This window comes from Eleginops maclovinus, chromosome 8 (genome assembly GCF_036324505.1).
Source record: "Eleginops maclovinus isolate JMC-PN-2008 ecotype Puerto Natales chromosome 8, JC_Emac_rtc_rv5, whole genome shotgun sequence".
In the NCBI taxonomy this organism is placed as follows: Eukaryota; Metazoa; Chordata; class Actinopteri; order Perciformes; family Eleginopidae; genus Eleginops; species Eleginops maclovinus.
The window spans coordinates 2,948,074-3,070,268 of record NC_086356.1 but is presented as its reverse complement, the minus strand read 5'-3'; the positions used below and the strand labels follow the sequence as shown (position 1 = coordinate 3,070,268).

At 41.3% G+C, this 122,195-nt stretch overlaps 3 protein-coding genes and 1 long non-coding RNA gene across 5 annotated transcripts in view; all 4 read right to left on the bottom strand.

Moving 5' to 3' along the window:
• Nucleotides 1–15,683: 15,683 nt before the first annotated feature.
• Nucleotides 15,684–44,982, bottom strand: onecut2 (one cut homeobox 2). Its single transcript, XM_063889992.1, has 2 exons — nucleotides 43,594–44,982; nucleotides 15,684–15,973 (listed from the first exon to the last, which is right to left on the bottom strand). Exons 1-2 carry the CDS (start codon nucleotides 44,774–44,776, stop codon nucleotides 15,684–15,686), a joined length of 1,473 nt encoding a protein of 490 aa, XP_063746062.1. The 5' UTR covers nucleotides 44,777–44,982.
• Nucleotides 44,983–62,953: 17,971 nt separating this feature from the next.
• st8sia3 (ST8 alpha-N-acetyl-neuraminide alpha-2,8-sialyltransferase 3) lies at nucleotides 62,954–76,119 on the bottom strand. 2 transcript variants are annotated; one of them, XM_063890322.1, is made up of 5 exons: nucleotides 75,336–76,119; nucleotides 71,842–71,871; nucleotides 69,531–69,650; nucleotides 68,871–69,428; nucleotides 62,954–66,547 (listed from the first exon to the last, which is right to left on the bottom strand). In XM_063890322.1, exons 1-5 carry the CDS (start codon nucleotides 75,587–75,589, stop codon nucleotides 66,265–66,267), a joined length of 1,245 nt encoding a protein of 414 aa, XP_063746392.1. In that variant the 5' UTR covers nucleotides 75,590–76,119; the 3' UTR covers nucleotides 62,954–66,264. The 2 variants fall into 2 exon arrangements, with proteins under 2 accessions (XP_063746392.1, XP_063746393.1); XM_063890323.1 differs by lacking the exon at nucleotides 71,842–71,871.
• An 11,802-nt stretch (nucleotides 76,120–87,921) lies between these two features.
• Nucleotides 87,922–103,206, bottom strand: LOC134868175 (uncharacterized). The gene is made up of 4 exons (XR_010166253.1): nucleotides 103,056–103,206; nucleotides 91,270–91,313; nucleotides 88,073–88,127; nucleotides 87,922–88,001 (listed from the first exon to the last, which is right to left on the bottom strand). It is a non-coding gene; the product is annotated as an uncharacterized LOC134868175 (long non-coding RNA).
• Nucleotides 103,207–117,131: 13,925 nt separating this feature from the next.
• Nucleotides 117,132–122,195, bottom strand: part of LOC134868531 (WD repeat-containing protein 7) — a 72,043-nt gene continuing 66,979 nt past the window's right edge. The window contains 3 exon segments of the mRNA XM_063889736.1: nucleotides 117,132–120,447; nucleotides 120,449–120,496; nucleotides 120,498–120,542. Of these exon segments, the coding sequence (XP_063745806.1) occupies nucleotides 120,337–120,447; nucleotides 120,449–120,496; nucleotides 120,498–120,542 (204 nt within the window). The 3' untranslated portion in view covers nucleotides 117,132–120,336.

Below are 122,195 nucleotides of genomic sequence, written 5' to 3'. Positions count from 1 at the left end.
CTACCTTCCAAAGACTTATCGTCAGTTGAACCATCTCTGACTGAATGCAATCATTCCAAAACTCTGAAATTGGGACTGTATTTAACCTCCCATAAGCTGTTGCTGCATTTGTTTTGAATCGAGCAGTCAAAACACTTGGCAGGAAATTGGATTAGCCATTTCTCCAACTCTCCAAAGCCGGTCGAGAGAAGAGCAAAAAGATCTTTCAGTTGAGAAAACCCTTTAGCTGTTAGCTTAGCTTTTCCGCCACTAAGCTAACCTGTTAAAGGAGCCGCCATTGTTGCTTCAAAACCAACGTTCGCTAACACCTACAGTAAACCACGACTGTAGTTACCAGTAGCTTCTCAAAGGACACTAATTCGTCCCGTAAACTGTGGTTCGAACACTTACAGCCTGCCAGATGGATTTTTGTACGATCACTAATGCAAAATCAAAGCTACAGTGCACAGAAACAGCATCTGACACAACACAGAACCAAGCAGAGTGAGAATGACCTCTACTGTTTCCCTCCTTTCTCCTCGCCTTGCCCCTCTGGACCTCCTCATCCTCCCTCTTCACGTCCTCCTCATCTCTCCATTCTCACTTCTTCAATCCCTCTCGTTCTCTCCTTTCCGTCCAAATGGTACTCCTTTAATTTTGTTAGTTTGTTCTCTCTATCTGCTAGATGGTCAACTCAGTGGGGGAAGGGCAGAACGTAAGGTGTGTGTGTGTGTGTGTGTGTGTGTGTGCACGTGTGTGTGTGTGTGTGTGTTGTGGTGGTGGTGACTACAGGCTGCTAGTAATTGAAAAGCCGAGACGCCATCGCCTGCAACCCTCTGACCTCCTATTGAGAGAACAACCATTGATTTCTTCACAGAGAGAAAGAGAAAGGGAGAGAGAGGGAGGACTAATGTATACACTATTTTTGGGGGGAAAATGGGAGAACAGGGGGGAAGAAATATGGACGATAAGATGGCAGGGAAGAGAGAAGTGGACATAGATAAATAAAAACTAGGATGATGAACGAGAAGGAAAGGGGGAAGACAAATGAAGGACGAACAAAGAGAACGACTGAAAAATTGTTAGCCGTTAGCTCGAGCTCAACCGAAGCACAGCTGATCAAATCCCACGGGCTCTGAATGTGAAATAAAATTCAGGAGAGAAAGAAAAGGGCAAACTAGGTCACAAAAAAATAACAAGGGAAGGAGATGAAGAGGACAGACGGAGGGAGGAACCAGGAGGTTTGGTATTAAACCAGGGAAGATTTGGTTGATAGAAAGCGTGTGTAGAGCAAGAAAGCCAAATAAAAAATGGTCATCTCTATGTTGATGAAGTACTTCGATCATATGCGACTACTCCCATACACACAACACACATAATATATATATTAAGATGCACTACTGTACTACAAATATTCCCTGCATTTTAGTAATTTGGCCCCACAATATAAATAAACAATCGGAGTACTTCTTCCATCACTCGGCACAAGCCAGTATATCAGAAATAGAATTCGCCTTGATGCGCATTATTTCTATTAGTCTGCAGGTAAACACTCCATTGCTCAGATTATATAGAAGTCTATGAGACAATGACCCTACTTCTCACTGGATTTATCACCTCAGTAAACATTTTGCTTCTGAGTTCATGATCTAACTTGCTTGTTTCATGTCAATACAGCATGATGTCCATTTAGTAAATTATGGTCCCATTTAGAGTAAAAGGGATGATGGAGAGGGGGAGTTTGAGGGCGTGGCTACCTGGTGATTGACAATGGGCTACCACGGTAACCTTTTCCTATGGGTTAGCAATGTGTATCGCAGCCCCAACTCATGTTCCCGTTACTTTTTCTGCTGCTGCTTGCCTGTGCAGTGAGCTGGCCAGGATGTAGAACACAATTCTGTGGGTGTGTGTGTGTGTGTGTTCTTTGACTTGACTTTCAGCTATTTTTTAATACATTTTCACACACGATTACATTAATTTGCTTGTGATCTTCCTCAGTCAGTGAATATGCAAGCTTCGAGTACATTTTTAGAGCTCTTACCCTACTTATTTATCAATGTAATTGCCGTGGTGTGTTTGCATTCAGCAGATTATTGTCATACTTGTCAATTGTCAATTATGTATAATAACTCTTAGTTTAATTGGGTTTTACTTTCCTGCATTGCCAATTAACTGGTGCAAAACAAAGTAGTTGGTGTCCAGAACCATGCATCGTTCCTTAATGGGTGGTAGTGAGCAGAGCATCACATGCATTATTATCAAGGTTCAGTTAATGCATGGTTCTCTGTAGTGTTTGAGTTTGTGTGGAGTGCAAAAGATTCCAGGATATTGAATAAAAAGGCAAATGTAATACACAACAAAAACTCAGATACTGTCCAACACAGAACTATGCACAGACAGGACTCTGATCTGCTGGATTATCTTGATGGTTTGCCTGCAGAGTTGGTATGATATCCTCAAAGCAGTGAGAGAAACATATATTTGGGAACATGTTCCTCTGCAGGTCGTTCTCTCCCCGCAGAATTCCCTCATCATGAAGACCAGCATTTTACAAACATTTAAAGTGAGTCGTTCTTCGGATTTTCCCACCCTTTGTCCTCCTTATCAGGCATCTGACCCACAGGTAATAGAAAGACAATGTCACCAGATTAACAGCTTCAGAATGGACTGCTGTTTCCCTGGCAACGGGGAAGGGGGGGGGGGGGAGAAAGTGTAGCGGGAGGATGGGATGGAGTGATTAAAAGAGGAGAGGGGGGAGGTTAAAGGAGAGAGGTGGATTGATGAGAGGAGATGGATGCTGGGATGATTACACAAAGGGAACGAAGGGACAGGAGACACAGGAGGTGATGGAGTCATTAAAGACGGACAGAGCTAAATGGATGGATTGATGGACAGAAAAAGAGCGGGAAAATGTTGGATCAAATTGAACATCTCTAGGGAAGCTTGTACAAAATGAAGGAGAAGCAGAGAATTAACGAACACCTTTAAATGTTATTATTTTTTTACATTTGATAAGTTGCCATCGAAAAGGCAAACCGTCGGTGAGGGGCGGGGCCTAATTCAGGCACCCTGGATTGGACCACGACCATCCTTGAACTTGGCCTTAAATATGATGTAAAGTACACATATCTTGGCAAGACCAGGAGGCCAAAAACACAAAAAAAAGTCAGCATAGTTAAAACAACTTATGGTAAATGTCGGGTCGGAGACATGGTGAAGTTTGGTCGTTGGTTTCAAAGTTAAACGCCAACAGGGCAGCAAGTGCTGAAACCCATATACCACAGTTCAGTTATTGGCCCTACACGTCTAACTATGGCGCTCTGTGTTCCCCGCTGCCGTCAGTTCAGGATGAGCAGTAAAGTGACTGTAGTAGATATGATGGGTGAAGAACATTTCAGGTGCCATCGTGTAAAGAGTGACAAAGTCTGCAGGAAGGGGGCGGGGCTTGATGGATTGATGGACAGATTCAGGCCCGGGATACTGCAGTTTGTGTCCCATGGGAAACCAACATTTATTTTAAGTTAGGTTAACTTACATAACCCAAGTCACGTACACAGCATAGGCCTACTAGTCTTATATTCTGCAGGAATTGCCTCTCACCTGAATCACTCCCTCAGTAAATGTTATCACGGGTTCATGGTCTCAATTAGCAATCAAGTCCTCTTAAATACAGGTCCATTGTGGTCCGATTTAGCCTCGTGATTGACAGTTGTTATCACCTTGTTGCCATTTTGGTCACCCAAAAAAAATGGGCTGTACCAAACTACACCCTCTATCGTCACTTCTGGTTGCAGAATTTGGGGTGGACCAAAATGCCATAGGCTCAAAACCGTGATGAACAACCGATCGGGGAAAAGCCACTGTGGCTACGTCCACTTCTTATAGACAGTATATGATTTAGTCGTTTAATGCCTGACAAACATGTTGATTTGTATTGAATTAAAAAATGTCCAAATGATTTTAAGACCTGCTCTGCTAACATCAGGTCTTCTGTTCTTATTGGTGGAACGGCTTCTTTGAGAATGAGATAAAAACAATGACCTGCTCAGTACATTTTCTATGGCTGCTTAAACACCCTTGTAGACTCCAGAAGTACTTGTACAATATTCAAGATGTGGGTTGAGTGATCAGCAGAGGTAAATATCATGTAGACTTCAAAGCATCCTAACTCCTTAGCAGTTTGAGCTACAGACATGCTGGTTTTTTCCTCTTAAACTAAAGAAACAGCGCTAAACAACGATATCCAATTTGGTAAAACGGATCGGTAAAGTTTGAAAAGATGGGGATATGTCACCTTTACCCTGGTGCAATGCTTCTGTTTTATCACTGTACTTTCCTCCACCATCTTTGTTGTTGACGGGTAGGAGTGACGTTTCTGAATCAGACCCTGTGATTGGATGCCTTCACATCCAATCACAGTGTCTGATTCAGAGGGTTGGGTGTATCCACTACCAACAGCTCCACAGGGACGTTTGTTTTTTTATTTTATGGCCAAATATCCCCTGTTATAGTGAACAGAAGTCTTTAATGAGTGGCATATAGCGTTACCTGAGGTTGTGCTGATTTATGGGATGTGTACAACTTGATTCAACTGTAAAAAATGATCATTTACAAGGAAAACAACAAAAACGGAAACGTCCTATTGTGGGTCTCAGAGGGTTAAGCTATACTTAGTTTTCTGCTGGGTACTGCCAGTCAAAGCTAGATTATAGATCACCATTGGCTGTGTGTTCAACAATATATTTAATTAAGTACTGTACCACTACCTCTCATTTGAGACACACACCTTTCTGTTCAAATCCATAAAAATGAAGGTCAGTAAATGGATGTGATTGCGTTTACCATCAGGATTGAGTAAAAGAAAACCAGGAGGATCAGTTGTACATGGATCAGACCATTGTGATTTCTTTATTGATTTTTTTCCTTCTTTTATACATAGAGTGGAACAACATTAATTCTCCCAATATCTCCTTCATGTTTGATCATCTTTTTATTCCACACCACAAGTTTTCAGTCACCTTCTCTTTTTCTGTTCCAACCGAATGTGAAAAGCAAAACAAAAGCGTCGATCGTTTGATTACCGTATGACAACCATGGAAGAAGACGGTGAAAAGAAACAACAAAGAAAAGAGGAAAAGGATGAGTCTACAAAACATAATTGGATATTGTTGTTGGGGTTAGGCAAGGTTTTGGCGGGAAAGCGCGTGGTTGGATAATTCGGTGATGTTGATTTAGTTTGAAAGCTGGTCTCGTGGATCTGTCTCATGACCTTTGACACTTCAATGTTGGTGATGCTGATGTTGTACTCAAAACACGACTTTGTTTTTTCACAACTTTAGCTCGGTCCACATTAGAAGTGTAGTTAAATTAATCCAAATATGTAACTATTAAAGAACGGCGGGCTCCGGTTAAAGTCCTAATGGTTTCAGAAGCCACATTCAGTTCTCAAATCCACCTTGAAATGTTGCATCTAAACTTCATCATCTGAAAAAGAAAACTTACAAAAGGAAAAGAAAGCTATGCAATTTGGAAACCCAATTTCCCCTAAAATATTCTAATCAGAAGAAACGTGTTTTCTATTTTCCCAGTTCAGCTGTTGCTAAGCTGATCAGAAATGGAAGACAGGTAGAAGTTGAAGTGCTAAAAAATATCCTTTGGTTTTCCTTTAACTAACACTGCATGAACTTTAATACAACATTAAAACAATGACAGATTTTCTTTGGCCTTTCAAACTTTGAAACTCTATTGATCTTGACAAAAATGTGGAAAACCAGGAAAAGCTTTTGCTGTTTTCCGACTTTACTTTCACTTTGTTCGTCGGCCCATTTGTCCTTTCACAGTTGTTGTTCACAGATGCATTTTCTGACTGACTTTTTTCAGCTGTAATTGCAAGGCTTTATCTATGACTATACCAAGAGCTGAATTCATTTCAAATTTAAAGCTTAAATCTAATTGGACGGTGAGCCCATCTGTTCTCTCGATGATTGAGCTTGTTTCAGATTTTATTTTGGACTGTTGGTAAAACCCAAAGAGTTTAATTAATCTGTCAATTAAAGTTACAATCAACTTGGACGCTTAGGTAACCTCAATCCTTTTTACTTTCAGTTTGTTCGTTGGCTCATTTTCTCTAACTGTTGCAGATCAGAGATGATACAGCACCTTATATTTCTACTGTTTATGAGTAAGATTGTTAATATCTTTGCCAGGCGACTCGGAAAACATCAGATTATTAACATAAATAATAATAATAATAAAACCTGGAAGCTTTTTGTTGCTAATCCCGTGAACACTGTTTGTCGACAATGTTTTACTTCTTCAGCTTCTTCATTTAGTCAAAACCGTTTGTGTTGCTCAGCTTCAGACAGTATATATATATATACTGTCTGTAGCTCATGATGATTCTCAGTGTAGACGCTGAGACGCCCTACGAAACTGCTTCAAAATATGAACAATTTGGCGCGTTTATATCAGCAGGTCTTGGGTCACACTAATGGGAGATGCAACGCAAAGTTCTGTGTGTATAGCATTAAGTATCGGGGCCAAAATGAGAGGATGAAAACTAAATCAAGTTAATAATAAGTATCACAATGCATTACACGGCTAGCTAATCGTAAATATACTCATGCATTAAATCGGGGCTATAGCGCTGCGGTGTGGATAACTGTGATGCTAGCATTAGAACAGGAAAGGGGTTTAAAAGTAATGCAGAAAAATCAACTAAAATGTGGATTTGAAACAAAACCGATTGATCAGAGAAGCCGGAATTATTCTGGGCGTCATTTCAACAATGTTCCCAATCCCCAAACCGAGGGGACAATGACCCCTTCAAAAGAACCAGAGATAAGAAAAATGATTTAGTTCAAATCCCTCAGTCGTCGGCAAAATGGAACAGAAAGAAAACAGTAATACATCAACAGGAAAGAGAGCATAGAAGAAGACAAGCATTTTTCATTTTTGGTTTTAGCGCACCTTTTTAACTATTACAAAAAAAGCGTTTAAAAAAAAAAACTTCACAACTTAAAAATGTGTAAAGCTTTCCCCCCACAATTGTTTCGCTTCAGAGTCGCAGTTACCAAAATAAAAAGGAAGAAGAGCAAGTGAATAATTTATGACATACGCTATTATTATAACATCATCCTAACACTAGTGTCTATGAGGTATATCTGCAACAGTTTGGTAAAGAGAGCACGGTCTGCACACAACTCCCAAAGGTTGGTCTCCATTTGGTTTCATCATTTAAAGCTTTGCAACCATTTGTAGGAAGGAGGGGGGGGGGGGGGGGGTTTGAAAGGGAAGGAGCTGGGTTACCACTAAAGCTAGGTGGAAAGCATTTAGTTTTAATGCAAAAAAACACGCTTTTTGTTCGGTTAACAGAACAAGATTCATCACAAAATGACTTTCCTGTGATCTGCGGTAACCCAGCTCAGAGAAAGATGAAAAGAGAAGTGATGGGAGAAGACGGGAAGCCTTTGGTATTCACTCTGGGTGTGTTTGCGTTGATTGCAAAGTACCAGAGAGTGGAGAGGAATGCTGAGGTATTCATTTTTTCACAAGAAAGGAACAAGAGAGGTTTTGAATCGCTTTGGTTGAAGCAAGGCACTCATCCAAAATGATCTCATACTCTCAACAGGAGTCTAAATACTGGTTCCATCTCCTGACTCGAACCAGAACAAGTTACATCTGTTCCTCCTGGTTGATTTAGAGGGAAATGACTAAGCTGGATGTACAAGTATTGCTCGGTATGAGTTGATAGTGAGATGTCTTTCTAAAAGATCCAACTCTTGATCCTGATGAAAGCATCTTGTGTTTTGGTATCATCCTTTATCTTAGGGCTGTAACTTTTGGTCTTGTGGAGGAATTTGAGTGCCTAAAAAGAAGGATCCAGAAGCTTAACCAACAACTTTGTTGATTGCATTATCAATTATGTAGATGTTCTCCACCGAAATAACAGATTTTCGGGGTACTCATGTCCGTCTATGTTGTAATTTAGCCATCACACGGTCATTTGGGATTTTTAGCCATGCTCACCGATTGGTCTGTTGGTCCATATCTTTGGTCGGGACTGAAATAACCCAAAAAATGATCAAACTGATTGCCATAATTGGTTCAGATTTTCACAGGAAAAGCTTTCAAATGTTGGTGAACGTGTTATCTTAAATGTTACACCATTCTCCGGTCCCTTAGATTTGGTCAGAACCAAAGACCTGAAGGCTAATGACTTGACTTAGCGCTAATTAGCAAGTGTTAGCATGCTAAATAACGACGGGTGAAATGGTACCAATGGCCTCCTAAAGCTTTTTGTATTCTGGTTTTGTGAGCATGTTAGCATGTATTAGAATTAGGGTTAGAAACCTGACATAGATGGCCTTTAGATTTCGAGGTGTGGTTGTGTTAATCCTAGAGAGTTTTCGACTTTACAGACAACCATACCCCGTACCCTAACCCTAGTTGCTAAACTGAAAAGTTCAACCTTGAGCTCAAAGAGTCAGAGCGGTGGTTGCTAAGGCTGCTAACAATCTGCCATCCAATTACTGTTGGCGAGATACGGCAAAATAGAAAAAAGGGGAGGATGTTGTTGGCAGTAAAAATATCCCAGATGAAGAAAGAGGATGTGGGTGTCTGGAAGGGACACCAAGAGACTCCTCCTGCGCCTTCATCGTATCCTGAACCTTGTTTCTCGGTTTTCAGGGCCAGAGAACGTTTTGAATCCTTGTGGAAAAACAGCCTTGTTATTGTAGTTTTGTTTTTCTGCATATTGATGTCTCACTACATGGCTAACGACAGCACTTTTCACATTTAAGATTGGGGTTATTTTCTTCGTCTCCAGAAGCTTATTTTGTTCACACGATATCAAAACGGACTCTCCTCCAAGGCTCGTTACAGACAAATGTATAATTGAGTATTCCTGATAGCCAGCATCTAGCCAGACCCAGAGGTATACCTCTCCTTCCCCTTCACACCCACTCTATTTTTAGGAGAAGAGACAATCCAAGGACGAGAGAGGAGGAATGGAGGGAGAAAAGGAGAGTAGAAAAAGAGGGTAAAACGAGGCATCATTGTTAAAGGAGACGGAGAACCAAAGCGTGGAGCTGAGCGCAGACCGTACTGAAGAGGACAAAAAATCTTTGGTTTCTTTGGTTTCATCAACACGATTAAAAGGACAAATGGAAAATCAGTGAGGTAGCCTCTCTGGTTCTCACAATTCAAATAGAAAGTTACTTTTTTCTTTTTACACACACAAAGTCAGTTCTTGGAAGCAGCTAGCTTTAAGGGACTCCTCCGTTTTCCTTCCTAACGAGTGAAACAAGTCGGTGTGTTTGCATTCACGCAGACACACACACACACACACACACATACACCGATATCTGAGCAACTAATGGGAAACACAGCAGGTATTTGTTCCTGTAGAGGTGGTGTGTGTTCACATTCTGTATACATTAACCTGGATAAGCTCTTATACCGACACTGAATCATAGGAAAGGTTAAAAAAAAGCAGATTTTCTCACACCAAACGCTGTTCCTTTAAAGCTCAGTGTTTTCATGAGAGGACATTCTCACTATGACTATTGATTGGGTCTTGATTCTAAAATAATTTCAGCTAAATGTTTGGACAGATTGATGAGCTTTTACCCCAAGACCTGGAGCCAAAACGGAAGATTTTGTTCAATTGAAACCCAGAAAAGCAGTTTTTAACTTGATTACTTTCATAACTTCTTGCAATGGACACTATAAATTGGGACTAAGATCAATTGATAGTGATTGTGATAAAGTGACTTGTGGATGTAGTGGTAATTTACTCTTCAGTTTTTGGTATGTTTTAGCCTTCGATGGTATATCGTTTCAAATGTTTCGTATTGTTTTACTTAGTTATGGAGGTTTAGAGTTTGGTTCTAAAATGCAAAAAAATGATCTTGTCAAGGAGATTAATGGCAGGAAATGCCCTTTACAATCAGAGCTGAGTTTACCTGCAGTGTTATTAGTTTTTGGGGCATAAAATGGCTCTTTAAAACATCTGGATACTGTCAATGGTTTGATAAGAACTCATCCAGGTCAGGAGCTGCGTGGATGTAAACACACACGGTTGAGTGGCCTCTCAAGGATTCCAGTTATCTTTGGTGAATCAGTTTATGTCAGTGTTTGGCCGCTACGTCGTCTGATCAAGCGTCAGTAAAACATCAGTCTGAAATTCATTGCGTGGTAAAACAATGGTCAACCGGATGCAAAGAAATTAAAACAAAACACAACCAATAAATAAGCCATACGAACCCAAAAGAAGGACGGAAAAACAGATGCAGTGCTCATCATTCAGTAGGCTATTATTATTATTATTTGTCAGATTGTTTTCATTTTTGGAAAAGGAAAAATCAATACCAGGACAAAAAGAACTAGCTAAAAAGTGAGAGCAAGTGTTGACATTCAGAAGTACGCAAAGTCTACTCTGACATTCCTACATTGTTCTGTCTAAACATTCATGAAACGACATTTCATTTGCTTTTTAAAGTAAAGCTAACTAAGAATAAATTAACAGGCCTGGCATAAGCACTGCATCTTTGATGCAACTAACATTCTTAAATACTCATAAATATTCATCGAAAAAACAATTACATCTAATTAAATAACATTAAATTATTAAGTACAAAACTAGCGTGTTCTAAAACACCTCATAAATAAATACAGCATCGAACAGAAAGAAAAAGGAACAATGTAAACTTTGGCAAAGCTAAAGGGTAAAAGGGCTCAGAGGGAGATTTGGCAACAAAATTTGTTCGCTTAAATTAACTCGCAATTAAAAAACAACATAAATTACATTAAATAAAAACAGAATCACATATTGCAAAAACCTATGAAGAAGCATAGTAGTAATAGTAGACACACACGTATTGGCAAATACTTTTTAAGTACTTGAAAACAAACAAGCAATGAAAACTTCTTTGGACAGTTTTTTGGTTTCATACCCATTTTTGGTTTGGCAGGTTTAGCCTGTGTTACATCAGACAGAACTGCAAGTGGTAATGGTAAATGGCCTCCACCCCCCTGAGCCACAGCCACACCCCTCCATTGGGCGTGGTCGGTAGGATGGGAGGGTCAGGTGGGCGGAGGATTTCTTTGGACTAGAAGCTTTACATACAGAAAGAGAGAGAGAGAACTAAGGATAAAGCTATTTGACCGATATTTTAGCAGTTTCTCTCAGCGGGCGTCACGTTTTTGGTTTTGCTTTCTTTTTATTGTTGTTGTGTATATCGAGCAGCAGCATGGTTCCTCCCCCAGAAAGAACTTAAGCTAATGTGGGTTTGTTTTCTAAGGACAGTCATCACTTTCTCTGTGAGGCTCCTCCTCCAGCATGGCAGTGTGGGACAGGCTGTGGCGTAATGATGGATTGGATTAGAAAAAATGTGCACCCGGCCTTGGAAACAGTCCTCCCTAGCCAGCACGTTCTTTGGGCTAAAACTCTCATTTTTTTGAATTTTGGATTGTCCTCAGTCCATTATTTTTGGTCTACATGTTTGATTTTGAAGCCTTGTTTCATTAATAATATTATCATCGTATCTCAGGAAGCATCTTTCCTCTTTCTAATTGGATTTGTACATTGATTGGAATTGATCAACGGTCCATGTCCTCCAAACAACCTGAGTCTTCCCTGCCTCGGCTGGTTTCTTCTAGGTTTGGGTTGAAAATGTAAAGGTCGGAGGCAACACTGTGAGTGACTTAATGGAAGTGAATCTCGAGAAAAGATCCACTCTTTATGGAGAAAGAGAAAAGGTGTGAGTGTGCTACTGTTTGTACAGCAGAAAATCTTTGGTATGCACTGTACGTTTTACATAGCATTACATTGTCACTCTCTCCGCAGTAGGAAGCTGCCGGACAACAGCCAGCTCGACATGGAGAAGAGGCCTATTTAAATTCCCAGCCTGCGTAGAAGCAAAATGGAAGATGGAAGCATTTGAGCAACGAATAGTTGATGAGCCTCCCTGTGCTGTTGTCTGGCAGCTTTTTGTTTCTACTGCTGGAGATTGTTGGAGGTAGACTTTGTCCTGTGGAGCAGGTAATGACTTGTGTTTGGAAAAAAAAAGAACCATACAAAAACACACAAACAGCAACAGCACTTGTCTGAGAAACATTCAGACTTGTTTTGTCTTTTCGAGCATCAAAAGTTTGCCTAAGCGTGTGAAGGATTTATCCCTACGACGGCTACATGAGTGGACGCCATGCTGGAGGAATCACCGATCAAAATACCGGATGTATTCAATTGAGCTTGGTTCTAGCTATCCTGAAACTGTGATTGAGGTTATGAAAAAGGATGAAAGAAATGCCACTGGCTTAAGAGACACAGAATAAACAAGCTTGATTAGCCTACATGCTAACCCAGGAAGTGCAACTGATGTAGCATTGATTAGTGGATGAAACGTCCGGGGGTTCTTGTTCAGGGGGAGGAGGACTGCGACTGGGTTTTAACGGTGAATCTTTGGTTTGTTAGCTGATGAGGTTTCTGTTGTTCTTTTAACCATTTTTTTTAACTTTGAAAAACTGCATAGGCACACGTTAAAGACACTCTTCAACCGTGAGAGACACATTAATGTTCTGCCTTTTTTCGGGGGGTCGGAGGGAGGAAGTGGTCAACAGCATCATCCATTGGTTCCTTCCCTCCTACCCGTGTGGTTTTACCCTTTTTCAGTCCCCAACTTGCTTCCCCTTAAAAGATGGCCTGACGCGATCAGGCAGAACAAAGCTACTTCTCCGACACCGTGATGTCATCCTTTCTTCTTCTTCCTCCTCCTCCTCCTCTTCGTCGACATCATCGTCGCAACCACTCTTTTTTTTCTTTTTTTTTTTTCCTTTTTTTGGTAATAATTCTCTTCCATCTTCAGTAAGTGTTTTCCGTTTTGTTGGAACAGTTAGGTGCAGAAAAAAGGTTTTCTTTGGTTTCGATTCGTCAATAAATAGAAAAAGTCTCAAGTGTCCGTGTTCTTGTTTTTAAATCGCCTTTGGCTTGCCTCTAACCAGGCCGGGACAAGCCTGGGTTTTTTTTTTCTACGGGAGCAGGGGCTGCTGACTGACGCCTTTCCTTTGGTTTTGCTTCTATTTTTGGTTCGATAGCTTGAGTGAGAAATGATTGATGAGGTGACTGTGGATGGTAAAGGCTGTTAAAATGGAACAGCAGGTGGTGGCGTTTGAGGTTTCTTGGGTGTGTTAGTATTTACATCGTGTGTAAAGGCTGTACAATGACGGTATCAAAGTAACATCGATTTGGAGGCCGATGGTAGCTTGGTGACGTTTGTTTGGACGGACAGAGACAGACATAGAAAACGTGTCTCAATCCAACCGTCCAACCAAACATCTCTATTACGCTGCAAACAAATTCCATCTTGAGTTCAATCTCAAGCTTCTTTTAGCAAAGATAAGTCAAAAACAAAGTGGTACGTTTTACCACTCCCGATAAAAGAAACAAGTTCATTTACAAATGGAAAAAGCTCCATAATCTCATGTTGAATTTACAAAATTTGAAGTCTGAATATATGACTTTCTTAGTGTTTGCAGCGTACGCATCTGCCCTCCCGTGTGATCCAGCCCGCTGACCCTCTGGAAGAGACGGACCTGCCGGGCATCGTCTTTAGATTGTCCTCTTTAATTATTACAAAGGCCCTGATTCGCCCGGACAGTTCGTCCTCCGCGGGTTCAGACGGTTTACTGGTTATACTTAATGATTTGAAGAGTTAGTGGTTGGTTTCTTTGGTACATGTTATGGCAGCTAAAGGCTTCCAAAAAAGCATCTGGATTTACATCAAAGGGTCAATATTCTGGACACTGGAAGATCGTGTCACTCTTCACAGATGTTTTGAGTATTTTAGAGTAGACTGTACAGCCCTTTTCTAGAAAAGACGGCATGCTTCAAACAAATTGTCTTTCCTACGTTGGTTTGAGGTTGTGCTTCGTCCAACAATTTATACATTTTCCAAAAGAAAACAATCCAAATATCTCGGAGGGATCGAGGTGTGCAGGGTTGTGACTGTTTATACATTCTTCACATAACTACTTCCATCACGTTTTATGTGTAGTCCAACACCCTGAACGCCTTCCAGGATAGATTGTCGCCATTTGTGTGATTAACCGCCCTCTGTTTGACGGGGCAAATGTGGCCATGGGGAACAGGTATTAAGAGTTTAGGCTTTAAATGAAGTCGGACGACGTGGTTGAAGCATACCTCGGCCTTCAGTGTTTAGCTACCTCTTGTCTAGGCTGATTTATTGAAAGCATGGGAGATTAAAGGTGGATTAAGTTAGTTATTATGCAGAATCTAGCAGTTCTAATTGATGCTAAGATGCTAGGTGGAAGCCGCTGCCCTGATGGATGAGCTAGCATGGTATCATGAATGATGGGTTTGGTGAAGCCAGGGTAAACTTTGGTTAGCTTTGGTATAGCTGACTGATGTTTCGGTCAGGATGGGAATACTGGGCAACATTCAGGGGGAATGACTCTTTCAAAGTTGTGTGTCTACGTGTGTTTGTAACGTCGGATGCCAAGTGGATTTCAGCCACTGTTTAGAAAAAATGGTATCCTGAGTTTTTCTAAGACGTGAAGACCACTTGGCACAGAGCCCCGGTTCTATTGCAAAGAAAATGTGCTTCAAGATTGTGCTCACATACGTTGTATATATAGTACAGTAATACTCCACTGAACGCCAGGTATGGTAAAAGGGAAAGCTTGTAATTCTACATGTTTGTGTGTCTGTAGGTGTTTGTGCTTGCATATTAGCCATTTCTTAACTTTGAGAGTGCCCCCTTTAAAGAGTTAAATCATGCTCTTTTTTGGCAAAATGTAAGAGATTAGTCCAGAACAAGAGAGGAATCTTATCATTAAAAAAGGTTGGCCATGTTATTATGTCATAGAGATCAACTTATGGTACTTATTTCCTCTTCAAATTGATATAGAACACTTTTGGAAATTTGATTTTAGGGGGAGATCGTGAGCCTCAACTCAAGAGATTGCAACATCAATTAGCCTTTCCAGTGAGCTACAAACCGCACCGTCCAAGCCAGTGAGTTGTTCTAAAAGTTTCTGCCATCATAGTTTCCTTTACATCATTTAAAAAAACGCCTCGTTCATCTTTGGTTTGGTAAAAAAAAAAGAACTTTGCGATCTCTGACATTTGAATTTGAAAGTCCTCACCCTCAAAAGATGCAATTGTAGGACATTTCTAAGCTTTAAATCACCACAAAATTCTCCACAGAGTTTTTCATAAAGCTTTCATTGGTTTCTTGTTTGTTTGGTTTGTTCCTAGCTTATATATTGCATATTAGAAAACAAATATCGTCTTCTAGTCTTTGGTATTTGGGCTAGTGTGTCAGCTTTTCTTGAGACATCCGCAGTGAAGGTATATGATTTATGAGTCTTTCTTAACCCATTGAGGTTTCTATGTTTTTGTTTTTTAGAGGTGTGTTTACCCTTGAGCTTCTTTATGGATTCACGATGGATTTGCAAAAGGCGGTTAGGCTACAAACAATTCGTCGCAGTGAGCAGCCCCTCTCTCCGTGTGTCACCCTCGTCAGAAGTAAAACAGAAAAACAAACAAAAAAAAAATTGTAAAAAGTTTGGGTTTTTTTCGCCTCGTTTCGACCGGACGACCCCCCCCCCCCCGCCCCCCACCCTCCACCCCTCTCTCCCTGTCGCTTTGGTTTCCTCCCCTCCACCTTCTCGCCCATCTACTATCACGCTTTGGTACAAGTGCTGGACGCCGAAGATTGGCCTCCGGGGCTGACTCCATCATCTGTCCATTTGTCCAGGCTCCGGCGGCGGGCGTTCATGAAGAAGTTGCTGACGGTGGTGAGTTCGAGGCCCAGCTGCTGCGAGATGGTGAGCTGCATCTCCTTGGACGGTCGCTTGTTCTCCTTGAAGATGGCCAGCAGGGTGCGCCGCTGCAGGTCGGTGAAGACCAGCCGCGACTTCTTTGGCGTGTTGTTGCGGTCCTTGGCCGTGTCCTGCTCCTTCCGTTTGCACGCTGCGAGGGTCGGAGGGGAAAGGAGATAATGATGGAAGGAGTTGGAGGAAAGGAGGTGGGTTGATGGGGAGAAGAGACAGAAAACACAAAGGGTCAATGTTTGTTTTGTTATTCGAACAACAGTACATTTTGAAAGAGGATATTACCTATTTGAAACAGAAGTGAGAACACATGAGAAGCAATATGAAACGTTAAGAGGATCGCTTAACTATTCCGTTAAAAACCACTGCTTGTTTTTCCTGTTTGATTTGGAATATTTCAGCCGGTGAATTAAGCTGTCAATGGAAATGATGTGGATAGAAAAACAGACAGACAGACAGACAGACAGACAGACAGACAGACAGACAGACAGACAGACAGACAGACAGACAGACAGACAGACAGACAGACAGACAGACAGACAGACAGACAGACAGACAGACAGTTGTTCTGTATTTCTCTGAAAAAAGGAGACATCTCCCAACGCTATGATTTAAAGATATGATATAATTGCACATCTTATAACGTGTCAGCTGTTGTCTCTCAGTCAGTCACTTAGGAGGAGTAAGAGATTTGATTACCTCTCTGAATTAAGTATGCACGAGTCAGAACCACACACACACACACACACACACACACACACACACACACACACACCCCTTCCCCCAGTCTCCACTCACAGCGTTTAGAGACCTGACGACAGATGCAAATGAAAGATGGCAGCTTTTTGCTTCTCGGCTGCTCTCTGTCTGTGTCTCGTGATGAATGACTGGGCAGCTTTACAGCGTCCCTAATCAATACACATTTATGATGTTTACACTGAGTAAAACATCCGAACCACAGAGTCCTTGTGTTTACTGGCTGCACCGGTTCATCAAACGGCTATATTCTACATGTCTTGTGCATCATTTTAGACACACACTCTGCCTGTCATGTCTTGATTTTTTTTAGATCCAACTACATTTCATAGAACATGACTTCCACTCTGAGTACAGAGCAATGCACGTTCATGACCTGCTCTGATCGTCTTCTGAACACCATAGTTTGTGTGCAATTTAGCCTTGTAGTACGACTCCCTGCTGATCATATATAGAGGGTGATTCTTCTTCTGGGCTCGGGGTAAAAAGGTGAAATGTTGCACAGAGTTTATGTTTTTCCTCTTCCCTCTCAGGAAGTTGTAATTCAGTCCGTCACTGACAGGTGGTACTATTGATCTGTGGATATGAGACGCCACAAACACACTCAGTTCAAAACATATTTGTGTCTAGTGTGTGTGTGTGTGTGTGTGTGTGTGTGTGTGTGTGGGTGTGTAGACGTAAAAATGACCACAATTTGTTAATGAAAAATATGATCAAATGGAGATGGTGCTGTAATGTTAATAATGATAATAGTGAAAGCATGAGAATCTGTTTGGTTTTTCAAATGGAAGAAAGCCAGAGCACATGTTTTGGGTGTATTTTTAGAAACGTTGATCATGTATTTCTACCTTTGAATATTTTCGATTTGATCTCAGGTCGTCACAATTTATTATTATTAATATTATTATTAATTTAATTATTATTATTAATATTATTATTTATTTAATTATTATTTTTATTGTTAATATTATTGTTATTAATTTGTCTAATTATTTATTTAATTATTATTATTATTGTTATTGTTGTTATTGTTGTTATTAGCATTTGTTTAATTATTTATTTAATTGTTTGGTGTTTTTTTCTATTAAATATAATAATTATTGCTAGTATTATTATTAGTATTTTAATGCAGTAGATTTAGTAAACACAGTATTAGTTGTATTATTATTATTTATTTAAAATACCGTTCAACCTATTATTGATATTAATCAGCATGCTCATACGGAAGTAGAAATAAAGTATAGGAGAGATATATTTCAGTAACTAGATCAGATCTTTATGAGCCAAAAACTGTGTTAAACTTTAGTCATTTTTGCTCAACTACATTTGAAGACCTGACAATTAAAACATCTGATTGTGAAGTGAAGAAGTGTTGACCTCTTTTCCGCACAGAACAGGTCATATTTCCTCGGTTACCGGTGTTAAAAGCACCACTAAGCTCCTACACCTGCCATTTGATTTTAGGAATTAAGAAGCTGGCTGTTTATATCCTCTTTTCTAATATTACTGGCCTTAAACAGCTCTGTATGCAACTCACACTGTGTCCTGCTCAGTCGTCCAGGTGGTGCCAAAACAATCCATACATGAGGCTTTTATTGTGAAATTGAGTTATAAGGACAGCTATAAAATGCTCCGTATGATAAGGGTGTTACTGAAATAGAACTAGACTAAAAGGATGACAACAAAAAGAGGATTACATTTCGATGAAAGGGTGGACTGGAATGGTAAAAGATGAGACATTTTGAATATTTACAAAAAGTCAAGTTATAAAAACATTTAGGTTGTTTTTAAGTCAAAACCTGTCTATGCATCTGGGTTTAAAACATCTACACATGCTATATACATACAAAAACACATACAAGATATAGTTTCTAGTGTTGCACGTCTAAGGCTACAGGTATATGAGCATTTATGATTTTTTGGTGCACTTTGGTAGTGTTTGTTTTGCACCTGGCATTTCCTGACTGGCCTTGTGTTGATCATCATGAAGCTCTGGTAGCTGTGAGTAACTGGAGCTCATTCCACCTGACAGAAAAGAGTATACAAGTTTTTACTTTTCAATATTATTCCAATGCATATTTCATGCATGCATACTAAACACTGTAGTGACTGCAGGGGCCCTGTGGGGTTTTCACTTTCACATTTTGGACGATTAGGAACATTTCAAAACCGAAACTCTGAATTTATTTGATTCTGAAATCATCAATTCAGTGCTTTTAGTTTCCAATTTCCTTTTTATAAACATGTCATATTTAACTTTGCTGGCTTCATCTGTGTGTTCCCGTGATGTATATTGGTGTGACGGAAATGTTCAGTATGACTTTTGTTGCTTATTTATAATATCTGCCTAAAAACTTGAGTAAATATTTTGCACAAACTTTATTTAGAATGAGTTTTCCTGAATATTTCCAAATTTGCAATGTAGATATTTCAATCAGAATCATAACACTTTTTAATCAGGGGAAATTTAAATGGATAAGAAAATGATTACAACAATAAATAAATGAAATAGAATAAAGATATTTATACAAACACAGGAAGTTAAATGTCTCGTAGATCAAGTTAAAAACATTGATTACAAATATGTATAAGTGTATTAAGTAAATAGGTAAAATGTTGAAACGATCAAAGAAATTAATTGAATGAAATCTTTATATAAACGTAAAACAAATGAAAGTAAAAATATGCAATAAAAGCGTAAAACAGAATAAAAACAATGATATAAAATGTGAAAAATTGGAGTAAAAATGTGCAATAACAGATTAAATCAAATAGAATAGAAATATTTGTATTAACATAAGTTAAAGTAGAATTGTGCACATTGTACTGCTATATATAAAATAATGTATTACAAGATATAATGGAGTATAAGTATTAATATTACAATTATTCGTAGTGAAATTTAGGAAGGAAGTATTGGTCTAATTACTTTTGAAAAAGGTCAAGAAATATAGTATTGAATATGTCAAATGTACACCCTTCCCTCTCTCTGTCTCTACTTTCTGCTTACTGTAGCCCGATTAAAAGCCGCTGAGCAGCACTTCACCCCGACCAAAACCCAAAAAGTGCAGACACATTTCCAGGTAAAAAGGGAGCAATGAAAACGGCCCGCCCACACAAACACAGTGAATGGAGAGGATCACGCTCAAATGATTCAATCAGGCTCTCCCTCTGCTCCAGGTTACAGCGAGGGTCAAATTATATTATTCAAAAGGGCTTTACTGGTTTGAGGAGGGGAGGCGGGAGTGAGGAGGAAGAGAAGGGAGGGAGGGACGGCTGTTCTTTAAAGGTAAGGGCTGAATCAATGGGATCAATAAAGCAGGGTTTCTCTGTCTTTCATCAGCTCTCTGCTACACATCAGTGTGTTGCTAAATGCGTCTCTAACGGCACACACCATCAGCAGAAACAACATCTCGACCGCTGTGTCCATGAGTCAGCTGTCTGTTTACGATCACAACCATCGTTACAACATCATCTGTATAATGTTCATCCACTTTCTCAACATCAGCCTCTTCGGCACAATATTTGATCAGAATCAGAATACCTCTTAGTCCCAAAGAGAGGACATTTACATTTACCGTGATTATTACAAATTAGAGACTTCTCCACATGACTCTTGTTTTTAAATATACGTTTTTTACTTCTGTATTTGAAAGTAAGAAGAGGGTTTCTTTATAATAGATGCTATAGTTACATATATTAAAATACTGCATTTCTTTACACTCATTATTTCTTGTAGTTGTTTCATTTGCTCTTTTTACTGCACTGTGAGAGCACAGTTTTATTTTTATAATAGTTACTTTTACTTGTATTATTATGCCTATTTCCTTCAGGATAAATAAAGACCTATCTTATCTTAGTTATCCAGAAATGGTATTAGTTTAAAAACCCTCAATCTTTAAGTCTTCATTTTTTATGCTAAGCTAACGACGCCTCAACTCCAGCGTTAAACACAAACATGACTCTTCTAACGTTCAGAGCGCTACCAAATAAACTCAGTTCACAAATGATTCGACTATATCTTTAATATCTTCATCAGCAACATTTTATTCGTGCTCCTAATCCCAGTCCAATTTCAATAAAGAAGATGAAGAAGATGAAGAAGATTCAACTTTATTGTCATTGCACAGAGTACAAGTACTAGGACAGCGAAATGCGGTCTCTGCATTTGACCCATCCTAGTGTTAGGAGCAGTGGGCTGCCATTATGTACGGCGCCCGGGGAGCAGTGTAGGTAACCAGTGTCTTGCTCAGGGACACCACGGTGGCACTTGGTCTTTCGGGGACTTGAACTGGTGACCTTCCAGTTCCCAGGCCAACCCCCTATGGACTTCGCCACCACCGCCCTTAAAGAGTCAACTCCAATGGGATTATTCCTATTACAAAACTTTTGCCATCGCCGGCTAAGAAATGGTATCACCACCGTTATATCAATCTAGCCCGTTTATCACCGAGTCAAAGGATTAGGTTGACTTCTATCATATAACAAGAATAAATATCGTCACAATCATCATCTCATCGCCATCAAAACCAGTCTCGTATCATCTCATACTCTTTTATATCATTGTTACACCACCTGTGATCATCACTATCATCACTTTAATGATCGACCATGCATTCATCCATCCATTGCCTTCGTCAAATCCAGCGAAACCACTATAAAGAAAGTAATAGTAATCATGCAAAATGCTGCTGAAACAACGACACAGTATATTCTGTTCAATCAGGCATCGATATCTGGCGTTAAGGATTAATCCTGCACCGAGGATTTGAACGTCTGCCGCCGCATTTTATGACCACATGACCCTAAAAACCCCTTTTGTTATTGTGGTTATAAAAATATAATTTATAGTGCTATAACATTGCTGCTGGAGCTCCTCGTTAAGACAGGGCCTGCCTCCCTTTGTGTGCAGCAAGCAGGGGAGAAAACAGCTCCTTTCAGCAGAGGAAATGTTGTTTTTGAACGTCTTGCCCAAAACATGTGAGCTGAAGCAGAATGTTTCATTAGATAGAAATATGTTGGACATTTTTTATCAAACACTCCTAAGGAACGGGAAATATTTGCCTCACACAAGTCAGAAACCTTCATAGGTGGTGGTAGTACTCAGATATTATACCCTAACAATATATATATATTTAAACTCAAAAAGAAAAACAACTTGTCTTGCAGAGCGGCCCATTTCAGAAACAAATACATTAAATACTCTATTGTAATTATTGATGCATGAGTGTGTTCTTCACCTCAATGCTGCACTTGGTGTAAGGTGGCATTTATATGAATTACTGTATGGGCAGTATCACCTATAATAATAATACAGCATGCTTTTATGACTTTCCACCACTGGGAATAATATGATGAACTGGAATCTAACTGTACAACCAAACTCATAATATTAATCTTTATCTACAATTGGTTAGAAATTATATAGGTGACAAACTCAAATGTCAAAGTCATAAATTAGGCTTTGAAGCCGTATTAAAAAGACCTGTCTGTGCTCATAATCCTCATTGACCGTGACTTTTATACCCTTTTTCATATTTTCATTACACAGCAGCACAGAGGGACATTTCAGAGGACACCTCTACAGGTATCAGTTCAATATTTGGTGCTTTTGGAAAAATTAAACCAGCGACCCTCGTGCATTTTGATTTTGAAAAGGCTCAGAAAAACGGGAGAAGCAGGCGCCAGTTCGTCAGGGTTAAAACAGGCTTCATAAGCGGTGAAATTATCCTTATAGAGACACAGAAACAACCACATCTATTGGCATCTTTTCAGACTTACATTTCAAAAACACAATCAGCAGTAAGCACCTACTGCTGACCCAAAGGTCAGGTCTTCCAATATGGCAACCGAGCCAAGCCTTTTCTCTATTCACTTGAAATGGTTCGACTGAAGTGCTGAGCTTCAATAGCTGCAGCAAACACATCAGTGTATTATACAGCGGAGTCAAGGGCTGCTGAACGTTAATAGAAACATTGAGGTGGTGCTTTATTGAAGCAGCCATTTCAAGTGAATATGGAGAAGCAGAAAGGTGAGTGCAGAGAGGCCGGGGGAAGTACAAATGGAGAAAGGGAGAGGAAGAAGAGGGAAGACAGAAGATGGTTGAAGCGAAGGACAGAAGGAAGGGCAACAGAAAGAGAGTCTCCCTCCCACAGAACTCTTAAAGAAATAGCTCATCCTTTTGGGACGATTTGCATGGATATCACTGACGTATTTTAATCTGGGGTCGTCGTTGGGCTAGCTTAGCATAAAGCATTTTTCAACCTTGAAAAAACCTGGCTAGCCCTTTCCCCTTCTTCCTATATTTCTGCTAGGAGCTAAGCTAGGCTAACGACGTCCTGACTCTTGCTTAACACACAATCATGACAACGCCATCTTCTTCTCTTCTCACTTTCAGCAAGCTAGAAAATAAATGTAGTTTACAAAATGTTCAACCCAGCGTCAACCCTAAGCCTTTTAAGTCACTAAATCTCCAGCTAAGGGTCAAGACGTTATAGTGTTGACATGAAGACAGTGTTGGGTCTTTTCCTGTTGTTATCTCCTATGTGAGGCATCAGTAATGAGGTGACATATAGTGCAAAGGTGGCATAAATACAAACACAAACGGGGAATAATAGCATTTCTACCAGGACTTTTTACATAATTACACAAAAACGCTGCTACTCTTTTAATATATTGAGCAACAGAGGTGTCGTGCGCTAATGGGTTAGCTTACTGCTACATCAAACACTCCGACAAAACAGATGCTTTGCTAACATCTCCCGTGTGTGTGTTTGCCAACTTGTCTTGACAGCGGTTTGATTGTGTTTGAATCTGATGTGATTTCTTCTTAAAGCAGACGGGTTTTATTTTGAGAATCAGGAAAAAACATGTTTCTAAAAAATGCGTTTGTGTGCTAGGCTGTAGCTAAAGCTAAATTAAAGTAGATTTGTTGATAGCAACTCCTACATGGACTTCATCATTGTCCCATTCCCTGCGTCACATGATGAGTGGATACGTCATACTGCTCACTCATTCATTAGTTAAAATAGATTCCCACAGCTACTCTATGCAGACGATTCCCCGCTGTATATCTCTAACGTCTAAATGACTCCTATCGACAACTCGGAACTTCTTACAGCTAAAAATAAACAATGGAATAAAGACACGTATTAAATATTAAGCCACATACTTTTAACATTGATTTTTCCAAGTGTGTTTTAATTATTTAAATTAATCCTTTGATTGCAAATCCTTGTCATTAGCTCCGTCTAGATTGCTCATTAGATTTCTGTAATCATTCACTTTTATGTAGAGCGATTCGTGTTGCATTTAACTCACGTGTGTTAAGGAAATAAAGACAAGAAAATAAAGTATATTAAAACTTTAAAGAGAGGAAGTGAGTAAGGCGGCTAGCTTTGGTTTCATTTTACAGAGGGAGGGTGGGGGGCTCAGCAGCCATTAGAGACTGTTTTCATCCTCACCACAAAGATAGATCACAGCCTGGCAGCTTTACCATGATGGCCTCCGTCTCCCAGTGCATGTTTCCTTTTGCTGATGGACACTATTTCCCACATTGGAAATAGCAGAGCTCCTCCAAAAACATTGAATAAAGCTAGCTCTTGCTGACAATGAGTCTCCACAATCATCAAGAAGCAGGTGTAAGATTAGCTTGACAAATAAAGGGAGTAACATTATGGTCAGCTTGTATGAAACCAATCAAATCTACCAAACACTTCATCCCAAATACTCCCAAGAATGTGTGTCAATTAGTACCAATAATCACTGAAAGACACGACACACTTTATTCCAATTATAATATGAGAAGCCAGTTTCCCCTAGTCACTAAATCGACCCAATTGGACTCAAACCAATCATTGATCATTCAGTCCAAACAACTAAAATGCTAACAATGCTAACACACAGTGACCTGTCGTAAATAAATAAAATAGGCTAGGTGTTTCTCCCTCTCCAGGTGACATGATATTTAGCTGGTGCTGTTATCCAAAGTGACTCATTTCAATACCATGGACAAAGGAGCAATTTTGGGGATAGGTTTCTCGCCCCAAGATTCTTTGTCATGTTGTCGCTGACCCTCTGATTGCTGGACAAGTATCCACAAATGGTTTTAAAAGGAGCCTTATTATGCAAGTTTCTCTCCCACACAACACCTCCATTGAAGATAGTGACATCAATACGAGCTTCTATTGGCTAGCACTCCAACACATTCATAAGCTAAGGGGTGGGACATCTCTAAGGGGTTGACTAATCACAACAGAGCCGGCCAGCTAACCCATCAGAGCGAAACTGGGCTCTGGTTTCAGACAGAGGGTGAAAAGAGGCAGTATGAGAAAAATAAAGGGTTTTTTTAACATTAAAGCATGGAGACATGTCCCAGGAGAGACACAACATATAAATATCAACCTAAAAATGAGCATCACATGTCCCCTTTGATAAAACACCACACTTGGGACAGATCACTGGATGTAAATAGCTCATTATTACGCACTCCGAGCTAACAGGGAGGTTTTCCCCATTTAGCATTTTCATAGCCAGACAGTAGATGGACTAAATGGAGAGGTAGAGACGGAGAGAAACAAAAGAAACGAAGAGAAAGAGAGAGGGAGCAAAGAGATCAATAAAAAGCAGCTGAATATAAACCATAGCCGTCTGTCAGGACACACTCAGACAGACAGGCTTCGTTCGGGAAGGGAAAAAGATTGATAGCACAAAGGGCTCGCTCTGTCTCCGTGTCATGAAGCATTTTATTGCGCTCTTGCCTTTTCTCTTTTCTTTCATCACTATTTCCCTCCTCACTGTTCTTTAGTTCGTCCCTCCTCTTTCTCAATTTGTCCCTTTTCTGCAGGTCTTTGTGCTTATTGTCATCCATCTTTCTCGTTTCTCTTTCATCATCTCTCTTTTGTCCGCATGGTCTCTCTTTAACTCTCCTCTCTATTGTCTTCCTTCCTCAAACTCTTTCTTCTGCTGCTTCTCTTCAAACCCTTAGCATCTCCTTGCCTCTGTGTCTCCTTCCCCTCCTTCATCTTCCTGTCCCTCCTACCTTTTCTCCTTCTCTCTCTCTCTCTCTCTCTCTGTATATTTTTTTTATTGCACCATTACCACTTAAGCCTTGGTATCCATTACACAGAGGGCATATAAGTGCAGGGTAAGTAGTAAAGTCGCCCTTCCACATACACTTCGCCGCTCGTGGGTGGCGCCACATTTGGACGCTTTGACACGGCGCTGAGCGATGTTTTGATGGAATCGTTAATCAGCTGTGACATGGGTACAGTGTTAATGTGTGTGATGTCACTGCACCCCCCCCCCAAATAATCATGACTGTTAACTGTCATTTAATAAAGCCATGACTGCCTCAGGCTTTGAATGGTTAGTCCTTTTTACGATGATTTGGTCAAAGCATCTTCTCCGAATTTAATTTTGAAGAAATGAAAAACATACACCAAATATACTTCATTTATTTATGAAATCTGGTTGATTTGAGCCTCTAATTAAAAATGGTAAAAACCAAACGAGTTAAAAAAAATGTGAAAAGTTAAAACATTTTTTTATACATGTATTTATTTTCCTAAATATAAGTACAATATAATATTGTAATAACCAATGTATAGGATCATCAACCAACTTATGGTTAATCATTGGCAATATATAAGACATGTTTATCATTTGCACAGTTAATATGGTTTCAAACCAGTGAATTTTCACTAAATAGCATTAAAGTAATTCCTAAATATTGAATAAAAACATGCATTTAATCCAATTATTACGAGGATTAAATGCATGTAAGTCATTTTTTGTCACATGATTTAGTCCAAGCATTTTTCTCAGAACTAAATTTAAGAAAAAATTAAAAATATATAACAAACATACTTAATTTATTTATGTAATTTGGTTCATTTATAGCCATTAATTTAAAATGGTAAAAGCCAAATCAGTTAAAAAAAATTGTGGCAAGGCTTAATGTTTTTTTTAATAAGTATTTACTTATTTAAATATATTTACAATATAATATTGTATTAATCAACGTATCAACAAACGTATGGTTAATCACTGGAAAGACTTGCGATATATAAGATATGTTTATCATTTGCACAGTTAATATGGTTTCAAACCAGTGAAATTTCACTGAATAGCATTAAAATCATTCCTAAATATTAAATAAAAACATGCATTTAATCCAATGAATTACTTTAAGGAGTATTAAAGTCCTGAAAAATGAACATATGCGTTAGCTAATGGATGCTTAGGATTAGGATGATGAGGTTTTACTATGCTTTAAATGTCCTGTAAATGGGTACGTTCTTTAGGGTAAGACCGTAAGCATCTTTCTTCATGGGTCTACATTGGTTGGGTAACACAAGTCTCTTTGAAACTAATTTGTTTGTCAATATGATCCATTTTTAGCATGGTGTGTGTGCAGGAATATAAAGCCAGACTAAAAATGCCGACTAGTTAGACTTAATCTGGGTTCATACGGAGGGTGGAGATGGAGGACCACCAGAACACCAACAACGAACACAGTAATTCACCCTTAAGACGGCCATGTTCCATCAGAGGGAGTCCCTAATGTTGACTTCAACAAGGCATATTCTACTCCAATGGAGATCCTTATTCCATAGTACGACTACAATATCACTGTGAGAGAAAAAATGGTGATAGGCAATTTGACCATCTAATATTAGGTCTGAGAAAACACCTTCAGCCACATACCAACAGATAAACAAATTCCCACCAAGCAAGTGAAATCCGCCCCGACGTTCATTTTTGGTATCACGATATCTGGGTGGGAGCTAGTGTTAGCATTTAGCTATATGGGGCTTGTGAGCAACTCATAAGTCATCAAAACTGAGAGAAACGATGGGCCAGAACAGATGTAAAATAACAGCTTCCCCTCTAGAACTAGTAGGAGTATTGCAGTACATTACATTTGACCGACTCCGTGAGATGCTCAGGCTCAGCGTGGCGGGCAAACACACTTGATGCATCACATCTCAGCACTTAAACTCACACACACACACACACACACACACACACACACACAGATGTATACACAGACAGCACTGTAGCAATCAACCATCCACTATGAGCTTTTGTGTGAGTGTGTGTGTGTGTGTGTGTGTGTGTGTGTGTGTGTGTGTGTGTGTGTGTGTGTGTGTGGTTCTTAATGCACCACGATGATTTCCTCCATCCATGCTGACACGGTAAACGGAAACGGAATAACAGACTAAAGACAATCTCAGTGTCTCTGTTACACACACACACACACACACACACACACACACACACACACACACACACACACACACACACACACACACACACACACACACACACACACACACACACACACACACTATAACTGAGAGCATGGGTCAACCTGTGATGATATCCTCCAACTAAATGCTATGTTGATGGTTTATGGAGATTGAAATGTGTATTTGCACGAGAGACTCAGAGGTTTGGTTTGATCAGGTTTTACATTTTGATTCTTTTTTAAATGTTAGTTAAAGGTGCGATGTCTTTCCCCGAGAAATCCTCTAATAACCCAACTATTTGTTTAGCCTGTGCTCTGTTACAAGAAGTGGAATATTCCTGTTGCCTCAACTTCAAGATCTTCATAGTGGGTGTCAAGAAACAAATGGTTTGAATCCCTTTCTTTAGATTAGATGGTTTCTGTTTTCCATTGACATGAATACATGCTGCTCTACATCACATCTACAGACAAATGGATAGATCCACTTCTATGACTGATTATACCGAGGAGGAACAAAGGAGTGTGTAGCTTTGCTCCTTTATTGGGTGTGTGTGTGTGTGTGTGTGTGTGTGTGTGTGTGTGTGTGTGTGTGTGTGTGTGTGTGTGTGTGTGTGTGTGTGTGTGTGTGTGTGTGTGTGTGTGTGTGTGTGTGTGTGTGTGTGTGTGTGTGTGTGTGTGTGTGTGCAGAGAGATGGGTTATCAGTGTATAATCTGTATGTCCACACAGTGAGTCTGTGGTGACATCACCGGACAAAGGTCTCTCTGACCACACACACACACACACACACACACACACACACACACACACACACACACACACACACACACACACACACACACACACACACACACACACACACACACACACAGTAATGTATCTCCAGTTGTTTACCAGAAGAAACGGGCTGACCAATCACTGCTTCTGGTGACTCAGTGATGTCATTGAACTGATGAGGAAATGGCCTCAGAGGAGTTTGATGTCACCCCCCCCCCTCTCTCTCTCTCTGTCTGTCTTCTTCTTCTCTCCTTTTCCATTTGTTCCCCTCTGATTCTCTTTAATTATCAAGCTGCTTTTCAACGATTCATACGGTTGCTAGGCAGAAAGACACCAATTACAACAATGCGAATAAAATGGAAACGTGCTCTTGCTCTAATTTGAGTTGTTGATCAATGGCTTTTTGGAAAAGGTAAATGTAGCATCAGCTGGATTCTCAAGGCCCGTAAACACCGAGCTGACAATTGAGCGTGTGAGCCTCTGTCACCCTCATCTTTACTTTGTGTCTCGAAGTGTCTGCCGTGTTAAAATGAAATCGCTCTGATTGGCAATTAAGCTTTAGCGAATCATTGCAGAAATGGATGTGCAGAAAGAGAAACGCTTCAAGTCGAGGGAGCACACCTACATAACAACAGTCTGTACATCCGAAGTCTCTGGTGTTTCAGATTCCTCTGGTGTTTGACGAATACAGGCGACTGCTGCAGAACGTGTGTGCTAGTTGGCCAATGAGAGGCTGGTTGGTGGCCACTAGTTACTTGATGATCTGTTTGGTGTTGGGCCTCCAGTGTTTGTCTCAGATCCAACTGCTCTATTTTATTTCTACTCTGTAATTTCTTTCACTGTTTGTATTTGGAGTCACAAAAAGGGACAAGCTTCCCTGTTTTGGTTCAGTCTCGTTAGCATGTAGCAGCTAACTCCGGTAAACAATCTCTAAAGTCTACCGTTTACTAACTTCTACGTTTGCAATCGGGGGACAATCCCAGTTAGAGACTGGCTGGAAAACATACCAGAGCATTTCAAAGCTAAAGACATTTCCCTCAGGAGTTGGTGGAGACCAAAAGCAGAGCTAAAACAAAGTGAGTATTGGACCTACAGGTGGACACAAACACATGTTGCTCCATGTGTGCCATCATATCGAACTGTTTGCCAACGGGTTTAACTTTTAAAGTTATGATGTGTCCGTGTTGCTGCCCTTAAGCAAAAACATGATCAGTTATAGCAGGTTTGAATATGGAAAGTATACATAAAGCACAGTAGTCCTGTCATCATCGTCCCAAATAGAAACATACGTCAAATCCCAGACGGGAATATAATAATTCAAAAGTGTTCACGTAAAAAATACCAGTAGAATAAAGTCTGACGTCCGGAGCAAATGTTGCTGAGAGAAAGTTTCCAAACTTCTGGGAAAAACATTCACTAACCTTTAACCTGCGCAGTGTTGACAGTGAGGATAAGTCAGCTCTGTTTGGACATCAAACAAACACAAACACACACACCACACACACACACACACACACACACACACACACACACACACACACGGACTGACTGACTGACTAATGGGTGATGAGTTAACCGGCCTCTCAGTACCTTTCCTTATCAGTGAGGTTTTTTTGGCTGCCTGAAGCCTCGCAGAACACAGCTCCACCAGGACAAACACGGGCTGGAAGATAATATTCTCCCATCAATAGATAGTATTGTAATCGGTGATTGATCGAAGGAAGGTTTGGCAGCTTTAAACGGACACACTGGTGAAACCGCTCACCACTGTGTTTGTCTCTAAACGATCAGCTCAAGTGATACACATTGATCCGGTTTCCTGCTCCCAGAGATAAAAAAAGCTCAGAGATCAAAGATTCACAAGCGTGCCGTCTTACCCTTTGAGTCCGATTTTAGAGCTGCTATTTCTTCATTTAAATTCTTATATGCTCAGTATTTTCCTCCCACGTGTTTCGCTCTACGTGTCTCCATTAAAGGCTGCAATATCACAATTGGAGCCCATCCATCCAATATGAAGCGTAATCCAATAACAGACAGATTCAGCTAAATGAATCCAGTTACGCGGCACAATCAAATAGATTAGGATTCCCTTCAAACCCATCTGTCTGATACACATCATGCTGGCTGCTTTTAATGCTTTTACCACCAAATCTGCAGGAAGCGAGCACGAGGGGAAAATAGAAAACATTTCAACGTCCAAAAGAGCTTTGTTTACATGATCATGTTTTGGGTTTTGTTTTCACAAACAAAATTGAGTCTCGATTTAAGACAATTCCTATTAGAAATGGATTCTGGATTCTGGATTCAGGGCATGTGGTTGGTCGTTTTAGGCTTTACTCTAGCCCACAGTGCATTAATATAGGTGGAGTCTCAAATGATGGTATGAACTGCGTGTCACGTTATTTGATTGTTATCCTTGAAAAAGTTCTATTACATTTCTTTATTTTAAACACAAAACTATGGCATTTATTAAATACGCAAAAAAAACAAACATAAATGTCTTAAATATATCTTAGTTTTCAGAAAACAGGGACAAAAGTTCAGGGAAAAATAAAAATAATGTTCCTTTAATGAATTCATTCCTTTCTCAGAAACATGGCCCATTTCTAAAATAAATGAACACTGTATTACGTTTCATTTTTCAAGACATTTCACAATAATGGTTGACTCACACCTGACTCAGTGGGGAGGGATATCATCGGCATTATCTCTTGACAGCTCTTGGTAGATGTGTTGGTGTTGTAGATTTTGAATTGATTGGGAAAGTTAAAAGACCAAAATCTCTGCTCTGTCATTTCCCCCGACCAGTGTTGCAGCACTAATGACTTGAACTCGGACTTGGACTCGTGCATTCGGACTCGCGATGACTCGAAAGGACTCGACTTTGTCATTAAAACCCTGAGGTCGACGAACGCGCCGGCGTGTTTTCGCAACGTTTTCGATATGTTTCATTTAGGCCATAATACGGTGTAGAAATGCTGCCGGAATCGGTAGACTCTCTTCTTTCCGATGCATTCTCCCGCGAGATCCTACGTGATTCACAGCCGGAGCTAGGGGGCCAATAATAGACCTTGACGCATACATCTCTGTGAATGGTCTGTGTGTCAGCTCCCTCATTCGCCCTTTCAATGCATAGTTATGTTTTTTTTAAGTTTAACAACACAGGGTTTCCCACACATAGTCTTTACGTGGGAGGGCCGCCCAGGTATATTAATGGCCGCCCAGGTATATTAATGGCCGCCCAGGTATATTAATGGCCGCCCCGGTGTATTAATGGCCGCCCCGGTGTATTAATGGCCGCCCCGGTGTATTAATGGCCGCCCCGGTGTATTTCGCGTCCCATTTAGTCTTTTTTATTTAGCACGACGCTACCCGCGATCGATCAATCGCCCCCCCCCCCCCCCGGACTTGATCAATAGGGACCGATTTGGACTCGATTTGGACATTTTTTTAATGACTTGGACTTGACTCGGACTTGAACACTGGAGACTTGAACACTGGAGACTTGAACCTGGACTTGGACTCGAGGCATAGTGACTTGAATACAGCACTGCCTAGTACACATGCAGACTGCTACACACAACCCTAACCCTAACCCATCTCAACCAATTTCACAATACAACCCCAAAAATATTCAGATGTTATAGAAGAAATTGAGATTCAGCTAAATCATCCAAACCCTGGTTCTTACAGGTCAAACGATCGATTACTGTGTTGTTCCTTTGTCTTTAATATTGCACATCACAGTGTCCATTTCATTATTAGTATCATCATCCTGAGCCACTGAGCTTCGTCTTGTCTTCCTCTCTTGTATCATGTCAGCTCTCTCTCCCCCTCCCCCCCCACCCCCCTCCCCTCCTCTTCCAGGAACTAGTCTGGATCAGGTTCCTGCAGATCAATGGAGATCTGGGTCCGCACAGTTTACGTTATCACTGCCAGTATTAATGCTCTTTTAATCTGCTCGGGATTACAGCCATCGATCCACATAATCCATCCGGACGCACAGTGGAGCCCAAAACTGCTGTTTCACACTCACACACACCAAACACACACTCACACACACACACCCACACACATATTTGATAGAAACACACTGACTCCGAGACAGAGACACAGCGGAATAACAGAAAACAACAACAGGAACTAAAACAACAAGCAGAGTGAGCGTCCACTTCCTTGTTTGTGTTCTGTCTCAGGATCTGACCATCAGAGTATCGATCGCTGCAGATACACATCAGCACATTCACATGCAGAGAGCCGTTCAGTGAGGCAGCAGACACATCACACCAGGTACAGAGGGAAAGTTTTACCTGTGTGTTCGGTCTGCTTACAAAACAATATAATATATATTATAAAAGCACATTTTTAAATAATTTATTCATATTTAATTGCTTAGAATGTTGCCAGTTTTTCTTAACGATAAAAACAATTAAAAACGTAAATACAAAAAATAATAACAGATTTCATCTTGTAATAATTAAATATCATAATATTAATAATTATACAAAATAATAAAACAAATATATAATAATAATAATAATAATAAAACAAATATATACTAATAATAATAATAATAAAACAAATATATAATAATAATAATAATAATAATAATAATAATAATAATACAAATATATAATAATAATAATAATAATAATAAAACAAATATATAATAATAATAATAATAATAACAATAATAATAATAACAATAATAATAATACAAATATATAATAATAATAATAACAATAATAATAATACAAATATATTATAACAATAATAATAAAACAAATATATAATAATAATAATAATAATAACAATAATAATAATAATAATAATAATAATAATAATACATTATTTATATATATATAATATTTAACTATTATGTTTACATTTACTTGATTTAAATCTGATTTTAGATTAAATTAAATCTACATTTATTTATTGTTCTATTGTATTTTTTTATCGTATCTTTTCCTCTAATATTGTTCATGTTTTAAAATTGAGAAAATGCTATTTCAGAGTTTTTTCTAAAACTGCTAAAAGGGGCGCTGCTCTCTCTTCCTGTCGGGGTGCTCCCTCAAACCAAAATGCAGATTTTCCCCGCAGGATGTTAAAGGGAAACAATATTTCTGTTCCTCAACAAAGGTATAATGAGTCCAGAAATATGAAGATGGTGTCAAATGTCTGGTCAGACGGCAGAGTCCGCTTTGTTTTGAGATCCATCCCTCGTTGTTGTTTACGTATGCGGCCTGTATACAAGATCAGTGCCACAGTATTGCCTCATACTATATTTTCCAATTCATTTCAAATAGATGTGTTTTTATTTCCTTAAACTATCAACTATAATAACCATGATAGTCAAAATAATCACAACACTGAACTTTAAATGTATTTTTTGTTTGTTTGTTTGTTTGTAATCCTCACAGGTACAAACAGGATCTTGGTCGGACACAAGGTCAAACCAGAGCTTGTGTTTATTTCCCTCCTTTGGTTTTTTTTCTAACGCTGTTCGTCTTCCCCCATAAACCCTGCTGCTGCCTGACGGCTCCGTCCCGCCTGCCGTCGTCCATTACGCCTCCGGACAGAGTTATTTCAGCAGCACTGCGACACCAATACTAATGAACCCCAGGGAGAGATGGAGGGTGGAGGGGAGCAATGACAGAAAGAGTGCGAGAAAGAGAAGTCAAAAAGAAGAAGACACAACAACCAGAGCTAACTAACAAACAGCGACAGAGAGGAACTAATGGGATCAGGGAGTGACATTGGGTCGGCTCAGTCGTATAAACATCAATAAATTAATCCAACGTATTGTTTGACATTTTCATAATGACAAATGATCAGCCTGCTCCCTTCTCAACCAGATCCAGACTCCAGGTGCAGTGTGGGGCGGCTCTGACCTATATTGCCATGAGTCTCTAGTATTGATTGGACCTGAGACACAAGCACATATGTAGTGCATCTTCAGGACATGTTTCATTGTTCATAATAAGCCTCCTGACATGCATTATCATAAAATCAAGAGGGTCCTGAAACGACTGCAGCCTCCTACATGTGAAGTAAACACAACATGTACGAAAAATAGTGATGTTAAATGTCCAGCAGCGGCTCAGTCAGTAGGGGCTTGGACTGGGAATCGTAGGGTCGCCGGTTCAAGTCCCCAAACAGACTTGAAATATGGAAAGTGGACTGCTACTTGTAGAGGTCCCAGTTCACCTCCTAGGCCCTGCTGTGTTGCCCTTGAGCAAGGCACCAGGATCAAAATCAATCACCAGGATGCAGATATGATAGGATACTTTAAGGGACAGATTAAAGCATTGCATTTAGAAGGTAGCCATGTTAGCTTCTGGGTTAGCATCTCCTGTCAGTTAGTTTTTATACTAAAAAGACCCCACGATCAAAAAGTCCCGTGTTGAATTCTGCTAGAATGCATTCCCTTCCTAGAAATGAGGATTATTGACATGTTTTAGGAACAAATAGGATTTAAATCAGGCTTTGAATATGAAAGATACCTCAGCAAACCCCTCTTTATGAGGAAGCTCCTTTAAAGGAATTTAAAATGCAGTCATTTAAGCAAAAACTGCAGAAAAAAGAAATAGGTTCAATAATAAATATCAAGTTTGTTTCAACTACTCTCTAAGAAGATATGTAACTGGAGGATATTCTGCAGAAAAAGACTAAACTGACCAGTGCATGAACTCTTTTCCTGTAGTACATCGTCTTAAAGAAGGACTCCAGCCCCCCCGCTGCCTCCCACCTGCCCCTGAGTGTGCAGCTGATTGCGCCTCGATGAGCTCAGAGAGTCCAGGTGTCACGTTTGATTTGACCGATGTAATAAAGCGGGGCGACAGGACCATTTTCTCCCCTGAACCCGAGAGCCGCTCAGTTGGCCCCCGGCAACGCTTTTCTCCAGCACCGCCGGGCGCTATAATTGAGGTGGACAGACTTAACGAAAAATCACTACGCTATTCCACTGATTTTCTTTTTGGGAGCTACAGTGAAGGTTGCAGAGAGAGTCTGAACGCACCAGGCTGAGGTTTGAGAAAGAGCGTGGTGCTAGGCTGATGGATTTGATGCAGTCAGAGTATCTTAATGAATGACAGGGGAAAAACCTCAGGCCTTTGCATTCACAACTAGTATTCCTGTGTGGTCCCACTCCCAGGGCCTCAAACACTGACACTTGGGGACATTAGGCTTTCAATTCACTTCAATAGTAACCCATTTGTGTCATTTTTTAGAAGCTCAGAGCAACAGACGATTAGAAAGAACCACAAAGTCCATTTTTTCCGAGAGTTAGTAGTGGTGGATGAGTGTGAAACCCAAAAGGGGACTAGTGTTTGTCTGAGAATATTTTCACTCTCCATGGTAGGTTGCTCTACATCACAGAGACACATGATTGGTTGGTCCATAGAACTAACTCCGACCTTTTTTACCATGTTAGCCTGAACGCATTTCAGCAGAAACATGACTAGTTAGCATCCTAAGATCCGTAGATTGCATTTCCTTTGAGTGGTACAAAACCTGTACTGTAAAAAGCCAATCAAAGCCAGAAGATAAGCTTGCTAGCAGTGGTGCCAGCGCATGTTGTAGGTAGCATTAAATGCTACATGCTGCTGAGTGGGATCTGGTGTCTCGCTTTGCAGAAAAAGTACTTTTGATGAACAGCTTGATGAAGCAGGGAAAGACAGGGCTGGGTGATCTTTAGGTCATCTCAGAACTGTCTACATCCCATTTACACACCTTCCTGTAAGACAGAGAACTGATTAGAACGGCTGGAAATGTGTGTGTGTTCTACTAGTTATGTGACAATACTGTGTAACACACACTTCTTTTGGCTAGCGCTCCAACACATTGTACGTGACAGGCTAAGGGGCGGGACGTCTCTGAGAGTTTGACCAATCACAACAGAGCCGGCCAGCTAACCAGTTAGAGCAAACTGGGCTCTGGTTTCAGACAGAGGGTGAAAATAAAGAGCTTTTTGAACATTAAAGCATGGAGACATGTCACTCAATATGTCCTCTTCAATATGCAATTCCCCCCCCCCCCCCCCCCCCCGTCATCTATAAACAGACCCTGTCATGTCTCAGTTTCCAGCCTCCAAAACTGCTATCGACAGGCTGGGACAGAGATATCAGTGTCTGTCAGATCTTCTCACGCCAACACACAAACAAACATCAGAAGTCTCCCCTCAGCAGCCTCAAATCCATTATTACAGATCAATAGCAGCCTGTGAATATGCAGCAGGTCAGAGCGGAAACCCTGAAAACTGACACAAAATGTATTCCCACAGTCTGGAACTGGAGGGCCAAACACACACACACACACACCCACCCACCACACACACACACACACACACTACTGGCAATCTGTGTCATATAGCAGGATATGGCTCGTAAATAATGCACAAGTGTCTGCTCGCAGCAGGATGCGTAAAATGGAAAATATTTAGGTTCAGTCGTTCAGATTTTCAGCACAATTTCCCTCTAAGTGGACCCTTATCATTCTGCTCTGAATGACTTCATAGGAAGTCTGGTGATATTCTATATTTTTGCAAATGTCGACAAATATCATGAGTATTGGAGGTCAGAGCTTCATTTATTGTCCAAAAACTGATAAGAATATGACCCAAAAAGCCTTTCAGCGGCTAAAACTGCAATGTGTTGCTTTTTATTGATAGATTTCTAATTGAAATTGCAAAAAGGCAAAGAATAAGTGTTTTTAAATTACATTAGTGTTAGAAAAATACATTATACTGAATTAAAAATGTCAAATTTGTGATTATTTCTCCTATTTTTGGGGGTTTCTGACGACCCTGGCTCATATTTCTTTCTTCAAACTATTCCAACACTGATTTGAGCTTTGTTGTACTTTCATCCATAATGCACTTGGAGTCACAGGCATCATCCTCCAAGTAAAGAATGGACTCTCTCCCTCCCTCTTCTCTCTCCCTATCCTCCCTCCCTCCATTTTGCCTGGTTAACCCGGCTCGAGGTGAAGAAGAAGTGAAGTGAGCAGACCGAGGCGGGTCACGCAGAGATTCCCATCAATAATTCATCAGGCCGCTGCTGCCTTTGCTCTTGTGTTCAATTCCCCCGACGATCACATAATACCTCCCCCCAAAAGAGAGACAGAAACAGGTCCAAGGGAGGAGAGGGATGGCAGGACGAAGAGAAATATTCAAGATGAAGAAGCAGGAAAAGCTCCAGAGATATTTGAACTGAAAGATACGTTTCCTTCTGTAATACAACCAAAACAACTCTACATGAATCCCTCTGATTTAGGGTGGATTCTCATCTGCCTCGATACACAAGTGCTATCATGCCTTTTCCATTTAAGAAGAATTTCTAATGCTTTGTTTTGCAGGGAAATATGAATCAATTATTCATTTCTTATTGGAAACATAATTCCCCGGGGTTGTGTTCACTGACAGGTGTTATTTGGGATGTAGTCATTGGAAGTGTGTCTCTATTCTTTCTATTATTAATACCAAGAAACATCTTTCAAGGAAACTTCTTTGGAGAATGATGCAGAATTTACAAACAAAAGCATTACTTAAATCAATAATTGAATAACGGATTGTGTTTCTTAATGCCTGGACTTCCTTATACTGCTCCTCACAAAGAGAGCACATGCTTTTATCCTGAATTGCTCTTTTCTGATTTGATATGGTGGTCCAAAGCGTTACAAAACATGTCCACAAGGAGAAACCAGCTGCAGTTTCAGAACTGATGCAAATTAAAAAAGCAGAAATGTGCAAAAACACATGCCAACGGAGAAGCATCTTCGCTAAGTTGACAAAAAACATGTGCAGCGATGCATAAACAAGATGCTGCAGGACGCTCAACACACAACGGAAACCAGGGGACACTAAAAAGTGACGCACACAGCTGGGACCGGAGCGCTTGTGGAAGTTCGGTAATTATAAAGCTGCAAACCGGCTTATTTTAACATACCATGATTCCATGATTCCATGATTCCATGATTCCATGATTGCATGATTGCAGATAAACTGTAAGCTAACGGAGCTAACGTAGTCATTTCAAATATACTGACCAAACAATTGCAATTAAGAAACAGACAAACCCTGCAAACAGTGACAGAGGGCCAACTTTAAACCAAAACATATTTACACATTTAATCTGACGTAGAAAACTGAAAATAAACGAGAGAGTGTGTGAGGAAGGGGAGGGGAGCAGACCTTCAAATATGGAACCCATCTTCTCGTATAATAACAAACACTCTAAGAGGAAGATGCTGGATGATATAACAGTGAGAGAATATCCACAAATCATCCCGTCTCCCAGCTCTCTCAATCCCCCCATGCTGCTCCCCAACCTCCTCTCTGCTGGTCTCAGGGTCGGGGTGGGGGTGGATATTTGCTCCATCTATTGTCTGAGTGTTGCAGCTCTGACCTTTGACCTGTGCTCTATTGCTTGCTTGTAGTGTTGTTGATCTAAGCTTTGAGGCTCGCTGTGTTCATACAGTCATTTTAAAGTCACCGCGGGGAGAAGAGAGAGAGCGATGAGATGAGTCTGAGTCTAAAGGAGCGTCTTCACGCACACGTTAGCATGTGTTAGCACGCCAAAACCTAGAAGATATTGAACGTTTCTTTGTGCAACCACAGAAAGCCAATTACAGTTGCTTGGTCAAGCGTAAAGAAAGAAACGTATCTATGTTTCTGTTCCTTCCGTTCCTACAAATATCCTAAACACAGAGGCTGACTCAGATGTTGTTTTTTGTAAGCTAACAAACTAGCCATCAATCCGTTTGGCAGTCAGCTGGGTGTCCTGCAGGTAGTGCTTCCTGTCTTTTTGTTAAGCTAGGCTAAGCATGTTTTGTTCCTTTCTATGAGCTACAAGTTTATCCAACCGGGATCAAAACTCTGCCGCATAGAAATGCTGAATTGATCCAAAAATGTTCCAAAATCCAGAAGCTAATTGATGGCTAACGTTAAAAAATTGCAGGTAGGAAACCATGCTTTATTGCCTTTAATCGTGAGTCAAAACAAAACAGTGTTTCAATTAAACAATTACAAATTAAGTCCCTAACAGGCAGGACTTCTTACTGTAGATCTTTCTCAACTAAGTGTTATATTTGTTTTATATTATGTACTAAGTGTCTATAAAAAGAGACTAAAGGGCAGGTCTCTTGTGGATTTGCTGCTAACCTCTTCCAAATGTTATATGTCTTTAATAAAAAACATAGTAAAAAAAAGACAGAGTAAAGAGAAGCAGTTTAAGCTGGACTTCAGTGTGCAGACTAGTTTCCAAATATCGCTGTTGTTTATGCTAAGCTAGGCTAAACACAGAAAGCTTCTAGGTCTTTGTTAATTAAATGAAAGTGAAAAGGGGGTTTTGGTGTACTCCTTAATGCAAGAAATTAACACAATTAGTTGGTATGGGTAACCAAAACTCATGTTGTAATAAAGAATATATTAAATTACATTAGACTAGATATTTTACTGGTCCAGAATTTGGTAAAAAATATACAAAATAAAAATACATATCTCATTTTGTCGAGAATACAACATATACAAATGAATATAAAATATGAGTACTCAGTCACTATGATTTCAGATATGATTTGCACTTGTTGAAGCCTTTGAAAAAAGAGAAACAGTGTCATGCACACAGCAGCCAGCGAGAGCCTGCTCCATCAGACAGCAGCACGAGGCCGCTCGGTGTTATCTGCACGCTGACATTTCACAACACACCGTGTGATCCGAACGCTCCCCTGCTCTCCGTCTATCCACCGTCGCTCGTGTCCTTTTCTATTACCATATAATGGCGAATAGCAGCCCTGGATATCAAAGGAACCCCCCCCCCCTCCACCCCTCCACCCCTCCACCCCTAATGAAATCACAGTCACATCCTGCAGAGATAATCTCATGTGCACACGTTTAAAATATGAGTCTGCTCCGGAGCGAAACCACTGACAGAATGTGGGCTAATTAAATGCAAAATACCAATCAATGCTTTGGGAATCAGGTGTGTGGATCTCCCATTAATTGGATCAAATGAAAAGAAAGCATCACTGATTCGCAGTGATTATTCAAAGGCTGTTCGGCCACTTTTACACCACAAATAAAACCATTACAAACATCAGAATGCTTCACACATCAGGAGGGAATATAGGAGTCTGATGCAGAAATCACACCAGGAAGTGAACTTTAAAATACGATAACCTCTCCAGTAAACTCACCGTGAATACGCTGCAACCACTTTGTAAATAAAAGAATAAAACAGGTTTATAAAAAGTAATCGTGGAAATTTTGTAGGAATATTAAATTATATTTTTATATTTAAGAGAAAATGCAGTTTGTGTCTTTCAGTCTTTATATTCACTTTAGGAAATAAGGGAGTACAAATACAGAGTTCATCATTTCAAATATCCTTGCATCAAGAATTTAATTTAATACTTTTGGTACTCAATGCTAAGTGTAATACTGGCCTGAAATCTTTCCCATTTGCTGATATTTATTATAACATAAACCTTGTTTTTAATTCTCATCTCTGGTCTGTTTTTAGAGCAGATTATTATGGATTTTATATTTCCATTTGATTCATGTTAACATATTTCTTTGTTACATAAAGTGTGTTTTAGTCTAAAGATCGACCCTGAAGTAAACACTACATTTTCTATATTTACAGAAAATGAAAATCATGAAATTAGAAAACAGCTTCATGATAATGCTAATTAAACATATGATATAATTACAGATAATTGGGTTTAAGAAACACTTCTGTTTAGCTAAAAATGTATGGGAATCATTTCTTTTTCGATGACTTTATTTAAGTTTTCTTTTAAAGGTAGTATATTTATTCCAGCATTTCACAAAGCAATAATCAAATGTGAAACCTCTGAGATTTTAGTTTAGATATACTACATATATACATGTAATTTGTACATTATTCACCTTTGGTCTATAGCTATAATGTTAACTTTGATTTTGTACTTGTATCTTTAAAGCTCCAGACAAGTGTAGTCAAATAAGTGTATTTCAGAAACAAATACCCCCTTTAAATCTGAGTTTTGCATATTGAAACTCTTGTGAATACTACCCAATGCAGCGGTTAAATACTGGGGGTTTTCTGAGTGCATGAACCAGGAAAATGGAACAAAAACAATGAAACGGAAATCATTTTGCTGTCTGTAAAGTTGATGATACTTGAAAGTGTGCCAAGGCAGTGCTTCACTATCAGTTGCATTAGTTGCAGATCTTACTGTTGGATTTCTTTAACTGTATTATGTGTGTCTGTGACCCTGCCATCTAAAACTAAATACCGATTCAGAAGTTTAAAATAACATTTGTCTTTTCTCCATGTATAACTTCTCGATTCATTTAAGGGTTAATTGTTTAATTGGCGAACGAAAGGTTGATACTTGGACTTTTTTTTAACAGGAAACATCCACTCAGGTTCCAAAATATCTCAAACATACGGGTTAATCTGAACAGATTATTTACATGAAGTCAATGTCACACATTCTGTTGGATTTATAAACCTAGTATTTATTTTAAAGGTTTTTCTCAGGGTTTTTTTCAGCGCATTTACACATATAACCCTCCTGTTTGATTTTTAGTTGTGTGTTTGTCATTATTAAAAAGGTGAGACTAAATGCCTTTAATCTCATGTGTTTGTGTTTACCTGTAAAACATGAAATGAACACAGCAAAAACTAAAACATGTTTACTGACTTCATGGTTTTTATGGATTTTACACTAAAAAGGTAAATGCCAAATCTGCAGATATTTTTAACTTTAATATTTCGGTAAAAGAAACGTAATTTATATGTTAAATAAAACACTTAATTTATTATAATTATTACACATTGTTTAGCTTAAAACAAACCAAGAGCATTTAGTGTAAACTATATATTTTGGTTGTTCATTACAAAGCATTATATATAGAATACATCTACATTCAGTTTGAAATGCTTCCTTGAATACCTAATATATCTTAGGTTATTTTGCAAAAGTGAAATCCCAACATGCCATAGTTCCTCGTGATTTCTGGATTACATCATTTAAATTTACCATCAAACACACCTCTGTTAAATACATTTAATCTGATCTAATCTGACTATAAATTCACCACAGGTAGACGAACCCCTGCAGCAGCATTAACTGTTGCAATATTCCTGAACAACTCAATTTAATCCAGCCTCGTCCTGGCGCTTGTTGTGGCTCGGCCCCTGCTGCTGCTGCTGACCCTGCAGACAATAGAGGCTCGGTGTTGGGACAGAAAGCAGGTCCCTCACTAGAGGGGGCACCAGACCCACTGATGTACAAACCTTCAAAAGCCCCTCTCAGTCACACAAATCCTCCTGCCTGCCGTGTCTGCTTTATCAGACCTCTCCCTGCTAATGCTAGGAGAATAAAACAAGCCTTTAACAAGCTAATGAAAGGAGCAAGCAGCTGGATTATAGGACACACGTGACTCAAATAAAAGCCACTAAATATCACTCATAATAAACATTTCCCTGAGGTTTTTGTTAAGGTTGAATTATTTCCAAATTGTAAGCAGTATTTTTTAACACAAATATTACCTCTGCCTCCCCCTCCACTTTTGTTTTTGTTTATTAATGTGCTTTTTATTTGAAGCCTTATTTTGGGTACACTTTTAAAGGAAATGCAGTCAGCTTAATGTGCAGTGTTTTCCCTCCAACATGCAGGGCCAGGAGAAAAAATAAATCTGGGTTACTGCACATCGCAGAGACCGTTGGAGGGAAATCCCGTGACCTTGTCATTTCCTATCGATCCCTGTTTGTTATTGATCAATAATGGTAATCATAACACGAGTGATTCTAAATAAATTCCATTCATCTAAACGGGCGCACAGGGGGGGAAAGAGCCACGAGGAAACACCAAAACAAAGCCAGCAAAATATGAAATAATTTAGAAAGTGATTTTAGATTCCTCTTGTTGTCCGGACGCACAAAGCAAACCAACTCAGCAGCATGGCCCCAGTTTGTTGTCTTCTTACCTGCCAGTCTGAGCGCCGACATCCTCTGAAACTCGGGCTCCTGCAGCCACTTCCACATCCTCCGGAAGGTCTCCCGGCCTGACTTTAGTTTACTCCAGGGTTTGGGGTTCCTCAGGAGGTCCGATAGGGTCCCCTGGGAGCGGCACAGCACCCTCTGGGCGAAGATTGCCTGGGGGATGCTGTACCTTTTCAGCTCCGCGGTGATCCTCTGCGCCACCTCCTTGGTGTTGATTTCCTCCAGCTGCCCGGAGCTGTTCACCCCCTGCGCCCCAGAGGAGGAGGGAGGTCTTTCCCTGCTGGACACCAACAAGGGCCCGTGGGACGGAGACTGGAGGTGGGCGTGGGGGTGGTGGCCCGCCGAGGAGACGACCGGGTGCCCCGGGTGGTGCATCCCGTTTAGGTGCGGCATCATCCCGGCCGTCGGGCCGCCGAGGCCTCGGTGCTGGTGGGGGTCCCCTCTGAGCATGGAGGCGGTGTGGTGCGCCTCGAAGTTCAGCATCTTATCGTGGCCTCCGTGCGTCGTGGTGCCGTAGTTGTGAAGCCCCTGCTGGGTGTTGTGTATGGAGCCCAGGCCGTTACCCAGCACCGGGGAGAGGCTCTGACCCATCCCGGACATGTGGTCCTTGTGGTAGGGGCTGTACAGGTTGTTCATCCCCGGCAGCCCCCGTTCGTCCCGCATCAGGGTGAAGCTCCCGCTCACGTTCCCGGAGAGCCGCTGGTGGTGGTGATGGTGGTGATGATGGAACTTGTCGGACACGGTGGAGATGGGGGGCAGCGGCTGCAGCGGGGTTAAGGTGGTGTAGGTGCCGCTCATCCCCATCCCGCCAGAGGACGTGTCGCAGGGCACGCTCATGGCGTGGTGCAGCGGCAGCGACAGCTCCGGACGGTAGTCCCCGTTACCGTCCAGGATGCTCGCCATGCCGGACACCATGGCGGAGCGGGAGGCCAGGTCCTGGTGGATCCGCAGGGTGGCCGCCGCTGCTGCCGCCGCCCCGTGTCCCCCTGATGAGCGGCCGTGGTGCGGGCTGTGGCCGCTCATCAGATCCACATCAGAGACCACGGAGCTCACGGACACCCCGCCATGCAGGCTGCCGATGCCGTCCATCGACATGTCCGTGTTCATGGCATAAGCGTCTAGGTCCTTGGCCAGGCATCTATAGGCGTTAGTGTAGGCAGTCTTCATTCATCTGTCCTCTCAGTCCATCGGGTCGAGCGGAATTATGTCTCCTGCTTCTCCTCCTTTCTCTCGGTGCTTCTCCCCTGATGCTCCGGGATGGGTCAGTATTCCCCCTTTTCCTTCACTTCCTCGGTTGTGTCCCCGTCCTCCTAAGGCCTCTCCAGCTCGGTGTGTGTGTGTATTTTCCCCAATTGGTGAACATTTGTTTAAAAAAAAAAAATGTGTTTATCTCGATCGTACGGGCCTGTGCGGTGGTTCCCCCATATCCAGCCTCTCCTCCTCCTGCGTTACTCTGATGCTCAGACGGGAGCTGTCCACGGTCCCCTTGCACACCGCTCAACCCAACCTGCTGCGGGAGGGGGAGAGGGGAGGCGGGATCACATGGAGGGGCGTCACCAGCCTGACTGACAGATCAGCAGACCAATCATATGGACAGGGGAGCTTCTCTGGGAGGGATTGAGCAGCAAATCATTTTTGCATTTAAAGGATGCTCACAGCAGTATGGTAGAAGTACTCTGTTTCAGTTCTTAGTAGTAATACTACATTTAAAAACTACTTAAACACCTGCATTCAAAATCTTACTTAAGTAAAAGCATTCGTATGAAAATATACTTAAAATACCAAAAGTAAAAGTAGTCATTATTAGAATCGGAGGATGCATTTAACCCATCCTAGTGCTAGGGGCAGAGGGCAGCTATTGTGCAGAGCAGTGGGGAGGTGAACTGGGACCTCTTCAAATAGCAGTCCACTTTCCATACTTCATGTCTGTTCGGGGACTTGAACCGGCGACTCTACGATTCCCTGTCCAAGCCCCTACTGACTGAGCCACTGCTGGACCGGATGTATAGCAGCTCATTTCAGAATCCCATAAATGAATGGATTGTGATTATTGATGGATTAATGTGTTCATCACAGCTGGTAAATGTGGAGCTACTTTTAATTACTTTATAAATACTGCTGCTTGGACATCATAAGCTTATCTGCATGTATATTTTCTATTAGCTAATCTGAATCCATAATGCTGTCGTGTAAGTAGAACAAAATGTCTTTAAAAATATGTAGTAGTTAATAATCAGGTGAAGTAAAAGTACCTATTTTTCTGATATAGTATTAGAAATGCATCAGTGCTAACATCTTCAAATAGAAAAATAATTGACCATATATTGTGGACGTAAACTCTATCCAATGTAAAGTGTCCTTGCTTTGTTTGAACCTCGACTAGCAAAACGAAGGGATCCTGTTTAGTGTTCAATTGAGATTTATTCATTAGCTGTTCAGGAACGTCTGAATATATCACCAGATCAAGTTTTCCGAGTTGTTTCTTAAATTGAAACGAACAAAGTGCTCAGAGAAAGACGATTCTAACACCATGTCCACTGAGTCTGCTGAGGAAGAGCATGTAACAGAAAGCAGCTGAACGGTCATTAAATGCACCATGTGGTGAAGCGGTTTTATTCTCCATCCATCCATCTTCTCCCGCTTATCCGTCAGGGTCGCGGAGGTAACAGCTCCAGCAGAGAGCCCCAAACTTCTCTTTCCCTGGCCACATCAGCCAAGGATTCCAAGGCGCTCCCAGACCAGCGAAGAGATATAGTCCCTCCACCTGGTCCTCGGTCTACCCCTCGGTCTCTTCCCAGCTGGACGTGTCTGGAACACCTCCCTAGGGAGGCGCCCAGGGGGCATCCTCACTAGGTGCCCGAACCACCTCAACTGGCTCCTTTCAACGCGAAGGAGCAGCGGTTCTACTCCGAGTCCCTCCCGGATGACTGAACTTCTCACTTTATACCTAAGGGAGATGCCAGCCACCCTGCGGAGAAATCCCATTTCGGCCGCTTGTATCCGCCATCTCGTTTTTTCGGTCATGACCCATCCTTCATGAACATAGGTGAGGGTAGGAACGAAGATGGCCCGGTAGACAGAGAGCTTTGCCTTCTGGCTCAGCTCTCTTTTCGTCACAACGGTGCGGTAAAGAGACTGCAGTACCGCTCCCACTGCTCCGATTCTCCGGCCCATCTCACGCTCCATTGTTCCCTCACTCGAGAACAAGACCCCGAGGTACTCGAACTCCTTCACTTGGGGTAAGGCCTCATTCCCTACCTGGAGTGGACAGTCCATCGGATTTCCTGCTGAGAACCATGGCTTCAGATTTGGAGTAGCTGATCCTCATCCCCTGTTTTATACTGTCTCTTCAAAATCCTACACAGACATTTATGGTACTCACTCCAGCACTGAATGTCATGGTCAGGCTGAACGAGACGGCCTAATGTCCTGCCTACTTACGGGGAAGTTATTGAGAAATGAATTCAGCACCGTGTCTTTGTGGACAGTGGATGGTCTTGCATGTGTGTGCTTAATATTCTCCTTCGCTGTACCGGTTGTGGACAGGATTTAAAGTGAGAACTCTGGGTTTTTCCTCCGCTGCAGAGAAGACGTTTGCCCACAGGCGTCATTAAAATTTTATCTCATCTCAACTCTCGTGTCGTCACCTGCTGCCTCTGATTGTTCAGATAAAGGAAGGTGAGAGGGAACAACACACGAGGAAAGGAAAGGGGGACGTGACGGACGAAAGCACACACATCCCAGAATATTCACATGATTTTTAAGGTTTAACTTCCCCAAAAACCCAGTTGCAACACTTCACTGCACTATATGTATCCTGAGTATCTGATATTTCAGCAGCATATGAAGCTTAAAGAGTCCAAGTATAACACACCGTATGCGATATGATGGATAAAATGATGTAAGACGACATGACAACATCATTTATTTAAACCTACCACACTGCAGGAGTAAAAGTTATGATTTAAGTGATTTATTTATGGATGATTTCATGGGATTTCCTGCAGTATATGGAGTATGTATTGATAAGGAATTAAAGAGATATTGAATCAGAACTCGCCTTGTATTGTTCTATACATTGTGGAGGAGAATCATGAGCAAAGCGTTCACTCATCCATTTTATTTCCAAACCGTCATCTTACAAGCTAGTTGATCTTGAAACTAAAGGAAAAACCATTGACTTCCTAACTGAGACGGTGCCTACAACCTTACTGCTGCTATGATCATTTAGAGAGTAGATATTTGTGAGGGGTTTTACAATCATTAAAATATCTGTCTGAAATTTTGAGAACTCGTTTCAGTTTTTTAAAGCTTTGAAAGGGTTGTATATTACAATACAATATGTTAGGTAAAAATACAGATTACACGACAAACATGCAGTAAAAAGGCTGCAAAAAACACTCACAACTACAAAGCGGTGCCAAACAGATGCACTGATAAGTCCAAATGGTTATTAAAAAGGGCAAAACAACCAATAAGGAACAGAAATAAACAGTACATGGATGCAAGAGTCACCAAACCACTACAGTAAAACAACTGAGTACAAAACAAATACACAAACAGAGACACAAACAGAGACACAAACAGAGACACAAACAGAGACACAAACAGAGACACAAACAGAGACACAGAGACACAAACAGAGACACAAACAGAGACACAAACAGAGACACAAACAGAGACACAAACAGAGACACAGAGACACAAACAGAGACACAAACAGAGACACAAACAGAGACACAAACAGAGACACAAACAGAGACACAGAGACACAAACAGAGACACAAACAGAGACACAAACAGAGACACAAACAGAGACACAAACAGAGACACAAACAGACACACAAACAGAGACACAAACAGAGACACAAACAGAGACACACACAGAGACACACACAGAGACACAAACAGAGACACAAACAGAGACACAAACAGAGACACAAACAGAGACACAAACAGAGACACAAACAGAGACACAAACAGAGACACAGACAGAGACACAGAGACACAAACAGAGACACAAACAGAGACACAAACAGAGACACAAACAGAGACACAAACAGAGACACAAACAGAGACACAAACAGAGACACAGAGACACAAACAGAGACACAAACAGAGACACAAACAGAGACACAAACAGAGACACAGAGACACAAACAGAGACACAAACAGAGACACAAACAGAGACACAAACAGAGACACAGAGACACAAACAGAGACACAAACAGAGACACAAACAGAGACACAAACAGAGACACAAACAGAGACACAAACAGAGACACAAACAGAGACACAGAGACACAAACAGAGACACAAACAGAGACACAAACAGAGACACAGAGACACAAACAGAGACACAAACAGAGACACAAACAGAGACACAAACAGAGACACAAACAGAGACACTAACAGAGACACAAACAGAGACACAAACAGAGACACAAACAGAGACACAAACAGAGACACAAACAGAGACACAAACAGAGACACAAACATAGACACAAACAGAGACACAAACAGAGACACAAACAGAGCGTTAATGAGTGTAAAGTCTGAGCGTTTTATCCCCATTTAGGAGGATGTTGTGGGGCCTTTTGCATGCATGTGCCCATTGTGTTTTCACACGATTTAAAGCAAAGTGATGTGATGATATATGACGTGACGTGCTCTGCATGGACATTGAATGCAGCACGAACAGAGGAGCAGTAAAACAGTGAATGAGTTCAGTCAGGACAGATGTGTGCAGCCGTGCAGCTCAGAGTGCTGGGTGCAGACGGATGCAGTGTAAATGATGTGCTGGTCTGTGTGTGTGTGTGTGTGTGTGTGTGTGTGTGTGTGTGTGTGTGTGTGTGTGTGTGTGTGTGTGTGTGTGTGTGTGTGTGTGTGTGTGTGTGTGTGTGTGTGTGTGTGTGTGTGTGTGTGTGTGTGTTATCGACAGTCTCTGGGTGGAGTGATGAGCGTGGGAGCTGCATTGAAAGAGCATTATGGCCTGTAGCTGGTTCACTTTACAATTCATTACACTCCCAAGGACAAAGGACTGCTATATAACTCTGTCTGCCTCGCTCTCTCTCTCTCCCTCCCTCTGATCCATCATCATAACATAACAACAGTCGAGACAAAACCAGAAGAAAACACACAGACACTTATTTTTTATTAAACAAGGGATAAATAAACCTCCTTTTTCACGGTGAATGATGATAAAAGACAACTATGAGGGCACTCCGAGAGCACAGACCTGAGCCAAAGCCGTTTCTGTGAATGAGAAATGATCCGTGCGTCCATCCTGTCAAACGAATATGCTCTTAGGCTCTTCCTTGGTCCATGTTACACTTTTTTACCACGTTTCGGGATTATGTAGGTAGGTGTAGGTATGTATTTGTAAGCAGCTGTGACTGACACAGTATTGCTTTTATATTTTTATGGTTATTATATTTTATTTATTGACTTTTGTTCTTTTTTGTTAAGAAGGGTCTGGTAAAATAAGATGCTCTTCTCTCTGCTCCTTTCCACCATGTGCTATAAAATCTGTGTTAATTGCACAGGAGCTTTGTTTTAAAATAACTGAATAAACACCTAAATAAGAATGAACTAAAGATGATCAGGCCAGTCGTTTTTTGGCAATCCTGCTGACAGACAGAGTGGTGCAAAGCTAGCATCGCAAGGTGGTTCCTCGACAAAAAGCAATGATTTTTCTCCATTGGATTTCATTTTATTGCAGAAAATAAATCAAGAAATGAATATAATCTCAGCATATCAACACCACTTTACTTTTGAAATGCAATTTCCAGAAGTCAAATGCTAATGTAAGGCTATAAACACAACCACACCACCGCTAAGCTAAAGGTGGCTAACGTTCGGCTAGGTTTTTACTGATGTATTTCATGTCCTAGAACAACCTGTGAAAATCCCTTCAGCCCTTTGTGTTAACCACAGACCTTTATTTCAGACTTGTAATCACAAACACGAAAACCAAATAAACCATGAGTGGAAGTTAAATAAACGGTAAAGTGAATAATATTTTCTGGAGTTTAAAGGCTCATTTCTACACCACCACTACAAGGCTGAAACATGTGGGATTTGAGGCAGCAGTTCACCAAACAGATCTCAGGTCTGTTTCCCTCTGTTTCAGTAATCTGTGACTTACAACTGAATTTTCTGTCTCAATACTTTCAAGTTCCCAACATCACCAGATGCTTAAAGTCATTCGACTGTTCATAATATTTAAAATTACATTATTTAGTTGTGAAATTGGCCCGAAATTTCCCAATTACAACACAGTAATCCTTTATAGGAATTAATTTAATAATTGTTAGTAATTAAAACCCAAATAAATACTAATTTATGACCTATTTATTGCTGGGAACTCAACATATTGAATAGTAAGCGAGCCTGGGGCAAAATGTTACAGCTTCCATGGTCAGCTCACCTGCTGTGCACTTTGAGGTTATTCAATAGCACTTATTTAGAATGTCATTAATTGGATTTTAGCCAATAGGACGCTGCCTTAATCATCCCAAATTGTACAGTTCATTCAAGGACATTACTCTTCAATTCTGTGTTTCAAAATTCACTGAGCCCGAGTGATCGCAGGAAAGAAGGTGCCGGAGACGGTGAAGGGAGAGGTGGGGAGGAGGAGCAGGATGGCTACTTGGGCAGATGTTGCTTTGTTTAAAGACTGTTGTGTAATTAAGGACAGAAGAACAGAAGCCTGACCCATTTTCTCCTTTTGATCAGCTGTCAGAGAGACAAGGGGAGGAGTAGGGGGTGAGGGGGGTCTTGTGCTGTGGGACAACCTGTCCTGTCTGTCCGTTTCCTCTTAAAACTTTTAGCTGTTTGGCTGAAAGAAGCCCAAGCTGCTGCCACGTATGTTCCCCAGTACAGAAAGTGTGAGGTTATTACAGAAGCAAGGAAGAGGAAAGATGGACGACGAGGAAGTCAAATTCTCCACGATTTCAAAAGTTCTATAATCAGCATTATGATTATCTTATTAGTCCCACAGCGGGGGAATGTATGGTGTTACAGCACAAGCGGCATAGCAGGTAAAGAAATGCATGCAATAATAAAGATATCTTATTAAATATAGAGGGGAGAGGAGGGTAAGGGAGGAGAGGTAGAGGAGGTGAAAAAGGAAGAAGAAGAGGTAAAGAAAGGTAGAGGTGGTGGAGGAGACGAGGGGTGAAGCAAAGGAGGGGAAGCTTTAGGGGGCAGGTGGGGGGGGAAGCTGTAAAGGAGCAGCTGCAGGGGGAGGAAGAGGAGGCGGAGGAGGAAGTGATGGAGTCGGTAGTCAATATGGAGGTGTCAACAATACGCTGACATCACAGCCAGGCGGTGACGAAAGCCCGCCTTCCATTAAAAGTTTATCAAATGCAAGACGTCAAAAAAGCTGGACCATGTTTCTGTAAGGAAGCGTCTATTAAAGAGAGACCGTTACCATCCAACAACTACATCTCCCATGAGCCTTTGCCACAAGTGTGCCCAACACCTTCCCCCAATGTATGTTTGTAATAAAGTCATGAATTGTTTTTTATCTAAAAGGATAATGATTGGTTTTCTTATGGTCAACAAACCCAAAGAAAAGACCAAACCCAATCAGTGCGATGTTACAACCTGCTAAACCCGTGACATTTACATGGGTTTATGAACGGCCCCTCGATTCTATTGGCTCTAACGGTTACAAAGAGGTGTCAATCACCCAAATTGACCAATGGGTTCCAGAGATCCTGCGTGATGCATAGGTCTGACTGGACGCTGGCGCACCATTACGCTTTGTGGTGAAAAAGGTATAGAGGTCACGGTGAATTTCAGAAAAGGTCTAAAACAGTTGTGTTTGGATGGAACGAATACCTATAGTCAATGGAAATACAATTAGTTTTACGGTCTGGTACCTGAGAAAGGTGAAATGGCACTGATGGTAACCAAATGTACCCACAGGTGAGTCCGCCTGGACCTACCTGTGCTGAGACTCTCTGCAAAAGGTCAAGTTCCACTAAATTAGCATCTATCCTGACACAGGGCACTTATGATGTATTGTGGTTTGGATCCCTAAAGGTTCTGGGCTACTATCCCATCATTCAAGGGTGGTTTTCATTGCAAATAGTGTTGGTTTTTTTAATGTTCAATCTGAATTGACTTTGACTCTATCTGTATTGATCCTGACACTTCTACAGCCAACTCACCGGTGTATCGTTGCTTTGATAAAAAAAGATTATCATACAGCCCATTCAGTTGTGAAGATATACTCATTCATAGGCCTGGTTTTTAACAGGTAACTGAGCAATACTCCAATAAATACAACGTTTGTTTTCAGAATTATTATTACTTAGTTATTATTGAAGTTTAAACATGTTTAGACATTTGTCCAGATATATAGTGTAGTGTATTTATAATGATCTATTCTATAATGCACTTTACTGTATTGTAATGTAAACATGTTATCAATAAAGTTCGATTGATTTTCGATGAAGGGCAGCCTCAGTGGCTTTGGCTGAAAACGTGTCATACATTTATATTTGTTTGTAAAAGCTCAGCAGCTGCTCTCTAGTTTCATCTCAACCTCACTGCAGTAGGACGACAGGGCCTTTGATGGGACTATTTTCAGCAGCGGATTAATCCACATTTGGGGCTCTAGTGGTAACAGCAGCAGGACGGTGTGTGTGTGTGTGTGTGTGTGTGTGTGTGTGTGTGTGTGTGTGTGTGTGTGTGTGTGTGTGTGTGTGTGTGTGTGTGTGTGTGTGTGTGTGTGTGTGTGTGTGTGTGTGCATGCATGTGTGTGTGATTGAGTCTGAATAAACAACAGGGTGTGTTCATGATAAAAATAGAGCATGTCACGGTAGTGATGTGTTCAATAGTTCTGCACACCGATGGAGATCTGCAGCACAGAGGAAGAACACGTATCAGAACTTCATTGCTTCCAACACATATAAATGATAATACAGGACATGTTAAATGCACAAAATATAGTGTGTGACTTGTGTAACTGGAGCGTGATCTCTTCACCATGTGCATGCTGGGAAATATACAAATGTATTTATGCGGAGAGAAAGAACTGTCGAAAAACACTTCAATACCTACAGTCAGACATGCTTTAACGTAACAGCAGCACACTGTCTTTCCATCTGTGTGTGTGTGTGTGTGTGTGTGTGTGTGTGTGTGTGTGTGTGTGTGTGTGTGTGTGTGTGTGTGTGTGTGTGTGTGTGTGTGTGTGTGTGTGTGTGTGTGTGTGTGTGTGTGTGTGTGTGTGTGTCTACTGAGGTAATCATTAGCCTCTTATCTCTGTGTCGAGTCTCGTTGTTGTGTCAGACCCTGAACATGTTTTATTTGCGATTCTCAGGTTTTTATTTTCTGTATTTCTGAGGATTTTGTTTTTATTTAAGCTGCAGATACACAACAATCTGTATTTCAGTAAAGCAGGACAACTTATTATTTAATATGTATTTTTTACTGTTTCTAAAAATTGCAGTACAAAAGATTTTCAAATGTGTGAAAAATATAATTACATTCACATAAGTTTCAAAAATCAAATTTCAAAATAAGAGCGTATGAATAATTTGTAAACAGATATTAAAGTTGTTGTTTATAAAAAGTGAACTGTTGAAATGTTTAACTCGAATGATATAGTTATTGTAAATACATTTAGTTTCCCTTTGTTTCTGATGCCTTTTAGGGCTTAACGTCTAAACGGTACCACACACATCTCACATTCAACCGTACCCTAAGATCCCTTACAGTTAAAAATATAAGAAAGGAACAACTCTGAAATAAAGAGAACGTATGACGTGGGCGAGAGGCAGCTTCTGTTCCTCTCACCCACACTGAAAAACTCAAAGGTTGCCTTTAATTAAATATGTTATGTCAACAGATTTCACATTACTGCGTGAGGTTGATGGAAGAGATTCAACTCAAACACAAAATATTAGGATCAACTTTCAATGAACTTAATTCAGTTATTAGGATGAAATGTGTTGACAGGAAATACATTGAATTAAAGTCAAAGTTTGTTCCTATCTCTCTCTCCCCCCTCTCTCTTTCTCTCTCTCTCCCCTCTCTGTCATCTCAATTCAAATAGCTTTATTAGCATGACCGTAATGACATACAGTATTGCCAAAGCTCTGTTGCAACATCCATACACAAACACACATTTGAAACGAGCTGCTGTATTCATTCAACCTCAATGAAGCAAAAACAAGAAACACAAGGAAGAGGAAATAAATACATCTCCCTCTCTCTCTCTCTCTCTCGCTCTCCCTGTCTTGCCCTCTCTCTCCCTCTCTCCCCCTCTCTCCACCTCTCTCCCCCTCGGTCCCGGGCCATCTGCTGTGTTCGGAGTATTGATCTGCAGCTTTGTGCTGGAGACCACATGCTAATCTATAGCGTTAGTGACAAACCCTGCTCCGCTTTGCCTCGCATCTGTCCCACTGACTCTCCCTCTCTCCCTCTTTCTCCCCCCCCCCCCCCCCCCCCCCCCCCCCGGTCTCAATATAACCTGTGTCATCCTCCCTCTCTCTCTGTCTCTCTCTCTCTCTCCCTCTCTCTCTGTGTCTCTCTAAATGACCCAGCAGTTTTTGAGCGGGGGTCCATCTGTCCGGCTGTAAACCTCCTCCTCCTCCTCCTCCTCCTCCTCCTCCTCCTCCTCCTCCTGCAGGGGTTGGATGGTGAGCCTGCTCCCTGTGTTTTGGTGTTTCATGGCAGCCAAGATATAGCTGTTAAATAAAAATAAAGCACTGATGAGATGCAGAAATGGAGAGAATTCAGGAAGAGTTGTGTATGATTTTAGGCATGGCAAGTTTCAAAGTGCTTTACAACCATTAAGAGCATAAAAAATAAGGTGAAAATAAACATAAAACAAGCTAACATGGAATAACAGAGGAGGAAATACATGAGTAAAAGTTCAATTTAAAGCAGCGGGAAATAGAAAAGTCTTCAGCCTGGATCTAAAAATAGTAAGAAGCAGAAATAGAGAGAATTAAAGCCGTGTTTTGAACGATTATTGATATGCATGCAGATAATATACACAATTAAGGACATGTATTTAAATAAAGAGGAGAGAAACACATACAGATTATGGTAGAGTTCAATATTATAATAAAGGTAATATTTCAGGCTATGTGCAGACATCATAGAGATGCGTTTGTACTTTAGCGTAGATGAAGAACTTTCCTATGAGAGATATTTGACATGGATTTGTAAAGATGTTTTATACACACCATGTAAAATAGATATGTATACGTTTTAGCGCATGAAGAAATATTGTAGCTGCATGATGGGATGGACGAGGTTTTGTAGAACACAATTCAAATGGAAGAATAAAAGCATTGACCTGTTCAACACACACTGTAACATCATATGCTCTGCACTTCATTCCAGATAACACATGAGAGATTCACACAGATAAATGGATGGTCATTCAACACATTTCAACATGCACAAAGACAGAACAGTGCCGAGTGTTCGACACCATGGATGTTAAAAGGACAACCATTAGATGAATAAAGGAAATGCAGACACTGAATTAAAACATGAAACTGCTTTTCAATACAACTGAGATTTAAAGGATAATACACAGACATGTATCAAATATAAAGGAGCTGTTTATTTCAGATGCTTTTTTATTGTTTTATATTAATAGTTATAGGCTGATATTTAAATTAGATATAGGGATTTGATAAGTGGGGAAGATAAATACACACACAAATATTGAATTATTTATCCTATTTACAAATATATATAATAATAATAATAATAACAACAACAACAATAACAATAATATATAATAATAATAATATATATATAATAATAACACTAATAACTATAATAATAACAACAACAACAATAATAACAATAATAATAATATATAATAATAATAATAATAATAACAATAATAACAATAATAATCTATAATAATAATAACAACAATAATAATATATAATAATAATAACAACAATAATAATATATAATAATAATAACAACAATAATAATATATAATAATAATATATAATAATAATAATAATCATAATAATAATAACAATTATAATAATAATAACAATAATAACAATAATATATAACAATAATAATAATAATAATAACAATAATAACAATAATATATAATAATAATAATAATAACAATAATAATATATAATAACAATAATAATAATATATAATAATAATAATTTAAATTGTAAAATAACATCTTAGGTTGTAAATCATTTAAAGGGATTATTATATTTTTCTCACATCTGATTTCACATTTGTATAGCTTGATGAAGAGGTATTTACACACACACTCACTCACACACACACACACACACACACACACACACACACACACACACACACACACACACACACACACACACACACACACACACACACACACACACACACACACTGAAAAAAAAGTGAAACGTTGACTTGCAGGAAATCTATTCTGCTTGAAGTTAAATGGAAAGCAATAATGTGAAGTTTAAATACAAAATATCAGGTTCAACTAAACATTACTGCTTTCAACTCACTCATACAACTACGTGGAACCTATTGACATAATACACACACACACACACACACACACACACACACACACACACACACACACACACACACACACACACACACACACACACACACACACACACACACACACACACACACACACACACACACACACACACACACACACACACACAGCCTAATATTAATATAACTGCAGCATTTTACAGCCCATTCAAAGCCATTTATGCAGAAAGGAGAAAAGGCACACTTCTTTCTTCCTCCTCCTCCTCCTCCTCTTCCCCTCTGTCCCTCCTTTATCCTCCCCTCTCTTTCAGACTCCTCCGACCTGCTGCCTCTTTGTGTCGGTGTGTTGGCCGTGAAATCGGGTTCTAATGGGAACACAATGGCCGCGTGCGGACCGGAGCCGCTGTATTCTAATACTCTGCTCGGCTCTGAATCAACACTCATTTAACTGCCTTTCATCTGCAGCCTCTATCAATTCATATAAATCTGCAACCAATCACACATTTAAACCTCTGACGACTCCAGATCACACTCTTACATCTCCAACCGGAATACATCACGATGGGTTTTTACATCTGAGGAAGTTAGGCTTTTTAAAGGACTCATCATGACTCCATTTCAGCAAACAGGAGGAAAAGAGACAAATAGTTTCCAGGATTTTGTGTTCATGAAAATGCAATATATTAATTAAATTCAAGTTTAAGTTTTTCTAAAAGAGAGAAGGGAGGGAACACAACGATAAAACAGCTGCATTTTAACACTCACAAACAGAAGAAGAATCATGCAAAGCCACAGGAAGAACACAGCAGCATGACAATAATGAATCAAATCAGTTTACTCTTAATAACATCTACAGAAATTGTTATTTAATTATAAGCACATGATCTATAAAGTCAAGTCATTGTAGAATCATAAAAACAACAATTTCTACTTAAAAAATGCTGTTTTCCTAAAAATCATTTCAGGTACAAAGCGTAGGTGTGATGCATTATTTGACACATAGACTCTATGGATGTTCATTATTTGTATTTTCTTAACAGCTCTTCTCTCGTCACCATTTTTTAAAAATGTGATACAAAATATAATGCGTTGTGAATTTCAAAACTGGATTTACAATAATAAATATTATTATAAGGTATAAAACACACAGGAGCCTCAAAGAACAATGACTCATTTAAAATAACACCTTTAGTTTACTTACATTAAAAAAACCTTTCAAAAATATAATATAGGATATTTCTCATACCTCAGCTCATTAAACTCCCTCTACACACACACACACACACACACACACACACACACACACACACACACACACACACACACACACACACACACACACACACACACACACACACACACACACACACACACACACACACACACACACACAGGTTTTTATTTTAGCAAACATCAGAGGGAACATGGCCACAGGCAGCAGCTCATGCTAATTCAGATCAATATTAGAGATACGTTTCCTGTGTGTGTGTGTGTGTGTGTGTGTGTGTGTGTGTGTGTGTGTGTGTGTGTGTGTGTGTGTGTGTGTGTGTGTGTGTATGTGTGTGTGTATGTGTGTGTGTGTGTGTGTGTGTTTATGCAATTGGACTTATTGGACTGACTTGTTAAAGACTGAAGGGCTCAGCTGTTTCTCGGTGTTGAAACTGAAGTGTTTTTATTTATTTTCTTCTTTCATTCATTTTTTGTGTGATATAACCTATCTGACATACATCTCTGGATAATGTGTGTGTGTGTGTGTGTGTGTGTGTGTGTGTGTGTGTGTGTGTGTGTGTGTGTGTGTGTGTGTGTGTGTGTGTGTGTGTGTGTGTGTGAGTGTGTGTGTGTGTGTGTGTGTGTGTGTGTGTGTGTGTGTGTGTGTGTGTGTGTGTGTTGTGGTGTAAGGTATTAAATAAATGTAGTGGAGTAAAAGTACATGATTTACCTCTGAATTGTAGTGAAGTAGAAGCACTACAACATTTAAATACTCAAGTAAAGTACAAGTACTTTATGTCAGGTATAATCAGCAGAGCAGAGTATCGAGTCCCCTGTCCTTGTTGACAGTGATTCCAAAAAGCACAGTCATCACTTATTAACTAGAGGACCCTCCTCTTCCTCTTCCTCCTCTTCCTCCTGCATGCTTATTATTAATGCCCTGTGGCTTGTTGCTCTTTAATCATAACACTTGATGTATTGATTCCCTCCCTGCTGCCGACCATCAGCACGCCGGCTGCAGAACGAGGCCGCGGCTTTCTGAGTTTTCACACTTCTGATAAAAGAGGAGGAGAATGAGGAGGAGGAGGAGGAGGAGGAGGAGGAGGAGGAGGAGGAGGAGGAGAGAAGAGAAGAAGAAGAAGAAGAAGAGGAGGGGATGCATTCATATTTAATATCTGTACATGATTGAATCGGAGACAACAGCAGTTTAAGAGAGAGCTGCTCTATGTGCCGGAACACATTCACACAGTGAGCTCAAACATAGAGACGAACCACACTGGTGTTTTTCTAGAAGGTCAGATTTTCCGCCCATGATGAGGCGCTGTACGTGGTTTCTGCTTTTTGGGTTTAAACCCAATTACAAGGTTTTTAATTGAGGTAAATTAAGGTGCAATAAACACATTATTATTATTTTCTGCTTCATAACTGTGTTTTCCTGTCATCTGTTAAATTAAACACAATATATTTGAGGTAAATCTGACTTGAATTTCAAGAATTTAAGGAAAAATCTGCAAAATATTTCAATTTTAACATATTCAAAAAACAAATACTATATATAATTTAAATTTGGCCCTAGTCTGCTTCCATAGAATGAGATAGAACTACTTCTAAATCATTTATTCCTCCTGTGATTTTTTTACCTTGACCTTAAATTGAATTGATTTACTTACTTGAAGACCAAACACATATTAACACATAGAGGATCATTAAAAACTACAATACACACCCAACGTGAGTAAATATCACCTACAGATATTAGCATTAAACCCCCCATGACTTTGTTCCATGCAGTGTAGGAACGATAACAAATTGCTTCATTTAAATAAGAAATAATCCTAATCTTTGAGCCGCCCAAAGGCCTGTTTAAATCCAGCTGTTGACTCCTGCTGCGTCTCTTTGTCACCAGCTGCAGACGCAGAGCAGTTAAAGGGTCAGAGGTCAGAGGTCAGCCACCCCCGGCGCACGCCATCTGACCTCTCCTATTTACATACGCGCTGACCTACATACATGTGACCATTGTTCCCAAATCTGTTCCTAAAATTACCCCCGAGTTTTTCAAAATAAAAGCGTTTCTGTAATTTAACATATTAGCATTAGCATCTCTAATTAGCGTCTTATGAATAAAATACACACACACACACACACACACACACACACACACACACACACACACACACACACACACACACACACACACACACACACACACACACACAGTTATCAGTTTCAATTGAAAATGAAAGGTTTTACTTTCATTCATATGAAATTGTTGTGTCATTCTGTTGGTTTTCTAAATCATTTTCTTTGAACGATTCATATTTATCACATTTATTTCAAAAGTGTTTTTGCAATTAATGTGCTCATTTATTTTGTGGAGTAACTAGTCCTTCACTGCAGAGGTTCGTCATGATGACGGTGAGTTGTAGCGATGGCAAACATTTTCTGTGGTATTGATCGTTGATTAAAAATAAAAACCTTAAATTGCTGTTTTCTAAATTCCCTCTGACTAGTCCTATTTGAAGGACTCAAAACACCTTAACCTTCGACCTCTGACACACTCCCTAAAATCAAGGAGCACAGTATTGACCTGTAAGTGTGTGTTTGTGTGTGTGTGTGTGTGTGTGTGTGTGTGTGTGTGTGTGTGTTGTCATGTGTGTCTTGTTCTCTTTTATTTGCAAAGTTTAAGCTTTTGATCTGTGACACTGACGACATATTCTCAATATGAAATGGAAGATTAAAAAGTGAAGATTTTGAAGCAAGGACATTTTCTTTAGGGGAAATGTCGGGACCCTTTAGTGAAGTCAGGGTCTGCTGCTAAAATTAGGATATGTTAGTAAATTGAGGACATTTTAATGAAGTACGGATATTTAGATAAAATGAGGACACAAACACACAACACACACACAAACACACAACAGACAGATATAATTCACAACGCATTTGCAACATAAAGAGGGTCCTTTAATACCCATAAAATCAACAGTATAGATTAATTAATGCTTCTACTTGTCGAGCAATACAAATGATAGTTTTCTAGTTTTCATCTTAATTATATTTACTCTTTACTGCATGATTTGATTTTTCCAAGCTGTCTGTGGCTCTGTTGTTGCTGTGGCTAATGTACATTTCCTCTCTGTGGAACGAATACAGGTGTTCTGTTTCTGATAATAGAACAGAATAGACCAAGAAAGGAGATATGTGAAATAAACTAAGAGAGGGTGAGACTTGATATGAGACTTGAGATGAAACTAATAAAGTAGTTCAGATCTTTTGACAGAACCGAGACGTATTGAATGAATGGAATTAAGATTTGAAAGCTGTATCTGCCCCCTAAGAGAGGCTGTATTCTAGCATGACATTGACGGACAGAATTCCACATGCTGTTTCCAACGTGCTGTGGACATTGACCTGTCTCCCTCCCCCACAAAGGCTGAAGGTTGCAGAACGGGGTCCCAGCCTTATGCAATGTTAAATAAGCCCCGGTTACTGGTGATCACGTGACACTGGTACACACACCCACACACACACATTCATCTGTAGTTATTCCAATGCAGTAGTGGTCTACAGGAGGCTCTCAACTGGTTGCAAAAATAAGTCTGATTGTGCAGAAGATTATGAAAAATGTGCCGCCCTTCTTTCTTGATGTATGACCTTATAGTCAGCCTTAATTCCTCAGCAGCTCCACTCCTAAAAATGTGAAGGTTTGTTCAAGTTCTTACAGAGAAATGATCAGACGTCGACGGGGCTGAACGCGTACTGGCTTCAGGAAGAGAGGAGACGCTTGATTGCATAACGTTAATGTAGATCCTTCAGATCTTCCTCAATTATTGAAAGCGATTGGCGGAACATGCTGCATCTAGTTGGCCTTATCCCAGTTGTACCTAAGATCATTTCAATAAGGAGAGACTGGGTTTGATGCAACAATATATATGTTATTGCCAGAATCCACAGATGAATGTGACGGTGTTTGGCGATTAGACCCCGTTGTGCGGGAGTATCATTCGGGAGGGGAAAACCGAGCCGATACAACCCCACCCCCTGGGGTCTACACACTGGTGGTGGTGGAGGCATGAAGGGATTGATGGAGGTCAGTCTGAAGTGGTTTAGGCTTGACGTGAACCCTGGATTCGGAGGAACGGGAGGTGGAAGGGGGGAGGAGGGCTGCGTCGAGTCACCTGAAATGACAAACTCTTATTTGAAGAAATGATTTCGGACTATCTTTATTTAAAGGATCACTTTTTTCCTAAAAACTGCCTTTTTTTTCTTCTAAATTTCGACTTTTAAAAATGACCCACTATGACTCATTATTCTACCTTCATGTGTCCCTAATCATCTTCTTTCAAAACTTCACATCTTTTGTCTCCACATTTTTTTTCCTTTTGATTTTCTTTTCAAACTTCTGACTTTTTTTTCTAAATTTCGACTTTTAAAAATGTCCCAACTATTTCCTCACTATTCTAACTCCTTCTTCAAATATGTGAATGACAGGACATAAAGACGGTCTTCCTGATTGACCTCACTCTGAGCTTCGTTAAGACTTGTCTCCTGACAAACGTCGAACATCACAGCACAGGAGATACAGTCACAAACACGGGAAAGCAGTCCAATAAAAACAACACAGGATTCACTTTTCAAATCGATAACTTTAATTCACTTTAATGACTAAATGATTAAATAAATACAGAGTAGATATTTTCCTTCAAGTATTGGATGTTTAAAACATATTTGTTAATCTATAGCATACGTGGTTTTAATATGTGTTACCGTTCATACAGCGATCTCTACAGAAAGGTTGATATGAATGGAGCCAGCCTCATTGATATCGATCAAAACGCTCAAAATACAATCTGGAAAAATGTTACCTGATACCGACTGATGTTCTATATTACAAAAATAACAACAGAGGAGGGAAATAAAACTTACTGCCTTTAAACTGTGTAAAGTCAGAAAATAATTAGCAGTTTTACTAAATACTTTGCTTACCCTTCAAAGCCAACAATCCTTTATGTCAAAGTCCTGAAATATCACGTTCAAGTCATAGACGTCTCATTGCGGAATGAAACAGGAGACAACAAAGACAACAGACAGTGTGAAACGCAGCGGGAATGCCACACAAATATGTTGTTGCTGTTGTCTCATTGGAGTAAAACACACGGTAGATATGATATTCAGAAATCATCTGACGCTCTCAATAAAATAACTGCCCTGTCCATATGTCAATTCCTGATTACAATGAGTGGATATTATCAACAACCCCCCGTAAAAAACAACACGGCACCAAACATCACTGAGTATTTAACTCATTAACACACATGATGGATGTGAAGAACATTCAGACCCCAACCCTAACCCTTCAGGACCCAAGAAGGAAGAGAGACCCCAACCAAAAGAGCCAGAAAATAACGGATATATCAAAATGAATATGTCAAAACTGGACTCTGTGTGTGTTTCATTTTAGTTTTGCGTAATATCTAACTTGTCTCACGTTGTTCATGCTGAATATAAATAACCAAGCCTACAAAGTGAGGAAGAGGATGTTCTCTTGATTATATTTGTTGCTCAATCGGTTGCCTTAAACATCCAATTACTCACATTTCCTAAATAGATATGTGAAAGATGACCGCAGTGTGCTTCAGTATGGGCCAATCATCTTAGTCTCTACATCTCTTACTTGCGATTATCCCTAAGAATTATGTTAATCTAAAACAAACATCGCTAAGGCTTTTTTCAGGCCAATGTCAGGTTGCATTACAGGGAGTAGCTTTATTAAGGTAAAGGTCAGGAGGTCAGGGTGATGGATGGATCCATTGGTTGTAACCTTGCGCATGGAGGTCAATTCAGTTGGTTTGGCTGACAGCAAGGTTATGGAAAAACTACTGTCCCTATTGGGTTTAAAATTGGTGGTAAGCATTGGCCAAGGAAGAACCCACTTAATTTAGGGTTGACTGGAATAATGGGGTGCATACACAGCCTGGGCGAAGCTCTGCAATCTCCTGGTGCCATTTGTGTTCATCCTTACTAATGCCTCAACAGATAGATTTTAGGGTTTGGATCCACTGGTTTCTTTCCCAGTTACTGAATGGATTGCACCTCAGGTAAGTGTTAAAAGATAACTGTGTGTGATTGGCTCCTTCTAACCACGGTGGCAATTCATTACACTATGGAACAAAGAAGCCATCATACATCACCAATGATCTAAAACACGTTTAAAAAATTGGGGGGAAAACTAAGAAATGCCGACAATATGGAAGAAAGAAAAGGCGGCGTACAGAAAGTGAATCGTCCTGATAACTTGCATAGTACACAACCGGCTAGCATCTATACAAAGTAGGGTTGTCACTTTTCAACACAACCCAAAAAAGCCTACACAACATTGTAGAGCATCATCCGTGGAGCTGACCCTCTGATTGGTTACCACAGTAACACAGTAAACGCTGACATGTCTGGTGTTGAATCCAACATCCCTCTCTGTGCCTCTCATGGACACACAACCTCAGCTAAAGATACATGTTGTGCTATTTGATATTCTGGCCAAGCGTCAAAACTCAACCAGACAGTTGAATAGATCCTAAAACATTATTTTACTCTTGTGCAATATCAGAGACGAGGTTCTGCTGAAACGTCTCAGTTTTGATTGGCAGACGGACAACTTGCTGGTGAACTAATTGGAGCGTTTCGCAGCTAGAGAAAGGTTGGAGGAGACCAAAAACAGAGCTAAAAGAGGGGAGATTATTGGACGCAAACACAAATCATGATCATGTTGTGTCAGCTGGACTCTTTGAGGTGATCTGTAAATCATTTCAAGATGTTCTTACCCAGATATTTAGGGTACTGCAGCTTTAAGAATACTGAAATCTGTATAATCTGAATGACTATGCAAGAGCCTAATCTAGTTTGTAGGACTCAAAAGTTCCCAAAGACTGTTCCTGCAAGGTCTAAACGTTCGGGCATGTCGGGGGGAGTCATGTAACGAAAGTGTTGGGCAATTGGATGTAGTGGCGGCAATAGGCAGCTGTCGCACCTTATTTTGAGTGATTTGTGTCCCTTGGTCTGCCTCTCTAGAACAAGTGGTTTATTAATTAGACTAAATAGGCAAACAGAGCTTTTAGAGTGAAGCAAACTCGCAGCTGGCACCGGTCTCCCAACTGAAAATACTGGCGTTAATATATTGGCGATCGGCGGTCGTTGTTGGGCCGACGGTTGCTGGTTAGAATATGTTAATGTATCGCGAACCCTACCTCAGACTAAAAGCAGCGCTGCGTCGAAACAAAAGCAAGGGTCTGTTGCTTCAGGTACAAATGAATCAATACAAGAGGTCCAGTTTGAGTGACACAGCCTTTCAGGACCATATGAGAAAGGATTCTTCATCTCTGGAAAGTTCTCTCATTTTCTCCACGATTGAATTTACGAGCAATGCGGGATTTTTACGTGTCTGATTAGCTCTGCACAGTGTGTTGCTGCATGGCATTGCATGACTTCGCAGCTGATATTGAGCCATGTTCACCTTTTCTTCATGGCCCTCTGCTTCCGGACAAGGGTCTCAAGGATAAATCTGCCCTCTCTAACGAAGAGCTAATGTCTGTCTGCTGATAAGTTGTAAAAACACCGTAAAGCAATGTTCAGTTTTGATAGTCCAGTGCCTGGTTTCAAGTCCAGCTTACCCAAAATGTGCATTCCTCTACTGCTTTGCATTCTTGAGCAGAAGAAAAGAAAAGACGCATTGTTCCTTGAGCTGTTGCTGTTTTCCGTGAATGGTTTGTCTAACAGGGCTTCTGTTCAGGAGCCCATTGCACCAACTCAGCCTCAGAGCATCGATCTACATTTTGGCAAAGACCACGTGATCCCTTCCCTCGTCTGCCTCGTCGTTTGGACAGCTCTGGCCCGTGGAAGCGTCGGCGATTGAAGGAGCGCTGTACCTGCCGCAGCTGTAAGCCCTAAGCACAGTGGGAGAGGGAGAGCTTCAGCAGTCCGTCCATGTGCATCTTGTAGAGGAGTTTGAACTCGGCGGGAAGCTGATGGGACTCCTGCCACTTGGTGGTGAACTTGGTGCCCTTCCTGTCGTAGTAGTGGTACGGCAGCTCCTTTCCCGTGTTGGGGTCCCAGCCGAAGGGCCAGAAGCCGTACAGGTGGATCTGGTCGCACATGGAGGAGGCCAGCGTGTACATCAGAATGCCGGTGCTCAGGCGCTTCGGCGACAGCTGCTTGGTCTTCCAGTAACTGTTGAGTAAAAGTGAGGAGAACCATTTTTAATTGAACACAACCTTACAGAGAGCTGCAGTGATGCTGCGTTGTGGTAGCATCACAAGGGCTCTGCAAAAAATAAGCTTTGTTGCAAACACACGTTCATGAGAGTAAACAGCTTTTGTTCAGCAGGATAAGCTCCACTTATTTACACCACTCTGTAATTTATGAAGCATAAATGCAATTGACTTGGTCCAGAAGTCTTAAAGGACTAAGTCGTTGTTTTAGGACTCAATACTGCAAGTCACAAACGGTGAAACACATTTAATTCTGCTATTTTTATTAGCTTTTATATGCTGATTAAGCATTCAATAAATATGTGTTATCATATTCATACATATATATACAGCCCCGGGGAAAAAAGAGACCAGTCCAGATGTTTCTTAAACCTGTATCTCTACATGTGTGGCAGCCAGTCCGGTGTCTGTTGAATTCCAACACAGAGAAAAATTGTCAGTAGTTTAGAGAATACAATAAATAAAATCATTTAACTCAAAGACCAGTCTATAAATAATGAAACAAGAGAAACTGATAACGCTGAAGTGGTCTCTTCATTTTTTCCGCGGCTGTATATTATTTATTTAAGTGCAAGTCATAAAAAGAACTTCAGCTCTGCTGTTTGACTAGCTTTCATATGAATTATTTAGCATTAATTAAACGTGTTTTATCCTCTCAAGTAAGTAAAAAAATATATTTAAAGGCCTTTGTTATCTCAAATGAGGAGCAATGCACTACTTTATTTAATATATAGACATATAAACTCTTTACTATCTTATGTTAGCAGACTGATTGATTCAATTCTGCCTCTGTTTACATTTGATGTTAAAACTATCCATAGCAATTAAGTATAATATGTCGCCACTGAAGCAGAAAGCACTGTATTTCCACATTATCCTTATATTTAAGTAGTTATTTGGTTGTGTGAGATGTGGATGAAGCCACACACCTGAATAAACCAACAAAAACAGCTATTTATGTCCATTATTTCTGCCATTGCATTCACCAGAAATCCCACAATGAGATGTTACTGGCCTCAGATAAAGAAATAATCCGACCACTGCTGGTGCTTTCATCATAGGCAGTCCGTCTTTCCAGCGCCACAGAGGGGGAACTCTCCAAACCACCCTCTACAAAACCATCGGCAGGAGTCCTTGAGGTGCTGAAAGCCGCCTGAGCTGCTTAAACGTGGTAATTCTTCCCGAGCAGGTAGGTTTAATGGGATTGGTGAAGATTAGGCTACTGTACGAGCAGCCTGCAGTAAGCACCGGCCCTAAATCCCTCTATACACACACACACACACACACACACACACACACACACACACACACACACACACACACACACACACACACACACACACACACACACACACACACACACACACACACACACCTTTCACTAAATAGCGGTTTCTTTTATAAGCCGGCTTTGGAGCCTACAGTAAATCTCCGCTTTGACATATAGAGCGCAGCACAATGCAACCACACAAACTACTACAGGACAAACAACACGGAGATACACACGGGGACATTTTGAACACTGATGGACATAGAAACAAGGTAACAGGTATTGATGGAGAGGAAAACAGAACGTAACATGGCTGCTGTCATTTTTTAGGGAACCAGCACTAACCATCATCACCAACTGTAAAGACTAAGCTAAAAAAACTGGAAGGTAAAGCAGTCAGAATAAAGATAAGCTATCGACCTAGAGAAGGGGGAATGGTAATATATATCTTAGGCTAAATGTCCATTTGTAAGTCAGATCATACCATACAGCGTGACATGACAAATGACAAACAACAATGCTAGCTCTTAGCGGGGTAAGCTTAGACCCTGCATTTGTATCAGAGTATTTCGTAATTGTTTACCTTAATTGCAAACATGCAAGCAATTAAGTAGCCCCGTTAACACCTGATGGTCAATGCAAAGAAAGGCACTAAAGGCTTGTCTCGATGGGTAATATGTCCAGTGATATGCAAAGCTACAAAAGCAATGCGGCCGGCTACATCTTTATGTAGTTATGTCGTAAAACAGCACTTACACTTAAAACAGAAATCAGGCTACTGGCCAGAATATTGGAAACTAGGTGAAATGGTTGAGAAATAAAAACACAGGATTCTTTGGCGCTTCACCTGCTTCCATTTCATATTTGTCGCTTATAACGTTGACTTAGCATCGGTTGAAAAGTCTGCTAGCAGAGTGAGGATAACGAGAAGGGTTTGAATACAAAGACTCACTTTAAGATGACTCAGGTAAAAGGTGTTGTTGACATACTGCAGTGTGACTGTGTGTCTTACCTGTTGACATACTGCATGATGTTCCCGGGCCAGGCCAACTTGACCTTCAGCTGACCTCGATGTTCCACGAAGAAATCCACCAGCGTCCTCGTCACAGTGGCCGACGTGTGGAAGAAAAACGCCGGGATCCACAGGATGGCGTTGTCCAGCTTCTTCAGGCTCAGGAAGAAGTTGTTCCTGTCCTGCACGGTCAGCAAGTTGTTGTAGTATTTCTCCAGGATACTCGGGTTGAAGGTCGTCATGTTGGTCCGCCGCCCGACGTCCTTCTTGAACATCTCGGTGGGGGCGAAGTTGCAGCGGAACACAAAGTCAAACTTCTCGATCTGGGGGCCGCAGCGCGAGCCGGTGAGGATGCCGCTGTTGCCGACCACGGCGCAAACATTGTACTGCTTGTTGAGGATCGGCGAGACCTCGGGAAGGAGCGAGCGGAAGTTCTCCCCGATGGAAAAGACGTACTTGTGGCTGGAGTAGTCGTAGTGCATCAGTTGTCCAATTCGGACTGAGTCTTTGATCAATGAGAAGTTGTGGGGGATGTCGATGTACTGAGAGATGTCCCTTCTGTAAGACACAAAGGTCAGTGTTTGGTTTTCAGGTTCATGCATATTGTAAAGAGACTTGATGAGACATTTAAAACTGTTGGAGAAATTCAGAGTAACCTACTTCAGCTGCAGAAAAGCCGAGCTGTTGTAGGTCCATCTGGAGGAGTTTTGCAGGTCCTCGCTCAGTGCGTTGGTCAGAGGACTGAAAGCTGGATCCATATACTTCAATGCCAGCTGGGAGCTTAAAAGGAGAAGATGGAGGAGTTAGAAACAACGACTTTAACCCAGACTTCCTGTCGTGTTAAGATGAGGTCGGCTTCATCCACTTGCACTTAAGCTCTTTAAAAAACTAGGTAATGCAAAACATCCCCATTTACCTGCATTGCAAAGCATTAAATGGTCATATATCTGACAGGGCAAGGAATACAAGCAGTCAGGCTGTAAAAAAGGCAGCACCTTAGCCAGATTAATGAAACCACTTCAATTTGGAGGCAACGTTTTTGTGCATAAAATCTATCAATCTTTTCACTTCCCTTCTTAAATCTAGACACCAGCAATGACCCTTTTTAGTTTTCAAGTTAAAAAGAGTGTAAGAAAGTCATATTTTATTCCAATTCATCAAAGATAATTCTATTTGAATGCTTCTTTTGTTTGCAATAAGCAACACGAAACCCTAACATGATCATTTCCTTCTTGCACATCCATTTCAATTTGGTGCCGAAGTACCTATAAAATGTTAAGTGGGGTCACCTGACTGCTCAGTTTCTTGTCCTGTTGTAGAAATGATTAAAAAAATAAAGCTTCAGCTGGCCTCTGCAGAACATTTCATAGATATTTTGTCTTTTTCTCCGTCAGTTCCAAAGCGATAAGGCCTCGAGAAGAAGACAATTGTAATGCAAGTCTTTGAGCCATTCAGCAAAACATATAAGGACGTTTTCCTTAAGGAAACAAAGCGCAGAGGAGAATAGATTCAGACACTTGTATTTACCCTTTCAGCTCAGTGTAAACAAATACTTACATTCTCTATCCTCACCCTCATCTTGAATTAAATAAACCCAGTGCTCTCGGGAAATAGGCAATAAGGTTAAACTGCTGCAGAAATTCTGTCCATCTTAGCAAGGGAATTAATTTGTAGTTAATTTAACCAAATGTGGTTTTATGCAACTCCTTTCCTTTCAAGGTTTAAAAGCGACAACCACATCTGAATTGATGCTTTGTTTACCACATTTGAAGTCATTTAAACTCAAAGAGAAATCCAATAATGTCAACATGACGTCGACATACTTGATAAGATGAACACTTTTCTTGCAGTGCATGAAGCTCTACTCAATCCAAGGCTTATAAGGATTATATTGAAACCAAAACTTAACCAGAATATTCAGTAAGCGTTTCTAAATGTCTGATTTTCGCACGGAAACCTTGACATTTTGATTGGATTTGAGTTTTTCTTGTCTTCCGGTAAAATGACTTCCTCCCTAGGTCAGAAGTAATATTAGTTTCTTATAAATGCAACCCTCTCCGTCTTACTCAGAGTAAATAAGAAAATGGACCTCACTGTGCATCTGGTCAGAGAGAGGAAGGTCCAGGATATGTGTGGCGTAGCTGAGCACAACGAGTTAAAGCAGAGGAGAACTGATAGCCTAACTCTATCAAATGTTTCCATCCAGTGACACAAATGTCTGGTTTGTTTCTTCAGGACCACCAAAGACTAAACCAATGTTCTCTGGCCTTTGACTAATCATCAAAATGTCAAGGTTTCAGGTCCAGACCCGGCTATGGCAGACACAGGAGGTGAAGTTTGCATAAAGGTCAGTGGCATTTACTGCATAAGGACAGTTTGAGGTTTGACCACAACGGATTTTACCACAATCCATCAGTGTTAGCCAAACCTTAAAATGTATGAGTAAATGCTGTTCGACCGGGGTCTGATGGCGTCCATCAGACTTATTTTGTTGCTCTGCCGTCTTTGAAGCAAGTGAGGCTCAGCCAGAGAGTAGCAGCACTGATTAGAACAGTATATAGTAAAGATGAGCCAATAGCAGACAGGATATTTGGGAGCCTTTGAGGTACAATTTGGTTACTAACCCACACATATGCAGAGGAATTATCTTAGTAGAAGGACTAAAGCCATGATTACGTTATAGTTTAAGTTAAAAACTATGAAACTTCAAGTCGAAAGAGGTCATGTAATACTGGCTGAACTCCACTAAAAGAAACTAGCCTTCCAAATTCATGCTGTTTCAAATCCAATACGATCCAAAAGGCTCCAAAGGATAGATTAGAATAGATGGATGGAGAGATGGAGAGATGGAGAGATGGAGAGATAGATGGATAGATAGATAGAGATTGAAGCTCTGAGGGAAAATATAAGTATTAAGAAGTGAAAATGCATCCTTGTGTTTTGGAATTAAACGTCAGCACACTGTATTCACCTCAGGACAGGTTTACGAGGCGGCCTCTCGCTGCAGGAGGAATGTAAAACATCTTTATCATCACCAGTGACTTTAAAATGACATTTCATTGACAGAAGAAGACCTGGCATGCAGAGGTAAAGTGCATTTCAAATACTTACTCGGTATTATATTACAGTGAGGATAACACATGGCACTTTTTGCAACTGCAGAGGATAAACTATGTACAATTCCTTACTTTCTGTGAGTTACATTAAGCTATAACAACACTTACGTCTTATGGCAATAACCTGTCCATCATGGATCTTGAATGAAATGATTGCATGTGTGATCAGAGCCTAGTTACACATATGTAGAGTTGCACTTTGGGAGCTTAGGATGCTACGTAGAGAATAAAACAAGCCTTTATGTGCATGGAAGTCCAGGAGAAATGAGAGCCTGATGGTGGTGTTAGACGGGGGTCACCATGTTCACCTGTAATACTCTTTTTCATTGGCCAAGACCATGTGGACTCTCCATTGTGTGCAGCCTTCAAAACAGAAATGTCTGAATGTCCTGATCATAAACCCAAATTCTACCACAACATGGCAGGAAACTCACACAGATTTGTCCACTGGACTGTTTTCTCTTCAACATGCAGCCCACCTTCACACCTAACTCAATCTGAGCGCAACCTTGGCCCGTGGTGACGGCGAGCGAGGAGGAAAATGATTACAGGTGGAAGGAAAATGAATGCAGTCCTCGTGCTATAAATCAGATCCAAGGGCGGGCTGCTGGCCTGCAGAGCCTCATCAGAACGAGGCTGTTTAAGCATTGCCCTCTGGGCCTGACCGACATATCGGTCAACAAAGATTTACAGAGTGGTTTTCATGGAGCTGTGCTGCAGTGGCACTACTGAGATCTGTTAGAAATATCAGACATATTGGTGTCAACGGACTGGACTGGAATCTGATGCAGTATTAGATGCTGTAAACCCAGATACACACACTACACACACACTCATTGAGAATCTGACCATGGAGGTATTCAGACACACAGCCTCAACAACACACATGTTAGCTGAAGCCCTTAGCGGTTAGCTTAGCATCTTTCCTATTAGCTTTTGTTTTTATATATAGTTTCCATAAGGGGTTCCCTTCATCAGTCTTTCTGAAACACAACATGTTCCTGATGTATGTAGTTTATATTTTAAGATAAATGACAGACATAATGGGAAGTCCTTGCAAATGTTTCCGTGCAACCTGGTTTAACAAAATTAGCCAGCTGAAAAATGTGCTAACAGCATGTGTGTGTGTTTCAACCCATTTAGCCTTCAACCCATAGATGCTACAACATCTAGTTTCTAAATATAAATGAAGATCCATCACACATAATTGTGTATTCCTTAAATCGCTCTACAGCAAGATACTTAATAATGTGTATAAAATAATTGTAAACATGGCAGGAATTGGACTTAAAGAGAGACAGAAGAGCTGCGAGGAAACGAGCAGCCGATCTATTTCAGAGCTGTAGGATTAAGTGACAGATGCCCTGCTTTCCTTCAGGCTGATACACACTCACAGTGACTGAGAAACACACTGACATGTAGACCAGTTCATCAAGGCAGTGATCTCCTCATTAAAACAACAACAAGGAAGCAGTGTTATCCATCATTGACCTGAAAGACTGTGGCCTGCTTATTTATTCTGCACATTTAAAATAAAATGTAGGAATTATGCTTTTCCAGATGTTTGATGGAAGTGCTTTGCAGAGGCATCTACATTCAGTTAGCATGAGCTGCTTTGTCTTCAATTAAAAAGACAATTCATGCTGATTATTTGAGAATAAGGAGTTCAGAGCAGACTTTGACTCATTTGTTTGATTAAAAAATATATAAGATTGTCAAAAAACGTCACCTTTTATAAGGTTTTAGATAAAAACAACTTGGTTGCTCCGAACTCAAGCAGTTGCTCAATACTTTAGCCTACATGTTAGCATAGATGCTAGTAGTAGTAGCAGTGATATAAGAGGTAGTAGTAGTCACAATACCAATAGTTTTATTGTAGTAAAGGGATAAAAGAAGAACTGGAGAAGTTATAGTAGTAGTGGCAAAAACAGTACAGTAGAAGGAGTCGAAAGTAGTAAACAAATAGGAACAAACTAGTAGCAATGCTAGGAGTAGATTACCAAGATTAGCTAACCCTAACCCTTTTAAAAGTAGACCTACAGTCAAAGTAGTGGCAGCAGAAATAGCAAGAGAGGTTTTCCTACTTTTGTAACTTAGGTAATCGTAGTGAAAGGCAGTTTTTATGTCACATTTTTTAAGATCTAATGTCTTTGTGTGGAGCTGGAGCTGGAAGGCAATTAGCTTAGCTTAGCACAAACACTGGAAGCAGATGGAAACAGCTAGCCTGGTCTCTGTTCATATTTCAAACATAGGGCTGTAATGGCTTGTGAACAGAGGTCACGGTTAAGTGCAAGGAGCCTCACGCAGAATAAAGGACATGTAGATTCTTAGCACTCATGTGTACAAATGAAATGCTTGAGATGTTAAAAACCAAAAACAGCCTTGGGGTTTCCAGTCAGCTTCAAGATGAGGGCGGTGTGTGGGTTGCTCCAACATGATGACCGAGGGAAATACAGAACAGGAAGTTGGTGTGGTTATACGCAAGGTTTCAATGTAAGGTCGAAACCTTGAAACCTTGAAAGATGTTTTCATCATTCGATAGACTCATATTTTCTGTTTTAGGATTCTTTTAAGCAACATAAATTCAATGTTATTTCAAACTTTCTAAACGCTATAACCATGTCCTCTCCCACACCGTATCTCAGTTTAATGTTGAATCAAACTATTCTTAAAACATAAGCATTGGTCTTTACTGTCGTCATAGGTCTGTGCTTTTATGAATTAGACTTTTGTATCACTACAATGTTCCTTTATCGAATATCCGGGCCTAGCTGAGACCACAAACAACAGCCCCGGGTCATTATGTGAATGAGGGGGTCTATAAATGTTCGGCCCCTTGGTGTAAAAAAGATGGAAGTGAACATTTTGAAAGCAGTGTGATGTGAGAAAATAAAAACCTTTTGTCACAGTGATAAACCGAAACACACATACAGTCGACCTGCAGCATGAACACACCCACGGCCCAGTGTGTGGGCTGTCAGGCCTCACACAGCAGAGAGGCCTTCATCTGTGCCTCATCATCAACACCTCCATGAGCTACATAGGCTACATGTATCAGGGGGCGAAGTTATGCATTTTCCTGATTAGATTAATCCCCCCTGCGAGCACAAACTGAGAGATGAGGGTTCAGCTGGAAAACTGGAACAACAACCACATTATTAAAAGGATTCAAGGCAATAAACACTTGTCACATAAGAAGGTATCAACTGTAGGTCACAGTGAAATGCTGTTTCTACCCTGTCAGCATGCACCTGGAGTACCTAAATATATAATCCACCACTCAGCTGATCTGGTGCAACAGTCAGCACACTGCCTACGTCTACAGCAACACACCCAGGCCTGTACTCACCGAAACCCCGCGTGAAACATGGACATCCTGGGTCCTCCATTAGGTCCGTATCTGGGGGTGCTGAGCAGAAAGTCCTTCTTGATGGACACGTAGCTGATGAGCGACAGGATGAGCAGCGCCACGCTGAACATGACCAGCCCAAGCGCGCTGGCGATCCGCACCATCCTGCCTCTCTGCGGACAGCAGCCCCCCCGGACCAGAGGTTCAGTGACCGGCCAGGACAAGGAGACAGCGAACACCCAGGCGCACCGCATCAGCGGCAGAACGAGGGTGGAAACGCGAAGACGACGCGCGCTTCACATAGATTTCATAGTCCATGTGGGGAGGAGGAGTAGGAGGAGCGGAGGCGGCAGCGCGGCAGTGGCGACGCGTGAGCGGCGAACATGAACGCAGAAACGAACAAGGCCGGACAGACTGACAAGCATGAGAAAACCGCGGATCTATTCACGACTCCAGAGCCAATGTGGGAGTGGCGAAAAGCCGCGATTGTGCAGATTTCATACCCTAAATATGAGGCATGAAGGCTGCAACGCGTGTGCGGAAGAAACGACGCAGGAAGAGAAGAGAGTGTGTCGCATTGACAGTCCGTGCATCGCAGGAAGGAGAGCAGATGGGGGAGGAGGAGGATCTTGGAGGTTTTTCTGCAGGCATCCAGGCTCAGTTTACAGCCGGCATCGAAACCTCAAGGCGGTGAAACGCTGCAGTGAAACGTCCTGCAGGGAGAATGTGGTGCCACCGCCGGATGCTGCGTCGCTCTCTTCCTCTGCATCCTCTGCGATGCTCTCCCCCTCTCGCCGGTAGTCTGATTAATTAAACCGGAGTGTCGCTTTAAGGAGACGCAGGTCTGGTATCGCGGTAATCAGATGAGCAGCACCAGCAGCATCCGAGGTGGAGTCTTGATGGAGGCAGAGGGGGGGGGGGGGGGGGGGGGGATGTGGATGTGCATGTGGAAGTATGTTTACTGCTCACAGAGTAACCGGTGTGTATCCTATATCAACTGGGTATCAAATTAGAAGTCATTGAATTGTTTATTGTGTTTATGAACACCAGGGTTGTTCTTGGCAACACCTACCCGGTTAAGGTGAGGATATCCTGGGCTTAAGAACTTCACAAATCAGACACACACACACACACACACACACACACACACACACACACACACACACACACACACACACACACACACACACACACATTGAACTCAAGGCTTTGTAAAGGCTGTTGTCAACCAGACGTACAGATCATGGGCCTTAAGCCTCAAATCAAAAGTCGCTCTTGCTTCCACTCAAACACACTCACACAATCACACTCACACAATCACACACTCACACACACGAGAGGGGAGGGTGTGGAAATCCGAAAGGAAAAGGGTCAGTGTGGCACGTGTCAGTGAAACAGATAGACGACAGGTAAAATGAAACTGAAAGGAGACGAGGGGAGATCCAGGATGAAGATATCAGGCTCCGATAGATATTAGAGGCCATCGGGATTTCTTTTGTGATAGAGAGCAGCTGAATCTGTAATGACTCTTCATTCCTGTCACCAACATTTACCTCTGTCGACAGGATGTGGTGTGAACCAATAGACTCTGCAACTCTAGCATTCAATCCAGCGATGCACATCATTTCAGTGAGAGGGTTTCAGCTATCTACCTATTGTTCTTCTGCCTCAGTGACGATGAACAGCATTTCATTTCAACTTGAAGCATTGAGAATTGTATATTCTGAATAAATCTCAATAGTGTCCTTGTTATTTTGGATCAGACATGACTCCTGGTACACTAAGAGTGTGAACCAAGGCTGCATTACATTCATTTACAGTAATTGAGCCATTTCTACAAACTACCCGTCACTTCTCATCGCTTCACTTCATTTTCTTTATGCTTTTCCCTCATTTCTTTCACTGCATAATAATAATTGCAACACTGCATCACACTTGGACATTATACTTAACTGTATATCTGTTTTACTTTACTTCATTGCACTGTACATCTCTTTGCTGCACGTCCCTTTAGCACCACAGAATGTACTTTGAACTAAATGTACTAAAAATGTGGCCTTGAACTTTGAGTGAGGGACAGCGTGCTCTGAAAAACTGAAACATTGACTTTAATTAAATGTATTTTGTCGATAAATTCCACTTAATTGAATTAGGTTAGTTAAAGCAATACTATTAAGTTGAATTTCATAATTTCATATAACTTAATATTGTTGCTTTTAATGCAGCTAATACAATTATGTGTCATTTGTGGACAAATACATTACATTAGGAAGTGTCACTTCACAATGGACAAGTGTGTTTAGGCAAATGAGAATACTTTGTCAATGAACAGCTTTACCAATCTGAAATGTAAAAGCATGACAACATATAGCACCTGCTTAAAGGCGGTTTGCAGATAAGGCGTTCTATCAACCCGCCTTCATTAGCACTATTTCGCAAACCTCCACCAATTCCAAAGCATTAGATCAATGTGCCGACTGTGCAGGTTTCGTCTCTACAGTTGCACTGCATGAAAAGTGAACGGAGGTCTGGAAGCAGCTGCTGATTCAGAATAAGGGCACCTGTGAAGAGGACAGACTCAAAGTAGGGTGCACTGCAGCCCCAGTTACATAAGGATGAATCTTTTTTAAGCTCTGTTTCATCTGGAGATTCAGTTTGTCATCAATATTCATCTAACACCAGCTGACACTGTGCAGAACCAGCTGCAGGGGCATGTAGTAAAGCTGTAACACTCTGCCTCTGTGGGAGTTTTCTACTTGCTCCATTTTTCCATTTGTGTTCCTGTGTACACCTCTAGACACCAGACATGTACCTGCTCCCAGAATTTAGACTCAGAGATATCTCACATCCACACACTTCCTCTGAGGCAATTCTTCTTCCCAGCCAATCAGCTCCTTGCCTATTCCTCTGTTTAATCACCTCATTCTCCTCACCTGATTCAAGAAATCATGTCCTATGTCTAATCCTATCCACTGCGACACGTGAGCTATAGCGTACAGCAGATCTGCAATACTAACTACGACAAATCAAGCGATCACGTGTTAAATTAAACCCTAAAAAACGTACATTTTTAGTTAAGTCTGCAGTGAAAGTGACAGTTGGCCAACGTGCTCTGGTCCCAGCTGTGTGCATCACTTTTTACTGTCCCCCTTTTTTATTTGCAGCGTCTCTTTGATGCACTGCTTTTAGTAAACGCTGCGCAGGTTTCTTGGTGAAGATGTTTCTTCCTTTGCAGGTGTTTTGGCACATTTGTCTTTTTTGTTTGCAGCGTTTCTGGAGCGGCAGCGTGCTCTTCCTAATACACTGAAAAAAAGGGGAGTAAGATTGACTTAGAAAAATCGAGGTAACAATTTCCACACAGAAAAAACCCAAGCAAATTTAACAATGTATATTTCCAGTAGGATCTACTGACAGTTAAGAGGTGCATTTTACTTACTATTGCAGAGTAGATTTAACTGAGGTGATGCTTTGTGCTGTTGTAGCGCAATTGCACCTGTCAGCCACCTAGGAAGGGGGAACTGGATGAATTGCATATGTAGTATTTAAAGTAACACCTATCAGCTTCAACAGGTAAAAGTTGCTTAAAATAACCGTTAACAACAGGTAGGGCCGATCAACCTGTTGTAATCTAAGTAACTGCTGATAAAAACTTGTAATCCCCCTTAAATACATATTTGAGTCTAGACCAGGGGTGTCCAAACTACGGCCCGGGGGCCAAATGCAGCCCGCGGGCCCACCTCTAAATGGTCCTCAGCAAATGCTCAAAGTATAATGGAATATGTCCCACACCTGAAACTTGTGCTTTTCCTATATTGTACTTCTTAAATGTGTAAGAATAAGTAGTATTCATGTGTTCATAAGACCCATGTTTAAATAAATTCAGTCAATTCAGGTTGAAAACTGTCTCAAACAAACCCTAGTTGATAACAAGCTTGAAATAAACCCTTCATAGTTCTCCCTTACTGTAATCAATCTGAAGCTTCTGTTTTAAGGAATGAGCTGACATAAATAAATGAACTCCTATGGAGAGCTGAGAGCATGTTCAAGTATCAAGAACAACTGATCTACATTTGATCGATTTTGCTGACTTATAACTTGACTTATGAGGCCATAAACCTCGCCCCTGGTGAGGGGCCCGGACCTTCGTATGTTTGTCTTTATGCGGCCCTCAGGGAAAAAAGCATATTAACATTGTTGTCTTGGTTCTGCCATTATCATGTCCACATAAGAGTTCATGTCACGGTGATATCAGATGTAAACGGAGCCTGAGTCTTGTCCTAATATCATCAAGACTAAAAATGTTTGGCTTTGTCTGAAAAACCCACATGTAAACTTTGAGCGTGAGACGATGAAACGAGGAGGTTTCCTTTGTTCTGGCTGAGCCGCAGCAGTCCACTGAACACTTCAATAAAAGCAGAATGAGCTCATGAATCAGGCTGATCAGATTCTCATGTGAACTCCGTGATATGAAACCAATCAGAGGAGCTCACGTCTCATGAAAGACTCAATTAATAATCAATAGTCATTAGAGCCGAGGGGAGGGGGGGGGGGGGGAGCGATCAGAGGCTGCAGCTACAGAAGCGTGAAATTACTGCACTTTATGTACTGTACACACACACACACACACACACAAGCCCTCATAACAATATGTGGGTGAGCCACCCCAAATCGAAGCTGCCACGCCAAAAGTAAAAGGTAGAAATGTGTGTATTGTTCAATCCCCAACGTCGTTTTCATCTTTAACTTATTGAAGTTTAAAATTAATAATGCACTTAAGAGATGTAAACAAATAAATGAATGATTTAAATAAAAACAACATTTGCTGATTCTGTGTCTGTAGCTTTAAATGCTAATGAGCTGCTGCTGGCCACGCCCCCTCTGAGAAGTGATTGGTTTAAAGAAGCACAATGGTACAGTAAGAGGAGATTCAGGTGATCAGGTGGGCGGGGCTTACCTTGGTTGGTTATCGGGTAATGGTTGCACATCCCAGAGAAACATTGTGACATCACAAAGTGGCCAAAATCAGCTCATTTTCAGACAGGTTTTTATAGAGATGGATCGGGACAAAAAGAGAGGGGGTCTTTGTTCCTGAGACTCAGAGGGGACACATGTTTATGTATAAATGTCATGGAAAAGTAGATCTTTACTTATTATTTTAGGTCCTGTAGGAAATAACGGCTGACAAAGGTACATTTTCCCCACTGTAATAGTCGGCGTTAATCTGAGCAGTGCACACTTCATTTATCGTGTGTGGATGTCAGGTGAAGTGGAGTTCAGCAGGTAAAGAACAGACAGCGGCTGTAAATTAAACCCCTACTGAATGTTCAAGGTCACATTGTGAGGGATCCAGTTTCCACATTTCATAATTCATCATCCCAACCTCCAGATAGAGTGCATGCGCCACATTTTGCTCAGAAAATATGAAATGATGGTTTGTTAGAAAGATCGAGTGCCTTTCTTTGACTTGAAGTTCAGTACCTTGAGATACTGAAGCCTGCCGCTAGATTGGATTGGATTGTAGATAGGGAGGAAGATGAGCTGAAGTAAGGGACCGTCTTAAAATGAATTCAAATTACTGTGAAAGAATTAGGACATTTTTTAAAGGGAACCCAGAAGTATCTCCACCAAAGGCTTCAGACCTGTACCTTTACACTTTTTTACAAGCATATCAGAACAGACTGGGCTTAACCGCGACTTTGATCAGGCTTCCTGACTGCTGCATATTAAACCGCCTGATGTTGGACTTAAACATGCTATTGACACAGCGTCTGTCTCTCAGGCTCTGTCTCTCAGGCTCTGTCTCCCAGGCTCTGTCTCTCAGCCTGTGTCTCTCAGCCTCTGTCTCTCAGGCTCTGTCTCTCAGGCTCTGTCTCCCAGCCTCTGTCTCTCAGCATCTGTCTCTCAGGCTCTGTCTCCCAGGCTCTGTCTCTCAGCCTGTGTCTCTCAGCCTCTGTCTCTCAGCCTCTGTCTCTCAGCCTCTGTCTCTCAGGCTCTGTCTCTCAGGCTCTGCCTCCCAGGCTCTGTCTCTCAGCGTCTGTCTCTCAGGCTCTGTCTCTCAGCGTCTGCCTCCCAGGCTCTGTCTCTCAGCCTCTGTCTCTCAGCCTCTGTCTCCCAGGCTCCGTCTCCCAGGCTGTCTCTCAGCCTGTGTCTCTCAGCCTCTGTCTCTCAGCCTCTGTCTCTCAGCCTCTGTCTCTCAGCCTCTGTCTCTCAGGCTCTGCCTCCCAGGCTCTGTCTCTCAGCGTCTGTCTCTCAGGCTCTGTCTCTCAGGCTCTGTCTCTCAGGCTCTGTCTCTCAGCCTCTGTCTCTCAGGCTCTGTCTCCCAGGCTCTGTCTCCCAGGCTCTGTCTCTCAGCCTGTGTCTCTCAGCCTCTGTCTCTCAGCCTGTGTCTCTCAGCCTCTGTCTCTCAGCCTCTGTCTCTCAGCCTCTGTCTCTCTGTCTCTCAGCCTCTGTCTCTGTCTCTCAGCCTCTGTCTCTCAGCCTCTGTCTCTGTCTCTCAGCCTCTGTCTCTCAGCCTCTGTCTCTCAGCCTGTGTCTCTCAGCGTCTGTCTCCCAGGCTTTGTCTCTCAGGCTCTGTCTCCCAGGCTCTGTCTCTCAGCCTCTGTCTCTCAGCCTCTGTCTCTCAGCCTCTGTCTCTCAGGCTCTGTCTCCCAGCCTCTGTCTCTCAGCCTCTGTCTCTCAGCCTCTGTCTCTCAGCCTCTGTCTCTGTCTCTCAGCCTGTGTCTCTCAGCGTCTGTCTCTCAGCGTCTGTCTCCCAGGCTCTGTCTCTCAGCCTCTGTCTCCCAGGCTCTGTCCTGAGTCCGCTGTGTCTCTGGTTTGAGACCAGCAGCTCTATTTTTCCAGAGACTGAGAGGTACAGTTCTTTCTTTTACAGACGAGAGAAAAGATAAATGGGGGAATCATGTGAGAGGAGATGGCCTCTTTAAAAACACACACCTCCTCCCTCCCTTTACTCCTCCCACCATCACTCCATGCTTCCACTCCCTCCCTCCTAGACTTCCCACGTTTACTCTCTCTCTTTGCCACAAATCTTTCCCTCCCTTCTTCCCACCATCCCCGGCCTCTCTCTCCAACCCTCCCTCCTTTCCCCTTCTCCTCTCCTCAAATCATATCCCCTGTGTGGCCCCCCTATCGTCCATCTTTTTTCCCCTCTCTCCCCTTTCACAAATCCACAATACCTGGGCGATAGCGGAGGAGAGAGAGCAGCTGTTGCCAGGCAACCTTGCTGACCAACGATGTGTGGAGAAGCAAAGGGAGACGAGGAAGGAGGGTGGGGGAGGAGATGAAGGATAGGGAAGGAGGGTGGGAAAGGAGGGTAGGAGATGAGATGATGAGAGGGAAGAAGAGGAGGGAGTAAAAGGCAAGGGGGGGAGGAGGAAAATAGTGAGGAGGAAGGGGGGAGGATAAGGTGGTTGGTCACTGTTCACTGATTGCAGGAGTCGCTCCGGCCAATCAATTTCAGCAGGTGCGTGACCAGAGCTGTCCAACATCAATCACTCTCTCACACACACACTCACACACACACACACACACACACACACACACACACACACACACACGGGGGAAAACTCATTCATTACAGAGGAATTTGGGAAAATAACAAGGAGAGAAACAGAAATTGTGTGGGTGTAAGAGAGAGCAGGAGAACTCCGCAGAGGAGGAATTAACATGGAGTTTGGCCTCAGATCCATCAGTGTACTGCTGTCATCAAACAGAACAACACAAACAAATTCAGTGTACGTTTAATTCATCACGGTCATAATATTAATAGAACATGCATTGATAATCTGCAACAGTAATAGAGAGACAATCTGACATCTTCAGAAGAAGTAGCTGCAGTTCAGTAGGTCACTTTGAAGAGTACAGTTTAGACTCAGATTAAACTATTCATTTTCTTTTATAGCCAAATCTGAAATTCTGACTTTTTCGCAGATTTCTCCAAATTCAGAATTTTCTCCAAATAACAAATTCTGAATTTTCTCCAAATGTTTTGACCTTTTTTCAAAATTCTCACTTTTCTAAAAGAAATTCTAATTTCTAACTTTTTTCTCAAAATTCTAAACTTTTTCTCGAAATCTAAAATTCTTACTTTTTCCAAGAATCACTAAATTCTGAATTCCAATTAGTTTGACTTTTTTCCCAAAATTCCAACTGACTTCATTACTTTAGTTCATATTAGGGATTTTAGTTTATGGTTGGAAAACACGCATCCTCTCTTTTGCCATGTCTTTCAAAAAGGTATAAGTTGTTGCCGATTAGAATATAATTTAACAGACATTTCTTCTCAGACACGGCTGACAACCTACACATTGTAAAAGTCCCCATAAGATTTCTGGTTCAGTATTAAACATGTCATTCAGTAAATGAGCCTTCTGTGTCCTCTGAAGCCGATCCTGCCTGAGGGAGAGACTGTGGACCAATGGAATGGACCAATAAGAAACAGACATTAATCATCTTCAGAGGAAATGACCTGTAAAAATGACAATCAATATCTATCCAAATATTAGCTCACACACCCCACCAATCCTCCGACTCTCAGTCTGAACTGTTTAATTATTGACTGTAACTCAGCAGCACCTTTGAAGTGGATATGAGTCTGGATTTTACACAGCCTACCAAGTTTGACCCTTGATGTCCTGACTGTTTGCTGACTGGTTGTTGCTATCACGGTGTCTTTTAACAATGTCCAATGGTTGATGTATTCTGAGTGTTAGCTGTAGATATTCTAATACTCAGCTTTGTTCATCTAAATGTAAGTAATCACAAATGGTTAACCAATGGTGAATCATTTTATCATAGCCATCTCATTTTGCTTTTTGATAAGGTTAGCTTATTAGTTGGTTCCAATCGACCCATCTGCTTTGCTAACTATCAGAAGATCTTGATGAACTCCTATGACCAAACACCCAAAGCTTAGGCTAGCAAGCTAAACATGCATTTTAGTGCTAGCTAGTTTCAATAGCCTGTTAGCTAAGTCAAATGTGTTAAGTGATGGCGCGTCATGGCTAATTTAACAGGTTTTTTTAATTGCTATGGATCCAATGATCTGGGCTTTGGAGAGAACTGATTTTGGTCTAAAGTGTTTGCCTTTATACATGTGGTGTGTTCCAGCATTAAAGGTCCAGTTTGTAGAATTAGGTGTCCTTTATTGAGTTAGCAGATTGCAACTAACTCAATACACCTCCCTTTCTAAGCGTGGCAGAAAATCTACGGTGGCCTTGAGGTTCAGAAAAAGGGTCAAAATACCCTGCAGAGCCAGGGGGAAAAACAGATGTTTTATCCCCTGGATCTGCCTCTTAGTTTCAGGTGATTTATCCAAGACCCTACAGTGAACCACGGTAGTTGAAATAGTTCCTAGTGGCAAAACAGTGGTACTACAACTTCTATGTCTGATACGTGACATCATGAAAGTGTTAATCCTCCAGCAGATACAGAACAACGTTAACGTTAGGTGAAGTGTGTCTCACTTTTACTTTCCTTTAAGCCCCTTTTTCCTCCCATTTTCTCTCCTGTCTTCCATTTTTCCCCCTTTCCTTTTCTTTGCCTCACTATCACCTCCTCCTCCTCCTCCTCCTCCTCCTCTCCTCCTGAGATGTAGTAATATGTAGAGATGATGACCTATTGATTTCTGCTGGAGGGATGTTTGACAAGCAGCCGGCAGCTGGAACACATTCAGCTTGTAATCTCACTTGTTCAGTAATTAGCCGGTGACTTATTACTCTGAGTCTGTGACACTGCAGGGCTCCAGAAACTGACCGACGCTTTCCTGTCTTTGCATTTTATTTTTGGGATTATTTATTATATTTTAAAATTACTTTATTTTTAGCCTTTTCATGCAGTACACTTTCAGTCCAATATGGATCCGTTTTTGAGCATTCAATGCATCTTATCCATTTATCTTGGTAGTATCGTATACGGGAATATCTCAGAGGAGGAGACATAGGCTTTTCACCCTATAAATGATATAATTGTACAGTAAAATTGGTAATGCATGGTAGAATAGGAATACAAATGAACTCATAAATGCACCTGATTTAAAAGGTCATATTCATCAGATGTACCTTAACCTGCAACACGCTGGAAGCATTGTGAAATTATTCCCTTATCTTTCTTTAAGGGGCGATGAGTAAGCAAGTCTCATGCTTTGAGTCAGAATCTGATTATGTATTTGCAAGATTATGATCTTACAGTAGATATTAATCCAGGCATTTAACTGTAATCATAAATCCTATATTACATCATGTGTAAATGCTTTAATAGGTATTGAACTTGAGTATAAATTCAAACGTTGTTATGATGTGTTCAACTGTACAAATCATGCAGAAAATCTGGAATAAATACAGATGTTTTGCAGCAAATTAAATAGATATTAGACAGAGAAATATGAGCTGTTTAGCTTCCTAACAAAAGCTCAAAGTGGTTTATAATACATAATAAAACAGGCTGGAGCCTCGAGCACCTCTCAAATGTACAGGTATGTTAACCTACTCTTTGACAACCTACACTTACTTTAAAGTGTGATTCATTGCAAGGAAAATAGAGAAAACACACAAAGTTTAGGAGGAATCGTGGATTATTTGAGCCACAACAACCATGTAGAGAAATCTAATATTGTGAAAGCCTCAATGGTGACTTTAAGGGAAAGGTCAGGGGATAAATGCATAGGATACCTTATTTAATATTATGAAATATTAAGTCTGATTGCATCAAACTGAATCATTGGAGAGGTGTTAAATAAAGGCAAATCTGCATTAAATTGAAGACAGAAATATATATTTGTAAAGGTACAAAACACGACCTGCTTTATATGCAGGGGTCTTTCACCGTGATGGATTCAAATATAAATAAATTACGAGTCAAGAGGACAGTGGAGATTGTTCCGGGTTGATTTGATGGGATTTAAATAGTAAATATCTGATACAGACTAAGGGAAACACACACACACACACACACACACACACAACTCAAAAACCTGCTGTGTTTAAGAAGATAAAGTGTGTGTGTTTTCCTGAACAATCAGAGGTGATTGCTGAGGAGATACAATCACAGTGATCAGACGAAAGCACTCGACACTTAACCACTCGCACTGCAATAGCATCCTCTATGGCTCAGCTAACCAAATCACAAATCAGCTCTCACACCTCGACCCGCTGCAGAGACCGCATCACCCGGTCCTCCCGGTTAAATACAGGATTTACAAACTAATAATACTCTCCACCTTTCTCTCTTACACCTCCTGCCTCGCAAAATTAATATCCCCTACCTAAGATCCAGAGATACAGTACAAAAGACCATCAGGACTTAGCTTCAGACCTGGGGGGACAGGGCCTGCTGCAACCCCCCTTGGATGCCCTCCCTTATATACACCTGACAATATTGCAATTGCTTTTTTTATGCATGAATTATGGCTGCACGATATTAAAAAAAGACTGATATAGTTTCTGCAAAATGTATAAGAATTATTACAGCAATAATTACAGAAAGAACCAAAGTATATTTAGCATATCAAAGATAAATGCACCTGTGAGCATGACCCCCATCTGATGCCTTTCTTTATCCATTTTATTGCATCTTGTACGTGCATTTGACTTCACTTGTTTGCATGAAGAGTCTTAAAGCAATGCACATGTGAAATATTATTACACAGGCTATAGCTTAATAATAATAAACCTAAACTTGTGTTAGATGATATTCTCAAAAAGACTCAGGCTCCATTATATACTCTGCAGGGTCAGATTAAACCTGGAACACAATAGATTCAAATACCACATTTTCCTGGTGTTCGTTTCACTACAGTATGTATAGCTGATTTTGTGAATGCTTCACCTGGCTCAAGACTGAAGACATGTCACCAATACATTTCCCTTGCAAGTGATGTGTGTTTCTCAAGCCTTGTTCAGATAAAAAAGACATGGATAATATTACTGAAATTTGATCTGAACACAGTTGGAAGGCTAAGATGTGTTAATATATTGAACAGCAACACCGTGAACATAGAAAGAGTTATAGGATTGAGCGGACTGTTGCTTTGTCTGGCTTATTAAATCACACAGATGAGCTCACACACCACACAATAAGTACAAATACAAGGTGTACACAAGAATCAAATAATAACCAAACAACATGTCGTTCTAATTCTAAATGAAATATATTTAGTACAAGCACTGATTTTACCTGAAGTACTTTACTACTGTATGTAGTTACTTTGCATACACTTGTAAAAGCCCCCTGTTGGTGGGGTTGGGGGGCCCCACACACACACACACACACACACACACACACACACACACACACACACACACACACACACACACACACACACACACACACACACACACACACACACACACACACACACACACACACACACACACACACACACACACACACACACACACACACACACACACACACACACACCGTGTACATGTAGTAAGTGTGTGTGTGTGGTCTATCAAATGTAAATGGGTATTATCCGTATATGTGCAAATGTACATAAGGCTGTTGATGAAAAAAGTGTGTGTGTGTGTGTGTGTGTGTGTGTGTGTGTGTGTGTGTGTTCTCTAACTAAATGGACGGGACTAATCACCTCAGAGGGAGGAACCTCTTCCCCTTCCGCAGCCTCTTAACATTAACGGATATTAACGGCCCCCAACGCTCCTCTGTTTCCTACTGAGAAATGAAATACATCACTAATGGTTTATCACAAACATGGCTAATGCTTTACGCAGACCTCTTACCATTAATAAATGATGGCATGTAAAGGGGGGAGGCTGGTGTGAGAGCCGGCGGGGCCTAAAGGGGGAGACTTGGATCAGTTTCAGAAATTAAACAGAAAAAGGAGCGCTTGATTTGTCTCATTTTGTGGCAAGGAGGTGATTAATCTGTTTTCAGCGTGTTGATTTTTACAAATCTATGGGGAGCACATGTCATACTATTACTACCTCTGAATTAATTGGACAAGTGGGAAAAACCCCATGAGTTAAGAAATAATCCCTTTTAATTAGGGATTATTTCTGGTATTTTCACTAAATCAGACTTTAGAATTACTCATTAATATCTCACCTGATTGGCTCAAAGTTTATTGCTTTTGATTGCTTAAACTAGACGGGATTAACTAACACCAGTGTGATTTTACGTAGTTTATGACCATCCTGCTTAAAGTTACAGGGGGGGACCATAAAAACCTCACTTGGTAAACCTGGTGGTCCGGTGTAGACACTAAAGCAGATCCAGGGAACTAAAACTTAGATTCAGAATACATTATGTAGAATTAAGGTCAACATTGGAAGTTGTAAGTGCTTTAAAACACTCTAGCATTGTAGTCTGTGTCTAAAACTGTTCCATATTTAAGTTGTATGCCCTCAGAAATTCCTTCAATGGAATATAAAAATGAAATTAAATCAAAGTAACAATTTAGGGGCTTTTCCCGCCTAAAAGTCTGGGGGAAAAAACTCACATTTTTGTCACACTTTATACATTTGATTCCTTTGTGTTGATTTTACATTATAATTGCCATCGACTAAGACCTCTTCAATGCATACCTACTGTACATCCCTTCATCATTAGGGATGGGGAAATCAGCAACTGGTTCCTTTGACAACCCTTTCAAATCGTCCGATTACTTTGAATGGCTTAAATTTTGTCTTTCAACACGCAGTTGCACACGCACGATTACGTAGTGCTGGATGCTTTCCTGTTTAATTGTTGTAGGACCAGAGCCAGGGATAGTGAGGAGAAAGACAATTGGAAAGCATGGTAGTGATAAACCTATTAGGACACACCCTATTTATTCTAAACCAGTCCGTAAACCAACCGTCTTTGTCTAAAGCTTTGAGACCAAATGACAATTAAACCTCTTGTCTTCTAATCTTCCATTGTGCAACCACGGCTCACTCTGATATCTTACGATAGCTACAGAACTGTCTGTAAGTGGTTTGAAGATCCACTTTAATCAAAACTAACTTTAGTTATCTGCCACTTCTCTTCCTTAGTCCATGGGTCTGATGTTTGTTCCTGGCTCTGGTCCTGGGGAAGTCTCACACCTCTAAATTTGGTGCAAATCTAGCTGAATGTTAGGTGTGAAAGTGCCTTTAAGTGTCATTCGTCTCGACAGCATACACGCAGAGATTTCTTGCACCCTCAACGGATGAAAATTGTTCAATAGAGGCCTCAGCTTTTCTCTCCTTGTGAGCCCAGATTTCCAGCACACACATGCACACGTTTAACCCTCGTGCTCGGTCTCGTACATGCTCCCCGGTGTCCTCATTAACCCAACCTCCGGGGCCGCCATTCATCTCCCCGCTCCCGTCTCATTCCCCGTAATAACACCCTCGCCCCGTCGCCTCGTTTAACTTTTTCAATTAAAAGAGGAGGATCGCTCTATTAACCCCGCGCCTCCTGCTGCCATTTTTCCCGCCTAACGTTGTTTTGGAGAGGGCCGCGGGGACGGGCCGGGCAGCAGTATTTCACCCCCAAAACCGACGGGGTCTCTGCGCGGTGACAGCAAGTGCCAGGCGTGGAGCTGAGTTATGGAGCCTCGATGGAGAGGGCAACTCATAGGTTTGTGTGTCCGGCTGCTGATGTGTTAGGAGGTTCAACCTGTCTGCCTGACACTGTGTCCGCCTCTACCCGTCTGTCCTCTCTCCTTTATTTCCTCCATCTCTCTGTTTGAAACTGCTCTGGATCTGTGTTTCACTTCTTCTCTTTTTACCCTTTTCAACTCAAGGCAGTCCCAGGATCGGTTTCAGGGCACGATTGCTTTGGGTTCGAACAATTGGTTCAACTAGGGGACTGTTTCTCAACCTTTATTAAGTCATTTATTACATCAAAACAATCCTGCAGCACACCAACAACTTCAAAAAGGTTTACTAAATGACACATTTGAGCCTAATACAGCATATATATAATAAGTCTCTCAATTTGGATACGTGTTCATCTCCTAGCTTTCAGAGATGTCTCTTTTTTTCAGTCTGTTTACACAATTGTACAAAATAGTCCGTGTTCTTGTTTTGAAGTGACAGGTGTTTCTTGAGATGACGTTTAAGCGAGCTTGGGACAGAGGCACTGTTGGATTGTATTTGCAGCGACTAATTCATATTTTATTTGGACCAATTAAGAGAAATTGGACTATCTCACACGGCACACCCGCTGATCTCTCACTGCATGATGGTTGAGAACCACTGAACTAGGGTACCGACTCTTTGCCCAGCCGGCACCATGAGACAGGGCTCCATACGTCAGAGGATTGGGCAAAACATGGGGCAACATTAAACAGGCTAACATGTGACATATTATCTATAACTCACCATACTTACAGTAGAAGGACAACCTGCTCGCTGTCATTAGCAGTAGTGAACAACACTCTGATACCGCCTATCCGATGTAATCCATACACAAATTGTCAGGAGATAGATCGTAGTGGAAAATACTCCATATATCAATATGCCAGTAGATAGCGCTTATGCCACAATGATTTATAATGGGAAATCCATATGCCGTTCGTCTGCCCTGTTTTATAAAACGTGTGATAGGATTCCCTGATAGGAAAGTGGTCAAACTGGACTTTAGTCAAGGAAATGAGGTCTTGTTATCTAGTAAATCATGCATTAATCAGTACTTAAGGCCATATTACAAATAAAGAACCATTTAGAAAGGATGTCGTATCTTTGAAGCTATAAATCTTCTTCTTTATTATGTCTTTCTCTTATAGGTTTGTCCACCGTCCCTCTTTTAGTTTTCCCTTTTCATTACTGTCTTTACCCTTTCAAATATTCCCCCTCCTTGCCTGTCTGTCTCTCACCCTGTGAAGGATTGTGGGTCAGACCCGAACAGATACACCTCGATGAGCCGGCCTTTATTGAAAACGTCACCGCCACACGATTACCTTTCTGACGGATGACATCACTGTGACATCATCATCATCATGTGTTCCTACCCCTGTCTGATGCTGAAGGTCACCTTGCTGTAGACGGTCCATTTCTGCAGAAACACGGACAAAACCTCATTAATGGCATCACGTAGAGGTAGAATAATCACATATTCATTATTCCCGCCCTTTGGTTCAATGACACAGTGTCCCGTAGAAATGATCTTAGCTTAGCATAGCTAGCTTTAGAGGGAAAACACACATTTTGGATGGATTGGACTTTGTCAAGAGTAATGTAGCTGCTTAAAGGAATAGCCTAGTGTGTACTGAGACTGAGTCCAAGTGGTATAAAGTGTAGGTTTCGGTGTGTCCAATCATAAATGCTGCAGCTCTTCAAGACCAAAGTGAACCACTATGTGAAGACAAGGGGGCCCCGTCAGTCCAAATGACCACAGGATGCAGGAATGTTATTTACTTTTTGGTGCATAATTGTAATGTGTAACAGAATTTAACCGGGTCAAAACGAGGTAGGGGTAGGTTAAGGGACCTGCATGCATTTGTGGAAAACACAAAGACTCCAAATCCTCCGAGATGAACCTGATTTCAAGAGTACAAAAGGTAGAATATCTGAGCATTACAATTTGACGCAATGCATGCAACAGTATGAGATGACCGACGTCCTTTCGCTCTCAAACCCTTACTTGACGTTGAGTGTGTGGCGAGGGGCTCGTGAACTATTAGCAGGGTGGGGGGCCTCGGATCCCAGACACATTTGCGCAAAAGATGAGGCCCCCAGTGCAATATGAGTCCCTACGCACTGCACGTGTTCAGCGTTTAGGGAGGGACGGCCCTGATCCTCCACCAACGTTTATTTACTGGCTTCACCTGTAGAAAGAGACCTACGGAAATCATGCAGGTGGATGCTGACATTAAATAAGCTAATGTAGCATAATGATGCATATGTGTGTATTTTTCTGGCTACGGTCTGGTAATGCTACTTGTTTTTTTCAGTGAGTTGCAGGATCTTTCTCTAGAATCTTTGCTTCTGCTCTCTGGCTAAGACCATTGACCGTATTTTATTAAACCCATGAGAGGAACCAGCTTGTGAGTGATCAGGCACAGCTGCAGCAGAGAGGTCAGGTACAGCTGCAGCAGAGAGGACAGGTAGGCCTACAGCTGCAGCAGAGAGGACAGGTACAGCTGCAGCAGAGAGGTCAGGTACAGCTGCAGCAGAGAGGTCAGGTACAGCTGCAGCAGAGAGGACATGTACAGCTGAAGCAGATAGGACAGGCACAGCTGCAGCAGAGAGGTCAGGTACAGCTGCAGCTGAGAGGACAGGTACAGCTGCAGCTGAGAGGACAGGTACAGCTGCAGCAGAGGACAGTTACAGCTGCAGCAGAGAGGACAGGCACAATTGCAGCACAGAGGACAGGTACAGCCGCAGCAGAGAGGACAGATAGAGCTGCAGCAGAGAAGACAGATAGAGCTGCAGCAGAGAGGACAGGTACAGCCGCAGCTGAGAGGACAGGTAGAGCTGCAGCAGAGGACAGGTTCAGCTGCAGCAGAGAGGACAGGTACAGCTGCAGCAGAGAGGACAGGCACAATTGCAGCAGAGAGGACAGGTACAGCTGCAGCAGAGAGGACAGGTACAGCTGCAGCAGAGAGGACAGGTACAGCTGCAGCAGAGAGGACAGGTACAGCTGCAGAGAGGACAGGTACAGCTGCAGCAGAGAGGACAGGTATAACTGCAGAGAGGACAGGTACAGCTGCAGCAGAGAGGACAGGTATAGCTGCAGAGAGGACAGGTACAGCTGCAGCAGCGCTGTGTGAGCAGGAACAACAGAGCGTTAGCAGCTCTGTTTGAACAGCCGCAGAGTTTGGAGCTGATCTCTGGACTCACTGTTCAAACTGCAGGGTCACACAGACAACACTGTGTGTGCACGGACAAGTAAACAGTGTCTGTACCTCTAACCTACCTAAAATTACCACTGACACACACACACACACACACTTTGCCATGCAGCCCTGCAATTAGGCCTTGGATCCATAGTGGCTCTGACTGTATATAGCACAACATGTTGTCTATTGATTGGCCTGTGAGTAGAGAACAGACCAGAGGCCATGTTAAAGTGAGAGTGTGTGTGTGTGTGTGTGTGTGTGTGTGTGTGTGTGTGTGTGTGTGTGTGTGTGTGTGTGTGTGTGTGTGTGTGTGTGTGTGTGTGTGTGTGTGTGTGTGGGTGGGTGAGAGAGAGAGCTTTAGAGAAAGGGATGGAGGGGGGGCAATGAGACAAAGTAAAGCCAAAGAGTATTAGAGGGAGAGAGAGAGTGAAGTAGGACAGTGTGAGTCAGTGGGCTTCATGACGTATATCTTTTTCCTACTTCTGTTTGACCACACCACACCCTCGCTCCCTCCGCTGGATGTCCCATAATCAAAACGCTGGTACTGTCCAGAGTTATACCTAGCTTCCGATGCAAACCGAAAACACACCTGGTTCGCTTGTAGCTTGGCCGTAAAGTGACTTAAAGAGTTCATTTGAAAGTGAATAAATGGGAATGATTGTAAATAATGTAACATCTGAATTAATTCATTGTTTATTTTTGGGCTATTTACCACTGTCTTCTGTCCAGAGTGTACGGCTGTTTGAAGATGTGTGTGTGTGTGTGTGTGTGTGTGTGTGTGTGTGTGTGTGTGTGTGTGTGTGTGTGTGTGTGTGTGTGTGTGTGTGTGTGTGTGTGTGTGAACTGGCTAATTCCCTATCAGAGAGAGAGGGCATGGGAACTAGGCGATGGAATCACTGCAAATAGAGCACGAGGCTCGAGTTCACAACGGGAGAGGGAGGGCTACACACACACACAAGCACACACACACACACACACATTTGTAAATCCACCAATAAATATGATGTTAATTTATAAACCAACAAAACAACATTGATTGATCCAAAATCTGATACGCCTTCACTAGCCAATTTGAACAAACTGCTTATTGTCACATGTGTGAAAATACTGCTTTCTGATTGGCTGGGAATAGTTCTCTAGGAAACCTTGGTCATAAGGTCACTTGGGAATATACTAAAAGGCTCAAGCTTTAGACATGTTTGAAACAAGTGTGTTTAATTACCTTATCCAATATTTTCCAATCTCAGAACACCTCAGAGAATGTCGATACAGAGCAGAATTACACAGCGTGTGTTTTTCAGAGTTTGCCACACATCTGATTTTATTTGTGTGTGTTTTACAAGTCTAAAAGTGTGTTCTGACCGTGTGAAAGCAGGTACTAAGAAGGTGAAAATGGAGGCATGGATGGAGAGAAAAACAGAAAGCAAAACAGCTACAATAATAGCATCTTGTGTGTGTGTGTGTGTGTGTGTGTGTGTGTGTGTGTGTGTACAGATGGGCTGAAAACAACAATGGATCAATAGGTTTACTGTGGCCTCTAGCCAGCGGCTCTAACACTCTGCCTCTGTTTGTGTGAGCGTGTGTGTGTGTGTTTCTCTTTCCTTTGCTCTCATCAATACTTCCATTCGGTCAGCCCGAGGGCCCCGGGCCCCCCCACTGTGATCGCATTTATTTTTAGAGGGCCGACAGAGTTTCACTGCAGGGCAGATTGCTGCTCCATGTGTTGCAGTGCAGCACTGTGGCGTACAGTCCATGTACATCCCATGAGTTCACACTGCATCCGTCTCACAGAGCTGGAGTGACATAACTTTAATTCTCACCTGATGATCTGACTGACCGCCCCTTTCCTTTCACCTCATCACTAAGTCTGACATCACGGTCATGTTGGTAGTTTTCAATTTGAGGTGTTTCTTTGTCAAAAAGCAGCAGTGACATCATCATGTTCAGTCCACACGGAGTTATTAGGAACATGCAGCGTGACAGGTTGAGATGATTTAAGAGTTGTTTCTCTCATTTGACTTACAACACCCAGTGCAGGTGCATCAATGTTATTTAAACGTGTCACTATCGGGCCATTTACCCGTCTGCGTCGCACAGATGTATCAAGAAAGCTAGCCAATCATGTCGAATGCTTCCAGGAACCAAGCTCTGATCGTAGACGGCAGAGTTGTCTCCGTAATCTTGAGAGTAGACTCAGTTTAAAACCCAGAGAAGCAGCGCGAAACAAATAGTCGTAAATTCTAAAAGTCGAAATATGGAAGAAAAGCAGAAATTTGAAAAAAAAAGTCAGAGTTTTTAGGAAAAAGTGATAATTAAAAAAATATATATCGGACATTTTTTAAAGTCGACATTTAGAAAAAAATCCAGAAATTTGGGGAAAAAATCTCAGATCTTTTAGAAAAAAAGTGTTAATTTGGAATAAATAGTCAGGAATTCCAAAAAGTCGCTACGAGTTGTGCAACGTTACGTTAGAACAGCAACTTCGGTCAGTCAGCTCTTCGGACCAGCACCACAGTTTATTACAGGGTGTCTCCTCTCTGTTAATCACAGTCTCGTTATGCTGCAAATTAGTGTTAACAAGGGACTCTTTGGGCATCTCTATTGAGGGTAGTTTGTGAATTTAGCCCTAAAATCTGAATATAAAAAGAACAGACTATAACTGACTATCCACCAACCTCAACTCTGGAAGAAACCTGTGAGTTTAGAAGAGGATTTAAGTCAATCAAATAAAATAAATGCCATGTTAGCGCCTAGACCTCCTGGTGGGTTAGGGTTAGAGTTCCTGATATCATTTAGCTGATCTGTAATCTCACTCAAAGCACTGAAGATACACTGATGAACCTTCCTGTTTGGATGGAAAACAATCAATCCCTCTCTCTTTGACACTTCTACTCTCCCCTTAATTTACCACACACACACACACACACACACACACACACACATACACACACACACACACACACACACACACACACACACACACACACACACACACACACACACACACACACCCCCCAAGTGGCTCAGGATATTACCTATCAACTGGAGCTTGATTAATTAGTCCTTAATTGGTTGTCATGTCACTGACCAATCATGTGACAGCACCCCTGAGGGCCGGGTGAGACAGAGGACACCAGATAGAGAGAGAGAGAGAGAGAGAGAGAGAGAGAGCGAAAGAGAGAGAGAGGTGTGTGTGGGGGGAGTTAATAAGGGGTAAAAAGGTTCTTTAACACACAATACTTCACCACACACACTTATTACTGCAAAATTACATATTAGTGAATATTCATTTTCTTCTAAATTTGTTATTAATTATAGTATTAGGTTATAATGGTCTCGGTAGACTTAATTGCATGACCTTTTTTGCCTTTTTCCCAGGGAGAGAGACAATATAACTGCTTGGACAGATCAACACCGTGTAAATGGGTAATATGTTGATGTAACTCATGTCCAAAAAAGACGTTTTAACATCATTTAAGTGCCAAGTTTGGGCAAAGACCGAGGAGCCAGATTATTCCACTTCAGTCTGGTGTGTCTGTGGGCCTTAAAATATCTCTGTGTTCATAAAGGTCACATTCATAATATTGCCAAACATATATTGTATCTATACGGCCTTCAGGCTGCTAAAAGGACACAGCATAATGACATTATATAAAGTCAATTAGTCAGTTTATTCGTGCCACGTGAACACATAACTAAATAAATGAATATAAAATAAAATAATAAGCACACAATGTGAGATTTGGTGAGTCTGTCAATCAAAGGCTCAGACCCCAGATCAGTACATTTGAAGCTGTCATCTGATCACTCATTAAGCACATTTAATCCGAGTTTAACGATCTGATCCCACAAGACATCCCTCCACTGTTTGTGAAGCTCATATTAGCCACTACTTAAGCATAAAAAGCGGAGTATGTTTAGACAAATCAACGTGACCACTTTCTCCAATTGATGACCTCCTCATGCTCAGACTGTCAATCAATCTGAATCCATATCACCTCACAGACCATAAACTTTATGAACTAGAGGAACACATTAGGGGTGAGGGAGGACAGGTGAACCGTGAAGACCCTCGGTGGGACCCTCTGAGTTTGAGAGAATGATGATTTCTATGTTTTGTCTTTAATCAGAGTTGCTATGCCTGTAATGGAAGCGGCCCTGCAGGGAGACATAAAGTCTATTGAGCTGAATTGAATTGTTCTTCTTCTCTGCCATCTCTGGCTACCAGGCACAGACGGGCCGTTAATAAAAAGGCTATTTGTCAGACTGTCAGCGCTCGCTCCTCCAATCAATGAAGACTCACGTCTGGAAATACAACTCTAACCAGACACAAAACGGAGAGGACAACAAGAAGATGACAAGGAGACATAAAGGAGATAACAAGGAAACAACAGGGGACAACAAGGAGACAACACAGAGACAAAAAGGAGATGACAAGAAGACAACAAGGAGACAACACAGAGACAAAAAGGAGATGACAAGGAGACAACAAGGAGACAGCAAAGAAACAACAAGGAGATATAAAGGAGATAACAAGGAAACAACAGGGAGACAACAAGGAGATGACAAGGAGACATAAAGGAGATGACACAGCCTACATGAAGAAAACAAGCAGACAAAATGGAGACAACATAGAATCAACACAGAGACAACAAGGAGTCAACATGGAGACAACAAGTAGGAATGAAAGTAGGAGACAACATAAGAACAAGGTGACAACACAGAGACAACAAGAAGGAAACAAGGAAAAGGCCGCCTGAGGAAGACAACAAGAGATAGGACCACAGGAGGAGGCAACAACAAGGAGACAACATTGAAGTAGTTGCAGCAATATGAGGAAACCACACCAGAGACAGATCCTTAAAGTGCAGTTGGACACTCTGCAGGAAAGGGAGAACTCCGAAAGGCACAATAGGACCTCTTTAACTTAACTCAAGTCAACAGAAATTAGAAATCCTTTCACGTCAGAAAATATAATATTTGAAAACCATATTTTTATTAAAAAGGCGACAAAAATGTAAAACTGCTTTTGGTGACGTTCATTATTTTTCCTTTAGTTTTATTATTAATGACATTGATCATTTGACACATCAGAGCCTTTGAATTGAGGGATGGGCAGATGGATGGAGGGAGGGAGGGTGTGAAGAGAGGGGAGGAAGGGCACACAGAGAGAGAGAAATCCCAGGTAGACTTTCTCTCATAATTAATAAATGAAAGATGTTGTTAGTGCATCTGATCAATAGAGTTGTTAGGGAGAAGGAGCGATTGATCGGGCGACGGGATGGAGGGACGAGGGGGATCGGGGTGTGGGGTGAGGCGAAGGGGGAGTTGCGCTATTCGCTCTTGTGGCTGTTTCAAATTTTCACCCTCATTCAGAACAAAGGAGTCTCCTGAGCCTCATCAGCACTGATAGACACTTAGCACCATCCTGACCTTAATAGGAGGGAGGGAGCACGGGGGGAGTGGAGGGTGGGAGGAGGGAGGAAGAGAAAGGGAGGGAAAGACGCAAAAAGGGAGAATGGGAAGATGGAGATAGAAGAGGAAGAAAGCAAGGAAGATAAAAGAGGACAGAGGTGAGATGAGGAGGAGGGAGAGGAAGGGGAGAACAGGAAGATACATTGGGGGGGTTTAAGGAGTTAGGAAAGGAGAGGGAAGAGACGAGAGGAAAAGAAAGAAGTAGGAGATGAGACAGAAAGAAGAGGAGGGTTGAAAACAAAACAATGTGGGAGAAAGGAGATGAGTAAGATATGATGGAGAGGAATGGCAGAAAGAACATGATTCAGTAAAGGCAGGAAGGAAAGTTGGTGAAGGCAAAAGCAGGGAAGGAAAGAGGATACACATTGGGAGGAAGAGGATGGATTGTGCAAAAGATAAGAAGACGGAAAGATGTTGCTCTGTCTCTAACCCTCACTCAAAGTAACCTACATTTAAACACATGAGGGCGTGATGTTGAACCATAAACCTCAAAATTCCCACTATGACTTCATTGCAATAGACAGTTGTTTGGGTGCACATCTGAAACATGTGACTGGAAATACATTGCTTTCTGGCATTGTTGGTCAATCAATAAAACACATTGGACTCACACTGCCCAATATCACAAATTATACATTTGCCTTTTACAATCTGACATCACATCTCATCTCCAGCTTTCACTCTCCCACTTCCTATGAAACCCTCTGCTGTAAGACCGAGAGTCAGTTCCTCTGCAGTGGAAACACAAACCACTAAGCAGCCTGTTGCCCATCATTCTCTGTATACAAACACAAATCATCAATCAATAAATATTTCCAATATCAGATCATGTTTGACATTTCCTAAACATAATATCTTATCCATGTGCAAAAGAAAATCTGCACGATCAAGAGACCTCCCGCGATGCATCATGGGAAGAATTCATCAAAACTCTTCTTTCAACATGAATGAAAAACACGTCCCAGCTGCTTGTCACCCTGTTTCAGAAAGCCACTGCGGAGATATGTTAGAAACAGTAAATGTAGTGCTCAGCCAAGTACATTTTACGGAGTTAATCTGAAAAAATTTTGCCTAAAGGAAGCTATTAAGAGATGAATGTAAAAGGTCCAAGTGCAGAACCTTGCGGGACTCCGTAACTAACGTAACATGCATGGAGGATTCATTGTTAACCTGTACAAAAAAATACGATTTTAACCATGGTCATTTAAATCCCAATTTGTATTTCACGTCTACGTGATAGAACGTAATTATCACCTGGGATGAATGCAGCACTAAGAACAGGAGCAAGTACATGCAACTGTTGTGTTTTGAGCTTCCTGCAGCGTTATCTGTTGTCCCCCGTCAGCCACCGTACTTCATGAATGCAACAGAAACCGTTTGGAAAGTTAGAGCAATGTTTCATCCTGGTATCGGTTAAATTCAGGAGGCTCTAGGTGTGAACACGCCCTAAGTGTGTTGTGTTTGAACAGACTATAAGCTCCCTGTGTGGCTTTACACCTGGGACAGTACTTTACATGAATATCTGAAGTCATAAATGTGCAGCTTAAAAAAACAGTAGCTTTCTCATGAAGAGGGCCCTTGAGTCCTGACAGCTCATCAAAGGAGGGTCCAGTACCCAATCAGAGTTGCTTACTACTGGTTTAGCCCCTCCATGGCTCTGAGGTCCTAATGGCTCAAACATTCAAGATGGAACAAATTTTATCTTGCTAAACAAGATATTCTACTGACTTGAATGAGCTCTCACTTTACCGTGTGTGTGTGTGTGTGTGTGTGTGTGTGTGTGTGTGTGTGTGTGTGTGTGTGTGTGTGTGTGTGTGTGTGTGTGTGTGTGTGTGTGTGTGTGTGTGTGTGTGTGTGTGTGAGAGAGAGAGAGAGAGAGAGAGAGAGAAAGAGGGAAAGGAAGCCCGTAGTGTGGTTTTGTGTTTGTCCATTAACAGCTAATAGCAGCTCTGTTTCCCCATTATCACTAATGGATGGAACTCTCTGGACACACACGCACACACTCTGTCTGCCGGGACCATTACTTACTCTCATTCCCATGCTGTCAAAATTAGCCATGCAACATAAAAACTACAGATGTACACACACACACACACACACAGACACACACACACACACAACTCTCTAAGCGTCTCAGCGGACAGGAAGTGAGGGCGTTAGGGCAAACGAGGAAGTGTTTCCCGCCGGCAACCAAAGAGCTTCGTGTTGGTCCCGCTAGTCTCACTGCGCCTGTAAACTGTGTGTGAGGGTGTGTGTGTAATGTAATGATGAGATGCAGTCGGGGGAATCCAAAGTGCCTGTTGACTGTTTTAATTGTCTTATCACCTACCTTCCCTCCATCTGTCTCTTCTTTCCTTTCAGTGTCCCTCCGTCCTTCTCCCTTCCCACTCCCATGTTTCCTTTCTCAAACTCATCGTTCATCATCTCCTCCATCAATCCTTTCCTTCCTCATTGCTTTTCTTTCTCGGCGTCCTGTATCCTTACTCCAACACGCTTTTCTCACCTCTACACTTATTTAATTTCCTCCATTTCTTCTTCCTCCCATCCTCGTCTTCCCTAACCATCCCTATCCTTTCCTTCATCAGCTTCCAGGAGTCCAATTTCTGTCCACGTTGCATTACTTCCTCCTTACATCCTTTCTTTTCCTTAAAGGGGCTCTAGTATGACCTATATTATGTGCTGCAGCACCTCTTTTCACCCTCTGTCTCAAACCAGAGCCCAGTCTGCTCTGATTGGTTAGCTGGTCGGTGATTGGTCAAACGATTAGAGATGTCCCACCCCTTAACCTATCGGGATTTTAGCCTTTGCAGACCATTTACATGCACAAAACCTCACTACAGGAAAGGGAAAACACCAGAAAGCATAATAAGGCCTATTTTATATTTTGTCTCCCCCCTTCAACCCTATCCTTATTTCATTATTCAAGTCCTAGTTCACCATAATAAAGCAAAAGTGTCTATTGAATGTTGTCTAAAACAAAACAACATGTGGAAAACAGTGTAAGTAAATGGTGTTGTTGTGTGCTTTTTACTTTTTGTTATTGGAAACTAGTGCAGGTATTGCGTGGCTTCAAAAAGTATTTATAGAGATTGGGTTCACACACCCTGACACACAAATACACACACACACTTACACAGTTCCCAGTGTAGCCAGCAGGGCTGTGGCTCATTAATATTGCATTGATTGGACAGAGATGGGCAGTGGACTGAAAGAAGTGTGTGTGTGTGTGTGTGTGTGTGTGTGTGTGTGTGTGTGTGTGTGTGTGTGTGTGTGTGTGTGTGTGTGTGTGAGACTGATTATAGTTGTGCTTTAGTGTCCCTCTATATGCATGTGTTTATCTTCAGGATTATACATCTATTATTTCTTTGTGAGTGTGCATGTTGTAATGCTCATTTAGAGTGTGGGTTAAAGTGTGTGTGTGTGTGTGTGTGTGTGTGTGTGTGTGTGTGTGTTACCCCAAGCTAAAGGACAGGCCTAAGGCTAAAGCTCTGTCAGTGTCAAGGTCACACACAGACACAGACACAGACACACACACACAGACACACACACACACACACACACACACACACACACACACACACACACACACACACACACACACACTTTACTCTGTGTCATCCAGACTAGTGTCCTTTGAGACTGAAATAACTTGAGAATGATACTCTTTATTCTGTTTCCTCCCTCCTGGCTCTCCCTGCAGACTCATTAGTCAGATTTAACAAATATCTTCATCACTTGATTAATTATACGTTTACAAAAGATAAAACAGCTATTCAAGATATGTGAAAATGCAAACAAACCAACTTTACTGTGAAGGGGGAATTCAGAGAAGGACTTTTATTTTGAAATCCAGGCTCTAGTCTTTATCTGCTGGGCATCAACAGCAACTTCACATTGGTTTTACAACTGTTTAGCATGGATCCTAAACAATTCGAGTGTTATTGTTAGTTTTCTTGGATAAATGTGCAACACAACAGCTGAAGTGTAGACTGCTGTTGGATTGCAAGTACATATTAACGTAATTACAAAGAGGAAAGCAAAATACACAGCTAGCTACAAAGCTAATTAGCTGCTCAGCTTCAGTATGATATACCTGTAAATGTCACCTGGGACAATATGGAGACCTTTTACTTCCTTTAATTGACAGAAACCCACTACCAATACACAGTGGCGAGCCTGACTTTCATACCTAATCCCTCTGACCCCCTTTCCCTCGTGGAAAATAAATAAACATTAGCCATAAAATGCTAATCGAGCCTTGTCAATGCAACAGAGACAACACAACTTATATGAACACCTATCATGACAAGGCGCCAAGCAACAATGGACAGCTATCCTTGCATTTCGGAAAGACAACACAGGTAATTTTGTTAAAACCAGCACAGATAATTCACAATATATCAATTAATTTGGAGATACATTTACAGGCAGAATGAATTAAGTGGGCACGGCGGCCTACAGTGAAAATAACTTTGGCCTACCCTTTGTCGATCCTGTCATCCAGTTGTATCGGGTATAACAGCTGGTATTAAAAAGCTTCTCAAAACTCCTTGAAGGTACACAAATCCACGGGTTTCTTACATTTGTGAAACTTCAGAATTTGTATTTACCGCTATTCAAATGACAGCGTTGTTTTTGCCTCAAAAGTGGGCGGAGCCGTAAATTCGCCCGGAGGTGACGCAGGTGGACGTTAGCTCCGATGCTAACCTAATGCTAACTAGCTCCGATGCTAACCTGATGCTATGTAGCTCCTTTTCCCACTAGTTTGACAGCGGGCGGAACTTGTCATAAAGTCCCCGATAATAAAGCACACCCATTTAGAGAGAAGATATGATTGGTCAATTGTATTGTCATTTGCCATTAATAGAGCTCCTGCGGTCACGTGACTTTTGGTTGGGAGCCACCATTTTGGCAGTCAACATGACCACCGGTGCCAGTGTTTTCTTACCGAGCGAGTATACTTCTCATTTTAATTCAAGTGAAATTCGGCTTTATAGTACAAAATTAGAGAGATTAAATATAAGCGACCCATATAATTCACCCGGTGTGCTTTTCAAGAGCATAACCTCCTGCTCTGAAGACGATGTACCCGACTTGCGCTACGCAGACATCCACAGCTATCTTGTAAGCTTTCCATCAGTGTACTCAGGAGACTCCCTCAGAGCGTACAAAAGCTTGGAGGCTTACAAATGGTGTCAGTCCGGCTTCGTAAACAACATTCAACTGTGGAGTCTTACATCCAAAAACTTCGGCATCATCACTGCAAGGGTAAGTATTAAATTATTCCAGTTTGATAGGCAGTGTCACGTTAGCATTGTTTGTTTATTAGCTTGGCTAGCTAAAATCCGGACTCAACGGATTATCACTCTTTCTCCCTACAAAATAAGAAGGAATATTTCAACACGGGTTTGTTTACCACTAGCTTGCTACAAGCTAACTTGCTAACTGGCTAGGCTGCGCCAGAGCCACACTTGTTGAGTTAAAAAGGGACATCACAGTGTCCGTTAGCTATAATAACTGGGTGCTACTTCTTAAATTAAACTAATTAAATTTAATTAAACTGACCAGAAACTTTTTGTAGCATTGTACTGTATTCCTTCACCCACCTGATATGAAGTGATCACTGCATAAGCGAAAGCCAACGGCCGGGGGGTCCCATCTTTCAGTCTTTTTCTGAAGGCTCCTGGCTCTTTTAATCGCTCCAATCCACTTCTCCCTCCTCTCCGCGTCTTTAGGAATGCGATAATACGATACACCTTTCTTTTTCCCACGCCTATTTGTGCAACCTGGTGCACAGCAGTTATCCACCATCCTTGACAGTCTGCCAGTGCCTGTCAATTTACTGCCGCGATGACTGCCAAAATGGCTGCCCCTGTCGTATCTCGTCACGTGACCAGCATATATGACATCATCTGCAGGAGCTCTATAGCTGGGACCTCTTTGCATTTATATCTGGACCACCAATCCCCTCCTATCTTCCCAGTAACACCAGTGACGGCCAAAGGAGCTTCTTTCATTTAACCCTTCACACAACAGAAACTGAATAGGCAGATTCGAAGGATTTATTTCTTTGGAAATGTTATTTTAAATACAATTAAATCAAGTTAATTTGGTGAAACTAATGAAAAATATAACTCAAAAAATATATTTTTTAAATATATATTTTTTATGTTTTTAAATATCATTTTCCAGAATATCTTAGGCCCTGTGACAGCTCACCACTGCCAATACACTTAAAAAGCAAGTCTGCAATATTTTTGACAATTGAAAGAGACCACATTTCTGTTTATTCGGTTTATAAATAACCTTCTTGGAATTTGTACAGTCTAATTAAAATATTGCAAAAATAAAATAGTGCAAGAGCATAATGATGCAATAACAAAATGCCAGTTATTTAGATAAAGAATGGAATAAGTTAAAACACTTAATGAGATGCAGTATTCTGTCATATGGGTGGGTTATGGATGAATAGGTTGTATAGAAACAGCATCTTTGAGACCCCCATCACCCCCATGTTTGAGCTGCCATCCATGGAGGACCTCTTCCTCTCGTTGTCAAGAAATTATCTTGGGTTTTATTTATTCTTCTGAGGTTTACCTTGGTTTCAAACCAGTGAACGATAGATCTCATTACCTTAAACCTGATACTAGAGACTCTACTACTTTGACAACAACATAATTGGTGTTTATTCATTTATTCCTGCAGGTATAGAATCTCCATTGTCTTAAATATGAATAATAAATATTCTCTTTCCTTCTCTCCATTGTCCTCTCTCTCTGTCTGTCCCCGCAGTGATCACAGGCCTCTCTCTCGAGTGTCCAGCGTTCTGTCCAGGTTCTGAGCGTATCGATCCGTTCGCTCCAACCAATCTTATCCTTAACCAGTCGATGCTCCTGCCGGTCACATCCCGCTCACCGCCATGTCTCCTGCTCGCCTTCCGCCTGTAATTGACCTGAGGAATCTGGACCGGAGGAGATTTACAGCCGTCAGATGACAACCTTGCTTCTCCACGATGCGAGAGTATTTGTTATTTTTTCTATTGTATGTTCAAAGTTTTGTTGTTGTGTTGCTCGCTCTCACTTTGAGCTGAAATTACAGACGTGGTGCCATCACGGAATTGACATTTGCCATTTAGCCGATGGAACATAAATCTTTCTTTCCGGATTTCCAATTTCGGAGCCGTATTGTAAACCTGCTCCACGATGCTTCTCACCGAAAGAGCTTTTCTTTTTCACTTTGAATCAATCAGAAAGTGTCCGTGCCGAACAGGTTTAAAGGTGGAACACTCTTTCTAGGGTTAGGGTTAGGGTTAGTGGTTTACTTGTAATCCTTAAGATAATAATAAAAACAAATGTTTGCTGTGAAAGACATTGCCACATTCCAGGTAGAGGACGCTAAACGGTCAAAAGATTATTGTGTAACACTGTCACTCTCAACTATAGCCATCTTAGCTATATGGAAACTGTGCGTTCAGATGAAGGGGCGGTTTATCCAGTGAACTCAGCCTTATACAACAAAAAAGATGTCCGGTTGCCACTATACTGGGGATAACAAGAAGCCACCGATATTTTTTTAGGGTTAATTGAGCAGTCTGTAATAATTTGCTTCCGCTAAAGCTAACGGTGATAGCTAGCTGGCTCCCAGTGGCGGTCCTCATTAGCACAGTAGTCCCGTGTGATTAGAGACAACACATTGCACACGCTTTCAGAGTGTACGACATGGCAGTGTACTCAGAAAATGACCTGAATTGAGACAGCAATGGCTGAAAACATCATGGAAAGGACCCTACAAATAGTATAACGCTTCTCTTGAGTTGGCTTTTGTGTAGTATTTGTGTCATGGGTCTTTTTGCAGAAGGTTTCAGGAAGCACAGCAAAGTGGTTTCTAAATATTTGAATGATTTCCAAAATCTTAATGCAATGCAAGCTGCAGAACAACATTTGGGCCTTGTGTGAGACTAGGTCATTTTATTCTCCTTTAGGGTTGTTGCGCAATCCTATGAGCAAATTAAGGCAGCAGTTAAGTTTCCCTTTAAAAATACTTGGCAAACTAATTATTTAGCATTAACAGAACTTTGAGGAGACAGGGATTGACCCAGGATTCAAACTGACTTCAAACGAGACTGAGGAACTGGAGTTACGAGGTTTTCAATGCTCATTTATTTCCTCATGTATGGATCCCAGGCAGTCAGCTGTCAATCATCCGAGGTGTGATTAGGAGCAGCAGCTCCGACACACACACAGCGGATGCTACGCCACTAAACCAATTCATCTCCCATCAGCTGCTCATAAACAATCCATCAATATCCTCACTGACATCATCCGTGAGCAGGAGGAACTCACAACAAGTTCTCCATTGCTGGGGAGTTATTGACACACGTAGGAATCAAATATTTATCATGAAGCAGCTCTTGGTTTGGAGACGTGATCAATGGTTTTGCCCTCTGGTGTACAAATTACAGCGGTTAAAAGTGAATCAATTCTTGTTCAAGACATCAAACACAAGTCTGATTGATCTCATTCTGCAAATGAGCATAAGATGTACTTTATTGATCCCAAATTCGGAATCTTTAGTACAATTTTCAGGTATTTGTACTTTACTTGAGTATTTCCATTCTACTTTGTACTTTTACTCCACTACATGTATGTAATCCCTTTAGTTGCTGGGCAGATTAGGATGAATGATGGTAAATATAATCTCCCTTAAATCAGACTTTAGTTCACCTGCAGTAAATCCAGCAGCTACCCTGCAGTATACAAAGCCATTCAAACTAGCTGCACCTTTACCAGCTCTGAGAACACTTTAATGATCAATCATTATAAAACATATCAGAGATATTATTCTGAAATGGACCAATCAGACAATGACTACTTTTACTGTCGCTACTTTAAGTACATTTAGATGAGAGTACTTTCTACTTTCACTGGAGGAACATTTAGAATACTTTTACTGTGACAGAGTATTCCTACACTCTGGTACTTGTACTTTACTCAAGTACAAGATCTGAGTACTTCTACTTTACTCAAGTACAAGATCTGAGTACTTCTACTTTACTCAAGAACAAGACCTGAGTACTTCTACTTTACTAGTACAATATCTGAGTACTTCTATTTTTACTCAAGTACAAGATCTGAGTACTTCTACTTTACTCAAGAACAAGACCTGAGTACTTCTATTTTACTCAAGTACAAAATCTGAGTACTTCTACTTTACTCAAGTACAAAATCTGAGTACTTCTACTTTTACTCAAGAACAAGACCTGAGTACTTCTACTTTACTCAAGAACAAGATCTGAGTACTTCTACTTTACTCAAGAACAAGATCTGAGTACTTCTACTTTTACTCAAGTACAAGACCTGAGTACTTCTACTTTTACTCAAGAACAAGACCTGAGTACTTCTACTTTACTCAAGTACAAGATCTGAGTACTTCTACTTTTACTCAAGAACAAGATCTGAGTACTTCTACTTTTACTCAAGTACAAGACCTGAGTTCTTCTACTTTACTCAAGTACAAGATCTGAGTACTTCTACTTTACTCAAGAACAAGATCTGAGTACTTCTACTTTTACTCAAGTACAAGATCTGAGTACTTCTACTTTACTCAAGAACAATATGGAGTCATCAGAAGGCTACACTTTGGTAGCATTGCTAGCTTCTCTACTAGCACTGTGAAGTCAAAAGTGACACACGGTAACTGTCCTGGGTATTTCTCTCAGGCTCTCAAGAGAAAACGGGGGTAAACGCTGCCTTTTTACTCTTTCATAATTACTTAGTTTGGACAAAAAATGGTGGAAGACACAAACTGAAGACTTCTTCCACTGTGAGGGGCCTGCTATATTTTTAATTAAGGACCTATTAACAACATAAGAGGCACAAACTGCTCCATTAACAGTATGGTGAGCGTATAGATTGCAGGTTACATGATTAATAATGTAAATAAATGACAGCGCTAAAAATAAACCAGTTGGATGAGGAAAGCTGCTCCTAAATCTTACCCTATAATCAATCTATGATACAAATATTAAACCTGCAGAGGCATTCTAAAAGTCCGCTGCAGAGCTGAGCCGAATCACTTTCCTCTTAACTGACTGAAACCAAACCCCCCCCTCCCTCCTCTTCCTCACTTTCTTCCACAGCCGACTCTCATCTTGTCGGAGCTAAACACACATATTGTCCTGTTTTTGATCTCCTTTTCACTCGGCACTTAACATCGACTTTCCTTCGTATTGTCTTTAAACGCCGACACTGGAGTACTTTGTCCCACGTTTAAGTATGCGTGGATACTTTCTCAGGATTAAAGGGAGTTTAGCAGGTTGAAGGCTTTGAGGTTTGAATGTGCTGCGGCTGTCAGGAGGCTCAGAGCAAAGACACATGTGGATAAGTGGACTACTTAAAACTGTTTGTAGGGATAAAGATCTAAGATTTCATGTGGAATCTGAATTCAAATCACAGAATTGTCCGCCGAGTCGACTTAGATTAAAGGATAGCGGAGCTTTTAAAGTGCGTTTAATATAAAAGTTCACATTACTGCTTTAATCCGACTCTACAGCTTCTATTTTGTCAGACTTCTCCTCTAGGTTTCAGTTCCTTTGTATTAAAATAGCCATATAATAAAGACAAATCAGATCCAAACTCTAATAGTCCGGAGTTTTCCTAAAGAGAGGAGCAGTGATAACCTATTTTTGCAGGCTGACCTGTAAGTTACCTTTGCTACTGAAAAAGCTAATTGGATTTTTTCCATTGGATTTCAGAATTATGCCTTTTGTTCAGCAGGATATTCACACCACCTTTATGATATTTGAAGTATAAATGCATCACAAATGCAAGTAAAAAGCAAAGGGCTATAAACAAACAAGATCACGGTCAAATGGCTACGCTACACTACAGTGCCGCTTAGCTAAAGGCAGCTAATTTTAGCGCTACGTTTAGTAGCTTCATTAGTAGCAACCGCCTTTTTCCTGACACATAGAAGCTTCAGACAGTCCCAAAGCATGAACATCCCTTCCGCTTCTGTTAAGCACAGACCTTATTTCAGGAGACTAACACCAAATATACTGTATGTTTAAGACAGGTAAACAGGAAGTGGTAAGATGCTAACTGTGGTAAATAGTAGAGTAGAAGCTGTTGATGCTTATTTGTGGGAGCAGATCATACGGTTGGACACTAAATGCTGCCGGTGAGTCTTTGCTTTTTGGCTGTCAGGTTGAGTGATGACAAGCTCATTCATAAATAGTATAAGGGCAGGTATCCTCTGGTTGGTGCTGATGCTGGAGCATTTGAGAGAATGTAGGACAGATGGGTTGTTGCTAGGAGCTCCTCCTTCCCTTCCTCACACTCACAGATGATGTGCCGACATTGGGATGAGCAGAGCAGGGGTCAGAGGTCACATGTTAAAAATGGCCCTTTTCTTTCTCCCCTTAATACAGCAAAGCACCCAGGAAGAGAGCAAGGCTTAGGAGCAAATCTTTATATTTTCCAAAACGGTGGAAATACAACTTCTGTGGCACTCAAGGGGAAGCAGACATGAGTGAAAAATAGACAAGGGACAATTCTAGATAACTAAATACTAAATAAAAGCTACTTATTCAACAACTTTGGCACTAAAAATGCAATCAATATTAGCATTATTTCTGCTAAAACGACCTCTTCTACTGTCACTACTTTGCTAACGATGCATCTCTAAGCTGTTGATCAATCACAACAGAGCCGGCCAGCTAACCAATCAGAGCAGACTGGGCTCTGGTTTCAGAAAGAGGTGCTGCAGCACAGGCAGTATGAGAAGAATAAAGAGCTTTCTGAACATTAAAGCATGGAGACATGTCCCAGCAGCGATCCTCTTCAGCCCTCTGACTGTTATAGATGATCTTAATGTAGTATTTCTGTTTGTCTCTAATCCCCCCCCCCCTTCGTTTAATCACCAAACACACATCATATTATTCCATTCACAGAACCCCGCGTCTTAACCTCCGTTAGTAACCTTAAGCCGGCTCTAAGCTGCAGCTCGGCTCGGTGCTGAATTGATAATTGAAAAGTAAAGCGGCTGCGATTAATTTTTGACAGCGTTGCGGGGTTAAAAAAGATGGGGGCCCCCGGACTCCCGCGGTTGATGTGAGAAGCCCCGGTGAATCAAAGCTCCTGGCCGGGCTCTCGAAGGGGTTTCTATCCCTCCATCTGTACATCCTTCCATCCCTCGCTCGCTCGGCCGGTTTTTAATGCCTACCTGAGGGACCGAGGGGAGGGAAGCGAGGGGAAGCCGAGGTTCTCTGACTCCACGTCAATACTTTCTCTCTCCAGTTGAGCAGAATCACAGCCCCCCTGCTCTTAACTAATCGAAACCGAGCCCTCCTCCACCCTCCATCCTCCCTCTCTCTCTCCCTCCTCTCCCTTCCCCACTAACTTTAACAACAAACTCTCATCTTGTCGGAGCTAAACACACATAGTGTCCTGTTTTTGATCTCCTCTCCACTCGGCACTTAACATCGACTTTCCTTCCTATTGTCTTTAAGCGTCGACATCGGAGTACTTTGTCCCACGTTTAAGTATGCGCGGATACTTTCTGAGGATTAAAAGGAACTTAGAAGGTTCAAGGCTACGATGTCTTAACGTGCTGCTGCTGTCAGACTTTGACTTCACACAGTTTGTAGGGATGAGGAGCTGCAGGGAGAGAAGGTCTACCTTCAGCTGCTGCATTAACCAGGACAGCTAGGGCCGAGAGTACATCACAAAACTTTGACCAAGTTCTTGTAACCGTGACCAAGGGTGACAAGCGGCTCAGCGCTTTTATAGAGTGGCGCAGGGATGGCGTATTTCCGTAGGCCGACCCGGAAGTAAGCTGTGCATGGGTTCCCTCGTCAAAAAAACAGAGGATTTTGGAATATTGTAAAAAATAAGATCTGTGGAAAACGAATCTGTTTGATAAATGCACATTTCGTTCAGCCGGATAATCCCCACATGTCTACCCTACTTTAAGAATCTCCAGAAGCAGAATGCTAACGTTATGCTATAAACGAACTACAGACGAGTACAGCAGGGTCGCACGACTTCAACGTCACGCCAACTTAAGATCCTTTCAAAAATACAGATTCAAAATTGTATAAGTTGAAGCGTTTGTTTTAAGAGGTTGCAAGAGCGCCAGTAGCCTACTTGTCAAGCGGAACAAGGGCAAACTAACTAACAGGTGTGTTTAAGTGCTCGGCGTAAACGTGATCGTCTCTTAAATTTTGTTCCAGCTATTGTCAAAAATCCTGCGAAAATCCCACTGACTCTGAGACGAGGGAACCGGAAGGGTTCAAATGCTGACTCACTTCCGGGTTTTAGGACTCGTTCCTGCACCGCTCTATAACCTGTCCTCATTTGAACTTGGCTTTTATCCAATGGCAGCATAGAAGGCAAGAGAGGGGCATCACCATTGCCTGTGTCAGATGTCAATCAATCAATAATCAGCGTAGAAGAGTCAAGAGCTCGCCAACATGTCTCCTTCCTCGTTTCCTACGTCACATCTTTAAACGTTTAAGTGAAGTCCATTAAAATAAGTCAACATTGACTTTTTTGTTTGTTTGATACATCTACCCCAACCTCCTCAGCAAACAGACTAAGCTCTAGGTCTAAAACAAACTTCATCCGGGAGACAATCAGCTCCAAGGAAACATACTTCAACATAGTTCACTTGCATAACTTCAGGAAGCAATACGTTCAGTGTAATTGTGTAACTCTACACCTCTCCTCCACTCCCTTCACTGGCTGCCAGAAGACACTGGGATCTGGTCCATCCTGCATCCAAGACATGGTCCAACTAAAACTCCAGCACGTGCACTTCCGAGAGTCTACATATCGTCCGTCACAAACTGAAGACCCATCAGTTTCGCTGCTACCTTGGCGAATAATCAAAATCACTTACAATGATATTGCTTGTTTGAAGCAGACATGCCAGCACAGTTCTTGTTGTCTTTATGGTTTATTGCACTTATCGTATCGATGAAAGCGTCAGCTAAATGCAGTGTAATGTAAGGAAATTGCTGTTGCAGTGAGGAGTGTAGACACAGTTTTGCACAGATGTCTGTTTCAGTAGACCTTAAGAACGTTATTCACTTTAAATTGAAACGTAAGTGAAGCCAAAAAGAATCTGATCAAAAGCACGCATTGCAGTATCTAAGGTCTGTTTTCCTATCATTGCATGCTGGAAACTAAAAAACAACAAACACAACAACTAAAAGGTTAAAGTGGCATGAAGTCTATCAAAGTATGTGTGGAAGATCGATTCAAACAGACTATTCTCATCATAGTTTTGCAAAAATATGTCAACTTTTCAAAACATTTTTGGACAATCTTGTGCACAAAACAGGAAGATGGTCTTTTTTATTTCAAGATTCAAGAAGCTTTATTTATCCCGAGGGAAATTGAGGAAAACTTTGAAGGTCTTCAAATGTCTGAGGCAGCCGTGGTTACCGTATCAGTATCAAACACTCCAGTCGCTGCAAAATGAGGAATTTTTCCCCTAAAACTCGCTCCCATCCAGCTGTGAGATCCTATCGATTATAAACAGCAGCAGATCTTTGATAATCTTTTTATCTTGAGAAAGAAAAATAAACACTTCCAGCAGAATCGCAGCAACTTTTGGGAACATCAATAATGGATAAATACACAACATGGCTTTCAGATCTCAGACTAACTTTCACCAAATATCAGTTCAATTCCAAAATGAGCTAAAGGCTGTTTGGGATAAAAAAAAAACCTCTGATGGGAAAAAATAAATCATGGGAAAATGTTTATTGTAATTTATTTCACCGTGAACAGAAAAACGATCTCCACGGTGAATATGTAGTTTTTTTTAGTGCTTTCATTTGTGTTGGAAAGACGGGAAGGTAGAGCAGAAAGACAGAGAGAAAGAAAGAGGAGTAAAGGCTGACTGGCTCAGCGGATCAATGAGATAATCTGAGACCAAAGAGAACCTCCTGCTGCTTCAGAGACGTCTCTTTATTCCACGATGACCGCTCAAGCAGCTTTATGGACAAACACAAGAAAAGTCAGACAGTGAAAGTACAATAGAAGAATATTCAGAGGTCGTGTATGTATACGTTAATTATTAATAAACGTGAAGCTAATCCTGGTAAATATTTGATTAGTTTAGCTAATCCTGCAGCCTCATGTTCACTCTTAATTTCTCTCCCCACAACCAAGATAAACCTACACTCTGATACTCATCCTTTTTACAATATCTTTGAAATTGGCCGATCATGACGACATATATTTGGAAAAACAAGTCAACTTCAACCTCAATTTACACTGATTTCTTCTGTACACATGACAGAATTTACCTTAACCACTCTCTGCAGTCACCTTGTCCTCTAATGGTAGTGGTTTTTCTGATGGGAGCAGAAGGAGGAGGTCAGGAGATTATAGTTTAAGGAGCGACAGAGTCTGAAAAAAGTCCAGAGAAGGTTTGAGGTCGGGGTGGGAAAACGGATGGATGGAAGCATAGATGGGTCAAAATAAGGGACCTTACACCCAGGAGACTGAAGTCCGTGTTGAATGTGAAACCAAGAGTCAGCAGATTAAATAAAGGGGTTATGGCAAATTGTATGAAACCTACTTTCCCATGGGATAAAAAAACAAAGGTTCTGATTCTGATATATATATATATTTATTGATGGTATTACTCATGTTTATTTATGTCTACCTGAGTGGGATTTTGTTATATATATGGTGACATTAATAACCTAACTTAAATATGTAATCTACATTTTTAATAACACAAATCATCTCTTCCTCCTAAACCTCCCCGAGAAGTTCAAAACCAATTACGAAATGAAACCTACTATTAAACTAGAGTTACGCAACACAGCTTTCAAGTCTCTGTAACTCCTTACTGTACTTTAAGACATTACATGATATCTTTAATTGTTGTTGTTTGTGTGTTGAGTTTTATGAAAGTGCCTCCTTCTATGTTATCTAAGCCACGGTGGGAATGATCATTATGCAGGCTGCTAAATAGATTGTAATTATTAAGATTACACTGAATTAATTTATAGTTCTACAAACGATCATGATCTTTATTCTGGTACCTTGTGTCCTGCTCTGAGTCGGTGCTGCTGGGTTTTGATCAGGATTCCTCGTCCACCGCTCAGCACACACGCTCTGTCTGATGCATCAAAAGTGAAAGTTAGTTCTCCAAACATCTCAAACTTCTGCGAGTTTCTGTGCGAAGGAATGTAAAGGTGAGCAGAGAAGACAAGAAAAACATTGAGCTGCGCCCGAGGATTACAGCTGCCGATCAATAGCATCAATACCTGATGGTGTTCAGACCGAGCGCTGATTAAAGAGATCCCGGGGATGGAGGAAGACACGGAGAGACGGGGAGGAAAGAATCAGGTTACAGAGGAAGAGAGAGGCTGTGTGGTAAACGGTCAGTGGTTCTGGACAGAGCGAGTGGGAGGTCAGAGGTCAAAGCAACCTGGAGGTTTGATGAATGGTCAGAGATGAGAGAGGAGGATGGAGGCTGACAGACACAAAGAGGGAGAGAGGGTTGAAAATGGACGGAGAAATCCAAATAAATGATTACTCTGGAAGACGCCACCACCAGCTGCATGTGTTCAGCTCACCTCATCCAACCGTCCAAATGTTCTGCAATCGTTTTTTAAGGTGTGGTAATAAACAAAGGAAAGCTATCTCCCTAACCCATGCTCCAGTTCCTTGAGGTTGCACTGGAGTAGGAGATAGCCGAGAGGTTCAACCCCTGCAGGAACAGACATATGAAGACTACCATGACAGCATACAGTATGTCCTGTGGAGCGCACAACACACAGAGGGGAATCACAGCGGTCCAAAAAAGTCCCAACAACTGTCAAGACTTCACCTCAATAATCCAGGAATCATCCAAACTGAGCTGAGCTGTTATAAATAAAGTAAACCTGATTCTTCTCTAGTTTGTCCTGCAAGTCTTTACTAACACTCTACACATGCATTGGTTTTATCTCTCCCCAAAATACTGCTAAAAATATTGTGAAATATCAGAGGAATGTGTCCCTGAAGATGTCACACGGTAACAAAGTTTGGATGAATTGTGCACAGGGTCTGACAGAAGGAGCTACCCAGTTGAATTGTGGGACGTGTGATTCAGGATATATCTGGGTCTATGATGTTTCCTATTTGATCGTTGTTTTTTATTCTGTCCATCACAGGTCCCTTTACTTAATGGGAGTACACTACTTTGATTTGACACTTAAAACTGCACCATTAATTTGGTTAAACGGGTAAAATGAGGCACCAAGAGATTAGCAATTCTGATTATGATTTATGACTGTTAAGTTTAGTCAACACAGTTTCTTTTAACAATGACCACGAACAATCCCTTAATCACTGTCAGACTTGTCAATATTTTAGTTAAAATAAAGCAATAAATAGAAGCAAACAAACACAGGAAGGACCTGAGAAGCGACAACAAAGAAAAGTTTGAGATTGTTCTTTTCCAGTATCTGAAATGTCTCCTCCTAGGCCACTGCCGAGGTGCCCTTGAGCAAGGCACCTAACCTCTATCTGCTCCCTTGGCGCCGGGTACCTGGCTGCCTCTCTGCTCGGCCACCTCTGCTCTGCATGTGGTTGTGTGTGCATGTATTTCCTCTGTGTTTGTGCATGTATATCCTCTGTGTGTTTAATGTGTGTCAACACAACAGAGTAGAGAAAAGCAATTTCTCTTTTTTTAATTAATAAAAGTATGTCTTCTTCTTCTTCGTCTTCTTCTTCTTCATCTTCTTCTTCGTCTTCTTCTTCTTAAAAGTGAATCCCTGATCAGCTCTCTCTACATGCTGTAACTACAGCTCGGATCATTTCCCACCTTTAAATCACGAGCAGCTCTCCGCGCTGATCTTAAATTAAACTGAATGAGACGAAGGTTTGGTTAAAGTATTCGACAGATGGAAAAACCGAACTCTGACCGTTTCTGAGATTAAAGGAGATTGATCCGCCGCTCTGTGATCAGAGACTCGTTAAAACCGGCTCTGAAGTCACGATGAGAGAGAGAGTACAGCCAGCTTTAATTAAACAGAAAGTAAGGAATTCTATAACTGCACATCATTAAAGAAAGAACAGTTCCCTTTTACACACTTTCTAGTTAGAGGTTTCCAAGATTTTAGTCTCCTTGTTCAAAAAGCTCTTAATTTATTTATGGGTTAGCTGGCTGACTGTTGTGATTGGTCAACCGCTAAGAGATGTCCCGCCCCTTTGTCTATCACATACAATATGATGGAGCGCTAGCCAATAGAAGTACAAATGTGACAGAGCTGTAGTGGAAGTAAACGAAGGACTCCAATGGAGGCGTTTCAGGCAGAAACAGAGGAATTTTAGCCTCTGCACACCATTGACATGCACACAAACCCGTACAGGGGAGGAAAACCATGCATTATTGTGAAGGTGCATTGAAGGAAGCACCTACTGCTGGTGTGTTAACTTAAGATATGACATTTCCGTCTTATCAACACTTCAGCAGTAGGTAGAAAAACTTAAGCTGAAATTAATTAAACTTGAGGCTAAAACAGGAGGACACATTTTGGACACCCAGAGTCTCATTTGCATCTTTATTGGACACAGTAAACAGCAACACATTTTTACACAACACGTGAATATGTAGATCCAACCTGCTCCGTGTTACATCAAGAGAAGCTCATAAACATATACTACACACACACACACACACACTCTGAAATATCTACATCGATTCACTGTGTAACCAATAAATAAGAGAAGAATTCATGAGGATGATCGGCATTCACATGAAGTACGAAAGGAAGCTTTTCTTTTGGAATACGACCAATCATTGCAAATCAGAGGCGAACTTTTGGTTAATCGTGTCAGACTGCCGTCATATTTATCATTTCTGTCAGATGAAAGCCTCATTTTTCACGATAACGAACAACTAAACAAACGTACTGAGAGGTTTTGGACTGCATATGTTATTTGTATCCATGTTGCAGCTTTTAAAGAGAAACCGGAGGGTCCTTCCAGACCGTTTGGTTCACTACCTTCACCAAAGAAGCCCCTTTTTTTCTGGGTGGATGACCTGATGTTCCTCACTTGTTACTTACTCCTCCTCTCCTCCTCCCTGCCTCCTTTATTTTTCGCACCTTTCCTCCCCAGAGAGGCTGCCAAAAACATATTTTCTCAGACTGTTAAGAGTGCCGGAGAAAACCAAAGATTAAGATCTCAAAGCTGTCTGGACGTGTGTGTGTGTGTGTGTGTGTGTGTGTGTGTGTGTGTGTGTGTGTGTGTGTGTGTGTGTGTGTGTAGAAACCTGTCTGCCTGATATATTTTTTTTGAAGAGACGAAGGACTTGTGAAAAGCTTTGACACGCTCGGGTTTACAGGTGTGTAACGGTGTTAGAAGCTTTCTGACAGCACTAATGAAACTGACAGGAGAGGGAGGAAGGAGGAGAGGGAGGAAGGAGACGAGGGAGGAAGGAGTGAGGAGAAGGACACTTGGAAAACATAGAATAAAGTGGGTTTAGTGTCAAATTATTACCAAGAGTCTCAAACAGATCAAAAAATCTGTCTTATTCTGACGGAACATCTGTTTATATCTATCTACATTTCTATTTCTCTCTATTTATATATATCTTTCTGAATAAAACTCTGAGTTCAAAGTATTGATACCAAACAGTGACATCACGGTGTACTGACACACGTGACGGTACATCTGTACATCACTGAAGCCAGGTGAGAAGATAAACAGCTGGATAATTAGCTGCTAAAGCCGTTAGCATCCCTCATATGAAGCCATAGATAGCGCTGCATCTGGGATAACAAGCTATGCCATGCCTCGCTGTAATTACAAGGAACATTAGAAACATTTTAGAAACAAATACAGCTTTCTTTCTCCATAAAATCATAGAGAAGATCTTCATCAGACAAGTAACGTTTTAAATAAGGTTTACAGGAGATTTAAGAGCTAGTCAGTGCCAGGCAGACCGTCACGTTAGCCACGATAAACACACCAAGCAGGATCTACGCTCACTGTACAAGAGACCATGCAGCAGCTCTGATCATATACATACACTGTACACGGGAACGTTTAAAAGAGGAGTCGTCACATTCACAGTCAAATAAAGAGCATGTCGTCTGCAAAGAAACTCACCAGCCGGCAAAATGACACGGCAGGGAAACAGGAAGCTGCTGTTCTCCTTCAAACACAGGAAGGAACACTCCAGTGAACACACAGAAGGGACATGTGGGGGAAATCAGACCAACAACACAATTAAGGTTCACTCGGGACCAACATGAAGACATAATAACACACATACTGAAGAGTTTGTGCTCCAAAAACAAGTAAAGAAAATATGAAAACAAGGTGTTTCAACTTCTAATAAGCACAACGATCCAATAGAACAGGTGAGCATTTGCCTGGTCAGATTTATTGAAATGAGATGGAGTATTTAGCTAAATTAGATCGTGGAAAACTACCAGAATGAAGCAATCAAGTTTCAAAATAAGCCAGAAATCCTCAAGTCCTCAGTTTTCTTAAACTCAAAATAAGATGTTTTTGAACTGAATTAAGACGCATTGTTAAAAACAAGACCCTATATCTCACTGCATTGTTCTATATTAAGTCAGGAGGTCTGATATCCAGTGTACACACACATTCTGACTGGATATTAGATAAATATACTTGGCAAGAATTCACGTTTTTGTAGTGTAGTGTCTTGGCGTCGCTTTTAATCGATGCCTATGAGAACAGAGCCACTTGTCGCATTATTTCCGAGCGCTCTGACTTATTTGTCCGGCCGCGGTAGAAAGTGGAGGATAAGCTTGTGTTTATCAGACGCAAATACCACAACAAATACGTGGCAATTCAGGATTCAAACGGAGGTAAAGAGGAGCCCCTTACTGCGGCAATTTTCCTCTTCAAATGAGACCAAATGAACCGTTATGCTTTTCAGTTTGTTGGTTAATCTCTGCAGTTAGTAATGCTCCGCCATCCAGAGGTTAACTGTGATCGTGCTTTTAGGACGAGCGGAGTCTGAAGTGAGAATGTGTGCTTGTGAAAATACTCTTGGGTGTAAACGCGTACACACATGTCTGCGTGACGCTCAGAGAGGATGGAAAAGCATCGAAGGTGTCACAAAAGTAAAAGCAAACACCGAACACCGAACACACACACACACACACACACACACACACACAGGGTGAGATGTGGAAAGAGGTCGGAGATTACCAAAGCATTGAAGAGAGCGGGGGAGAACTTCTGTGAGATATTTTAAAATAAATGTTTAATTCCAGCAATGACAACTTCAGAAATCCATCCGAACTTTCATATTCTGACTCCCAAACTTTAATATAAAGAAGAGAAAATTAAGATTGAATCGCTTTGAGTTTACTGAATTAAAACCTAGTCGGGAGTCAACGGCTAACATCGAACCCACACTGATCTGTGACGTTCGGCTCACAGGCAATAAATAGGAATGACAAGAAGGTGTTAACAACTAAAAAATACATCAATGCACATCACAGTATAAACACGCCTTTATATAACGGCTTTTAAATAAATTACAAAGCAAGTTTCACAATGTTCACTACAGGAGATAAAAACTGAAAATAATTCAGTCCAACCTGAGCCGGACCTTTACGTTTCCCGCCCATTTTGAAACCGTCAGATCTTTATGAGACATCCCAATAAAACCTCTTCACTGTCAGACCTCTAAGGTTAGATGCTTGAAGCTAAAACCAGTGCTGCTGAGTGAACCCATCTCAGACCCAGCTGGGGATCCAGACGTGGTTCAGACCATGAAGCGGTGCTCCTTGCCGTCGTGGGCCATCAGGATGACGTTGCGGTTGGAGGTCCAGATGAGGCGGGCGAGCTTCAGGTGGTTCTGGGAGCCCGGGGACGCCCGGCTGCACGGGAGGAACCTGGGAGGTCTTAATGCAGCGCAGCTGAGGGGGCCGAGTTCAACATCCCGATGCTGCCCAGCAGACTGGTGTTCATCTGAGGAGACACAACCAGATGCAGATCACACTCAGATACCTTACACATTCAGAGGAGGAGAACAACTCAGGTCTGGTTCTTGAGTAAAGTAGAAGTACCAGGTCTGGTTCTTGAGTAAAAGTAGAAGTACTCAGATCTTGTACTTGAGTAAAAGTAGGAGTACTCAGGTCTTGTACTTGAGTAAAGTAGAAGTACTCAGGTCTTGTACTTGAGTAAAGTAGAAGTACTCAGATCTTGTACTTGAGTAAAGTAGAAGTACTCAGATCTTGTACTTGAGTAAAGTAGAAGTTCTCAGATCTTGTACTTGAGTAAAGTAGAAGTACTCAGATCTTGTACTTGAGTAAAGTAGAAGTACTCAGATCTTGTACTTGAGTAAAGTAGAAGTACTCAGATCTTGTACTTGAGTAAAGTAGAAGTACTCAGATCTTGTACTTGAGTAAAGTAGGAGTACTCAGGTCTTGTACTTGAGTAAAGTAGAAGTACTCATATCTTGTACTTGAGTAAAGTAGAAGTACTCAGATCTTGTACTTGAGTAAAGTAGAAGTTCTCAGATCTTGTACTTGAGTAAAGTAGAAGTACTCAGATCTTGTACTTGAGTAAAGTAGAAGTACTCAGATCTTGTACTTGAGTAAAGTAGAAGTACTCAGATCTTGTACTTGAGTAAAGTAGAAGTACTCAGATCTTGTACTTGAGTAAAGTAGAAGTACTCAGATCTTGTACTTGAGTAAAAGTAGGAGTACTCAGGTCTTGTACTTGAGTAAAGTAGAAGTACTCAGATCTTGTACTTGAGTAAAGTAGAAGTACTCAGATCTTGTACTTGAGTAAAGTAGAAGTTCTCAGATCTTGTACTTGAGTAAAGTAGAAGTACTCAGATCTTGTACTTGAGTAAAGTAGAAGTACTCAGATCTTGTACTTGAGTAAAGTAGAAGTACTCAGATCTTGTACTTGAGTAAAGTAGAAGTACTCAGATCTTGTACTTGAGTAAAGGTAGAAGTACTCAGGTCTTGTACTTGAGTAAAGTAGAAGTACTCAGGTCTTGTACTTGAGTAAAGTAGATGTACTCAGATCTTGGTACTTGAGTAAAGTAGAAGTACCAGAGTGTAGGAATACTCTGTCACAGTAAAAGTATTCTAAATGTTCCTCCAGTGAAAGTAGAAAGTACTCTCCTCTAACTGTACTTAAAGTAGCGACAGTAAAAGTAGTCATTGTCTGATTGGTCCATTTCAGAATAATATCTCTGATATGTTTTATAATGATTGATCATTAAAGTGTTCTCAGAGCTGGTAAAGGTGCAGCTAGTTGAATGGCTTTGTATACTGCAGGGTAGCTGCTGGATTTACTGCAGGTGAACTAAAGTCTGATTTAAGGAGATTATATTTACCATCATTCATCCTAATCTGCCTAGCAACTAAAGGGATTAAACACATGTAGTGGAGTAAAATGTAAATACTCAAGTACCTAAAAATTGTACTTAATCTACTCCTTTACATCCCACCTCGGACTAACACTAATCTAAATCAAATGATGGTCAAACATGCTTTAAATCAGATCACTTCCAGATTTTAGCTTTGGATGAATTTGGTCACTTTCTTTCAGAACTGCAAAACACAAAGAATCCTCATTTTGGCAGAGATGTGATTTCTAGGTGAGATA

Coding starts and splice junctions, on each gene's coding strand:
- st8sia3 (XM_063890322.1), bottom strand. CDS start 75,589: ATGCGGTGCGCCTGGGTGTTCGCTGTCTCCTTGTCCTGGCCGGTCACT. Junction 71,872..75,335: donor ATGTTTCACGCGGGGTTTCG/GTGAGTACAGGC, acceptor TTCCTCCTGCAG/CGAGAGGCCGCCTCGTAAAC. Junction 69,651..71,841: donor CCTCGTAAACCTGTCCTGAG/GTGAATACAGTG, acceptor TCTCCTTTTAAG/CTCCCAGCTGGCATTGAAGT.
- onecut2 (XM_063889992.1), bottom strand. CDS start 44,776: ATGAAGACTGCCTACACTAACGCCTATAGATGCCTGGCCAAGGACCTA. Junction 15,974..43,593: donor GTCGGCGCTCAGACTGGCAG/GTAAGAAGACAA, acceptor CGACCCTCGCAG/CGTGCAAACGGAAGGAGCAG.